This window comes from Ambystoma mexicanum, chromosome 5p, assembly GCF_040938575.1.
Source record: "Ambystoma mexicanum isolate Mex_15411 chromosome 5p, UKY_AmexF1_1, whole genome shotgun sequence".
Taxonomy (NCBI): domain Eukaryota; kingdom Metazoa; phylum Chordata; class Amphibia; order Caudata; family Ambystomatidae; genus Ambystoma; species Ambystoma mexicanum.
In genome coordinates this window covers 489,432,792-489,576,970 of record NC_090930.1, presented here as the reverse complement: position 1 = coordinate 489,576,970, position 144,179 = coordinate 489,432,792, and the positions used below count along the sequence as shown (strand labels likewise).

General features: G+C 44.8%; 1 protein-coding gene across 4 annotated transcripts; it reads right to left on the bottom strand.

Moving 5' to 3' along the window:
• Positions 1-49,914: 49,914 nt before the first annotated feature.
• LPAR4 (lysophosphatidic acid receptor 4) lies at positions 49,915-130,383 on the bottom strand. Of its 4 annotated transcripts, XM_069612900.1 has the most exons (5): positions 129,919-130,383; positions 63,048-63,164; positions 61,175-61,347; positions 60,352-60,398; positions 49,915-57,144 (listed from the first exon to the last, which is right to left on the bottom strand). In XM_069612900.1, the coding sequence occupies exon 5, from the start codon at positions 56,977-56,979 to the stop codon at positions 55,930-55,932; it is 1,050 nt and encodes a 349-aa protein (XP_069469001.1). In that variant the 5' UTR covers positions 56,980-57,144; positions 60,352-60,398; positions 61,175-61,347; positions 63,048-63,164; positions 129,919-130,383; the 3' UTR covers positions 49,915-55,929. The 4 variants fall into 4 exon arrangements, with proteins under 4 accessions (XP_069469001.1, XP_069469000.1, XP_069468999.1 ...); XM_069612899.1 differs by lacking the exon at positions 61,175-61,347; XM_069612898.1 differs by lacking the exons at positions 61,175-61,347; positions 63,048-63,164.
• Positions 130,384-144,179: the final 13,796 nt, after the last annotated feature.

Here is a 144,179-nt window from a genome sequence, read left to right as displayed (position 1 = left end):
TATTGGCCCTCGGGAGCCGGTTGAGAAGTATCCCGCCCGCGGTTGGCGAGTGTCCAGACGTAGTCCAGACGAGGGGAGGTGGCGAGCCGCTTGGAGGGGTGCACGCAGTCGAGCGGCCCCGCATCAAGAGAACTTGGTGAGTATGCCACGCCCAACAAGCAATGTGAAATTGTGAGGGAGGGGGGAGGAATTGAATACGGGAGGTGGGAGAACGATTAGCAGAATTAAGGGATGAGCAGAATGCACTGATCAAGCAGCTCGAGAGGGGGGAAAGAGAGAGAGCACGGGAAACGAAAGAAGGTAAGAATGAGTTGGGAAAAATGAGAGAACGAACTGAGGAGCAAAGGAGAGAAGCAGAAAGGGCATAGGCAGTAGCAGAAAGGGTATCAAGAGCAGCACTGCGTGAAAGGAAAAGAGAGGAAGAGGGGAAAGAAAAAGAAATGGCAATATGGAAGAAGAGATTACTATCAGAAACGACAAGGAAATACGAAGAAGGGAGGATGATAGAGAGTATATTAGAACGGGAGAGGGAGAGATGGGAAAGGAAGAAAGAAGATGAAAGGATATTGGAAAAGATGACTAGTGAAGTAATGGAAGAATTAAAAAAGAAAAGCGAGGAAATTGGTAGAGAAATAGCGGAGAGAAATGAAGGGGAAAGAGAAGATAGGAGAGGGGAGAGTGAAGTAAGGAGGCATGTATATAGAGGTACAGAAGTAGCAACAACATCAGCACAAAGGGGAGCGATTGATAAAGAAGAAAAGGAAGGAACGGACCTAATAGACTTAAGAACAGTAACAATTAGGGGGAAAAGGACAGATTGGGGGTTGCCATATATGAATGACTTTTGTAGTGAGGAAGAAGAAGGAATGGAGAAGGAAGGAAGAAATAGTGAAAGGGAAAGCCTAGATAAATTATACACCACCCGGACAAATAGAGACTCACCATGGATCTGTAGGAGAAAGGAAGAACTGGAGAGAAGTGAGGAGGAAGAGCAAGGAATAGCGGAAAGGCAGACACGTGAAGCCACACCGTCACCATCCCGTCCTACATGCTCCACCACTTCACGCTCACTACGTGCAACATGCCCATCTAAACTCGCGCCCTTCAAAAACGAACTGACACCTTATGCAGGAAGGCTTAGAGACCTCCCTGGACGCAGGCAGGGAGAACGAATACACACGCCCACATTAAATAAAGGAAATGATGAAAGAAGGGGAAGCGATGGAGGAGAACGAGTTATGAGCAGGAGAAATATGGACGAAATTGATGATGTAGAAGAGACGGAAGAAGAGGAGGGGTGTGAGGACTCGATTTTGTGGAACCCAGGGGGTCAAACGGGACACAACTTAATGCCTCTTCTGGAGAGGGGAGGGGTTAGACCACAATACGTCCCTTGGAAGCATGCAGACAAGGAAAATATAAAGTGAAGACTCCCATCATTAAGTGGAGGTGCGGGTAAATGGATATATGAAATGGAAAAACACACCGCAGGACAGAAATTGGCAATGGGAGATGTAAAGGGCCTTCTAATATCAATTTTAGGGGATGCTGCGGATGACATCTGGAAGAGAGCGGGCTTCCCCGGGGTCACAATAACAAACACATCACACGATGGGGCACCATTCGCAAACTGCAGACATGCATTATGGCAGGCACTCAGGGTACAGTATCCAGACACATCAGACATAGGAGCTATTACCTCGCGCAAGATGCGTGAGAACGAAGATCCTGTTGATTATATCCAGGAAATTCAAGAGAAGTGGCGTATGGAAACTAGAGAACAATGGGACAAAACACCAGCAATATTCTATCATATACTAGTACAGGGGCTCCCAAAAGCAGTTCAGAAACAACTGAAGAAAGTAGTGGGGATGGAAGCAAAAGCATGGCCAGAAATACAACTGACAATAGTACATCATTGTAGGACATGGCAAGAAAAAATGAAAAAAAGGAAGAGGACAGGAAAACGGAAGAGGCTAAACTAGTACAGAAAAAACTTACTAAATACACGATGGAAGGCGCACTAATAGCTACACCTACAACAATGACTCAAAGCCCCACACAAGTAGTGGCTGCACAAGATCCCTCCCAAATACAATCGTCGCAGACTGTAACACAACAGATGCCGCCACTCCAACCATACACGACTAACATGGGAAGAGGATACTCAACGCCAGGAGCTGGGTATTATAATTACAACAGGGGAAGGGGAGGAATAATGAGAGGGAGAGGATACGGATATAACACACAACAACAGGTGGGGGGACTTAGAAATTCCTACCCCACCGGGCAACCAGTATACCAGGACAACACGGGAAGCTTTCCATGGCAGAACAGGGAACCACTGGTGTGTTGGATTTGTGGATTAATAGGACACATGTCACGCACGTGTAGAGTGAGACCAGGCACACCATCATGGAGTGAACAGGGACAACAAGAGCCCACACAGGAACTGCAGGGCATCCAGCAACAGCAGACATTGCAACAGGGAAATGGACAGCAACAACTAGTAACACAACAACAATCACGGACATATTCACCGCCTCAACAACAGGTAGCGATACCACAACAACCCCCAGCACAGCAAGTACAGCAACCTGCACAAGTCCAAGACCATAACATAACCTCTACCAATACCCAACTACAGCAAACACAACTGGGTAGGGTGACGGTCCTGGGACACAACCCTTACACAGGAAGTGGTCAATCATTATACCCTCAATAGGACAGCCCACAGACGGCCTTGGTGTGTGCCATCCTGTCGGTAACACCTAATAGTGCGGAGGAACCACGCATAGAGGTAACGATAGGTGACAAAAAATTATCATTCCTTGTTGACACCGGGGCGACCCGGTCTTGCATAAGGGAAGGTAAATTTACGATGTCAGGTGAAGCCATGAACACCCAAGGATTCTCTGGGGCTAGGGGGTTGGTTCCCTTTACTCATAACATTCCCTTATCAATAGGGGATTATGACATGTCAGTCCCACTTTTATATTCTAGGGCCTCACCAGTCAATATACTGGGGAGAGACATAATGAGCAGGTTGAATATGACGATCTCCTTTACGGAGGACGGCATAATTTGCTCCACTCCAGGAATTAACATGCTCACTGCACGACAGATTATGCAAGCATACTGTGGACAGACAGTGATTAGGGCTGAGCCAGTAGATGGTGAACTGTTCCAGTACGCGACAGACATGGCATTTGCATGGATGCCAGGGAGAGAAGGTAAGATCTGGAGGAGGCCAGCAGCCTATTTGTTTAGACCAGAAACACCAGCCAATGAACCAGAAGGAAAGGTGATTTCAGTGGACATAGAGAGCATTATAGCAACCGCTGATTACATTGCAGTACATGCCCAAGACAGAGAAGGAAGAGCATGGAGGGCAGTGATAGCACTAGCAGAGGGATGTAGACTCACCCAGGTGTCAGATGAGGAGCTCTTCTCAGGAGAAAAGGAAGAAGGTGAAATGGTATTTATGATGAGTGTGGAAATATGGCTAAGGGTAACGTACAAACAAGTGGCACAGAAGATTGCTATGGCACTTGAGGCACCCACATCCACCCCAGTTCCCTTCTTTGAGGAGGATATGGCAAAAGTACCCACATCATTATGGACTACTAGCCCCTATGACGTGGGGTGCATAAAAAGCAAAGGGGGAGTAAGAATAACATTGAAAAAGGGTGCAATACTCCCCAGAGTGAAACAGTACCCACTATCAAAAGAAGCAGATGAGGGCATATATGAAACAATAACGGCCCTTATAAATAATGGCATATTGGTCCCATCAGAATCACCATGCAACACAGCTGTATACCCTGTGCGCAAGGCTAAAGGGGGGTCTTGGCGCTTCATACAGGACCTCAGGCCTTTGAACAACATAGTGGAATCAGAATACCCCATAGCAGCAAACCCGGCCACAATATTGTGCGGCATTCCAGCAGAGGTATCACGGTTTACAGTGATCAACCTTAAAAATGCCTTTTTCTCAATACCACTGCACCCAGACTCACAAGATCTGACAAGCTTCACTTACAGAAACACAAAGTGGAAACACACCAGATTGCCACAAGGGTACTGCGAGTCACCCTCAATATTCAACAGAGTAATACAGATGGATTTGGGTAACATTGAAGTGGAAAGCACAGTGTTGCAGTATGTTGACGACATAATAATTTGCAGCACAAACGAAAGAAGATGCAAAGAGGACTCATTAAAGATGCTGACAATATTAGCTGAAAAAGGTTACAAGGTAGACAAGGAAAAGTTACAGTACTGTCAGGAACAGGTACTTTACATTGGCTAGCTCATATCCCAATATGGAAGAAAGATTGCACCACAAAGAGCACAGGCCATTTCAAAAACGCCATTGCCACAAACAGTGAGAGAATTACAGCATTTCCTGGGTCTGTGCAACTACTGCAGAGCATGGGTATTTGATTACAGCTCATACATAGGACCCCTACTTGAGGCGTTAAAAGAAGCTAACAAAGGGGAGAAAAAGTTGGGGTGGACAATGGAAATGAAAGAGGCTTTTGATGAACTGAAAGATGCAATATCAACCGCTCCGGTACTGGCCACCCCAGATTATGAACGACAATTCTTTATATTTTCACATTGCGACTCAGCAGTAATGAAAGCAGTGTTGGCTCAAAAAACAAGCATGGGCTACAAACCAGTAGCGTTTTACAGCGGCCACTTGGATCCTGTGATGCTAGGTCATTTCCCTTGCGAACAAGGTCTCGCCGCAGCTGCCTTTGCGGTAGAGAAAGCATCAGCAATCACCATGGGGTGCCCAACCACACTATTTGTGGAACATGCACTATTTGCAATATTGAACAAGCCTAAGTCCACACTAACCACGCAGAGGGCGTCAGGTTATGAGATAATCTTATCTAGAGCTGAACTATCAATTGTTAGATGCAGCACGGTTAACCCTGCAAGGTTTATAGCAGAAGCAATTCAGGAAGAAGACTATGCACACGATTGTACAAAGACTACTGAAATGTACTCATGTACTAGAAAGGTTGAAGAGAACGCACTAGACGGAGGTGAGCTCTTGTTCATTGATGGGTTATCAACAATTGACCAAAGTGATGGAAAAAGGAGAACTGGGGCAGCAGTGGTAAAAATGACGGAGGTACCGGTGTGTGTGGCGATGAAATGCGTACTATTACCACAGCATTACTCTGCTCAAGCAGCTGAATTAGTTGCACTGATCTTGGCGTTGAAGGAAAGCTTTGACAAACGAGTGACCATATATTTTCCGACAGTGCATATGTCACGTCTACTGTCCACTCAGGGTTGTCCAAATGGAGGAGAAGAGGGTTTAGGAGAGCTGACGGCACTCCAGTGCAACATGTTCTCTTATTGGCTGAACTAATTGAAGTAATAAATGACCCCCAAGAATTAGCCTTGGTCAAATGCACCGCACACACTAATGGAGAAGATCATATCTCAAAAGGGAATGCAGCATCAGACGCACATGCGAAGTATGCTACATATTTTGGCGAGATATGGAACCCCCCAGAATCAGAGAGAGGGAGAGGGAGGGGAATAGCTAAGGAGATGTTGATAAGAGAAGGGTACACCCATCTCCCAGCCACACAGATAATGGAGCTACAAGCGGCTGCACCAATGGCAGAAAAAGAAATATGGGAAAAAAGAGGATGTACAATGTCACCAACTGACGCACTATGGCGCCAGGGTAGCACTGGAAAGATGGTAATGGCACTAGCACCATTGAACACCGCCCTGAGCCAACTACACCACCCAGCCCACACAGGCAAGGAAGTAATTGCAGCACGAATTAGGGAAGATTGGTTCTGCCCCGAGTTAAATTCCTATGTGTCAAATTTTATCAGCAATTGTCTCACATGTCAACAGTTCACGGCCGGTCACACGCTGAAGGTGATAAAAGGTACTATACCCCGGCCAGAGGGACCCTTCCGACACATCCATATTGACTATGTTGATATGATCAACGTATGTCAAGGAAATAGGTATATGATTGTAGTTGTATGCCCATTCTCGAGGTGGATTGAGGCAGGGCCTTGCTCACACCCAGATGCATTCAGAGCAGCTAAATTCCTAGTGAGGGAGGTCTTCCCAAGGTGGGGAGTGTACGAAATACTGCGGTCAGATAATGGCCCGCATTTCGCCAATGAAATGTTCCAGCACATCACATCCTTACTGAACATCAAGCATAAATTTGCATGTGCATATCACCCGCAGGCCAACGGTATATGCGAACGCCTGAATGGCCTATTAAAGGAGGCAATTGCAAAAATACAGCAAACAACAAAGAAGAGTTGGCTGTATTGTCTTCCGCTAGCCCTATTTGAGCTAAGGAATAGACCAGGCTCCGACCACCACCTCACCCCTCAGGAGGTGGTGACCGGACGCCAAATGCGCCTTCCTCTGATGCCAACATCAAGAGCATTTACTGACTATGAGAGCACTGCAACTGTCCTTGGTGATGAAATGTACCAATATGTGTCTTCTTTGATTACTAGTGTAGTGTTTGTGTCTCAACAGCTCGAGCGCACGCGGGGCGGGTCTAAGAGTGATCAACAAGAAGACGCAGATGAAGAATTGGAAAAGGGAAAACTGTGCAAAATTGCTAAAGGTGACCATGTACTACTCCGCAATTTCAACAGAAAGTGGAACAGCCCACGCTTCACTGGCCCCCACCTGGTAGAGGAAGTATCAACGAGAGCAGTAAAGCTACTGGAAAAACGTGCCTGGAATCACCTACACGACGTAAAGATCTGCAAACTCCAGACCCGCCCTAGCGTCACCGACAGAGCCTTTGGAAGAACAGCAACAGCGTCACCAACGGAGGAAGAGACTTCTACCGCAGCTAACGGGCAAAGTGTCTCCATACCCTGGCACCCCCCTGATTCCCCAAAGACAACTACTGAAATAGAAAGGGGTAATTACCATACCGCCCACCCCATGGTCACACGATCAAAGAGTAAAGAGACCTCTGCCAGTTGAGCCCCAAACCCTCTGCCCATCGACCCCCTACCCACTGCAGTAATAACCCAACTGAAGGACATTGTTTTGCACATACACATGTAAACACTTGAATGTTCTCTTTTTTTTTCTCTCGCACATGCAGGTACGGTGTATTATTGCACTGCTAAGAAAACAGATAACTAACAAAGTTCACTGCCCAGGAGTAGATGATACCCTCAGACAATAACTACCCTGAAGAATTATCACACCAATTTGTCTATTACATAAAAAGGCCAAAGTACCTGAAAAGGAGGAGGGTACGTGTCTACTACACAGCACTTCTCTTGGCCATAGAACAATCAATGCCCCACCTCCACCCATACTTACCTGTCCTAAGAGATAGATCGCTTAGATTGGCGTGGGAACAGCTCTTCGCCTGGGCACTGAACGACTACTTGATAGGGAGAGCTTGAAAACAACAACTAACACTAATAACAAGCATATTGAGAATTTTCAGGCGGGCAACTTTAACGTCGCAAGAATTAGCTGCCGGACTGCAGCAAGGTAAGAGCAAAATGCCGGTGAGACTAGCCTCTGTAATAAAGATGATAGGGATTTTGATGATCACCGGGTTCGTGGCTGCCTCTGTATGGCAGAACAGTTATGCTATCAATATTTTTGCTGTACCCAAACCTAATATACCCCCACCCCCAGCTGCAACAGGTGTTACGTCAGGTGGTACTAGCAAAATTCCACACAAGGGAAATAGAGTAAAACGCAGCACATACTCAGACAATAAAGATATTCACAACTACATACAAAATTCAGCACACGTCTCGAACAACATGTGGTACCAACACATGACTCAAATAGGTAAAGAAACAACAGAAGACAGCTGCTACGTCTGCTCATTGATCCCATACGCCATGAGCGCGTCCCGAACTTTCGTTGCCACGGAAATAGATGAAAAAACAGCACGGTGTATAATATACCTGGCACTGTTCCAAACGAAAGGGAGATTTCAAGGGAACATGGTGCACCTGGTATGGAAAACACGAGACACATACCCGTACAAAAATAACTTCCTCAAGAGTTATTTGAGTTACCACAAGGCCAGTTTACATGCTGAAGCATTCAGATACATAACAAGTGGCCCTGAAAAAGGAGAAACAAAGAAAGTAACACTACAGTACCTACCATGTGATTGGTACGCCACTGAAGTTCCTGGTAAACAAGGATGTTGGGAAAGACCACTGATAATAATAACAGGGAAGGTGTACCTGGATGACAAATGGGACACAGGAGTGGTTGGCAGCAACATGGTAATGAGAGAGGATACTACAACTATTGCTGAATACAACAACAGATGTTGGATGACTTGGGTCAAGTACGTACCCATGCTAACGTGGATAGAGAAGGATGAAGACCCAATAACAATACTGCCGATGACTGCACCTAAGGTATGCTACCAACATAAAGGAGAAGTGGACGTGGGATACAACACCAACTGTGCAAGCGTGACAGAGTTACCTGAGGGGGGAGCAGGAACAGCAGTAGTAATGGACCATTACTGGGCCTGTGGAGACAAGGCATACCACACACTGCCCCCTCTGTGGAATGGTATATGCACAATGGTACACGTTAATGTACCATCACTAGTGGTGCCCCAGAAACATGTGAATGTGGCGAACTTCCCCAAAATGGATGAAGGAAACAAGAGGAAGAAGAGATCTGTACAGCTTCAGAAGGGGCTAGAGAACCAAAACAACGGCAACCACACTGTCCTGAATAGAAAGAAAAGACAAGGAGAACCTCTGACAGGAAATTACCTATGGGGAAGATCGGAAACAGCACTCACTTCAATTCCGCCAGAACACAGACTATTCAGTAGAGCAGCAATGTTCTTCTCCTCAATAATACATCCGGGACTACAGGCTTACGCAAACGCAAAATGGCTCCAGATAACTAGATGGGAACTAATGATGACAATTAACTCTACAGTAAATGGATTCAACGCAATAAAAGAGGAACTGCGAGCAGTGAGGATGGTAGCACTACAGAACAGATATGTACTGGACCTCCTCACAGCAATGGAAGGAGGGGTTTGCGCAAAGATAGGTCAATCATGCTGCACATTCATTCCTGCTAATGGTACACTAACAGAAGCAGTATCACAATTGGCCCAGATGCACTCCAGAATGATGGATGAAAGTAAAGGAGTGAAAAAGGATGAGAGGTGGTTTTCGATGCTATGGTCATGGATGCCATCTTGGCTGTCAGATGGACTGAAGATTATAGTTGAATGCATTATTTTGGCTGGAGCTGCACTTATCATAATAAGATTTTGGAAGGCCCGGAAGGCACGCACCACAGACGAGATGATGGAAATGGTCGGCATGCACCCCTTGATGCCAGCAGATGACGGCCAACACACAGGCACAATAATAAAAGAGAGAGAGAGGTTGCGCAACCAGATCATCACCAACCACCTGGACCCACCATCTGTGAAGCTCGAAAACCCAAGAAACCCAAGGAGCTACATAGGGAAATGGGTATACTGCACACCTGGAGGAACCTGTGCATATATGTATTGGTCATTTGAAGACCATGTTAACCACTATGGGCATTTGGGAGGAGTAACTAAAATATGGAGAGTGTGAGGAGATAAGGAAAAGGATATGTTTGTGGTCGACAAGTCGACCAGAGGGGGGACTGAATTGGGAAAAGTGAACAAAAGGCTCCCACCAATCCCCTCTCACCCCTGGCCTAGAGGATCACGGCCCAGACACCCGCCACGAGAGGAGTTTGCCCATCTACCAGACGACCAAATACCCTGGTACAGGAACATACGGATGTGCCCACTCGCGTGCTCACCCGCCTGCCCACCAGCCTGCCCTGCACATGCCGACACCTGCGGCATGGATGGACTCGACTGAACCCTCCAGCACTAAATCAACACATCGTTAGAGATGCCATGACGACCTAGCCAACGGTCAGCACACCCGTGCAAACATGCACACTGGACACTCCCACACCAATCCACACGAAGAACATACTCAGTGCTATGACGTAGGCGACGGACACACCCACGGACGTGCATCTTTATTATTTTTCACATAGGCTTTTCAAAATGCAGAAACGCAAGACGCATAATGAACTCATCTAAAAAGCTTCTCACGCTCCATAACGAGAAATATAACGAAGACACGATACTGGGGATGAAGCAATATGATACCATAACCTAAAGAGCCTGTGTATTAAATGGCTCCGCTTATGCACCAGACCCAAGTAGGCCGCAAGCAAAAGCTTCCATGAACATTGAATGAGCAAGAGTTCGGTTGCTGACCCTGCAGAATGAGCCCAGCGAAAGCAGACAGTCAAGGGCACAACGTTGCAAACTCGCATACCGCAAGCTGACGCCAAGGTCACACCTGCAAATTAAGCCAGGCACACAGTGGGAAATGCAATATTAATTGTGCAGAATTCTGCCTCAACCACGGTCCCACCTCACGTGACCAAGCCGAACCTGATATGGTGCCAAGCCCAGGAGGAAGGAGGCGCCTGGATCCCCCGTCTCAAGACACAGGCAGATACAATTAAGCGACTCAATGGACATCTGCGGCGGTGGGAGTAGTCGGCCTTCCAGCATATGAATACATCCTCACATTGTCTGCACATACCCATAGTGAAACATTGTTGCAAATGACAGGTGCACCGCGAGCTGGGAACAGCGATGGTCCCAGACTGGGGGGCTCGCGGGTGGACCAATCAGCACATGGGGCCCTTATCACTGACGCCATTAACATTGACCAATCCTCAGGGGTCTTCATGTAACAATTTTTATGTATCAAATTGAAGGGACAACCCAAGTATACCACCTGACTGACCCTTAACCACTAACAACGTTCTCTATACGTATGCTATACTAACCCTACCACTCGGGGAACCAATCCAGAGTGGCGATAGGTTTTTTGCTAACTTTCCCAGGTGACGCAAGTAGCGCGTCATACTAAGGTAAAAAGGGCCTGCGAGCCCCACGATGGGGAGAGAGTGTCAGGAAGGACGCGTACGATCCTTGACCCATCCCTGCCGTTTTGTTTAATAAACAGCAGAATCACCTTGCTTCTTGCGTGTGTCTCATACTCTATCTCCTTTTGGGATATACGGGAGGCATTGGGGCCTCCCCGCCCGGAGGTCCGCGGACGGCCCAGCCGACCCCGGGAGAATTTCCCCCCGACACCATGTACCACACTTAGATGGAATTCTCAATTTACCCTGCGCCTCATCTAGATAGAAATGTGAATGTTAGCATGTACCACACTTAGGTGGAATTCTCAATTTAGCCTGCACCGCAACTAGATAGAAAAGTGAATATTAGCATGTACCACACTTAGATGGAGTTCTCAATCTAGCCTGTGCTGCATCTAGATAGAAATGTAAATATTAGTATGTACCACACTTAGATTGAATTCTCAATTTTAGCTTGCTTCACATCTAGAATGGGTTATGAATGTTAGCACACGCCACACTTAGATGAATCCATAATGATAACAAGGGCAAAACCCGGATGGAATAATGATCACTAGCCTTCCTCACATACAGACAGAATTTTGAAATTAGCAAGCACCACACACTCAGATGGAATAATGAATGATAGCAAGCATCACACCTAGGCATAATTGCAAGGACAGAAAGGCCAACTAACCAATCCACTAACAATTTCACCCCTCTCTATACACAGCTCAAACTCTAACCAAACACAACCACAAGCCTAAAACGCAGCAATCTGCACAAACTTCACTACACTGCAACAACAAAACAAACCGTACATAGACTTGCACAACAGCACACGACGACTACCGATCGTAAAACACCCCAAGCCCAGCCAACGGACCCACCGGGCTGAGGCTGCCAACAGCAAATCACTGTTCTCTTGCACTTTTCCAGCCTATTCCCACTAACTCAACCCCCCCTCCCTCTTTCAGAGCCGCCAGAGTGCAAGGGGACCACTCCGGTGGTGATAGTGCGTGGTACAAATATCCTTTGACATTAACATTAACATAAAGACACAGATGCCCAGAGAAAATGCCTTCAGCCAGAGATGCTGGCGTTAAGGCAATCCCGCCATCAAGACATGAATGCCTTCAGGCAGTCGCTGCATGATGAAATGTTTTCCACACGGGACATCCACTGCCAAAAGACACATTTGGAGTTGTCAAGGGTCTGCATTCATAATTACTTTTTTGCCACTCGCAACGTACATCACCAGGATCTTGTGGTGATTGGGACCCTCATGCACACATCCCTCTCTTGAGTTCCCATGAGACAATGTGGAAACAACGCCATTATGTCCTTCTCATGTGTCATGTTTCTGATGTATTACTATTAATTTGGTCAAGGACTTTTGAGAGAGAGCGGTGTGTTACCTTACCTTTTTATTTATGTTTGTGTATCCTGTGGTTGGCTGGTTTGCTTTCCAGTGTTCCTACAGAACGACTTCATGATTGGATAGGCACATGTTGAGGGTATCAGAGGCATGCATGTCGAGAGGGTGGGTGGGCACCTGTTGAATTTCCCCATTGCAGGAGAATGTACATGGCAGTGGTGTGTGGAGGTGAGCAGTTCCAGCAGCAATGCTGCGGAGAGAGACATCATGAAGATGGCAGTCAGGTGAGACATTTCTTGTACTTGATGCTTGCCACTCAGGAAGCACATAGTATGGTGAGATTATGCCCGGGGATGGCTCCACCCTGGTATGGGATTTGACCTGTGTTGAGTGGAGGTGAGCAGGGCCAGCACCGATGGTGCAGAGGGAGACATCATGAAGATGGCAGTCAGTGGAGCTCTTCCCTGCCCTTGGTGCGTGCCACTCAGGGAGCACATGGTATGGTGACATTGTGCCTGGGAATGGCTTCACTCTGTTTAGGATGTTGTGTCTGTGACAAGGATACTTTTATTTCCACTTGCTATGACTGTGTTGGTGGTTTGTGCACTTGGTGTGACGGATCTAGATGGGGTGGCATTGTAGTTTTCATGTTATGAGGCATACACAGTTTGCCTCTCAACGACGCACATTCTCAGGGTGTTGTTATGAGCAAGCTGTATTGGCCCAATTGCATAGTTGAATGGCATTGAGGATGCGGCTACACTGTGTGTGCTCCACAAGGGTTGCAGTTCAGGTGAACCATATTTGTACACCCTCATTGCATGTTTCCTGTCCCCAGGGGAGTTGCTAGGCCTGGAAAAGACCCGGGGCTATGCTGATGTCGGAACTGTTGGGACTGGGGGCTAGCTAGTCTTTTGGCTGTAGCTCCTGAGATTCTATCCGGGGCTACAACCAAAAGATCAGGGGCTATAGCCCCCTTCGCCCCCCTAGCAACGCCCCTGCCTGTCCCTGTGCCCTTTGGCCTACTAAGGGTATGGGTGGTGCTTGTGGATGAGAGCGATGGTCCTCCTGAAGCTCTGCTGCTATGCCACGACGTGTGCCAATATTTTGCTGGACACACCATGCCATGATGATCTTGCAAACTACAGTGGGTGCATTCAGCAATATGCCACCTGAGTGGTCAAGGGAGCAGAAGAGTGACTTGAGCACTTTGAATGTGCGCTTCACTATGCCCCTAGTGGCTACGTGTGCTATAATGTAGCTTGCCTTAACTGGGGTGGCTGGATTACTGATGGGTACCAGCAGGAATGGTGAGTGTGGGAAGGCACTGTTGTGCCCTGCAAACAGGGAAATGGTTATTTTTTGCAAGTATTGTTTACCTGTGTTCATGTGATGTGATTATGTTTACTTGTGTGTATGTGATATTTGATGCCCACCCACAAGCCAGGTGTTTCCAAAGGTTCCCGATGCGAGGGCCTGGTGTATGGGGGAATGGCAGAAGATGTAGCTGTCATGCGTGCATCCCTGGTAATTGACATGCGTGATGTGTCCCTTGACATCACAGATCACCTCCGCATTAATGAGAGCCACTCTTTCCTGTTGCAATAAAAGTGCTCAGTCTTGGGGAGGGGGGCTGCAGCACTACAAGTGTCCCAGAAACCGTGGAAAGTGTGCAACTGCATAGCATTCCTGGCACACTCTCTCCCATGCCTGCAGTGTGTGTGGCATATATATGTACTCATGCACATGTGCCAGGATGCAGCGCAATACCAGGTGGAGGAACTTGGATTGTGTGGGCTGTGATATGCCCCTGATAATGGCTATGATATGCTGGAATGGTCCAGTAGCCAGGAAGTGTAAAGCTGATAGTACTTTCACATGGGGTGCCCCTGCCTGTGAGCACATGCGGGTTGATGCCAGGTCATTCTCCCACTCCCTGACCAGTTCTAGGATGACATAGAACTTCGCAATCTGAATGACACCTGGCCTAGTAGGATCGCTGTCTGTCTTCCCTTTGTTCCCCCCTACCTGCCTCATCGCGCCTTGAAACACTTGTGTATAAGTGCGTTACAAATGACATATCATATCATATCATAGGGAGGGAATCAACATCTTCCATACACATCCTCATCTGTCATCCCAAATAATGTAGTTTGTGGATGGAAGATTCTGCCCTCCTCCTCATCCTCCTACTCCTTTTTCCATGTAGTAGGATCAGTGCTAGCAATGCCGGGTGCAGCAATGTGCAAGTTCAATGGGGTTGCATTGTGCTTTTATAAGTGTGCTTTCATTGAGCTTTGTGCTTTGCGACATCTAAGGAGTGGACTCAAGACAATTGCACAATAGCTTCTGTGAATAGGGTTTCCTTAGTGCTTGATAGAGTGTGGTTGTTGTTTGCACAGTGCCTGCCTACCCACGCCCATGTTCTTGCTCATTTTCCACCTTGAATGGATATTTTGTATGTTCCGCCCCCTATTTAGTAAGTTTCGCTGGCCCTCCCCGTGCATTGCACACTGTGTAGCGCAAAGCGCACCACCACAACGCAAACTATAAAGGACCAGCACAAAATCCAATCCGTGAATAAGAATTTATTTCAGCATGCCACAAAGTGTACTTTGCCGGCACAAGGTCAATATGCGCTGCACAAAATATTTTGTAAATGAGGCCAAAGTTCACCCAGTAGCAGCCACCCCTAACTCTCCTCTTCGTTCTGCATGTTTCCACTGTACATTGCACCAGTCAACCAAAGGAAAAAAAGAATAACAAGACACTGCAGCAGCTGGCCAATTGAACATCTCCACTCCTCTAAACTCATATCAAGCTATCTCTAAATCTTGCTCTCCAACTCACCACAGTAAATCCACTCCACGCAGCGATCCACACTCAAAGGAGAGAACTCAGCAGGCAAGGGACCAAAAAGGATAAAAACACCTGGTCCACCCCTCTTGCTACCCACACTCCAAATGTCACAAACAACTCCCTTAGAATCGTCTAACATACAGTAACATATGTTTCCAATCTGCATGCATCAACGCCTCTGATTTTTCATCTCGCCTCCACCGCACTCACCACTAACCCATTTCTTTCTCTTCTAGGAACTAAAGTCAATAAGAGGCCTCATGGCAGAATTCATTTCCTACAAGAGCCATTCATATTATGTTACATTAGATACACTTCTTAAGGCATGTCCTTGCTAGACGACCAACTACCTTAAAAGTGTAGGGTTGAGATATGAAAGGGGTCAATGTGTGTCCTGCCATAGCCAGTTGTCGGGGTGGTTATCCTGGGGTCGGCTGAGCCGTCTGCAGACCTCCGGGCTGGGAGACCCCAACTCCTCCCGTGTTTCCCCAAAATGAGTATGAGACAAACACAAGAAGAAAGGCGGTTCTGCTGTTTATTAAAACAATGGCAGGGATGGGTCTAGGATTGTACGCGTCCGTCCAGACTCTCAAAATTCGTGGGGCTCGCAGGCCCTTTTTGCTGCAGTATGATGCGCTACTTGCATCACCTGGGAAAGTTAGCGAAAAAACCTATTGCCACTCCGGATTTGTTCCTCGAGTGGTAGGGTTAGTATAGTATACATATAGAGAGCAATATTAGTGGTTAAGGATGAGTCAGGTGGTATACTTGGGTTGTCCCTTATATTAGATACTTGAAAATTGTTACATGCAGACCCCTAATGATTGGCTAATGTTAGTGGCGTCAGTGATGAGTGCCCCCATGTTCTGATTGGTCCTCCCGCGAGCCCCCCAGTCTGGGACCATCGTCGTTTCCAGCTCGCGGTGTACCTGTCACTAGCAACAATGTGTAACTATGTGTTTGTGCAGACAATGTGCGGGTTTGCTCATAGGCCTGAGAGCAGGCCATTCCCATCGCTGTAGGTGTCCATCTAGTCATTTCACTGTTGCAACCTGTGTCCCAGAAGTGGGATCCAGGCGACTTCTTCCTCGTGGGTCTGGCACTCTGTCAGGTCGGCTTAGTCACGTGTGGAGAGACCGTAGCTGGAGCGGAATTCTGCACATTTAAAGTTGTATTTTGCTTCTGTGTGCTTGGCTTTGCTTACAGGTGTGACTTGGCGCCGGCTGGTAGCATAGTTGCAAAATCGCCCCCTTGGCTGTGAGCTCTCGCTGGGATCCTTCTGCATGGTCAGCACTTGTACTCTCGCTCATACAGTGTTCATGGCGGTTCTTGCTTGCGGCCTACTTGGGCCTGGTTCATGGGTGGGAATGTGTAATGCACGGCACCTGTGTTGCGGTTTGGCATGGCTTCATAGGCAGTATTACGTCTTCTTTATATTCTCATCACGATGCAAGGGGTGGGAGAAGCATCAGCAAGCGTATACGCGAGTGCTTTATGCGTCTTGCATTTCTGCGTTACTAAAAACCCTATGTGAAAAATAATAAAGATGCACGTCAGTGGGTGTATCCGTCACCCACGTTATAGCACTGAATATATTCTTCGTGTAGGGTGGTGCGTGAGTGACCAGTGTGCATGGTGGCACGTGTGTTCTTGGCAGTTGGCTAGGTCGTTATGCCATCTCTAACGATGTGGGTGCTTGTTGTTAAGGTCTTAGTTGAGTTCATCCATGCCGCAGGTGTCGGCTTGAGTAGGACAGGCTGTGGGCATATCCTTATGTTCTTGAACCAGGGTATTTTGTCATCTGGTAGATAGACAAATTCATCTTGTGGTGCGTGTCTGGGCCACGATCCTCTAGGCCATGGTCGCGAGGAGATTGGGGGAGCTTTTTCTCCCATTCTCCCACTTCAGTCCCCCCTCTGGTCGACTTGTCGACCACAAACATATCCTTCTCTTTATCTCCTCTTACTCTCCATATTTTAGTTACTCCTCCCAAGTGTCCATAGTGGTTGACATGGTCTTCAAATGACCAGTACATATAAACACAGCTCCCTCCCGGTTTGCAGTATACTCATCTTCCAATATAGCTCCTCTGGTTTCTTGGGTTCTCAAGCTTTACAGATGGTGGGTCTAAATGATTGGTGATGATCTGTTTGCGCAGTTTCTCTCTTTCCTTTATTATCACGTCAGTGTGCTGGTCATCATCAGTTGGCATCAAGGGGTGCATGCCAACCATTTCGATCATTTTGTCTGTAGTGCGTGCCTTCCTGGCCTTCCAGAACCTTATTACAATCAATACAGTTGCAGCCAGTAGTATGCATCCAACTATTACCTTCAGCCCGTCTGACAGCCATGATGGCATCCATGACCATAATAATGAAAACCAGCTACTATCCTTCTTTACTCCTTTACTTTCTTCCATCATTTTAGAGTGCATCTGGGCCAGTTGTGATACTGCTTCAGTAAGTGTACCATTATCTGCATCGTTAGCAGGAATAAATGTGCAGCATCATTGTCCTATTTTTGCACAAACCCCTCCTTCCATTGCTGTGAGAAGATCCAGTACATATCTGTTCTGCAGTGCTACCATTCTTACTGCTCGCAGCTCCTCTTTTATGGCATTGAATCCGTTTACTGTTGAATTAATCGTCATCATTAGTTCCCATCGGGTGATCTGGAGCCATTTAGCGTTTGCATAAGCTTGTAGTCCTGGGTGTATTATTGACGAGAAGAGCATGTTCTGGTGGAATAGAAGTGAGTGCTGTTTCCGACCTTCCCCACAGATAGTTTCCTGTCAGGGGTTCTCCTTGTCTCTTTATCCTTGTTAGGACGTTATTGTTGTTGTTGTTCTCTCCCTCCTGTGATTGTACGGATCTCCTCTTCCTCTTGTTTCCTTCATCCATTCTTGGGAAATTGGCCATGTTCACATGTTTTTGGGGCACCACTAGTGATGGTACGTTGATGTGTACCATTGTGCATATACCATTCCACAACGGAGGCAAGGTGTGGTATGCTTTATCTCCGCAGGCCCAATAGTGATCCATTATTACCGCCGTTCCAGCACCCCCCTCTGGTAGTTCTAACACGCTTCCACATTTGGTGTTGTATCCCACCTCCACATCTCCTCTGTGTTGGTAGCATAACTTGGGCGCGGTCAGCGGTAGTATGCTTATTGGGTCTTCATCCTTCTCCATCTATGTCAGCATGGGTACGTATTTGCCCCATGTCGTCCAACATCTGTTGTTGTGTTCCTGTATGGTGGTAATATTTTCTCTTGTTATCATGTTGCTACCGACCACTCCTATTTCCCATTCATTGTTCATGTATACCTTCCCTGTTATTGTTATCAGTGGCCTTTCCCAACATCCTTGTATACCAGGAACTTTGGTGGCGTACCAATCACATGGTAGGTATTGTTATCTTCTTCGTTTCTCCCTTTTCAGGGCCACTCGTCATGTATCTGAATGCTTCAGCGTGTAAGCTGCTCTTATGGTAACTCAAATATGACTTGAGGAAATTGTTTTCGTATGGGTATGTATCTCTTGTTTCCCACTGCATTCTCACCACCGTTCCTTGAAATCGTCCTCTCGTTTGAAATAGGGCCAGATATACTATACATCGTGCCGTCTTTTCCTGTATTTCTGTGGCGAGGAATGCTGTGAAGTGCTCATGGCGTATGAGATCAATGAGCACACATAACAGCTATCTTCTGTTGTCTGCTTACCAATTTGGGTCATGTGCTGGTACCACATGTTGTTTGAGACGTGTGCTGAATCTGTTATGTAATTATCAATACCTTTTTTATCAGTATATGTGCTGCGTTTAACTCTACTTCCCTTATCCTTATGGTTGCTGGTACCACCTGACGTCATACCTGTTGCAGCCGTGGGAGGGGGCATGTTAGTTTTGGGTGCAGCCATAATATTGATAGCATAACTTTTCTGCCATACAGAGGCAGCCAGCAGACCAGTGATCACCAATACTCCTATCATTTTTATTACAAGAGCTAGTCTCACCGGCATTTTGCTCTTACCTTGATGCAGTCCGGCAGCTTATTCTTGAGACGTTAAAGGTGCCCGCCTGAAAATCCTCAATATACTTGTTATTATTGTTAGTTGTTGTTATTAAGCTCTCCCTATCAGGTAATCGTTCAGTGCCCAGGCGAAGAGCTGTTCCCACACTAATCTTAGTGATCTATCTCTTAGAGCCGGTAAGTGCTCGTGAAGATGGGGAAATGAGTGTTCTATGGCCAAAACAAATGCAGTGTAATATACGCGTACCTTTCTTCTTTTTAGGTACTTTGGTCTTCTTATATGATATACAAATTGGTGTGATAGGGCTTCAGGGGTGTTATCATCCGTGGGCAGCATCTACTCCTGGGCAGAGCACACTGTTAGTTACTTATTTTCTAAACAATACAATTATACACGGTACCTGCATGTGCGAGAGAAAAAATAGAGAAAACATACAAGTGTTTTATATGTGTGTGCAAAACCCAAGTTTGTTATACAACGTCCGTCAATCGGGGGTGACGTTAGAGTGGAGGAGGGCTGGGGCTCAATTGGGCAGAAGTTTGTTTACTTTGTGATCTCGTGACCATGGGATGGGCTGTGGGCAAGCGTCCAATGTCTATGGCAATAGTTGCTTCTGGTGAATCTGGGGGGTGATCAAGTGTAGTGACACTATTGTCATCAGCTGTGGTCGATGTCTCCTTCTCTGTAGCCGATGCTGTTGATGTCGTTGTTCTTCCAATGGCCCTATTCTTAACGCTAGGGCATGTCTGGAGTTTGTAGATCTTTACATCGTGTAGGTGATTCCAGGCACGCTTATCCTACAATTTCACCGCTCTGGTAGCTACCTCTTCTACCAAATGAGGACCAGTAAAGCGTGGGCCGTTCCACTTTCTATTAAAGTTGCGGAGTAGCACATGGTCACCTTTAGCAATAGTGCATAGTCTTTCCTTTCCAAGTTCCTTGTTGGTGTCTTCTTGTTGAGAACTCTTTGACCCGCCCCGCATGCGCTCGAGCTGTTCAGATACAAAAGCTACACTAGTAATCAAAGAAGACACATATTGATACATTTCGTCACCAAGAACAGTTGCAGTGTTTTCATGGTCCGTGAATGCTCTTGATGTAGGGGTTAGAGGAAGGCGCATTTGACATCCTGTCACCACCTCGTGTGGAGTGAGGTGGTGATCAGACCCTGGCCTATTCCTTAGCTCAAATAGAGCCAGCGGAAGACAGTACAACCAGCTCTTCTTGATTGTCTGCTGAATTTTTGCGATTTCTTCTTTCAATAGGCCATTCAGGCGTTCACATATACCGTTGGCCTGCGGGTGGTACATTTCATTAGCAAAGTGTGGGGCGTTATCTGACCGCAGCATTTCGCACACACCCCACCTGGGGAAGGCCTCTCTCATTGAAAATTTAGCTGCTCTGAACGCATCCGCATGTGAGCAGGGTCCGGCCTCGATCCACCTGGAGAATGGACATACCACTACAATCATATACCTATGTCCTTGACATACATTGATCATATCAACGTAGTCAATGAATGTGTAGGAAGGGTCCCTCTGGCCAGGGTATAGTACCTTTTATCACTTGCAGCATGTGACCGGCCATAAACTGTTGGCATGTGAGGCAATTGCTAATGAAATGTGTTACAGGAGAATTTAACTTGGGGCAGAACCAATCTTCCCTAATTCGTGCTGCAATTACTTCCTTTCCTGTATGAGCTGGATGATGGAGCTGGGCCAGGGCGGTGTTCAACAGTTCCAATGGCATGACCACCTTTCCGGTGTTATTTTGACACCACAGTGCGTCAGTTAGGGACATCGTACATCCTCTTTTTACCCATAGTTCCTTTTCTGTCATTGGTGCGGCTGCCTGTAATTCCATTATCTGTGTTGCGGGAAGATGGGTGTACCCTTCTTTCATCATCATCTGTTTTGCCATTCCCCTCCCTCTCTATGACTCTGGGGGGTTCCATATTTCACCAAAGTATGCTGCATGCTTGGCATGTGCGTCTGCTGTTTCATTCCCTTTCGAGATATGGTCGTCTCCAATAGTGTGTGCCGGGCATTTAACCAAAGCTATCTCTTGGGGATCATTCATTGCTTCAATTAATTCTGCTAACAAAAGAGCATGTTGCACTGGGGTGCCATCAGCTCTCTTAAACCCTCTTCTCTGCCATTTTATCAGTCCCGAGTGAATGGTTGACGTGACATATGCGCTATCGGAATATATAGTAACTCTTTTGTCAACGCTTTCCTTTAATGCCAAGATCAGTGCAACCAATTCCGCTGCTTGAGCCGAATAATGCTGAGGTAACTGCACGCATTTCACCAGGACATACATCAAATCTTCTGTCATTTTTACAACTGCTGCCCCAGTTCTCCTTATCCCATCACTTTGGTCTATTGTTGATGACCCATCAATGTACAAAATCTCTCCACCCTTAATTGCATCCTCTTCAACTTTTCTAGTGCATGAGTACATTTCGATAGTCTGTGTACAATCGTGAGCATAATCACCTTCCTCAATAACTTCCGCTGTAAATCTGGCTGGGTTAACTGTACTGCATCTGACAATTGGCAATTCGGGTCTAGACAAGATGATCTCATAACCTGACGCCCTCTGTGTGGTTAGTGTGGACTTAGGCTTATTCAATATTGCAGATAGCGCATGCTCGACAAATAGTGTGGTGGGGCACCCCATTGTAATCGATGATAATAATAAATAATAATAATAATTAGGCTTTTATATAGCGCTACAAACCCTCAGGTATCTGAGCGCTGCTTATTATTACCCACGGTGTGTGGTGCTCATTTATCGACCTCGGAAGGATGAAAGGCTGAGTTTGGCCCCGCCGGGATTCGAACCTGCGTTAACAGGCTCTGCACGGGTGTCAAAGCGGGCGCTCTACTCACTGTGCCACTTGACCGGCATGATGATTTCTCCACCGCAAATGCAGCTGCGGCGAGACTCTGTTCACATGGGAAATGTCCTAGCATGACAGGGTCCAAGTGACCGCTGTAGAACGCTATTGGCTTGTGTCCCATGCTGGTTTTCTGAGTCAATACTGCTTTCATTACTGCTGAGTCGCAATGCGAAAAAATGAAGAACTGTCGTTCATAATCTGGGGTGGCTAGTACCGGAGAAGTGGATATGGCGTGTTTCAACTCGTCAAATGCCTCCTTCATTTCCCTTGTCCATCCCAATGTTTTCTCCCCTTTGTGTGCTTCTCTCAATACCTCAAGTAGGGGTCCTATGTATGACCTGTAGTCAAAAACCCATGCTCTACAGTAGTTTCATAATCCCAGGAACTGCTGCAGTTCCCTCACCGTTTGTGGTTGTGGCGTGTTGGATATAGCTTGTGCTCTTTGTGGTGCAATCTTTCTTCCGTGCTGGGATATTAGTTGACCAATATATAGTACCTGTTCCGGACAGTACTGTAACTTTTCTTTGTCTACCTTGTACCCCTTTTCAGCCAGCACTGTCAGCATTTTCATTGAGTCCTCCCTGCACCTTTTCTCGGTTGTGCTGCAAATTATTATATCGCCAACATATTGCAGCACCGTACTTTCTAATTCAATGTTTCCCAAGTCCATCTGTATTACTCTGTTGAAAATTGAGGGTGACTCGCAGTACCCTTGTGGTAACCTGGTGTGTTTCCATTTTGTGTTCCTGTATGTGAAGCTTGTCAAGTCTTGTGAATCTGGGTGCATGGGGTATTGAGAAAAAGGCATTTTTGAGGTCAATCACAATGAACCGTGAGGCCTCTGCCGGAATTCCACATAATATTGTGGCTGGGTTTGCTGCTATGGGGTATTCTGCCTCTACAATGTTATTCAAGGGTCTGAGGTCCTGGATAAAATGCCAAGACCCTCCTTGTGTTACATGGTGATTCTGACGGTACCAATATTTATCAGGGCCGTTATGGTTTTGTATATGCCCTCATCTGCCTCTTTTGATAGTGGGTATTGTTTCACTCTAGGTAGTATTGCACCCTTTTTCAGCTTTATTCTTACTCCTCCAATACTCTTTATGCAGCCCAAATCATAGGGACTGGTGGTCCACAGTGATGCTGGAACCTTAGCCATATCTTCCTCGTTTAATGGAACTGGCGTAGATGCGGGTGCCTCGAGTGCCATGGACATTTTCTGTGCCACTTGCTTATACGTCACTCTTAGCCATATATCTACACTCATCATAAATACCATCTCTCCTTCTTCCCTGTCTTCTGAAAAGAGCTCTTCATCGGACACCTAGGTGAGCCTGCATCCCTTAGCAAGGGCTATCACTGCCCTCCGTGCTCTCCCTTCCCTGTCTTGGGCATGTACTGCGATATAATCAGCAGTTGCTATGATACTCTCGATGCTCACCAAAATCACTTTCCCTTCTGGTTCATTGGCTGGTGTCTCAGGCCTGAACAAATATGCTGCTGGCCTCCTCCAGATCTTTCCTTCTATTCCTGGCATCCAGGCAAATGCCATGTCTGTTCCGTACTGGAACAGTTCGCCATCCACCGGCTCAGCTCGAGCTACTGTCTGGCCACAGTACGCTTGCAGTATTTGTCGTGCAGTAAGCATGTTTATTCCTGGTGTGGAGCAAATTATGCCATTCTCCGTGAAGGAGATTGTCATATTTAATCTGCTCATTACGTCCCTCCTAAGTATGCTCACTGGCGACTCCCTTGAGTACCGGAGCGGGACAGTCATGTCATAATCTCCAATAGATAAGGAGATGTTATCAGTAAAGGGAACCAGCCCCCTAGCCCCAGAAAATCCTTGGGTGTTCATGGCCTCACCTGACATTTTGAATCTACCCTCCCTTATGCAAGACCTGGTTGCCCCAGTGTCAACAAGGAATAATCATTTTTTGTCACCTATCGTTACCTCAATGCGTGGTTCCTCCACACTATTAGGTGTTATCGACAGGATGGGACACACCAAGGACGTCTGTGGGCTGTCCTATTGTGGGTATAATGACTGACCGCTTCCTGTGTAAGGGTTGTTTCCCAGGATAATCACCATTCCCAACTGTGTTTGTTGTAGCTGTGTATCGGTGGGGGTTAACTTATGGTTCTGTATTTGAGTGAGCTGTTGCACTGGCTGTACTTGGTGTTGTTGTGTTATTGCCACCTGTTGTTGCGGTAGTGAATATGTCTGCAACTGTTGTTGTGTTGCTAATTGCTGCTGTGTGCTGCTCTGTCGTAGTCCCTGTGGTTGTTGGTAACCCTGCTGCTCCCTCATAGGCCCTTGTTGTCCTTGTTACCCCCATGCTGGTGGGGAGGGTCTCATTCTACACATACGTGACATGTGTCCTAACATCCCACAAACCCAACATATAGGTGGTTCCCCGGTCTGCCATGGGAAACTTCCTGCATTATCTTGGTACCCTGGTTGGCCATTGGGGTAGAAACTCTGAAATCCTCCCCCTTGCTGTTCTGCAGGTTGGCCATATCCCCTCCCCCTCACCATTCCTCCCGTTCCCCTGATGTTGTTATAATATCCATTTCCTGGTACCATATACCCTCCTCCTATGTTAGTCGTGTATGGTGGGGGTGGTGGCATCTGTTGTGTTATAAGTTGTGGTGATTGTGGTAGGGGTGCTGTTTGTAGTTGTGAGGGATCCTGTGCGGCCACTACTTGTGTGGGGTTTGGTGTCACTGTTGTTGGTGTAGTTATTAGTGCTCCTACCATGGTGTACTTAGTCCGTTTTTTCTGCACTAATTTAGCCTCTTCCGCTTTTCTATCTTCTTCTTTTTGTTTCATCTTTTCTTGCCACATCCTACAATGGTGTACTATTGTTAATTGTATTTCCCGCCAGGCCTTGGCTTCCATCCCCACTATCTTCTTCAATTGTTTTTGTACTGTCTCCGGAAGTCCCTGTATCAGTATGTGGTAAAATATTGCTGGTGTCTTGTCCCATTGCTCTCTAGTTTCCATGCGCCACTTCTCCTGAATCTCCTGGATATAATCAACAGGATCTTCATTCTCACGCATCTTGCGTGATGTAATTGCTCCTATATCTGAGGTGTCTGGGTATTGTACCCTCAGAGTTTGCCATAATGCATGCCTGCAATTCACAAATGGCGCCCCGTCATGTGATGTGTTCGTTATTGTAACCCCGGGGTATCCCGCCCTCTTCCAGATGTCATTTGCCGCATCCCCTAATATTGATATTAATAGGCCCTTCACGTCTCCTACTACTAGTTTCTGTCCTGCAGTGTGCTTTTCTATCTCGTATATCCATTTTCCCGCTCCTCCACTTAGTGATGGGAGCCTGCACTTTATATTTTCCTTATCGGCATGCGTCCAAGGGACGTATTGTGGTCTAACCCCCCCTCTCCAATAGCGGCATTAGATTGTGCCCCATCTGTCCCCCCAGTTGTCGCGGTGTGGAGTCCGTATACACCTCCTCTTCTTCTGTGTCAACTAGATCATCTGTCATGTCCATATTACTGCTGCTTGTTGTAGCTTCCCCTTCATTTCTCCCCCTTCTCTTATTATTTTCTTTATTTAATGCAGGTGTGTGTGTCCGTTCTTCCTGCCTACGTCCGGGGAGATCTCTAAGCCTGCCGGCGTAGGGGGTGTGTTCAGGAGCAGGTGTGGGCGGGCATGTTGGGCGGAATGATGCGAGTGTAACTGTACATGTTTGCCCTCCCGCCACTTTTCGTTCTTTCTCCACACTTCCCTCCACTTCTTCCTTCTTTCTGCATGCCCATGGTGATTCCCGGTTGGTGCGGGTGATGTACAATTTGTCTAAGCTTTTCCTACCACTGCTTCTTCCTTCTCCCCCCATTCCCTCTTCTTCTTCGCTGCAGAATTCATCCAGGAGCGACAACCCCCAATCTGTCCTTTTCCCCCTAATCGTCACCGTTTTTAAGTCTATTAAATCCGTTCCTTCCTCTTCTCCTTTACCAATTGCTCCCCTTTGTAGCTGATGTTGTGGCTACTTCTGCATCCTGACGTACATATGTCCTTACCCCACTCCCCCCTTTCCTCTCTCTTCTTTCCTTTTCCCTCTTCTCCACTATTTCACCACCTATTTCCTCTCTTTTCTTTTTCAATTCCTCCATCACCTCATTACTCACCTTCTCTAATATCCTTTCTTCCTCTCTCCTCCTTTCACATCTCTCTCTCTCTCCCTTTCTAATATGCTTTCTATTACTTTACCTTCCTCGTATTTCCTGGTGCTCTCTGAGAGTATTTTCTTCTTCCATAGTTCCATTTCCTTTTCTTTCTCTTCTTCCTCTCGTTTCCAGTCCCGCTGTGCTACTCGAGATACCCTTTCTGCTATTGCCTTCATTCTCTCAGCTTCTCTCTTCCGTTCTTCAGTTCGTTCCCTCATTTTCTCTAACTCATCCTTACTTTCCTTTCTTTCCCGCCTTCTCCCTCGTTCCTCTTCCTCGAGCTGTTTCATCAATGCATTTTGCTCATTCCTTAATTCTGCCAATCGTTCCTCCAACATCTCCTCCTCTTCTCGTGACAGCTCCCCTTCTCTCGTTTTAGCTTCCTCCCCTCTTATTTCACTGCTACCCTCATCGTCCTTGTTCATTCTCCGTACTACCTCCTTTTCTTCTCCCGTTAGTGTCCCTCGCAATTTTAACAGCACCTGCGCTGCTACCCACTTGTCGTGTCCTATGTTTGGGATGGGTTCTTCACTGTTCTTCCCTTCCCTTGGGTGCACCTTCGTACAAATTGGGCCTACCGTACTTGTCTCTCCCTCCCCCCTGTGTAGCTACCTGTGGCTGTATATGGTGGTGGGCTGTACGTGGGGTTCGAATATCCCTCAGCTGCCGTTAGTTGTTGTCTTACTGCTTCTCATAGTTCCGTCACAGGATATAACCCCCCTTCTTCCTTCTTCACTACTTTCGCTATGGGCATGTCGTCGGTCCTTTCCTTCTTTACTTCCATTTCATTTGTGATGCTAAGCTTTTCGTCCCCCTCTCGGTCTTTTCCCGCGCACTGTGCGCTATCAACCTCCTTTTCCCCGTTTCCCTCTTCCTCCTTAATCTTCTTCCCCTCCTTCGTTTCCTCCACAGTGAACATCCCGGTTGGTCCTGGTCAGGACCCCTGGAACATCCTCCATAAGTTAAACACCTCCACGTGATGCACCAACTTCTTCCCCTTGTATGTGTTATGTATGTGTGTCAGTAGTGAGTGTTAGACGTACGGGTCGAAACTGCCGTTAGGCGGCCAGGGTGTCGTCATTTTGTTGTCTTTCCATTGTGTCCATTCTACACTGTATTTGATCAGTTTTTCCCTATGGGGCGATAGTGTTTTACACATATGCTGGAGTGGGGTAGTCAGGGTATTCCCCCACCCTCCCGATTCTAACCCGTATGACATGGTTACACTGTGTTTTTAGCTCCCTTTAGTATAGTTGTCGTTACCTAGCCCCGTAGTTTGGGGACTTGCGACCGTCCGCTAAAAGAAAACAGCCAAATATAACAATTGCAAATATACTGTCTTTTCCTGTGTTTGTTTTTTCTTCCTTAATACCATTACGGCCCCTTGCGACCACGGCGCATGAAGCCCCCTGCGGCTGCATGCCCTGTGTGACGTGCTTATACAGCCGTCCCACTTTTCTCCTCCCCTCCTCCTTCCAACTCACTCGGCGTGGCCGGCGTTCTCCGTGCGCGGTCACTTCCCCCTCTCCACCTGTCCCATATTTGGGGTGGCCGACGACCTCCGTGCGCACCCCCTGCCCTCTATTCACTTCCCTACCACCCTTCAACAATGCTGTGTGGTCAAGGTATCCTATGAAAGCCCTATGGGTGACGTCACCGACCTCTTCCAACAACTACCGGTAAGATCTTTTACACTTAAAGAGAGCGCGCAATAAGTTTTAACTGTTTGTCCCAGTTACTCCCACAGCTGTCCTCTTGTTACGCCTGGAACAAGGTAACCAACAATACACTCGTATAATCGGACTGCGCACGCTGCGTCACTTCGCGTGTGATACGGCCCTCACTGGGAGGGCTTAACCAGCCAATTATCTTCCGTACTAGGCAACAATTTTAGCTACCACCTACAGGAAAACGTCATCTATTTATCGAGCTTCATTGCTCGATCAATGGGGATCCTCATCTACTCATTGATCAACAACCGCCAATTCGTAGGAAAGCCACACACCCCCCTTTACAGGTGGCCACGACCTAGGCCAATCAGTGCCTACGAACAACTGCACGTGGTGCTTTCTTGCTCCATCCACCCTTGTCCGGGACGTTGTAGCGGACGGCTCTCACGCCTGTCCCGCTACCACTCACTTCACCGTCAACACTAATTGATGAAATGTTTGCCGCACACCTTAGTAACACCTCCCGCTGCCCTTATTACAACTCTTCCCCCTCCCTCACAATCTCACATTGCTTGTTGGGTGTGACATACTCACCAAGTTCTCTTGATGCGGGGCCGCTGGACTGCATTCTTCCTTCTGCATTCTTCCTTCTTCACTACTTTCGCTAGGGGCATGTCGTCGGTCCTTTCCTTCCACCGCTGGACTGCATGCAGCCCTCCAAGCGGCTCGCCACTTCCCCTCGTCTGGACTTCGTCTGGACCACGTCTGGACACTCGCCAACCGCGGGCGGGATACTTCTCAACCGGCTCCCGAGGGCCAATATCCGGATTGCGCTGTCCGGTCTTCTCGCAGTTCCGCGATGGTCCTGTAGTCCTCAAAAAAGGGGGCAGCGGCAGAGGGGACCGCGCCGCCGGGCCTCCTCGCAATGAGAGGCCTTGGAAAAATAAAAAAAATAAAAAATAGATCATAAACAGATCTCAGCAGTGCCTCCAACTTGTCGGGGTGGTTATCCCGGGGTCAGCTGAGCGGTCCGCGGACCTCTGGGCTGGGAGACCCCAACTCCTCCCGTGTTTCCCCAAAATGAGTATGAGACACACACAAGAAGCAAGGCGGTTCTAGTGTTTATTAAAATAACGGCAGGGATGGGTCTAGGATCGTATCCGTCCGTCCAGACTCTCAAAATTCGTGGGGCCCGCAGGCCCTTTTTGCCACAGTATGACGCGCTACTTGCGTCACCTGGGAAAGTTAGCGAAAAAACGTATTGCCACTCCGGATTGGTTCCTCGAGTGGTAGGGTTAGTATAGTATACATATAGAGAGCAATATTAGTGGTTAAGGATGAGTCAGGTGGTATAATTGGGTTGTCCCTTCTATTAGATACTTGAAAATTGTTACACGAAGACCCCTAATGATTGGCTAATGTTAGTGACGTCAGTGATGAGTGCCCCCATGTTCTGATTGGCCCTCCCGCGAGCCCCCCAGTCTGGGACCATCATCGTTCCCAGCTCGCGGGGTACCTGTCACTAGCAACAATGTGTAACTATGTGTTTGTGCAGACAATGTGCGGGTTTGCTCATGGGCCTGAGAGCAGGCCATTCCCATCGCTGTAGGTGTCCATCTAGTCATTTCACTGTTGCAACCTGTGTCCCAGACGTGGGATCCAGGCGACTTCTTCCTCGTGGGTCTGGCACTTTGTCAGGGCGGCTTGGTCACGTGTGGAGAGACCGTAGCTGGAGCGGAATTCTGCACATTTAAAGTTGTATTTTGCATATGTGTGCTTGGCTTTGCTTACAGGTGTGACCTTGGCGCCGGCTGGTAGCATACAAGTTGCAACATCGCCCCCTTGGCTGTGAGCTCTCGCTGGGCTCCTTCTGCATGGTCATCACTTGTACTCTCGCTCATACAGTGTTCATGCGGTTCTTGCTTGCGGCCTACTTGGGCCTGGTTCATGGGTGGGGATGTGTAATGCACGGCACCTGTGTTGCAGTTTCACATGGCTTCTTAGGCAGTATTACGTCTTCTTTATATTCTCATCACGATGCGAGGGGTGGGAGAAGCGTCAGCAAGCGTATACGCGAGTGCTTTATGCGCCTTGCGTTTCTGCGTTACTAAAAACCCTATGTGAAAAATAATAAAGATGCACGTCAGTGGGTGTATCCGTCACCTACGTCATAGCACTGAATATATTCTTCATGTAGGGTGGTGCGTGAGTGACCAGTGTGCATGGTGGCACGTGTGTTCTTGGCAGTTGGCTAGGTCGTTATGGCATCTCTAACGATGTGGGTGCTTGTTGTTAAGGTCTTAGTCAAGTTCATCCATGCCACCGGTGTCGGCTTGAGTAGGACAGGCTGGTGAGCATATCCTTATGTTCTTTTACCAGGGTATCTTGTCATCTGGTAGATAGACAAATTTATCTCGTGGTGGGTGTCTGGGCCGCGATCCTCTAGGCCATGGTCACGAGGAGATTGAGGGGAGCTTTTTCTCCCATTCTCCCACTTCACAGTTCTAACAGCGTCGAAGAATAAAAGGAAACTGTTCATGGGAATTTCAGGTTGGGCAGACTCCAGGATTCATTCACAAAGGAATACATTTGCACCCACAAAGTGAAGCAGGCCCAATTTCTACCTGCGCCACATGCAAATTCCAGGCACATGATCACTTGCAAAGAATTCCACGTGAACAGTGCCTAATGCTCAGCAACCACAAATTGCAGTAGGAAATGCATCCTGATCCAAAACGAATTAGTTTATCCTCATGGTCTAGTCCCATGCAAGGCAAGGACCTTTCATACGGGAAGGAGAAAAGTGAACGAGTGCATGCTAGGTGCAAACAAGGGCCAGACACGACCATGGAGAAAAGGTGCCTCTTTGACCACTCCTCTAGGCACAACCACTTTACATATGCTAATTGGTTGATGTACACATCTAGCCCATTAAGTCACAAGTCTGCATGGAAACAGGTTCTTCACAAATACGGCCACATTACTGGACAATTTGGCATTGCACAACTGCATTAGCACTAATACAAATGCTATTTATGCTTGCACTAATACAGTTGAATTGGCGCAAATCCCTTTTACATATGTGCAAAATGCATTTGCTCTCCCTGATTTGTTCAGTAATCCGGCTCCTGGTGGAATATTGTGTACCTGACAGATTGTTTACCTGGTCAGACTGGCAAAAAAAGTGTACGAAAACCTCTTTGGAAATCAGCCCTTCGATGCTTTTTACTGTGTTCTCTCTGCTGACAGATGATCAAACTTGAGAATCACGCACTTTGGGCAACGGTAATTGTTTTATTTCTATTGAGAAGTTGCTAACTTTGGACATTATTGGCCATTGTGCAAATTCGAGCATATTCACAAATATACACTCATTTCATTGATTTTCATCTGCATTGCAGTTTGGAATTGATTGGTTGAAGTTCAACAGAAATGCATTCGAAATTCAACCCAAAAATGTCTTGCCGAATTTTCACATAGCACAGAAATGTATTGTGAATTGATTTTGACAAACCTTCTCAGCCCACTGTCCCCTTTCATTTGCTGTCATCTTGCCTAGTTCCTCCTTACAACAAACTGGACATGGGATGTGGCTTTTGGGATCCAGCAGTGTATTCCAGCCTGTAGTTTCTTCGTGAGTAGATTCATTGAAGGATGTTTCTTACGTTATTCATTCCTCCATTGCAGTGTTTTCACAGTGCTGTAACCTGAGCCACTGGAGGCATACACAAGGCAAGTGCACACTCCTTCCCAAATGGCGGGACGGATTATATGTTCACTAAGACTCTTCGCCGTGACTCATGTAAGAAGCACCATGCCATTTTAGATGCTGAGTCATATACATGTGTTTAGTCATATATGGTTGAGCACACGCCTATAATACACCAACAGCGAAAGCTTCACCTTCTGGAACCGTTGGCAGAACACTGCAGTGTTTGTTAAGTTATACATCCGAGAAGTTTCAAAGCATATATAAGACATGTGTTAGTTGGTTTATGCATAGAACTCAGACATTTGTGAAACAGTTGTGACCTGCGCAAAATACTAACATTTAAACCTTAAAATCATGTGCCTAGGATCTGCTTCCCATAGCTTTCTGGTCCTGCACCAGTCCAAACACACTCTATTTAGGGGTCTATCTGTCCAGCATAGAAGCCCCTACCTATGGAACTCAGCCCGCTTGCACATCTATGCCTTCAAGAGGACCATAAGAAACTCAAGATACACTCTCAAGACCCACCTGTTACTCTCTATTTAACTGATCTTGATTTCATGCTCAGAACCTTTTGCTCAGACTATTCCCTTGTTCTATATATTTATTTATAATTATTGTATAGCCCTACTCGCATGTGGGCCTCAAAGCGCCTAAGGGCAAGTAGCGCCTTTTCCTCAAAACTCTTGGTAGATACTTCAAGGAGGTATTTAGTGCTATAACCCCCCCCCCCCCCCCAACTATGCTAGCAGCACACGCGCCTAGCAAACCAAATCCCTTGCTATGCAACGTTTCAGACTTGTAATGATGGAAGCGCGACCCTGCCCAGAACGGTGCATACCATTGATATGATGCTTGGATGGCGCTGTGGATTAAAGAGGACAGCTGGTGGCGCTTCATAGCAACGAGAACCCAGCTCTTTCCCACTCCGTCCGTGCTCTTCGCGGGGCTTGACCCCCGTGCCCTTTGCCACATCTGCTCTGCCTTGTTTCTGACATGCAAAGACAGCTGGAGGGACGCATACCGCAGTTTACAGCATTACGCGTTCTCGTGCATCGCATCTTTCATGACCCTCACATGCTGCAACGCTTGAACTGGTGTCAGAGTACATTGTTGCCATAAACATAAACCAGCATGGACCCCAGTGCATGCCACACATGCTTACACATTACCCGGGGAGAAGCAGTCCTCTCAGCTTCACACGATAATAACAAGGGTGGCTGCTCTATTGTGTTAGAGAAAACAATTGTTTAATCTGTGTATTCTCCGGAAATGAGCCTATTGTTTTACACATCTAAAATGACCTAATTCCTGTGACACAATCCTGAGTTGATCTGACACATATGATTAGTAATCTGCATGTCATTTCAGATGACACGACAGATAATATGCAAGCCCGTGTAGAAGGGTAGATTTTAAGGGAATGTGTATGTCGAACATCGATGAGAGCATGTTTTCAGTACCGATTTCCTGGCATAATAATGCGGATATGCACACACTTTAATATTTGCACGATGTTAACCAACACGCTTCTAGACGTATAAGTGCCCTATTTTACAATGAATGCATGTTGCGCCTCAGTGCAGTGTTAACATGTGGACAGCAGAAACAAGACGCACATCTTGAAAGATCATGACATATATCCTGGCATGGACACTTTCACAGCTTGGCCAACACTCCTTTGCCGGATCCTCTTCAGAGGCATGAAGGCACTCTGTCCTGTGTGACCCTGTCTGTGCCTGTACCCATCCATGTCATCAGAAACATACAATCCTCGGTTAGACTATTGTCACATTTTCGTGCCAGAGACAATGATCAACTGAGCTTTTTAATTCAACACATTGTGTACGATTTCTGTTAATGTAGTGCATTGTCTGCTCCTGAAAAAGGTTGTACAGCTGACAGCACAGTACCTGTTTGAGGCGTCTTCCAACTGAAAGAAGAGCACGCACAATGGGTCATGTGATTTACAGGTAGCCTTGTACCCATACGTCATGCATGTTAGCATGAACGTATCAACATGCACACTGCAGATTGGCTCTACTGCTCTAATGGACACATGTTAGTCAAACACACATCTGTCTTGCACCGTTACCTTCTGTTTTACAGAGAAGATGTGGGATATATGTGTCTAGGAGCCAATGCAGGTATGTGAGTCATTAGACAAAACCGACAAGCTGCAAGCAGACTCATAAACCAAATGCCAACCGTTGACTTGAATTCATTGTTTGTAGCCAAGAGTTAATGTGTACTTAAGTATGTTCTCTCTCCCAATGGAACACAGTTCTAACCAGGGACGTAATTTCACGGAAATGCCAGGGGTAGTGAAGTGACATCACACGACCTTTGACCTCTGATAACATCACAGGAAGGGATGGCACTTGACCATGCCCCCAAGTGACATTGCGGGAAGTGATGGCACACAACCTTTCACCCTCCTGGCAAAATAGGAAGTGGCATCACGTAGTATTGCTCCTCAGTACACGGTAATAGGATATACATTTCATACAAGAATGGACCAGCATATGTAGCGTTAATATCAGTGTGTATAGGCCCATATTAGCAAATTACTGTGAATGTAAGCAGACGTCCAACACAACGCCCTGGACTATTGTACATCACTCGGGCTAAACTGTAAACAGACAGAGCATCTTGAAGAGGCCTAAACCCCAAAGTGCAGACATCCGGTGCCTGCCAAGTATCTGGCCACAGACTGGAAACAGCAACTGACCAAAAGTCCAACCAGAAAAACAATGGTCTGGACAATTTCCCAAAGCTGTACCTGGGGTTATGAATCATTTGAAGCCTTCCAGCAATCCCTTTCTGTTTTGCATATTTGGTAAGTAACCCACAGTTGTTTTTGTTAGATGGGAGATCGAGGGGAAGGATGTGTTGCAGGTCACAGTAACTGCAGTTATCTTAAAATGTAGACAGCAGCAGCAGCTTCATGACATCACCTCTAGAAAAGGCCAAGTGTATTCTTTTCTTTGATCCTTTTTTTCTTGCTTAATCCCAGCCTCCTTCAGCTTCTAAGCACTGGAACAGGAACTAAAATCATGTTGCACTGCAGCCTCGTGTTCCCAAAGCAAGTGTGTTGTCCCTGAGCTATCCTTCCATATGCGTGTGCATATTAATTTTGGGTTATATTCTATTTGTTTGTTCTTTGTTGCTTATTGCAATGTAACGCAAGTTCTATCTTTGTGTGTAGTTGTCTTTTTTATGGGAGTGCAGCATGAAGGTGCATGTAGACCATCACTAGGTTCACCCAGGTTCAACGCTAATATTTAATTAAAATGTCATGTATGACCATATCGAATTGTGTATCAGTTTCCACGTTGTTTTCTCTTTGTTGAGATTGTTTGATGTGTGTGCTAATCGTCAGTTTAAATTCTATGCTGAATTAAAAAGTCAATAGATGCATTGTAATAGAGTTCAGGTATTGAGACACACTTTCTGTTATGTTTTCGAAACAGATACATTCTGCCTTTCTGCGATTGTCATAGATTCCAGATGGCAACTGACGGCTTCTTTAATCGGCAGCTGCACATAGTTGTCAACGCCTGGATCACAGTGACTGTTTTTTGGGACGATCGCCCAGGGCCCATGTGCCCGTACGCTGTGCTAGTGATAAGGAGTAACATAACATCCTTTATGGTGGTCTAGGCCCAAGTTGATGCAGAAGCCCTGGAATTCACTGTGCGACCCAAGCGGTTCTTTTATCGAAAACGAACACCTTGTGTATGCAAAAAGAACAACGTGTGCCTCATGATAAACATTTTGGATCACGAGCGAAGAAACAAATTTGCAATTTGATTGAATCTGGCAATAGTGGGATGTTCTCAGAGCATTTATTGTGAAATAAAAGTACTTTACAAATTGTACAGTGTTATTGTTTTCTTTTAAAGTACGGTGTAATATTCCGAATTGTGACGTGCTGTGTTGTTAGTCGATGTGTGTTGATTTTCGGGTTCTGCGTCAAGCGACCCAGGTGATTATGGGCGCTTTTGGCTACACTGAAGAGGAACGTCACTAAGAAAGGTGTAGAATATCACTAGGATTGGTGATGTGAGGGTCAGGGGCGGGGCATATGATTTAGTGACGTCAGGGCAGTTTACCTTAGGCAGATGCAGCAATGGATAAGAATAGCACAAGATGGACGTGCCCTGCTGCCAGATTTCGTATGTTTTTAAAAGAGGAAAAGTGAGGTAAGGTGAATTGGAAATGTTTGCGATAGATCAACGTATGTATAAAAATACATGGCCGAACCCTTGGGACAATAATATTTTCTGAGCATTGCACTTGTGAAATTTATGAAATAATGTCTGGGGTGATGACGATGGGTGGGATATTTCTGACGTGATTTCAAATGAGTTTACAAAGTTTGGTGGGATTTTGTGCAGAGCTTATATGACGATTGTATGTGTATTAATTTGACAGTTTTGAAAAAAAAAAATGTGGGTGGAGTTCCAGCAAACTTACGTAAGGCGCCTTGGCAAGGATCTAAAAGCATGGTTTTGCAAATGTGGCAGTGTTTTCTTATTTGACAAGTGTCATAATGTAGTTAAAAATATAACGGTATAGCTTTAGTGACTGAGGGGTAGCCTGTGGCCATGGGCAGTGGCCAGATTGTCCGGGTCATGGAATAAGGTCATGATCCGGACAATCTGGCTACTGGCCATGACCAGAAGGGACAAAACATAGGATTAAAGTGGCCATGTCCACCTGGGACTGGCTTTGTGGCAAAGTTATTCGAAATTAGGATAGATTTGAAAGGGAAGAAAAATGTGCTTGTGTCAATATGGTCATAGGGTGTTCTTTTTGCCTTCTGCAGGCTGCAATGGAAAGCGAAGAGGGGCCCTGTATGGAACCCCCGCCTTCCTTTTCCATGGTAGCCGTCTTGGAAAAGGATTTTTCTTCCTAAACCAGGACGCCAAAGGTGTCCCGGTGTAGGACGAAAAATCCTCTTTTTTAGTACCCCGGGTTCCCGCTTTGGGAACCTAGACTGCTAATGACCTTCATCCCCCATTTCAGGGGCTGGGATGGGGGGATACTGGTCCAGAGACCTTGTTATCCACCCTTGCTTCGCTTGGGCTGATAACTTGGGCTGCTGGGCCGGTATCCAACGTTCCAGTCCCTGGAACGGAGGATGAACGCCCCAATATTTCCATTAGTATAACACAAAATGCAAATGGAAATGTTGGAAAATCTTATTGAGTCTATGTACTTTACTGAGAAATATAAAGCAGATGGAGTCTATGAGGTTTTTTTTTAGTTCTATTTTTTAATTGTGAAAGGTGGTTCCTAAAGAAACATTTATTTTGTTTTCGGATGGATTTTTTTGGGCAGGAGAGCTTAGAACGAATGGCGGGGAGGTCAATGAGGGAAGAGGCACCAAGCACTAATATGGAGGGGCAGGTGGACAGGGGAAAATGTTGCGCGTGTGTTAGTTCTAAGGTTGGGGGCAGTGTTTTTCATGCTCCTTGATTACAGCAGTGGTGGTGTCTCTTGGGGAGGAGGGATGGCCTTCGCTGATGCCATTTTAAGATAAATAGCAGTTTTGCTAAAAGTATGTACTGTGTACTAGATTGTTAATGGATGAGTAGGAATAGGTGTTGGAGCTGTGCAAGGGACATTTTGAAGTTGAAAGTTCCTAGATCAGTAGAAAATGCAGTTCTGAACTGTCCGCCAAGCAGAGATCTTATTGTGAAGTATGTACGGGTTCTCGGACACATTATCATGCTGCGCGCCAGCATATGGTCATGTTGCACTCTCTGGAAGGTCTGAAATGAAGTCAGATGTTCGTAGACATTATGGTTAATTTACACTAATAAAAACCTATGCAATTCAATGAAAAAACATTGTTAAAGGGACATTATGGTTCAGTTGCGCTACTAAAAACCTATGATATTCAGTAAAAAAAACTTTGTTAAAGGGACGTTATGGTTCCAAGTAAAACCGAAAAACCCCTGAAATTCGTCAGTTATGGTAAGCTAAGCAACCATAACTCGCGCCACCACCGTGCATTGCTAAGACTAACACCCAGGACATCAAAAATGACATCATAAATATCATTGCTTTGGCAGTATTTTGGCAAGCGCTGCCTTTGCATTCCTTCTTTCAGTAAGATGCTTATTTCATGAAGTAAACTCGGCGTGGAGTTTTCCATGCAGTGTTCACTTCATGAAAGGAGAACCTGATTAAAAGGCAGAATGCAAAGATAGTGCTTGTCACAGTACAGGCCCTTTGGCGGTGCTGTGACAAGTACTGCTTCGCAGTATGCCTTTCAGCATGGTGCTACTTTCATTCATGAGAGGGTAAAATTTAACAGGAAATGAGGCAGAAGAGGAGACAGACATAGGAGGGAGAGGTGTAGGTACAATAAGAATGAGAGTTTGACAGAATTGAAGGGGGAGGGAGGGAGACAGAGCAGGAGTGAAGGAGGGAGAACAAGAAGTGAATGAAGTGATATAGAACATGGGGTAGACGAGACAGAATAGGAGAAGAGGGAGGGAGACAGAGTTCTGGAATGGGAAAGGAAAGAACACAGATTGAGGGGGAAAGACTATGTGAAAGAGGAGGAGAGTGAGAGAGAATGGAGAGAGAATTTAAAGGGTTTGTTAGAGGGCAAACGATTGAAAGATTAGAGAATATGGAAATGGGAACCTTAACTAGAACAGGAAAAGAGACAAGCAGGATAGGAGAGAAACCTAGAGACAGAAAGCAAGGGGAAAAGAGAATTGTAGGGTGCCGAGAGAGAAAGCAGAAACCACAGGATGGAAAAGACAAATCAAGAATTAAATGTAGACAGTCAGATTGAGAGGTTTAGAGAGCCAACAGACCAAATGGGTGCAGGGCTACAGAAATAAGAGACAGGCCGTGAGGAAGAGGAGAAATGGCTGAAGGGGAGGTAGAATGAGAAGTCTGTAAGGTGGAGTGATAACAGAGTGAATTTGAGGGGATGGAAAGGAAAGGGATATTGAAAGTGGTTAGGTGGTAGAACAAGAGAATGCCAGTCAAGCTCAGAAAGGAAGAAGGGAAACAGAGCAGGTGTAGTAAAGAATGAAGAGAGTAAACAGCACAGAGTTAAGGATGGGAGAGACTGTATACAGAAGAAGTGTGATACAGAAGGGTTTACCAGAGAAAGAGACAGTGACAAGGAGTTTGAAAAAGTGATAAGGATGCAAGTAAGTCTGCCTCTAAGAGATAGTGGGTCATTCCCACCCATAGCAGCTAAAATTATTATGCTGCCAACAATCTCAATGTCCTGGCAGAGGGGGGGCCCAACTCGAAAACTTTTCCACAAGGGGGGCTTGGGATAGAAAGGTTTGAAGACCACTGATCTACAGTGTGTCTGTGATGCAGGTCTGGCAGATCTGGGTCAGGTCACACAGTGCCCAGGCAGGATTGGTGGCAGAAACCACTGTGGCACACCCTCTCGTCACAGGCCCAGTGGCTCACTGGAACGGCAAAGCAGATGATGAGAAAAACTGCTGAGATATTACGTTCATCCTGTGCTGTCACTGAGTACTGCAGGCTGCTATTACCCATTCGCAGCTAGCTAGACCTAGCCCCCATACCCATCCTGTTGCTACAGTACTGGGTATGAGCTGCACAGACATTCTCGCCTCTGAACCCAAACATTCAGGCATTATTCACCAATGAGCAGCCAACATGTTAGTGATGGCGGCTTCATGGTTCTTCCTGCATCCCTGTTATTTCTACAGCTAACGAGATCTAGCTTCCAGGTGAAAAAAGCTGTGCCACAATTAGCTGCATTTACAACTGCCTTTTTCAGGTGCAACTCTGATATCTCTGCTCTTGGCACTGCCTCTTTGTCCAGTGGCAGCAAGGACAGGTCTATTGGTAGCAGAGGGGGAGACAGGGGTAGCAGCTACTACCCCAGGCAGCCCCCAAATGACGTCCCTGGGTCTAACTGGATCGCTCTGCGTGTCAATTCATGCAGAAGTGCAGGGTTCTGCAACCTGCGACTTTCCTGGTGTTTAGGACTACAATTCACATGATCCCTCACCATTAACTATGCTGACTAGAACTGATGGGAGTTGTACTCCAAAATATCTGGAGAGTTTAATTTTGCAGATCCCTGCAGTAGTGTTCAGCGCTGAGTTGCTCGGATGACATGTGACATTTCAAACTGAACTTCGAAAGACACCTTCACAGAATCTGCCCAGCAGTGTTACTTTCTCTGTTTTCAAACTGATTGGCTCAGGTCAAGAAAAGGCTTACATTATATCACCCGCTACCATCATAGGCAATCGAGCACATTTTAGTCCACTAACGGTAGCAACTTTGAGGGCAATTGGCACAATAACTATGCGTTCGCTAATGTTAGAACATTCTGAAGCTAGGCATGAGCTTGAAGAAATGTCATTGGATGGTAGCTAGCAGCATCTCTTAGGCTTGCCAGGGTCTTGCTAGTATTAGGGTAGGAAGCTGGGGTGATACCTGCTTCTGCCCAGTATATGTAGTATAGCCCCACAGATAGCTAGCCTGCTTGCTCCATAAGGATATGGGAATCTTCTGAGTGCTCCCGCGGACCTCCGCATTCCTCCTTTTCCTGTGCACTGATTGCTCGTGTAATAATTGGAGCAACGAGCAATCATTGTAATGTTCTGTTTCTAGGAGCTGATTAATACATGGTCCGATGTCTAGAAGAATTTCTCAACAGGCAGCTAGAATCGTAAGTAACACTGCAAAACTAGCACATCTATTTCCGGTTCTCAAAATTGCATGTGAAGGTCAACTGTAGGCTGCTCATCCTAGTTCATAAAGTTGTATTTGGTCATGGGCCTTTTTACTTTAAAGATAGAATCAAATGACATGTGAGTAGTAACACTCTTTGTCCATCTAATAAATATCTGCTTTAAGACAAAAAAAAGCGACGGGTCCCCCTTTCCATATGCAGGCAGGAGTTCTCTGGAAATCCTTGCTGCATGAGCTGTGCGGGCCAGTGCAGCTTCTGCTTTTTTGAAAATAGTTGGAGGCTTTTCTGTTTTAGTGACTTCATCAGTTGCTCACTTGATGTGGTTTTCACGGCGCTGTTAGACTGGTTGGTCTTGAGCGCATCAAATCCAATATGGGGGGAGGGGGCAGTGAATCACCATCTTGTCTTGATTGATAAAGGCAATTTGTGACTCTAATGTGTACAGGGCAAGGATTACTGTAATTAAGTTTCAGAATATCACCAAAATGGTTGACTAAAAAGGTTCTTGTTTGCATGTCTAATTTACCTAACCATAAAAATAGTCACACACATATTCATAGCACAGACCTTATCGCTATGAACTGTATATTTTGATGATTCACACCAAATATTGAAAACGAGGGCCTGTTTTCATGCAATCTTACAATGATGGTCAAGGAAATGTGACTGTGTCAGGTATCCCAAAACATCTCCAAGAGCATGTCCACTTATGGAAGCGTGACTGTGGCCTCCCAGCATCCCACGGACCTCTCCCGCTGCGTTCCAATGGGAGGCACGACTTCCATCTCGGCCCTCATAGACAGCTGCCTCCAGGTCAAGGTGCAGAACATTCACGTTAGAGAACCTGGTTACCCATCATGTCACCTAGACCAGGCGCCTGCCAGCTGCATCCATTCTTCGATCTGCTCCATTTGCTCCCAGGGCTATTAGCTCGGGGACCATTGTTTCGCCTGTTTTTAACACATTTCCTTGTACATATAGATAGGGGTAGGGTTTAGTTATTTAATTATGGTGGACGGGAAAATGTCAGAGGGTTGCAAGGGTCTCCTCTGCATGCTTTTGTAAGGAAATGGGTTAACAAAAAAAATAAAATGCGAACAAATGGGCCATGAGCAAATTTTCTTGAGTAAACATCACAAAATCACAATATTTTATGAAAAAGGAGACTTCTGTCATGTTCCCATCCACAAAGCTGCCACAGTTCTTTGCATATCATAGATCATGACTAGAGCTCCTGGTTACATGGTGTTTACTTTTTAGACATTTTCATCTATATTCTTCCATATTTATTTTTTGCTTTTTGAAAATATTAGTTGCAACTGGTACTTTCCCAAATTTATTCAAATGAAAAATGTGCACTGGCAATGGATGCTCTTGAGGAGAACTCTAACAGAGATAGGCCCAGGCACATCAAGCCAAGCTCTGTTTTCACCTGAACAATGTATGTCAACTGCAGTCCCTCCTGTTTTCCTGCCTGCCTGCAGTCCCTCTACTGTGTTTGTGGTGAAAAGCCCAGTCCTCACGCGGAGCGGACACGCGGAGTTGGCTCGCTGAGGTGCGAGCAGTCAACTGCAGTCCCTCCTGTTTTCCTGCCTGCCTGCAGTCCTTCTACTGTGTTTGTGGTGAAAAGCCCAGTCCTCACGCGGAGCGGACACGCGGAGTTGGCTCGCTGAGTTGCGAGCAGTCAACTGCAGTCTACTGAGGCTAGGAGGTAAGGCGGTATGAACTTGCAAACAGACCCCTTGCTCCCCTTGCTCTCTAGACAGGAACCTGCCACGGTAAATCCTGAACTTTCCTCTGCTCATCCCCAAGTGAAAAGTCCATCTGGCAGGGTATTAAGGAGCAAATACCTTTGCCTAGAAAAAAAGAAGGATCTCCGCAAAGTGTACACGGCAAGAAAAAACCGTGCGACAAATGTCAATTCTGGCATTACTCCATTGGAAAAAATGACATCTTCGCGTTCCTTGGTCCCCCGCCTCCAACAATTCCTAGCCCGTTTGAACACCCCCTTGAAAATCCGACCCGTAAGGTCGGGAGTTCCCGAACTGCATCCAGTGTACCAAATGACATTTCGTATGAAGCTCTGGCGGGTGAAACGGGTGAAAACTCGGAGGAGGACTCTATGAATTCTACGAACATTTCTTGTGAAACACTCGATTCTTTGGCTCCGTACATCCGATACACTCTGAGCCTTCTGCCTTTAACTCGCATAGTTTTCCTCACTCCCACTCATCTCCGAACTCACCTGGAGGCCAACTGGCCGAGGACCGGCGTGGAGATGGCCTTTGCCCCGCAGCCGCTCCGGTGCTGGAGCTTGAGAGCCCGTCTCCTCGTTCGAGCTCCCCGCCGTCGGCCGTAGGCGTCCCGCGGGCCTCCGCCGTGGCGAGTGAGAGCGAGCCTTGCGGAGTCGGAGGACCCCTCGAGGCAAACCTCAGCTCGCGGGCAGCCTTGCCGACAGCGGGCTCTTCTGTGCCTCTCTCTCCATCGGTGAGAGTGAGAGCGCCGGGGCTTCCTGCCTCTAACATCGAGGATCTCGGTCATTCGGGCCGCCAGTCGCTTCCACAGGCGGAGGCTCTTGCCTCTCAGGCACAGTCCGTGTCAATCATCAGCGACAGAGATGCAGAGCTCCTCTCTGCTGCCATCTCTCGGCAAAGCCAAGTATCTGGAAAACAGATCGACTCAGCGTCTAAATCCACCTGTTCACCTGAAAATGAGTCCCTGGATGTGGCCTCGGACCGTCAAATGGTGGTAAATACACCAAATGCGGCGATAAGTGAGCTTATTGCTCAGAAGAGAGGTATTGCAATGGCCCTATTGAAAAAAAGAGCATCATCAAGAAGGATTGAAAAGGAGTTGGGGGAGCATCCAGACCACGGTCTCCCCCAAGTAAAAAGTACTACTCACCAGAAACAAAAAAAATGTGACTCAGTGAAATCAACTTTCCAGAACTTTCCGTCATCGCACACTTTTAAAGAATTTTTTTCAAAACAATCAAAGAAGACGTTAGAAACAAACACCGAACTTTCCGATGCAGAAATGCTCGATGTCCCGTTGGAAGTATCTTCAGCCCTGATACAAAAAGGAAAAGTAGTGGCCAATGACCGGAATGTAGCAGACGTCCAGGGCGGGCTGTTAGATACTTCATCTTCCATCAGTCGGTGTGATAGGGAAGTGCAAGGTAACGTGGCTAACCCTTGTCGAGCGGGCGCCAGATCAGAGGCAATAAACCTGCTTGACGTGGATGTGCCTTCCCACCGATCGGAGAGAGGTGTTCTGGGGAATAATTTATTAATGCCATCAACCATTCCCCCTTCAACGATTGAAATGAATCAAAGAAACCTACCATCCTCAACGTTGGCCCAACTGGACTTAAGAAATAAGCCCCTTCTCAAAGTGGCCCAACCGGTGCCGATGACACAGGGGAAACAAACAACTCTATCGGACTTTCCATCCGCAAAGCAGTCTCTGTATAATGACTCCCCCAAAGACACCTCAACACCGATGAGATACAGAAGACCCAGTGACATGGTAGGTCAGCTACCCAAAGACACACCAACAAAAAAACCCGACTTAGTCACAATCATGTCGGCTATAACAGTGGGCCTCGCGCCCTTTGTGAAATTGTATGAATCAATTAACGACTCAATGAAGGATTCAGTAACTCTTGTCTCAACATTAAATGCTAAAGTAACATTTTTGGAAGGTTTCATCACGGCTTTAAGCCAGCAGAATGCTGAGAAAGAATGACAATGGGACACAAAGCTCAATCGGCTTGAGACCTTAATTACCACAATAACCATCGCAAGCAACTCTGGAGAAAACAAACATAAATGCCAGCCAGAGCACTCGCCTCTGTTTAATCTAAAGGCCATTCAAACAAAATGCGTAAAGGCCAACCAACCTGAAAAAAACCAGCGACCAAAGTCCACGCCACAAACTGGCAAAAAAACAAAAGAAACTCAAAAAGTGCCATTGATCTTTAAAATCCCCAAAGCAACTGCTCCAATTCAGGAAAAGATCTTAACCACGCACATGGCGCCCCAACCATCAGTAAGCCACAATTTAGAAACTGAGCAAATCATAATTGAACTTGACAACACTAAGTCAACTGAACTGGGTTCAATTGGGAATTCGTCACTTCTCGACCTTTCCGTCCATTTGAACGACGAAGAACAGCACTGAGAGTTAAATACAAATGATGAAGACAAACTTCAAACGGCGTGCAATTCCTCGCCCTCAGAAATAAACAGAACAAAAATCTCTATGTGTAAAGGGGGGGAAAAAGCAGCAGCGGGTCTATCTGAAAAAGAACAAATTCCTCGGCCCAAACAACATGAAAACTCCTCACAAATGACAAAAACCGGAAGCTGTGACAATAAGGTACCTTCAGAGCCTAGTCTTCGATCAGAACCCAAGGTAACACCAAATCGAGTCTACAAAATGCAACAACTGGTACCGGGGAAAAACTTCCTAGTCTTGAACAGAAAGACGGTTCTGAAAATCTTAAATAGCATACCAGCACTAAATTTTGTAAAAACTGGGGATTTGGCATTAGTTGAACCTTATCACAGAGGTGGGAAGGCGAAATCCTACCTTCATGTGAAAAATCCTCTGGTCCTAACGTGCAAAGATGACGTAACCTTGGCCTTAAATCAAATGGGCTTTTTGCTGGATGAAATTACAACGTCAGAATTACGGGATAAGATTGTCCCACACGTAAGTAACGCGACGGCAAAGCAGCCAAATACTGCAGATCGGTCAGTAGGCAACAGAAGAGTCGCTTTCAGGGAAAAACCCGAAGCTGGCAGGGGGAGATTTAGATCGAGACTCCATTCGTCTAACAACAATACAAACTACCGAAAAGTGCAACATGAAGGAAATTGGAGCTCAAACAACAGACGGGGGAACAATCACAGGCGTCCAGAGGGCACGGATGAAAGTGCTGAGTGGGCTCATAACAAAAAACGTGAACCGTCGGGGCCCTGGAGATGGTTAAAAAAGGTGCTAAATCCAAACGCACAAAATTAACAACTAAAAGATCCAGCGACATCAACCGCTCCTTTACCATTGGAATGCTCCTGCAAAAAAAAGAGCTTTATGTGTTCTTGGAACACGAGGGGTCACGATCACCTGACCAAGCCAGACGCCTTCGACTTAAGCTGCTTTGACATAATCTGTCTTCAGGAGACATGGCTTACGGAACTACCAGTGCTTGACGGATATGATACATACATATCACCAGCAGTAAAAGGTCTATTTGGAAGACCTTCTTCAGGTCTCCTAACCAAAATTGGATCGGCAATTACTATTAGAAAGAAAGTGGCTGAATCGTATGGTATGTTAGCTCTATTAGCTGAATGGCTCCACATAGAAACATCATTGAGCAGTAAAATGAAATCGAATCTTGCAATCATCAATGTCTATTGGAATCCGCAGAGAATAAGCAACATTGAATTCTGTGATAACATCGCGGAAACCATAGATAGATTCCTTTTTGAAGAGGCAACAGACTGCATTATAATCTGCGGCGATTTGAACGCCAGAGTCGACCAATTTCCTGCTACGTCCTATCTCTGCCCCTCTGCTGTGAGAGGTGGGTTGTGGTCAGACTTTATGGATTCGAGAACATTTTACAATGTTGCATTAGCTCGAGGCCATCTCCCCCGAATTCCAACTTGGGAACGAGCCGAAACGTCAGCAACTTTGGACCACATTTACACTTCTTACTCTTTTCTTCCGTTTGCTGACTCTTTCGAGGTATACAGAACTCAATTTAGTGATCACAATCCTTTAGTAATGACCTTTGAATCCGCTCCAACTACTAAGCAAGTATATCCATTTGACGTAGAAGTAACACGAAAGTCGTCTCAAATCCAACTCACAGCGACTAACATCAAGGAAATTATCAAGAAAGTTGATGTATTCAGTACAACTTCCACGGATCAAATGAATAGACCAAACTATATGCCCTTGCTACTGCCCTATATGAAAGAAAAAGGTTGGTGTAGCCGTCCCAAAAGAAAAGGGGTACATGTGTACGATGTCGAACTGGTTTTGAAGCGTAAACAAATGCGCAAATTGAACCGCTTGGCGAAAGTTACCAAAAACCAGGAACTAATGGATTCTGCTAAAGCGGCGACAATATCATATAAATCTTGGTTGAGACAGCATAAATCAGCAATGTACCAGAACGACTCAGAGCAAATGTTGAAGACATTAGCAACGAAAAATCCAAGAGAATTCCGGACCCTGATCAAAGATAAAAATGACGAAACAAACAACCAACTCGTGAATGCCGTATCAGAGCAGGCGTGGATAACCTTCTTTTCAGCCCAATTCGCCCCTGTTTCGCAAACTTCTAGAAACTCTCTATGTTGTATCCCATCGTCTTGGGAAGATCTGGCGGACCATGACGAAATCTTGGCGACAATCTTGAAATTAAAAACTTCTAGGGCACCTGGCCCCGACGGTCTAACTAACGTAGACCTTAAGCAACATCCAGAGGAATGGGCCTCCCCAATTACAAAAATGTTCAAGCAATGTACAATCACTAGGCAAATACCCAAATCAAGGACTGAGGCGATAATAGTACCTATTTTTAAAAAGGGAAATAGAGAAAGTCCAGCAAATTACCGCCCCATCGCCCTCCTTGACATCATGGGAAAGATCTTTGCTACTCTTTTATTAACTAGATTCCACAATTGGGCGAGACTGGCGCCATGTATAGACAAATTTCAAACGGGCTTTGTCAAGAACGCAAGCACCAGTATCAACATCCTTATTCTGAACATCATAAAGGAAAATGTAAAGAACGGTGCTCCAACAGTTCACATTGCGTTTATTGACTTAACACAAGCATTTAACAAGATAAACCGTCAAAAGATGTGGGCGAAACTAACAACGTGGAATTGTCCGGCAAAGATCTTAGGCCCGGTGATTGCTTTACATACGGACACCAGACTTAGAGTATGCCTAAATCAGCAAGGGATGTTATCAGAACAATTTCCATCAGAGCGTGGCGTAAAACAGGGCTGTCCGCTCGCCCCGGCTCTATTTATCGCCTATATAGGAGACTTTCAGCATACACAACCAGCGATCAGAGCTTTCCCGCCCAAAGTGGGTAACACAGCAATATCCAGACTGTTATATGCTGACGATCTGATCCTTATGGATCAAACCCAAATTGGTCTCCAACGCCAGTTTACGAACTTGGCCAATTATATCAGTGAAAACGACTTGGAGATAAACATTCATAAGTCAAAAATATTGACGATGGGGAAAAGCCGTCAAGCAACCACAGCTCAAGGCCATTGGTATTTGAACAACACAAAAGTCGAAACCGTGTCTACTATAAAATATTTGGGAATTATGATAGAGTCAAAAAGGTCAGAAAATGCGACCCACTCAGCACTATGGTTAAAGATCAAAAGCCTGACAACCCAAATGAAATTAGTATATCGAAAATATGGTACATTTTTGCTTCTCCCAGCGATCCAATTCTACAAACAAAAGGTAGTGCCATCAATAATCTACGGAATGGACGCTGCGTTGAACATCGACCATACCATATGGACGAAGCTGGAAGGCTACTTGTGGAAAGCGGTGCTTGGTCTGCCGAAATCTTCTTCAATTGCAGCGGTTAGACGCGAATTGGCTTTACTGTCATTGCAAGCATCAGTTGATCAAAGTCGGATGCGACTTTATCGGAAAATTATTCTTCCAGATACCCTCCCAATTTGCAAACTGGTACAGATCGAGCTCAGCCAAGGACGTTGTAGAGCACTAAACCATTGGTCTCAAAAACTTACAAAAATACTAGTAGATCTGGCTTGTTCAGTAGAAGATCTTATTGAGAACCCAAACAGAATCAAAAATAGCACAAGCAGATTGGATCAAAACTGGAGAATTAACAACAGGAAACAAACTCCTGGCTCATTTACCAGCTACAACAAATAAACTTAATCAACCAATGAGCTACTGCATAAAATTTCCCAACAAAAAAATGCAGAAAACCTTCATGAAAATAAGATTCAACCAACTACCAACGTAAGAAATTATAGCAATTCGTACGAAAACTAAAGTAAAAACCTGTAGATTCTGTTCAAACCCAGAAACAGTGGAAACTCTAAGACATTTACTCATGACCTGCCTCAGAACCGCGTTTCTGCGGGAAGCCTACTTGCTCCCTTTGTTCTACGACGTATCACTACGAGAGGAAAACACATGGTGGTGCCGTCTGATTGCAGGAGACAGAACTAGGTGGTCGATAGCGACTGTAAAGATTTTAGAAGCGGCTCCGACTTTAAACCAGAATCTACAATCCATTCAAGCGTGACTCAATGAACATCGTTCTCTGATCCTTTGTTTTTGGTCAAGTGTTAGTTTTCTGGTTATTTACGCTTCTTTTTCTTTTTATCTTTTTTCAAAATTGCTGATTCTTTTCTACTTATATCTAATGTGTTTTTCTTACTGTTTATTAACGTCTTGTAAAAATCAAATGTTTTTGATTATACACAAGTAAATAAAAAAAAAAGAACAAAAAAAAACAATGTATGTCATGTATCCACTAGGTCAGTTTGTACTAATCATTGATGGGACTGCAATACATGATTGACAGCTTGGAGGACCAACCATGGGCATGCATGTATATATTGATCTGTCTTTTCTTATAAATAGTGACAGGCAACAGAGTGATTTTGGTCTCTAGTTGCATGTACAAATGAAAAGCGGGGAGCCTTAAACATGGCACATGAATATAATTACGTTTCTCTAGCTAATAGTACATGTTCATGTCATCGTACAAAGCAAAGTTCATGGGGCGTTCACTTCCAGGCCCTAAAATGGACGCTCACAAAAGAAATAGGTTGTTGCCATGTGTTGCCAGTTCCACCTGGAGCTGTGGGTCGAGTGTGGCCTGCAGAAGTTGCAAAGTGGCATTTTCCCAGTGAAAATCGCTTTTGTAAATCAGGCCATGTTGCGCTCTCTTGTGTTGAGCTTACAGTATATACATGCTATGATCTAAGACAGTGTATGTAGCTGTGGGATAGACAGAACATGTGCATGATGGGTGTAAATGATCAACTCCAAAGAAAGAAGTCCAGCATTCCTACTGCCAGGAAGTCAGGTGTAAGCCAGAGTTCCTCCTAGTAACTTCTTTGTGAATCCGCCCCAGCGTCTTTAAGTAGGGGACTTTTCTAAAAGACTTGCTTGGGATGAAAAGGATTTGAGGAGAGAACAGGAGACAGGAATTAGCAGTTGTAAAATGTGTGAAGAGGCTTAACATTACTGTTCGAATTTGCAAATAAAATGCATCTGCATCTCCCATCCCTTTATGCATGAGTGACTTTAACTGCATGCAGATGAGCTGACAGCACTGATGGTAAACAGAACAAGGGGCAGCCATTTAAAGTTAGAGAAGGCTGGTGAAGAAAACCAATGAGAGAAGGGATGCAAAATAAACTCTGGATGATATTAGAATAATTTTTAATGTAGTTAAACACAATTACATTTTCGAGTGTGCCTTAATCAATACAACTTTCTCTTCACAATAAACCTTTTTTCACTTGTACCTGCCTTCCAATTCGTTCCACTCTCATTTATTTTTTTGTATGTTAGTATTACTCATTTAACCAAGTCGTTCACAGTAATATTTTACCATGTTTGCTTTCATAGGGGAAGGCATATGTTAAACACTTCCTTCCATTCTTCCGTACCCCTCTGACGCCCACTATATTTTTCTCCCCAGCCTTAGGAGTTTTGTTTCTTTATAATGTTATTTACCTGCCATGCTTTCACTTCAACATTTCATGAGCTTCACTCACCCCTCAACTTATGTTTCTGAATTCTGTTCCAAGATGTCTCTATTTGTTTGGGCCTCATTAGGAGTGTGGCGGCCGCGGAATGAACAGTTCCGGTAAGGGACCGGCACCGTTCATTCTGGGCCACCACATTATGAGGTCTGCAGCGGGTCCCGCTCTGGACGCCTGGCCAGACAAGACGTGCAGAGAAGGACCTGCTAGCAGTCCAGGATGCTAACAACGGGCCAGTTGTTAGCATCCTCCCCATTCCCATTGAGCCCTATGGAGGCTAAAATGGGAATGGGGACGTACCGGGTCCCGGTTCCGCAAATGGGAATTACCAGGCCCTCCAAGGTCGGAATGGCCGGTAAGTCCCCTTTTGCGGGACCTGGACCCAAAAACGGCATTGCTACCTCCAAACTCGTAATGAGGCCCATTATCTTCCTGTACACACCTTTCTTCCTTCCCTGCGCATTCTCCTCTGCTTTTACTCTGCTCCATCTTTACTCTTCCACCTCCCCTCTTTCGAGAATATGCCTCTTTTCTTCCACAATTACCCCCCCTCCCCCTGTGCATTGGCTCATTGTTTTCACTGAAATGTTGCTTTTTAAATGTGTACATGTCCCTGTTACATTTGAGAACCCTCACTTGCCTATTACACACCATATTTTTTATTTGGCCCCACAACCTGGTGTCACACACCATTCCTTTGCTCAATAACTTTCTTTTGTTAACCTACCTATTGGATATTGTTCCACATCTGGGATGTGTAAAAATATATGAACACTTTTTTGTGTTAATCAAATCATGCTTTTCCAACTATAATACAATTTGACTTAACCTAAACCTACTTCCCTGTGCTCAACAATGTAATGGCAAAAGCATTTATCTTTTGCTTCAACTCATTTATTGGTAGGTGTCCTTAAACATGCATTAACGACCAAGATACATGTTGCAATTCATAAGCCAGTTTTTTTGGCACCATCATTCATAATCTTCCAGTCAAAAGACTTGGTATTTCATAGTGTATAGACTAAAGGGATAATATTTCATTGATCCCACTACCCTGTCTCCTGATCACACTTTACGAGGAACGTTTGGTAGGATTGAATTTTCGAGTGGAATGTATTTTTCAGCAAGAACCTGGCATTCTGAAAAGAGTAGCGAATACACACACTACCATGAACCAACAGGCACAGCAACAGAAAACCAATTTTAGAAGATCTAAAGCAGAAATATGCAGCCGGTGCTGATATAGCAAGTCAAAATTCCCGAATATGTACTGAGTTTCCATGTGTCAAGACAGATGAAGACACAATGGGCTTGACCGGAAGTATATGCCAAGAAATGTTTTATTTTGTTTCATAATAATTGCAATTCTAACTTTAAAAGTGTTACAGGGTGCATGTGTGTCTTATATCATGGGGATTTTGCAAGTATTGCCTTGTCTTCTAAGAGGGCCCACGTGCGAGACTCACGAGGATGGAACACTCTGTTTTCCATCGGCACATATCATCGAGTTTATGGCTGCTTCAATTGAGATTTTGCTGACCATTTCATGATCATGCTTGTTGATAATTGAGATCGGTAGATAACTTTTTGTGCATCCAGCGGTCATGGCGATGTCTCTTCACTGTGCCCAGGTTATTGTGCTGAGGATTACAAAATGTCCTTCCCATCTATATGGAAGATGTCCTTTGTGGCACTCCACAGAATTTGGTAGAACAATGAGCCAAAGACAACCCTGAGCGTCTGCTAAATATTGTCATGAGACATCCCAATAAAAATCTGTCGCATTAAAGGTTATGTAGGTCCAACCATGTTCCCCCAGTGTACGACTTACGCCTGAGTGATGCCTCTTTGTTGCAGGATTTCCGCATCGGACATGCCAGGGATCAGTGAATGCTCTTCCACTGACTGTACAAGGAAGATGTCTTGTCTAGACATTGAATGTGTTCTTCTGACAAACTCACTTAATCTTATACTCAACAATCCTCTGGAAACACAAGCCCGGAGATGTATGTTAGCTATAAGTGACTTTGCTCTGCCTGTCTTTGGTTCTACTCATCGGTTGGGGAATACTATTGACATTATATTTGCCTCCCAAACTTGTACTTCAGTTTTTCCTGCACTACCTGTTCTGTGGTCTGACAGCGTTATTGTACCTTTCACATGAGAAGTTGAACCAGTACGTTCCTGATGTAGACCCTGTCCTTTTTCCCGCCGTAACTGCCAGTCCCTTTCTTCAGATACAATTTCTTCTGAGCTCGAAGTCTTCGGTTCCAATTGATTGTCACCTGATTAGGAAGTAATCTGGCAGGCTTTGTCCTTAGTCGCTGATCACCCGGTCCCTCTTAAAATCTCTCAACCAAGGGGCCAGTTATCGGAAACATGGTTCACTGATTATTTGTGCACTCTTGGGCCACAGGGCAGAGAAGCCGAACACAAATGGCTTGTGGCCTACTGTCCCTTAGCCAAAATTGCTCTGCAACTTATTTCATCTACTTGCTACAACGCCATTTGTGAGGCTAAATCTACTTATTTCACTCATCTCGTGGAGTCCCCAGTGAATCAACCCAGAGAACTTTTTAAGGATGTGTGCTCTCTCTCATCAGTTTCTGCTGGGGTTATAACCCCTTTCCAATGCTTGTGTGACTTTCTATCAAATCGTTTGATTGATAAGATGGTTAAGATCTAGAATTATATGTGTTCCTCAGGCCCTACATTGGGTGAAATCCAGAGCAGGGGCTTCCCTGCTCCTAATCAGGAGCTATGTACCTCCTTTCCTTTATTTTCCTCTGATGAGATTATTATTGCTGTGATCAGATAAAAATCAGCCTCTACCACTGATTACATTCCCTTGTCGGCCCTGCAGACTATTATTCCTCGACTTGCTCCACTGGCCACATCCCTGCTGTTCTTAAACATGTGCTGGTTATTCCCTTATTGAAAAAACCTTCACTCAACCCCACGGTCTCTGCCAACTCCCTGGTCTGTCCACTGCTTAGTTCTTTTCTGGGGGTCACCTCCTTCTTTGATCCTTGCCAGTCCGGCTTTCATCCAGGTTGGGGAACCAAGAGTGTGCTGACCTCTGTTGTGGACAATATTGCTCAGCTGCAAGATCAGGGAGGCGTGTGAGCACTCATTTTGCTTGATCTCTCCACCACCTTTGATACGATCAGCAATGCGGTCTTGCTGGATCGCCTTGTGGGGTTTGGCCTCTCTGGAGCTGTTCTGCCATGGTTCCCATCTTTTCTTTCTGGGTGCACTCAATCCCTTTCCCTCACTCCTTTTTGTTCTGCCCCCACTGATCTTACCTGTAGTGTTCCTCAAGGGTCAGCCTTTTCCCGTGTACTGTTTAACATCTATATCCAGCCTCTCACCAAATGTATCCTCTCCTGCAGTTTCCACTGCTACTCCTATGCTGTCAACACTCAAATCTTAGTTTGTCTTGATATCTGTACATCGGAGGTAGAGGCTAGGCTTAGGGCCTGCCTGGAAGCCGTGGGAGCATGGATGCTTAAGAACTGGGTAAAGCTGAATGGTGATAGAACTGAGGTGCTGGTCCCTCCTTCTGCCTCTGTTCTTTGGACTCCCATCGTTTGGCCCCCCTCTCTTGGCCCTTTTCCTCTCCTGTTTAGTTGGTGAAGGATTTAGAGGTGAAAATATCTGCCTCCCTGTCGGTCGAGCCTCAGATTAAGGCTATTTGCCAAAGGGACAATTTTCAATTGACCACCTTTCCTAAGGTTCCTCCTTTCCTTCCCACTCAGCTCCGGCTTCCCGTGGTCACCCCACTAATTATATTGTCCTTAGATTATTGTAACTCCTTGTTCATAGACCAACCTGCCTTTTTGATTCAGCGGCTGCAGGTGTTACACAATTCTGTGGCTAGAGTTGCTACTTCCACACCTGGGCACTTGCATATTTCCCCAGTTCTTCAGTGCCTTCATTGGCTCCTTGTGGCCAATTGTGTTCAGTTCAAGGATTTTTGCCTGGTCCACTGTGCTATTCATGGCAGTGGACCTGAATACCTTCAGGCCAGGTTTTGCGCGTATGTGCCTGGCAAGACGCTTCACCCTGCGAATGCATGCCTGGTTCAGGTTCCTCACTTTAAGTTTGCTCGCACTGGTGGTTGCTCCTTCTCCATTGCCGCAGCTAAATTGTGGACTTCTTCCTCCTACGCTTAGGGCTATGGAGAATTATCTAGCATTTAGGTGTCTTCTTAAAAACTCACCTCTACTAGCCTCTCTGGTTTCTTCTCACCTGTAGTTAGTGCCAAGTTGCTCTTGGGTTTTTGCGTGCTTTGCAAATACATTTAACATAACACCCATTGGAAAGCCGCCTTGACTGAGCCTTGCTTCTTCATAGTGCAAATGCTTATTTGTGGAATGATGGAAATATATGTGAATCACAATTTGAATTTGAAAACTGGAACACAACCAGTGACTTCCCATGTTCCTTTTGTCCTTGCCATCCATCCTTTCACATTAAAATACCTATGGATGAAAAACCCCAGTGATTCAAAGAAGCACATATAAACCTCTGAGGTTCTCTTGTATACCATAGGATTAAACAAACACTGTGGGTATGTTGTGACATTTAAGTGATTTTCACCCTCATGTTTCATCCTAGAAATATTTCATATTCTTGCTGGCAGTATGCCCACACATACAGAGAGAATGGCAATAGTGCAAAGGGACACGAAAGGAATGAAAGAACATTTGAAAATACTACCCAACTAAAACAAGCAGGAACGTATTTTCTATTTCCAAGCCTTTTGATTTCTTTTTTTTTAAATTAATGCAAGCTATATTTCAGGTTTGGATAAGATCATCCAGTGTTTTCTTCTCTAATGCAGTCACATGCTAGATGAATTAAATCACAAAAGGTGCCCAGTTTCTAGGTGTTTATGAGAGTGCACTACACAATGGAATTATGAACGCAACCTTGGCTTTCACACAGCTGGAACATAACAAAGTCTGTCTTTTATGTCCTGTTTGTTAGTTGATAAAAAGAAAAGATTTAAAATGACTGGCTGGCAAGGTGATTAGGGCCCATATGCCTGGTAGTGGATACATCAACCGTTGTCTACCAAGAGAACACCATGTTATTTCTACCTGGGCCCGCCTAGCTGCCGTGCCCTTCCCTTCTCTTTACACTCTACACCTGTGGTCTGCAACCTAAGGCGCGCGAGAGATTTTTGTCTACGACTCCCATGAACCCTGCAGACTCCCCTGCTCTACACACTAAACAGCAAAAGGGACTGTAACTGTAAGCACAATCCCTTAAAATCCCTTTAGGAGATAGAAAACTTTCAGTAAAGTGTGGTGATGCAAGTCAACTTGAGCAGTGCTCCTCTTCAAAAGCTAAAAAACAAAAGGTACATGTCGAATGAGGACCTTACTGTGACACTATTTCTTCTAAATTATGTAAAGAAAAATAAAATGCCATTACAGAAAATATGGACCTTTCCACAGTAACATGACAGATGCTTGACATTTGATGTACTGGTCCCACCATGCCATAAACTTTCAACATGGATGCCTGCAAGCATTAAATTAGCTTGATTAGTTCCATATTGCTCACAGGTGATGAGTACTTTTTGTTGACTTCCGAGATGTTCCTCCTTCCTGCCAACAACATTACGCGGAAGACAGCAGTGGCCATTAAGTCAAAGGGCAGTGTTAGAAATTGGACTCTGACATGAGCTCTCTTCCATTTGTGATTGTGAGGTCACTATGTTCCTCCTGTATAGTCGGCATGGTGTGCTTCATTGTTAGTGGGGCATCAGTCTTGAAAAGGGAGTCGAACTTAACCGGATTGGTCACCTTGAAAGACTTCTGGAAGGATTTGGAGGTGAAGTAATAGACAAAGGGGTCAAAGCAGCAGTTCATTGTTGCGATGCACAGTGTGATGGGGTACAGTGTCCTCGCAAATCTTTCTAAAGAGCAGTTTGCAATTGCTTGAGAGCGAACCAACGCATACAAGAACAGTATGGAGTTGTATGGCACAAAGCAAACCACAAAAATGGCCACATGCACAACAATCATCTTGAGCACTTTTTCCTTGTTGGTCCCTATCTGGCAAAGGGTGGCAGGTTTCCGCAGAGTCCGCAGCACCAAGGAGGAGCAAGTCAGGTTCAACAGAAGAGGAATCAGAAAGCCCACCACTTCAATAAATATTGTGATTTTCGAAAGGTACGTCTTCCAGGTGCTTTTGGAAAAGCCCTCGAAGCAGGTTGTGCTTGTGTTGGATACGTTGGTTGTGGAGAACAAAGATGCTGAGATGCCACCGCTCAGTACCAGCACCCACACCCCTATACAGACAATGAACGAGTTCTTGCGTGTCCTGATGGTGCGCGACCTGAAGGGATAGACAATGGCCAGGAATCGGTCAACGCTGATGCAGGTGAGGAAGAGCATGCTGCCATAGATGTTTGTCAGAAATGCTGTACCCGAAATCTTGCAAAGGCCATCTCCAAAGGGCCAGTGCCTGTTGAAGTTGTAGAAAATTTTAAAGGGCAGTGTAAACACAAACAGCAGATCCGAGATGGCAAGGTTGGTCATGAAAATCGCTGTCTCATTTCTCATTTTCATGCGAAAGCAGAAGACAAACAGCGAGGCACAGTTTGTGATCAGCCCCAGGATGAAGACCACACTGTAGACGGCCCCATAGAGGTTGTACTTGAAGGAGTCATCGATGAGACAGGTTTCATTGTGGCTGTGGTTGCCCATTCCAGGTCTGTGCCACAGAAATGGTGCAGCTCATTGAAACCGGCCTTCATAAACACCCATAGCAACGCTCGGGGGGTGCGCTTGTTGTCACAGGGTATACGTTGCAGTTATGCACAGCAACACTGCTTGGCACGCCCTCCAGAAGTCCATAGCAACCGCCTTCATCTAAGAGGAGAAAAAAAACAGTCAGCTTTGCTGAACTTTTTCCACGGTACATCATCAGTGCAGAATGAAAAGCCCCTCACATTGCCATCACATACATTCTGCTTAGTTCATTAAAGAGCGTTTGGTTGCAGATTCTGCAATTCACTGGGTTTGTTATTTTGGGGAGGGGGGATTCAAGTGTCTCGCCATTAATAAGGCATATCCTCACCTTTTAGAACAGCTGGCTCTGACCTTTGGGCCTGATTACGGGTTTGGCGGTATTACCTCTGGTACGCCACGCAGAATTACCATTACTGTATACGGTAAGCCTAAGGTAAATGGAGGGCCCAAAGGATTTAGTCAAGTGGACCCTTCAGTTATTCCCCATTTTGGAGTCCCACAGGGCCCCATGGGAGTTTGCATATTACTACTGCATGTGGTAATTGCTGCGTGTGGTAAAGCTTTTGTGTGGAGGGAATTTCCTTCAAACTAAAGCAAGTGGATTTCACACCTGAAACTGGGTATTTGGCAGAGCCGTACAACTTAATTTATTCTGAAATACCGGGCGTTTTGCCACTTCCACCAAAACTGTAATCATGCCAATGGTTTTACCTTCCCTTTTTACTTCCCATGGCCAGACCTTAAAACCGCCTCTGGTGTTGGATATTGCACACAAATCAAGAGCAAGTGGAAAGAGCAACACAAGGTGAAATGTCCACAGAGCTGCACCACACAAATTATTACCGCAGAGACTAGGAATCCTAGCTTCGAAAAGTGTTAAGAGTAACGAGTCTGACAGCTCTCATTTTGCAAGTATTACATAACATGAATATGTGTGTGCTGCTAACTGGCCTTGCAGTTTGCAAAAGAGCTGTAACTAAAAACGAGCAATTGGGCGCCCGTAACTAAGGAAATGCAGTTCTGTTTTGTCGAGGGGAGGAGGCATGTGAAACTCACACCAGCACATCACACTGCAACATCCTGCTATTTGACTTCTCACCATGATGGGAGTTTGCAGTAAATCTGACCGACTTCCTGGAAATACATCTAAAAGTACCCTTTATAGACAGGAAAGGAAGCGGGGGCATTGCTCGCTGGGTTGCCCGTTTGCCAGAATTCTGCAACCGTATGCAAAGAAGAAAGACCCACACAAACTGTAACAGGCTCGGCCCATGCGCAGTAATGACCGAACATAATGTCAACAAATGCTCACGATCAACACCAGTTAAATCGCTCAAAACAGGATTCATTCGAATGGGTTCAGATAATGATGTCAACTGGCTTCCGGCAGCACTGCCAGACTAACCCTGGCAAGCAGTAGACTGACTATTGTAAAGGTTTTAGAGGTCTGATGTACAGAACAAAATTTGCCAATTTACTGTCTCAAGTTTGAGATTTTCTAAAAAGGTTTCTTGCACATTTATAGCTGTTTCAGTGCATGTGGGGTCCTGGGCGGCGGGGAGGGGGTTACCTACAATGAGCTAAACGGCAAGTTGGGGATGATCAGTCCAGTGGCTGATTCGCAGTCTGGTGTATGTAAAAACAAATGTTTCTAATGAAAAATCAAAAGTGACAAGGTTCCTAAAGTGCTCTCCCATCCAATTTAAGTTATAACTGGTATGTTCATAAAGAAATAGTGAATACAAAGACTGTAGCATTAGTTGAACTGATTTAATTTAAACCGATTTATTTTATTTCAGCCAACACTTATTTCCAGCCAAGCTCTTCTTCAGGGCTCAATGAATTACACTTAAAAATTAAAGTTCGATTGATTCTCATTGAAACTCATGTGCTGAGTTGAAACCAAGTGGTGTTAGTAAACTTGCGTGTGCCACATTAGGTGCATGCTACTGAACAAATAAAAAAAAGTCCTACCAAATAAACACATTTACCAAGTGATAAACACAAAATCCCATCACAGAACAAACATTAATTAATGATTAAGGTAAAAAACGTACAGATAAACAACATAACAAAGGAAATGTAGAAAAAACAACAACAGAAAGAAGAATTAAGGTAAAGCAAAGGCCAAAGATTGTTTATTATTTCAATCTGGATTGTTTTTATACAGCCGCATTTAGCTGGCTTTGGCACGAGAGAATAACAATCAAATGGAAAACATATTAGTTCCCAAAAATACAATGGTTGTGTAAAGTGTAGTGTGCAAGGAAAGTGCAAAAAGTGCAACCACGAGCATAGAGGAAAGATACAAGGCGAAATGTATAGAATACATGCAAAAAACTTGACTCCCAGCTCAATGAGGATAAAAAAGGATTCTCAATTGATTCACAATCTAACACAATGGGCCTCATTACGAGGTGGGCGGTAAGGGATTACCAGCACCGGTAAGGGCACCAGTGCCGGTAATCCCTTACCGCCAAACTAAGAGTTCCCTTTGTGGGTCCTCCCTTAACACCTGGTTTTTCCGGGCGTTAAGGACAAGACCCGCAAAGGGACTTTAGAGCTAATAGCGGTACCGCAATTTGTGGTACCGTTATTAGCGCCTTCCCCATTCCCAGTGAGACCTATGGGTCCTTAACTGGGAATGGGGAAGGGCCCTGTTGAATGGGGAATTGCCGGTCCCGCCAACCTTGGAATGGACCGGTAATTGCTCCATTCACCAGGGCGGAGTCGGTAAGGTTTTGGAGGCAGCCATGGCGCTAATAGTGCCATGGTTACCTCGAACCTCGTAATGAGGCCCATTGTGTAGATGCAATCCAGTGTAGCAACAGTTTTCATTACATAGCAGTCAACGAGCATTATTTCTCAAAATATTGTCAATTGCAGAAAAAAAGCGTCATTGTCAATTGCAGAAAGAAAGCATCTGCTAGGTGAGACATTCGACAATAAAGCTAATTGTCTTCCAAGGACCGATGTCTTGAGCTCTCAAAGAAGTGGTTGAAAACCTTCTCTTTTCTTCCTACTTTCAACAGGTTGCCTCTGTGAAAAGGAAACAGACAAAGGCTGTTGGAGGAGTGTATAATGCTCCCAAGAAGGTGAATTCTAGGCCAATATACAAACGGGTTTAAGACAGGGAAAGGAGCACACTTACGTGCATAAAGAGAGCGTGTGCGGTTTATTAAAGGCCTCAAGTTCTGATCACCAAAATAAACCGAAACAATAAGAAACCAGAAAAGACCCCTGGTGGGAATTAGCAATCTGGTAACAGGTTCCAGTTGTACCTAATTGTGTTCCCAAACTATCAAAAAATCTAGTTGGAATACTCACCATGTGTGGGGATCACAGGAATGAGGATCCGGTTGGGGTGGAAAACTCTGGAAGGGAAGGACAAAGGAGAATTGTAAAAACCTTACGTACTGGGTAAGGTAATACAATGGCATAAATCCAAATCAGTGATGCACCACAAGATTAGGAAGGCAATAGTCAATCCATTTTATCTCTGTGGAAATGGAAAAATGTCAAATTAGGTGGGTAACCACATGGAAAGGCAGCAGCAGCTGGACCAGCGTATGGTTCTAGCTGGACGTTCGTAAATCGCTGTGATTTAATGGTGCGGTGTGGACAGGATGCCACAGGGGTGTAGTCATTCAGATGGGGCGGGGCCCAACACGTGATTAGCATCATGTTGGGAGGACGTCGGTGGACGTGGCTGCGTCCATCACCATGGCAACGTTCGCTGATCGCCCCGAGTTTAGTAGAAAGGTGTCAGCGATCAGCTCAAAGCTGGCGAGTAACAAGATGGAGAACAAGACTGTGCATCCCCGTGTAGACGGGGAAAGCATTTCAGCCCTGGGGCGCATGGCCACCTGTGTTAGCTCGGATCCGTCAGGTGCGTTAAATACAAATGAACGAGGGACTGGTCCGTCTGTGAGACAAACAGGATGCTGTTGATGGGACAACATCCTTGCTCGTCAGGGCACGCTGGTGGAGTAGGCTGCGGTCATGGGGTGCCCAGGGCGGGCCCCGGGTGAGGAAGGAGGGGAAAGGTAAGGGAAAGCCAAGACGAATTCGCCAAATCACTGACAGGCAGAAAAATTGACACATTAAAAAAGATCTGACTAACCTCAATATAGATGAAATGTATCCTTACCATCAGTCTGATTATGCTAGCCAGACATATTGGACTCCCTTCACACTTCAGAGGCGTAAGAGGAGGATACTGAAAGAAATGGGTCACCTTCTGTGATTCCTCATCAGGTTCAGAACTAGAGCAAGACCACCATTGAGACAGAGGTAACCAGGGAGGCAGGAACAATAGATGTTCTTTTTTAGGGAGAGGCATGTGGAGACAAAGAAGAGGAGGAGAGTTTCAACCACAACATTTCTTTCTGCTCCCTCCTTAGGCAGAAATGCCCCCTTCCCTTCAAATACTTCCCCCACACAACCTCATTCAATGGAGACAAGAGACAGAGCTTAACATTTCCCCAAAAAATATTAACCAAGGAAGAAGGGGCTGTGCTGCAATTGCACCCCTCCTTTGTGCCCATGTACAGTACTTCCAAAATGGAGTTAGAAATTGAACTGCAACAATCTTTTCGCAATATTCGTCTCGTCTAAGGGATTTCTTTGGAGACCATGCCAGCCAGGAGATTGAGGTTGGCAATACCCCTTCAGCCCCAAATTGGCCCCTTCAAACAAGATGACTTCAAAGCAAGTGTTAACCTTTGAAAAGGTCATTTTGAAGGGTTTTGAAACCATCTTTAAAGATAAAGTCCATACACGTGACTTTAATTTTGGACCCAGGCGCAAAGAAATGTTGTGTTCTTTACAGAATGACAACAGCATTGTCATAAAAAGCGCCAATAAGGGAGGGGCTGGTCATCATGGACAGCACCTTCTATGATAATGAGTCTCTTAAAATACTCAATTCAGTCAACACACATGGGCGCTTACAGGAAGACCCCACCCATACCATCCAAGCCCTCATTGCAGATATCACCAAGCATGGCACAGAAGCAGGCTTTCTCACTGCCAAGGAATCTGAGTTCCTCAATCCATCTAAACCTTGAACACCCTTGTTCTACGTTCTCCCCAAAATACATAAAAATATGTATCAGTTTAAGTTATTGCTTTCCTTGGTCTGTGAATTGATAAGCATCTGTAATTGAATATTATATTCTTAGGTTTTACTCGCCCAGTATAACTGTGGGTTATCACAAAAGAGGTCAAAGGGTTTTACTGTACGTATAATAAGTGTTCCATTCGTCACAAAAAGTATAGTGTCTAGTTTGCCTACTAAGAGATTCTTTGCTCAGCATCACGGTACAGCTTCTAGGGCCTACTGCCCTTATATTACTGAAAGTAATCTAAAATGTAACTATTGGTTTGACTTCCCTAGAACTCCTGCTAGGTTTTCCAAATTATGATATGCTTTGGTCTGTGTACCTTCAAGCATAGTGCTGTGTTTTTCTATAATGTGTTTATATGATCTGTGATAGTACTTATTTCCCCCAAGATTTATCTGGGCCTACTTGTAGTTAAATAAACCATTTATTTTTACAATAAATAGTGTTTCAGTGTTTCTTTGGACCATTTGTAATACAATTTCTTTGTACTGATTCTACAGCCCTTTTTCCTTCCTAAGATAAGCCTGGCTGCTCTGCCAACGCTACCCTAAACTCAGTTGGTACAGCCTTAAACTAAGAGTCGAGTCGTGTACTGTCTCAGTTGAGTGGTTTTACTAAGCCCTTAGTTGGACTTCAGAAAAACTGTCCTGACATCCACACATACTATGCGGATTTTAACCAGATTTTTTGATAGTTTGGGAACACATTTAAGTAGCGTTTGACCCTGTTACCAGATCACTAACCCCCACCTGGGGTCTTTTCTGGTTTCTTGGTGCGAAGGTTTCTTTTAGTGATCAGAACTTGAGGTCTTTAATAAACCACACACGCTCTCTTTATGCATGTAAGTGTGCCCCTTTCCCCGTCTTTAATCCATGTGTATATTGGCCTAGAATTTACCTTCTTGGGAGCATTTTACACTTTCCTCCAACAGCCTTTGTCTGTTTCCTTTCCACAGATAGATGCAGCATATCCTGATGAAGACTATCCCAACACAGGTTTGGGAAACTGCTGAAACTAGGAAGAAAAGGGAAAGTGTTCACCCCCTTCTTTCATAGCTCAAGACACCTATCCTTCGAAGACAATTAGCTTTATATGCAATGAAAACTGTTGCATGCATTGGATTGCATCTACCCATTGTGTTAGATTATGAATCAATTGGGAATCTTCCTTTCATCCTCAATGAGCAGGCGGTCAAGTGTTTCACATGTATTCTATACATTCAGCTTTGTATCTTGCCTCCATGCATGCACGTTTTGCACTATCCTTGCACTTTACACTTTACACAACCATTGTATTTTTGGGAACTATGTATGTTTTCCATTTGATTATTATGCTCTCGTGCCAAAGCCAGCTAAATGCGGCAGTGTAAAAACAACCCAGATTGAAAAAACTTTCTTTGGGCTTCACTTTACCTTCATTCCTCTTTTTTTGTTGTTGTTTTATGCATTGTTATGCCCATTGGATGAGCGTTTACGGGCAGGCTTACCGCTTTGTTTCATGGAAATGTAGCAAAACCATCAGTTATGTTTCTTAAAAACTCAGATATAAGATTGTATTGTAATGTGTAGGTTTGCATCCGCATTACCAAAAAACCTTTTTTGTGATGCCCACCTCAAAACAAATTGCCCTTAAATCATTAAAATCAGTTTTGAAAGGCACCGTATTGCCGTCGTTATACCTGTGCTGGGCTTAACTAATGTTAAGTGTCAACAAATGATGTTTCTGGAATGGGATTCCAGCCTAGCGCACCTTTCCCTACCAGCTTGAATTATAATTATAATAATTGTTCTTTTATAGCCAGAGATTAGTTTCAAAGCGCGCGTTGCCCCTGAGCTATACCCCCATCACCAAGAGAGTCTCTTCCTTGGGGGAAATTGCTCACACTGCTGCCATCTTTGAGGGATGCTAATGCAGGAGCAGAGGGAGCAGGGCAAGAGTGATTTGCTATTGGGTTGGTGCACACAGATCAGAGAAATCATGTGTCTTTTTGATGTCTGGTACTGTACATCTGAGTGCTATGGTCGCTGGGGGGCGCTGCATGTGTTAGTGTCTCTTCTTCAAGCGTGAGTTTGTGTGGTCACAAACACAGGATTCATGTATGTCAGATTTGAGCTTTGTGGTAGTCCTTTTCATTATGATGGATCTAGACTGTGAAGTGATATCCGCTTATAGAGGATCAGAGTAACACATAGTGCCTTCAAACACCATGACATTAATCAGGAGGAAAACATGGCTGCAGCAATCAAGGGAGCGAAACAGCAATGCAGAAAAGAGAAATGCATGGCAAAGTCTAGGGGCAAAGCACAAGTAGGAACGGAATGTAGCAGGGTGCAATGAGAGGAGCAAAACCTATAACAATGAGCAGCTTATTACAGATCCCAGCCAAGGAGCAATCATTAGTCAGGAGCAAAACTTCAGGAGATAAAAGCAGAGGGACAAAACTCCAAAGGGGAGCAACATATTTGGGATGCTGGAGCAAAAGCCTGGTATCACGAGGTGAAGTCCAGGTTTAAATGAATGCAGCAAAGATGCATCACGTGCCTTTGTCCAGGTGAGGAATATGAACTTTGGCACAGTTTCGGACCCCAAGTGCTCCTGCTTTAGGGAAAAGTCTGACCTGGGCAAAGTAAGAAGATTGTGTACACAATCTGCGATCTTTGCATTACTGACAGCTGCCTCTATGCCATGTCGTGTATCTAATATTAACCAAGTCTTGCTGCAACTGTGTACTGGCCACTGCAGCAAATTACACTCTTACCTATTCCGGTTTAAGATGTTTTACTCTTATACCAGAACAGGAGTTGACTATGTGCTGTTTGATTTTGTTTCCAAAATTCCACAGGCCAGACCTTGCCCTGGAGAAGGACCACTTGGGGTCCGAAATGCATTAGCCATTTACATCTGCCTGTTTATATATAAAAGGATTTTTCCACCAATAATTATCTTTTGCAGTTATTATCTCTTAAGAATTTTTTTTTTAAAAACTTTATTTGTACTTGTGTTTGGCAGATATAAACAAACAATGACAATAATATTCAAAAGAAAAAAGAAGAGACAAATAACAAATAATTCTTGCGCTGGGCTATGACAAAAAGCACAGTAATCAACATTGTGCCTAGTAAGTGATACGGATTATTCCCTGCATCCCAAAGCACTAATGTTCCCTACATGAGTAACAGTCTCCAGCAACAATATACCAGTTCAACTCTATAAGGTTTTTAGATATCTGTGCAATTCACACCATATCTCTCTAGGCTTGGACATGGGCCTCATCACGAGTTGGGCGGTATCCCTGGCGGTATTACCGCCAGGTCTATTAGCGTTACCGTCAACACCCCGGGCGCTATTAGCACAGGATCATGGGTTTGGCGGAACGGTAAGTCCCCATTCCCCATTGGGTCCATTTGGGAATTCCCTATTGAATTTTCGACTCTATTACTGCCAGCGGTATTAGCGCGCTGGTAATAGTGCCGAAAATTGGCAAAAGCACAGCAGATTTGCTCCCAGCTCAGAGCTGGGTGTAAATCCTGCCAAACCTGTGATTTGGCAGACCCTTAAATGCAGCGGTAATAGAGTTACCACTGCATTTAAGGGTTACCACCAAACTCGTGATGAGGCATAGTCGGCAAAGTGGACATATACAGTTTTTCACAATCATCTGCCCAAATCAAGTCTGCAAACCAGTCTTGCTGCATTGGCGGATTGGTTTTCTTCCAGCATAATAATATACAATGTTTAGTAATCAGGCACCCAGCGTTTAGAAAGGCTTGAATATGTTTTTCCAGAATGGTTCCCCGCAGCCCAAACAGTACCTCCGTAGGCGCGCATGTGAGTGGGCGCTGCACTATCGCTGCCAATGTGTCGATCATCTGTTTCCAAAATTGCTGAAGCGCAGTGCAGCTCCATAGCATGTGCAGGTGATCAGTGACCTCCCTTTTACAGCGGGGACATCTGCCATCTTGTTCTGGGTATAGCTTGTGGATCTTGTCAGGTGTATAATATAACCTATTGAGTATTTCATATTGAATGAGTTTAAACCTGGAGTTAGGGGATATGGATTTCGTCAGAGAACACATTTTATGCCATTGTGCATCAGTAATTTCTATCTCCAAGTCCTCTGTCCATTTATTTCTGTGTGTAGGTGGCAACCCGCCCATCTTATCGATAACCATCTGATACAGTGTTGCCAGAATTTTACGGCATCCGTAGGAGTTACATATGTACACCAGAAAACTGTTATCGGCTGGCTCCGCGTGGTATGTATCCCACCATTCAGATATCGCTGCACGCATTCTGTAAAATTGCAAGACAACAGTCGCAGCACTCCCACCATCCTGTTTCCACATCTTAATAGAAATGAATGCCCATCTGGGAACAGGAACCCCATTGCCCGGTATCCCATTGCTTCCTACCTTCCCCTGAGTGTGCCATCCCACGTAGGGGCCAGACCAGGTAATTTCCATATTGGCAGTCATTTATAGTAAGGGCGGGGTGTCCCTGTTCGTTGGAAGATGCCTCCCCGTGCTCGTAGCGTAGTTTGAACCGGATCAATGGGACAATCGTCAATGTATTTCCAGTCTAACAGGAGAGTTTTATTATCAGCCTTCCCGGCCGCCTTCTGTTCCAATCTGACATGTGGAGGCACCCCTCCCATCCCATACCAGTACGCTGAGAATTGGGCTTGGGCCGCAAACCAGTATACTTCAGAATTGGGTGCAGCAAATCCTCCCTTCTCATTCCGGCCACCATGTCTACCCATTTTTTGCGGACTGCTTCTAAGTGCTGCAGGAACAGGGTGAGTGTACCATGAAGTTTAGTAAAGAACTCCTTGCCTGGCCATATTGGCACATTGGCGAACAGGTATAGCAGTTTGGGCAGGGGAATCATTTTGACCAGTGCTAGCTTACCCGCCAATGATAGTGGAACAGCCCGCCAGCGTTGAACCTTCCCCTTCCCATATATCTTAGGAACTTTATAATAACTAGCAGGCAAGGAGTCCTTATCTCTGGCCACCTGGACTCCCAAGTAGCAGAACCCATCTGGTGCCCACTTCAGAGGGTGTACCCCATCCAGTTTAGTTGTCTGATCCGTAAGGGGAAACAATTCTGATTTGGAGTAGTTAAATAAAGACAGAGAAAGTCCTCAATTCTGTGACAGCTTGTATTTTCGGGTCAAGATTTACACTGGGGTCCCTAATATATAGTAACACATAATTTGCGTGTAGCGAGATAATGTCTGGGTGGCCCAATAGTCTGATCCCCCAACTCCTGCAATGCTCGCAGACCATGTCAGCCATAGGCTCGATCACTAGTGCAAATAGCAATGGGGGTGAGCGGCAGCCCTGCCGTGTGCCTCTACCTAACTGTATTTGGATGGACAATTGCGAGTTCACCAGTACTTTAGCCATTGGATGTTCGTACAGAAGCTTAATGAATTGTATCATGTTGTTCCCTATACCACATTTTGCAAGAATAGTAAACATATACTCCCAGGAGACCATATTAAAGGCCTTCTGAGCATCCAATGCCAGGCTTCTGCCGCGCCATCAGGTTTGAGAGGGGCCATGATGTTAAACAGCTAGTAGATGATCAATGTCGTGGCTCTCCCAGAAAAATCCTGCAGGGTCATTGTGTACTAAGTATGACATATAAGGAAGAATTCTGTTTTCAATGATTTTGGCAAACATTTTTGTGTCTTCAATAATTAGTGATAGGGGTCTATATGATCCATATTCATTGGATGGTTTGTCGGGTTTTAGAAGTAGCGTTATGGTGGCCTCATGCAGCGCCTGTGGCAGGACTGAGTTCTTCAGGGCATCTTCCCAGACCCTGAATAGGTGGTTAGCCTACAGTGCGCCATATGCTGCATAGAATTCGGCTGTTAGGCTGTCAGGTCCCAGGGCTTTACCTCTTGGAAGTTTGCCTATTACCTTAAGAATTTTCTTGACCGTGAATGAGACATTAATCGTCTCCGTAGCGCCCTCTGTTAGCCTGGACAGCAGTACCCCTTCCAGTAGAGAGTTGATTGCCTTGGTCCCGCAGAGTGGGGTAGCCCTGTATAAAGATGCACAGGATCGCTCAAATACTGTGAGGATCTCCTGATCACAGTGCATGTTTTCCCCTTGTTCATTCAGAATGCAATTTTCCGCTCGCACTAGTGTGGCTAGCGTCCTACCCGGCTGCTCACCCTACCCATAGCGCTGTACTGCTGCCGGTCTTGCAAAATATTTAACTGCAGGGTCCTGCTTAGCTGCATATGTGTTCTCTAGCATTTTTAGGCAGATATTGCAAGCCGTTAGATCCTGTCTAATGGTTCTAAGAACCCAAAAATCTTTGAATGCTTGCAATTGCATCCCATATGAGTCGTCCTCTGGCCTATTGTGATGAAAATATGTGCAAATATCCTCCTCAACGTCTGATCTAAAGACCACATCCTGAAGGGCTTCTGATTTGAAACACCACCTTAAAGCATTTCTTGCACCCACGCCCATAGAAATCGACATGGTCACAGCGGAGTGATCTGAGAGTGTGCATGGCAAAACAGTGCACCATGAAACTCTGCCCACCCAGTATCTAAGGATCAGCATCAGCTCTATACAAGAAGCCATATCATGGACAGAGGAATAGAACATATATTGATGGTCAATCAGGTAAATTGTTCTCAAAATGTTACGCCACTCTAGCTTACCCATCACGTCGCTCAGACTATGACTGGCCTTAGATAGTCGTTATTGGGCTGTCCCCATGCGATCCAGGACCTGGTCCAGTATACAGTTTGTGTCCCCCACCCAAAGCACAGGGATTGGCAGATACATGCAGATGATGTCAGCCAGAGTGGCATGAAAGTCTTGTGTGTCAACATTCGGGCCGTATGAATTGGCTAGTAGTAATTCGATTCCCTCAAGTACCCTGTGCACAATCACATATTTACCCTCTGGGTCGACCCGTGTCCCTTTAAGTGTTTGTATATCAATATCATGACCCCTCTTTATTGAGTTGAGTAGGATGCAAAGAACCTGTTAGGACTCCAAGAAGGAGCAATCTGGTGGTTGATTGTCATCATTGCGTGCGTCTCCTGATGTCAGAGGATATTGATGTGATCGGTCTCTAACCAGTACGAATAGTCCGAGCCAGCAATATGACAATAACCAGGCTCTGCAAGCACCCCTCTCTGTCCATGTTCATCTGCCAAAACACTTTTGAAAATGTGCAACACCCAACAGATCCCACCCCATCCCACTCTCATCCCCCGCAACTAGAGCAATGGTATCCCTCCACTTCGTGGGTCAGCCTCCGAACTGGGCGAACCTCACAGTAACATACCAACTGAACAATGCAGAACTGCATGGGGAGCCATTTCTTAACTTCTCTTATATCTGCGTAACTAACACCCACCGTCGGTTGACATGATAACGTGTTAAATTAGCATACCATAGACGCTTAGGATAGTTGAGTAGTCTCTTATCCTAGGTGTTCATGCAGCCAATCGAGCCATTTTCGATGTTATGATGAGTGTGGGGAGTATTTGCTTTGATGTACATTACAGGCTCTGAAGACATCATGAAGAATAGTGTCGTCCCCTGGTGCTGAAATCTCAGCTGTGCCGGGAATAGCATCACGTATTGTCTCTCAGTAGTTTCTTTAATCCTGCAAATGCTTTGCATTCTTGCTGGCCCACCATGGAGAAGTCCGGATAAAGGTGAATGTTAGATGGTTCATAACGGAGAGGGTTACTCTCCCTGGCCAACCGAAGGATAAGGTTGCAGTCTCGATAACTCAAAAGGCAGACAAGTATGGGCCTAGGAGGAGCCCCATGCTTAGACCTCACCACCGGCGATCTGTGGGTACGCTTCAGCACAAATGATGCTGAAAAACGTGGGTCCCCTAACAATTCCTTGAGCAGGGTCTCAATCGCGACTTCCACGGGTCCCCTGCCAAATCCCTCTGGCCGACCCACCATAAAGATTTTGTTACATCTGGAGCTGGATTCGAGGTCATCACATCGCTATAGAGCGCATTTGAGGTCTTTGGACATGGAGGTTACTTGTGTTTTAAATTCCACAATATTGTCTTCTGCCGTTTCAATTTGTGTCCCTGCCTTCGTCACCCTGGCACTTTCTCGCTCCATTTTTGCACTGAAGATTGCGACCTTGGCATTGAGCTTACCACTCATAGTAGTGAAGCCAATTTTCATGCTGTCAATTATCTGGCGCAGGTCGGGCATATCTGGGGGCGCTGTCTCAGCATTGTCTCCAGGGGCATTACCGGCATCCAATGCAGGTTTGGTAACCTACCTAGTGTAGGGTTCAATATTACTTTGCTTTTTGTGCGAACCACTTCCCTTCATCATGATTGCTATGGGACGCCCTTGGGTTGAACTTCCTCCCGGTCTTTTCTCGGCAAGGCAAGGAGGGGGCACCAAGAAGGACTGCAGTGCCCAGCACACACCACGTAGATGTTAACTCCTACCACCAGTTGCAGGATGTAGCTCAGTGTCCACAGTGTTGCGGCATGTGCAACATCCCCATGTCTTAATCGGCGCACCATAGTGGCTCAATGAGGGTAGGGGATAATTAACGTTGGGCTCAATCCCCACCCGGTGTGACACTGCAAAATGGTACTTCTTCCAGGACGGACAGGCTGTGGTAGAGATGGAGGTCTTCACCCCTTACCAGAACCTTCACACGGTCAGTGGTGTGCTGGCTCCATGTGCATAGAGTGTTCTGGTTGTGCTCGTCTCCCATACCTCTTTCTGCTGCAGGATTTCAGAAGTGGTGCTGCTGCCACAGTGCAGCGCCGAGGACCCAGGCGCATGAAAGACGGGTCCCCCGGTGGTCACTCCTCTGGAGGTGTGAGGTATCAGTGATTTTATTAGTGCCACTGTTTCCTACCCCCAGCCCAGACCCCATAAGCGCATCGGCACGGGATCTAGGAGGCAGTGAGGCTGCGGGTCAGGCCCTGCCAACCAGTATTCAGCTGGAGAAGGGTCTGGCTTTGTTACTCACCGCGTCTCCTCCTCTGGCAACACTGCGCTCCATTAGCTCAGCGTTGTGCATCTCAGCCGGGTCGTGGTATCAGGAGTTGTAGCGGAGGTCACGCTCTATAAGTCAATTAGAATGTGCCCGGCGCTTCCAACACGCCCCAGCCTGCCTAGCTCACACCGTACAGCCAATTATCGGGTCTGTGGTACTGTTGGTAACCACCAGTGCTGCGGAGATCAGAGAGGAACATTTTACAAGCTGCTGAGCAGTTCACCCCATCCCTTGTTATGAAGTTAATTAAAGATTTCTCTATAGAAAGTGTACCCAATTGCATTTAGAAGTTGTGCCCAATAGCCTCTCTGAGAAAGTTGAATTTAGAAGTGTACCCAATTGCATTTAGAAGCTGTGACCATTTGCATTAGAAGTGTACCCAATAGCATTCAAAACCTTTGACCATTTGCATTAGAAGTGTACCCAATTGCATTTAGAAATCGCGCCCAATAGCCTCTCTGAGAAAGTTGAATTTAGAAGTGTACCCAATTGCAGTTAGAAGCTGTGACCATTTGCATTAGAAGTGTACCCAATTGCATTTAGAACCTGTGACAATTTGCATTAGAAGTGTACCCAATCGCATTTAGAAGCTGCAACCAACTGCATCTAGAAGTGTAGAACTAGCGCCCACAGCCTCTCTGGGAAAGTCAAAGCTAGAAGTGTTCCCAATTGCAATTAGAAGTTACGCCCAATAGCCTCTCCGAGAAAAGTGGAATTTAGAAGTGTACCCAATTGCATTTTAGAAGCTGCGCCCACCAGCCTCTCTGAGAAAGTTGAATTTAGGAGTGTACCCAATTGCATTCTTGAAGCTGCGCCCAACAGCCTCTCTGAGAAGGTTGAATTTAGAAGTGTACCCAATTGCATTCTAGAAGCTGTGCCCAACAGCCTCTCTGAGAAAAGTTGAATCTAGAAGAGTCCCCAGTTGCATTTAGAAGCTGTGACCATTTGCATTTAGAAGTGTACCCAATTGCTTTAGAAACTACGCCCAACAGCCTCTCTGAAAGTTGAATTAGAATGTTCCCAATTGCATCTAGAAGTGTCCAACAGCCTCTCTGAAAGTTGAATTAGAATGTTCCCAATTGCATCTAGAAGGGTACCCAATTGCACTTAGAAGTTGTGACCAATAGTCTCTTTTGTAGCAGAGGGCATGAGCGTGAAGAGGGGATGAATGAGCGTGAAGAGGGGATGAGCGTGAAGTGGGGATGAGTGTGAAGAGGGGATGAATATGAAGGGGGGCGAGTGTGAAGTGCGTAGAGGATTAATGCGGTTGACGGATGAGTGTTGAGGGCCCATGAGTGTAGATGGCCGATGAGTGTGGATGGCCGATGAGTGTAGAGGGCGGATGAGTGTGGAGAGCGGATAAGTGTGAAGATCGGAGGAGTGTGGAGAGCGGAGGAGTGTGGAGAGCGGATGAGTGTGGAGAGCGGATGAGTGTGGAGAGCGGACGAGTGTGGAGAGCGGTCGAATTGCAGAATTGCATGACATCCGTATTATGCCTTGTAATGCATGGATCCTTTGAAAGAGCATACCTCATATCACACCCCACGCTTACTCTCTCCTTACACCACCACTCAACTAGAACACAGAGATACTATGACACCATTCGGTATAACTGTTCTCATATCAACATCTGCCGCTCACTCGCATCACTCTAAGTAATCACTCCTGGTCTCGCACCCCCAACCAGGCGTTCTCCTCAGGCCTAACGCTGCCACTCTCGGTCTGGATAATTCCGGCCAGATCGAACACATACTCCTGACCTCTCAGCCACCACTACTACTGCTAGGAAGCAGCTACCACAGGAATTTCGCACCAGCTGCACACATACCGGATGCGCACACGCACCTTTGGACTCTCTCTACTCCCTCTACTGACTAGAACTTCGGTTCCCAGGGGCGTTCAACCTACCAGCGCCTTCGGACCATACCAATGGTATATAAGGCGCTATATAAGTGCAAAATAACATAACATAACATATTGCAATCATGTTTGTTTTTAAATCAGATTAGTGGTTTTCACTAGCTAGAAGTGTGCAGTCAACACTGCAGCAAATCCCCTCAGTCCTTTGCTACCAGTTGTATCACATCACCCTGTGCATGAGTGATTTGCTGGCTCACACCTTGAGTATTGTGACATTTTCTGTGTACTTATTTGTAAACATTCTTCCCATAGAGCCTCCACCTATACCCTGAAATTACCCCTATCACACTAGCCACTGCAGGCGGACTGAGGTACAGATACAGAAGGATTCGGGAGAGAAGGCTACCTGCAAAGAGCGCGCACCCACTTCTGTTGCAGCTATCCCCTGCACACTCCATCCGGCAGGAGGGGATGAGGTTAATAGCCTCATGTTGCCAAGGGAAGCTGTGGTAGTGTAGACGATGGCAGAGGCCCCAGGGAACGCAAACCATCAATGGGGAAATGTGCAGTATTATACTGATGTTCATGTTGGGTCTGGGGTCCGGAAAGGAGTCATTAAGCACGCCAATAGGGGATATTCTGGGTTGATTGCTGTTAAGCAATGAGACCTACCACTTGTCCTTCCGCAAAGCACTCAAAACGAGATTCTTTAACTAATCCTCTCCACACCCCCAGGTTCACCCAGATATTTGTTGTAGGAAGGTTTCAGCTGTTTCCGGTTCCCCTGTAACCATCGAACCGCATAGTCCTCCAGCCACTGGAAAATGTCACGTATTAACTGCCACCTGTCTGACCTTAGGTTCACTGTAACCACGAACCACAGACATGCTGTATTTCTATGTTGTCATTTCCTCTGTTTCATGTAACTAAGTATATCCTGATTGTAACAGCGCCACGATGCCAGAGGGCCACTTTGTGTGCTTTCTAAATGAAAAAATTAAATTAAAAAAATAAATTAACATGAATGGGATCAGGGATTTTGCATGGTTTACACAGCAGAATCTTGAAGCAAAATCCTTTCGACGTGAATTGACTGGGTTATCCCAAATGCCTGCCACTGGCATCGCTGTTACAAATAATTACTCTTTGACATATATGAAAGAGCTATAACACTACTTTAACAAACATATTCTTTGCAACGCATACTGATGTGTGTCACTCTGAGCAACGCAAATTGGGAACACAAGTCATGGTTGAATTGCCATGGGTATGAGGGTTAACCATGAACCAAGCCCCACCGAACTACCCTCAATATCCACTAAACGTTGCTAGCAGGCAGGTCCAGTGTCCACTATACCCCATAATGGAAAAAGTGGAAACTGTTCATGGTTTGCGGCTATGGCCTGCAGCTGCAATCCCTTGGGCATGTGGTTCAGCCATTTTGCAAGCCCTGCCAACCAATTTTCCATAGAAGTTGGATAGGGCAACTTAACAATAACGTGTCTTTAACAAAGAATTTTCATTTAATTTAACGCTTTTTATGAATTAAGATATTTCATTACATTCCAATACTATTAAGTTATTACAAATTCCTCTTTAAAATATATGAAACAACCATAACATTCCTTTAACATCTATTTTGCAGCACACATTGACTTGAGTCACTTTGAGGGGCATATGCTGCCTGGGGCATGAGGATCAGTCGTGCCCCATGTCCCAACAAGTCACCCACAATATCCACTGGACCTATCTTGTTCCCAATATGCCACTATGGGACTGTGGCCTCAAACCCTGGGGCATGGGATTCAGAGATATTGCCACCCTGTCGATGCAACGCACCATAGAGATTGGGCGTTATCTGCAGCGTGACCCAGTGGCCAGTATACCCCAATTATGAGACAATGCGACACTGGGGCTCATTACGACCCTGGCAGACGAGTGATAACGGCGCTGGTAGTGCTGCCAACACCATTATCACTCTACCGCCACATTATGAGTTCGGCTCGCGGGGCCGCTCTTCATGCCTGGTCAGACCAGACATGCAGAGCGGCACCCGCTAGCATAACAGGATGGTAGCAACGGCCCCATTACGAACGGGTCTGTTGTTACCATCCTCCCCATTCCCACTGAACCGTATGGGGGCTCAAATGGGAATGGGGACGTACCGGGTCCCGCGAATGGGAATTACCGGGCCCGCAAAGATCGGAATGCCTCGGTTATTCCTATTTTGCGGGACCAGGACCCGAGTATGGGGGTAGCCATGCCGGTAAAAACGGCATGGCTAACTCCAAACTCGTAATGAGGCCCATTGTCTATGGCTTGCCGCCATGACCACTGCCCAAACTCCTTGGGCCATGAGATTCAGCCATGTTGCCTGTCCCACAAATCAACCCAAAATAAAATGGGCACGGCCTGGCCTAGTGTCCACTAAATACATACCTCATAATTTGACCAGTGGCCACATTCCCATTTTGCAGGCCCTGCTAAGCATCTCAAAGTAGACATTGGGAATTGCTGCAGGCCAGGCAGTGTACCCACTTTAACACCATTGCCAGTCCCTCATGGCCATGCCTCAGGCCTCAAAGTGACATCCCTTTTTTACATACCTACATTTTGGCACTAATGAAAAAATAAAACACTGGACGGATTAACACCAAATTAGCAAATGCACACTTCCGGGACCTGGTGATCCTCACGCAGGTTTGGTGACAATCCGCCCCACAGTTTGGGTGGCAGGTGTGACAGAAATGTCTTTCCCATTTAAGTCAATCCACATTTTGAAACTGTAACTTTGCTCCCCCTTAATGAAACTGCACCAAAATGTGCAAACAGTTTTAGAGTTCTGTCTATATTTTTATGTGTGCAAAGTTCCATGCAGATTCATTGAACAGCACCAAAATTATGAGCCACCCAAAAGGTGTTCTTCCTATTGAAAAGACAACTTAACCATTAATACATCGTCACTACCGCAAACCCTGCAATATTCCTGTATGTATGCATACGTATGAATATTCCACCTCCGGAGATTAAAAAGCACCATTTTTGTGCCCTTATTTAGGCTTATGTGCAGGGCTGAGCCTATGCAGTGTAGTCCTTCTTTGGTCTCTACCACTGATGCAACCAGGCACGCCGTGCAGCCAGCACCTTTGCAGAGCCGGTGTGTGCTGCAGCCCCTGCCCGCCCCTGGCTATCGCAACATTCCAGGAACTGGAGTCAGCGGAGACCCCATCCAGGTATCCCAGAGCCAGCCCTCTGCCTGTGCCCCCACCCCTGGGAGCGTGTCCCTCCTTAGGAGCGCTGCTGCAGTGGTCTCCCTCTACCAAGGGACCCATTCATCTCACCCTCCCTTCCATCTGCCCCCAGGATCAGATTCCAAACGTGGCGTTCCCAGGTGAGCTGTAGTGCCCCCAACCCTTTCCGGGCCCATTTCCATCTTTGGGCCGTGTATCTGTGGGCCCCTCGGGCCGCCTGCAGCCTCTGTTTCCCTACCCCCTGCTTCCTCTTCCCCTCCCTCGGCCCGCCTCCCAGTCCTTTTCCCCACCCCTGATTGGTCCTCCAGGGCCAGCAATGTTTGCTGGAGTTCAGCTGCACCGTGGGACAACGCCATTCCAAACGCGGCGCTTGGCTTGGCAGTCCCCTCAGTGACCCTCCAAGGCCATGCTGTACTTGTTTTAAAGGCCTCCATGTGGCCCAGCGTCCGTGTGCAGCCCATCTCCCAGCCCCATCCCCTGCCTCCAAGTCCCTGTTTGTGTGTTTCTTCCCGCCTCCCCAACCCTCCCACCTCCCCCGATTGGACCATCTGGCTGTCATAAGCGACCCTTCCAGGGCAGCCCTCTGCCCGGCAGCCCCCTGTAGCTAAGGGCCCCAAGGCCAAGGGCGACTCCGACATTGGCGGCTCCAAGATGTGTCTGCAGGTGTCCGCAGGAGACGCCAAGGAAGCCAGCAGCTAACAGACACCAACAAAAACTGTGAGTGTGGCATGGGTGGGGAGTAGAGCAATTACTCTACTCCAAAAAACCACTGCCACTCTATCTTACCTCCCAATAACTTAGAGTGCCATAATATTAGCATGTCCACACTTAGATAGAATGTGTAAATATTAGCATGTCCACACTTAGATAGAATTTGTAGTTGTTAGCATGTCCACACTTAGATAGAATTGTGAACATTAGCCTGCGTCACATCTAGATGGAATTGTGAATATTGGCATGTCCATACTTAGTTAGAACTGTAAATACTAGCATGTCCACACTTCGATAGAATTTGTAAAAGTTAGCATGTCCACACTTAGATAGAATTGTGAAAATTAGCTTGCGTCGCATCTAGATGGAATTATGAATATTGGCAAGTCCACACTTAGTTAGAACTGTAAATATTAGCATGTCCACACTTAGATAGAATTTGTAAATGTTAGCATGTCCACACTTAGATAGCATTTGTAAATATTAGCATGTCCACACTTAGATAGAATTGTGAACATTAGCCTGCGTCGCATCTAGATGGAATTGTGAATATTGGCATGTCCACACTTAGTTAGAATTGAAAATATTAGCATGTCCACACTTAGATAGAATTTGTAAATATTAGCATGTCCACACTTAGATAGAATTGTGAACATTAGCCTGCATCGCATCTAGATGGAATTGTGAATATTGGCATGTCCACACTTAAATAGAATTGTGAACATTAGCCTGCGTTGCATTTAGATGGAATTGTATATATTAGCATGTCCACACTTAGATCGAATTATAAATATTAGCATGTCCACACTTAGATAGAATTGTGAACATTAGACTGCGTCACATCCAGATAGGATTTTGTTTGAAGGATAGCATGCCCGCGCCTAGATGAAACCAAATGTTAGCATGTGCCACACTTAGAACTGTGAACACCAGCCTGCGCCGCATCTAGATAGGATTGTGAATGTTGGCATGCCCACACCTAGATGGAATTCTGGACATTGGCCCGCGCCGCTTCTAGATAGGATTGTGAAAGCCAGCAAGTGCCAGACTTAGACAAAACTGTGAATGTTAGCATGCTAAACGTCAGGTAACCCACTAACCAATATAACCTCAAACTCTGCATACTTATCGCACTCAAAAACACACACAACCATGTCTCGCACCACAAGCCGCACGCACTTCACAACACTGCAACAACACATAAGCCGGAGCAACAGCACAATCGGACTGACACCGATCCAATACCCGCACCAAAGCTCAGCACCCGGTGTATACCGAGTTGAAGCTGCCAACAGAACACCACTCCTCTCACTATCCTACTCCCTCTTCACCTTACTAACCCATCCCACCTTATCGTTTACAGATCCGCCAAGCACCTAGGGACCAATTCCGTTGGTGACGGTGCACGGTACAAATACCTTTAACATTTAACATTTATTCCACCCCATTCACACACCCCCCTTATATCATCTGAGGTTTTTTTTCATTTGTAAAATAAGTGTAATGTGTGTTTGAATATTATAGGTGCAGTTTGCAAATCCAACATGGTGGTCATTTCAGAAGTTTTGATGCATCTCAAATTTCTCAATTGACCAATCATTGTCTTTACGTGATGTCCGAGAACGTTACGCGGCTCCCTGATTGGTCCAAAGGCATCCACAGACACCAAATCAGGAAGTGGGTCTGCGGACTGGGCCAAGAGATTACATACTTTCATATCTATTTTTTGGGCATTTTTTAAACATTTGCTTCATGGATTTACTCCAAATGTGCCCAAATGCTTTTGGAACTAGGCTGCTGCTCCTCGTGCATGTTTAGTGAAAATCTGTCCAGCGGGCTGGGGCGGAGCCACACGCAAAAATTGTTTTTCATTCAAGTATATGGAGAGTTCACAAAGTTTGTGGTTTCTGGCCTATATTTGTTTATGCAATGTTTTGTGCATATCTGTCAAACGGTGTCAAAGTAATAAGCCGCTCCACCCCGAAAACTGCTCTTCCTATGGAAAAGCCAACTTAACCTAACAATAATTTCAGGATCGCTACCAAAGACCCATCTATATGTATATATATATATATATATATATATATATATATATACAATATAGGGCGGTAGGGCGGTGATAGCCGCCCTATAGTTAAGGTGAGTGGGACTACCATAGGAACCCCTCAAAATTCTATCATGAATAACTTTTGATTCAAGTAATGGTTTTGGCCAAAATGTCGAAAGTAATTGAAAACCCTCAGACCCCCCCAGACAGCAAAGTTTTGTAAAGATTTGTTAATGAATTGTAAAAAGAAAATGTTTGTGCCAAAAGTGTGGTCTACTTCCCATTCATTATCCCATAGACAAACAGGGTTAATTATTTTTGATTGTGATGTTGCGGGTGAAAAATCACTGGCCGTTCAGTGACACAGTAGGCATTTTGGAGTCTTATCTATTTTGGCTGTGTGTCGTCGGACTTTCGTACATGTGAGTGTGGAGAAAAACAGAAGATAATTATTTAAAAAAATCAATACAAAAAGGAGCCACCCTAATCTAGTTTTAGATGCCCTATACACTGTATTTAAGTCTGTGTATTGTCACTCATGCTATTATATCTTGTGCCTATTAAATGTTTCCTTACCTAGTTTACTGTCATGCATTATTCTCTGCTTTCTTTATTTTCAGCTACTTTACATAACTACATGAGCAGTATTGTATTGTATTGATCTTTTAAGTTCTATTGTATTATAAACCCTGAAGTGAGCCCCTTCCCTTTAACAAACAATTTGTAACTGCGGTTATAATAAAAGACAATGAACTGTAGCCGCAGGTATAATAAACAAATGTTTATTTGGTTATTCTACGCCTCAATGTGCAAAGAATTACAGTGTTTGTACCCGGGAGAGTCCTTTTTACGAATGATCTATTATTATCTGTATATGTATGAAAATCTATGTGACCTACTTCCCTAGAGTTTCATATTGTAACCGCGGCTAGGAAAAAAGTCAAAGGGCCTCATTACGACCCAGGCGGTAAGGGGTTTACGGCAGCGTAAACAGCGCCGACCCTTACCGCCTGATTCCGAGGTCCCTTAGCGCCATGGAGGATTTAACACCTGCTTTTAGCAGGTGTTAAAATCCATGGCGCTAAGGGACCTTGTTGTTAATTACGCCACCGTAATTTACGGTGGCGTAATTAACGCCTTCCCCACTCCCATTATGCCCTATGGGGCAAAAATGGGAATGGGGAAGGGTAAATGGGGATTGGGGACTTACCGCCCCGCAAACCTCGGAATGGGGCGGTAAGTCCACCAACCACCATGGCGTAAACGTAGTTTACGCCATGGTGGTAAAGGTACGACCCAGGCGGTAACTTACCGCCTGGGTCGTAATGAGGCCCAATGAACTCTAACTGCGCTTATGAGTCATGAGTCATTTTAGAAAACGTGTTTTGATACAATTTCATTGTATTTGTGTATTAATATGTGATTGATGTTATTTCATTGTATTTGTATATTCATATGCAATAAATAGTCTTTAAAAGGATGGTTTTGGAGTACATAGAGTGTAGTATTTTAGAACATTTGCCATGCTCTCTTTATTATCATTTATCTTACATAACTCATTTTACCTACCATTGTATCACTACTGTCTCTTTTGTCATTCATATTTGATACTCAGATAACAAATAAACAATCTAATAACCGCAGCTGCACACCACCCACCCGGTGCGCGGTGTTGCTACTCGCAGTTAAAAGTGGTACCCTGTGCAGCCGCTGCTAAATACCAGCAAATGGGACGTCGAGTGTTCCTGAATGTGTTTTAGCAGCAGGTAATAACAGCCAAACTGGTGCGGTTCCTCTGTAACCACGGCTATAACAAGCATGTGCGTGGGCACATCAACACTTGTTCACCTTTTCGTTGGTTGTTCTGATAGACGCGGCTACTGATTTGTTTTGCTGAAGTGTGTTACTGTGTGTTTTTCTATAAAACAAAATACATTGGGCTGTCCGTGCCGTGCCGGTAAAACCGGCACACATGCCGCCAGAGTCGTTTTTGTTTCCGGCGCCTGGGAATGGGCAATTAACGGGTCATTATAGCCCTGTCGGACCCGGTAATTGGTCATTCCCTGGCACTGTAAAAAAATTATCCCCATTCCCATTGAGCCCCATAGGGGAGGCATTCAGAACGGTGCCGGTGCATCCAACATGGTCTGCTCGCAGGTGCTGGTCCACCCGCCAGGTCAGACCTGGCTGGCGAAAAGGCACCCACGAGCAGAACTCGTAGTTTACCAGTACGGTAACAACGGTACCATCAAGCTTACCGGTACCGTTGTTATTGTACCGGCAAACTTGTAATGAGGCCCCTTGTGTTCATTTGTTTGTTGTTTTGTGAAACTTAGTGTTTAATTTCATGAAAAATATGTTTGAATGGTTTTATTTTTAAATATACATTCATGAAGAATATAGGAATGGCATTAGTTGTGCAAACTCCTATTATGGACAAAAGAAATGAAATGGATTTTTCTGTACAAATTGCCCCAATAAATGCAGGCGCAGAATGCTTTCAACAATGCAGTTTCAGTACACAAATTAGAGGTTGTAAAATTGTGGGATGGTTTATTGGAAGTTTCCATGTGCACCAGTTAAACATAGGAATCACACTGATTTGTTTTTATGTTGTTGCTACTCTACTGCTACATGATACAGAGATACTGGCAGCTGGCCATGGTAGTTTACTGGGCCCAATGGTTCTTCCAAGGAGTTAAAGCGTATATTTTGCATGCCCATAGTTACAGGTCTGACCAACGTGAGGGCCTTAACAAAGACTATGGGGCATTACTTGATGTGGTAATGCCCACCTGACGCTGGGGTTATTGCTATTAGGACTCTGGCCCATTAGAGAAGTGGATGAATTGTATAGGAAGGCTCATGTGAAACATAAGGTGAATGTGTATGGAGCAAGATTAGTACAGCAGTATTTATGATATGATATGATAGGTTATTTATAACGCGCTTAATACCCAGAGGTTTCTAAGCGCGGACCCAGGGATCGAACCCGTGTTGCTCCATGTCGTCTTGCTTCCAAGGCGAGCAGGTTGCCCCTGAACTATCCTCCCGAGACAATCATTTGTGCCATAGAGTTCCAATTTGATTACTAGTTATTTTCTACTAACATCGAACCTCAGTACATTCTGCCTCTACCCGATCTTTCAAACTTTGTGGGGATGTGCAAAATATGTCACAGCTTCATCGAGGTCAGAGGTGGCATCCTAGACCCTTTGGGCAAGGGTCTTTTAGAACATACAGTCAATTGCAAACGCTAGAAAGTTTTTCAAGAGTCAATTTATTTTACTGCATTGTTTAGAAAAAAATATAAAAGAATTTATAAAATGTAACATATGAAAACAAATAAATGTTCCTTTTTCAACTTGTGTTATATGTATTAATTCTAGTGATTTTCCCTTCCAGGTTCTTACCTCTTTTTTCCTTATCTGTGCGTATAATGATCAGTGGCAGCTTTTGATTTTCGCTATGGGGGCAAATGTACATGGGCATATGTTTTTCTTGCAGTTGGTCATTTTTTTACTTTTTTAGTGGTGCTTAAATGTGATTAGTTGGGGTTGCACAGTGTAGCACAGGAGTCACCAAGTTACGTCCATAAAACAAGGGGTTTGTAGGACGATGTTTAACCAAAGTGAGAGATCCTCAGGAAAATATTCTCACTGTGCATTGCCTAAAAACAATGTGGGTTCTGCAAGTATGCAAACTTTTATAGATAACAATACCTCTGTGAAAACAAGTCATAATGAGTTTGTGAATGATGAACATCTTTTAGTGATGGGTTGTAAGTCTTTTAAAATATTGAGTGGCCTTACCACCGGCCTTTGATGATAGCTCTAGCAATGGTTTAATAGTGTTCAGCTGTTACCACCAGCTAGTGATTGGTAGCATTTTAAAATGGACAGTAGGAACAGCTAAAGGCTGTGCCCAGCGACCATGGCTGAAGACCATGCTAGTGGTCTGGAAGCATTATAAAAATGTATGGAACAACAAAACCCATGAAATTTAAGGAAAAGACTTTAGTTGCAGGGATGTTAAGGGGAGCAGTACATTGTAACAAAACTTTGAAATTCAAGGAAAAAACTTTAGTTGCAGGAGAACTTAACTCACCAAAACCCCCTGAAATTCAGGTAAAGCCACCTTAACTTTGCACCCACTGTTGCACATCCTATCACCACAATGATGACCTCACAGAGCACATCACTGATGACATCACTAATTACATGTTGTACGAGAACACTGATGACATTGCAAATCACATCACTGATGGCATCGCTGGTGACAACACTAATTACATTGTATATAAGTGATTACATCATTAATGGATCTAGAAATAACATCATTTATGAGTTACCTAATGAAAATTTGTATTACCTTAATAACAAATTAGGCTGTGGACTTGGCCATGATGAAAGCTGGTATCACTGGCCAGCACCAAAGGCCATAGCTAGTGGTTGGTTAGTGTTATAAAATACCAATGGGCATGGTTAAAAGCCTTGCCTAGTAGCCCATCACTGTTTTAAAATATACAATGGGCAACAATGAAAGCTGTAATCTGTGCCAATTATTATGATAGAATATACAGTCGGCATAGCCAAGCTGTGTTCACTGGCTTGTATTGTGTTGAAGGCCATGGCTAGTGGCTGGTCAGTTTATATAATAAACAGTGGACACGGCTGAAAGCCATAGATAGGGGCTGGTTAGTGTTTTATAGTACACAGTGGGCACGTCCGAAGTCCAAGCTTAAGGCTTGTTAGTATTTTAAAATGTACAGTGGACATGGCCAGAAAATTTATAAATTGCTCATGGTCAAATCCCATGGCTAGTGAGGCCCATTTATATATTAGAATATAAAGTGGGCACAGCCAAAGGTTGGGGCCACTGGCAGCCAATATTGTGTTAAAGCCCATGACTAGTGGCTGATTAGTGTATATAATAAACAGTGGACACAACTGAAAGCTGTAGCCACTGGTGAAGGACAAAGTCTATGGTTGGTGACCTGTTAGTGTTTTAAAATATACAGTGAACATGGGTGAAGACTGTGGCCAGTGGCCATGACTGAAGGCAATGATTAGTACCCATTAATGTGTTCAAATATATTTGTCCATGCACACTGACCATGGCTGAAGGCCATCCTTAATGCCAGTTACTGTTGTAATGTAATTAGTGATGTCATTAGTGATGTGATCTGTGATGTCATCATTGTGGTCATAGGTCAGATTTATGTAATTGATTTATTTTGTAACAAGTTACATTTTGCTCCTGATTAAGGGAATTATTATCCAGACACACGTTGAGCTCCTTTTCTGCATACTATATGTAACTTACTGTATTTGTGAATTTGTTTGTTGACTTATACAATTTAGTAGTATTGATCACACATAAGAATTGTTTATTAAAAGATTCACACCATATCGAATTATTCAAATATGTTGTGACAATTGAAGATATCTCATCCTTGGATGAATTCATAAGGATGTATACAATGTGAATCTGTTCAGATACATTTTGACTGGTACCATTTCCAGTACACATGGTGTGCAGGGGACGGCAGTTTCCAACAACCAAGGGCACTTTTTTCCTTTTGCATATTTTGGTGACTTGCTGTGTCAGAGTTGCTTTTTCTCCCCTGCACCTTTGAACTTTCCAAACTCTGTTCTGGGATCTTTTCATACATACTCACTTAGAAGGTGTGCAATATCTGTATTCAGCATATGCAAAGTATAAAAGGTGCACACCTTTTAAACCCAGCATTCTGCCATGAAATATTCCCTGGAAAACTAAATCCCAATATGAAACAAGTACTTGTGGTCTTGAGGGTAAGCATCTGCACTGGGAACATGACAACCTGAGTAAAATCCTGATAGCCAAATACTTTAGCAAACTTGCCAACCTCAACAAAACCCACGTGGCTCGTCCACCCTCTGGAAAAGGCTACGCTGTCCATCCACATATGTCCTTTATTTTTGCCCTGAAAACCAGCCACAATCAGGGAAAAAAAACTGCTCCAGTGTCCAGGATTGCAAATGTTCTTGCCACATCGTGACTTACATGCCCTCTCATAATCTCCCTTCCGCTCCCATACCATAGTGTCACTCAAATATATAAATCCTTATAGAATTATGTTAGGCAAAAAGTGTACAATTGTGGCATTATTCCCCCAATCTTGACTGGGAGAATACGAAGACCAGAATGCAATTCAGCTAAAGGTAACAAATTGCCTCTGAATGCAAAACTTTCAAGGACTGACAGTAGCATTGTCAAAAAATAAATAATGTGGCTGCTGTGTGCTATGAGATATTTAAAACAAAGAAAACACACAGCATTCGGGGCGGTGGACTGTCTCTCATCCATGCAGTAATTGGGACCAACCCTGCTTAGTTTTAAAGCAAGGAAGGATCCACCCCCACCTTAGGCCATGTTGCTCTAAGTGGTCTTGTAAGTGCTCATTTATTAGGCAGCATGGCCGTAGGGGTCCGACCCCTTTTTTTGCTTTCAAGGTAAGAAGAGTTGATCCCAGTTTCTGCATGGATAGGAAACCCACTGTAGCTGTAAAAATATCTTTTTTTAAATTATTGACTGGGAGACTACAAATACCAGAATGCAATTCAGCAAAAAGGAAAAAAATGGTCTTTGAGTGAAAAACTGTCAAGCACTGTCAGAAGCACGGCTTTCAAAAAAGAAATAATGTGAGATACCCATTCGGTCACCCATCCATACAATAACTGGGACTGATTCTGCTTAGTTTCAAAGCAAGGAAAGGGCCACCCCATTTCTCTAAGTGGTCTTGTAGCTGTGGCTTGTTTATCAGGCAACATGGCATGATGCTAAGCAGGTTCTGTCCTGGTTATTGCATGGATGGGAGACTTAGATGGCTACCGTGTCACTGGCCATGACGTTCGGCCACGGGCAGTGATTTTTCACACACCCCTCGGCTATCTGTAGTCCACTACACATACCCTCGGCTATCTCCAGTCCTTTATAGCAGTGGATAACAGAAAAACAGCCCAAGAAAAATGCTTTTCAGACCCTCATCTGTGCCAGCTCCTCACCTCCCCTGTCCTATCCCTCTTCCCCCACAACATGCGCTTTTTCTGTGACACAGTTTGCTTTGAGATGTCGGCTATTAGAGGCTATAGCCACAGCTACAGAAAGTTTTGTGTTGAAAACTCTGTCCCTGGACTCCCTCCATCTCCCAAATTTAGATTGGTGCCCTCTAGCCAATCCTTCCTCCCACCTCTAACCTGATGGCATTTGCATCTTTTTTGACCTGCAAATGGATTTTTTCCTATGTTTCATTTTGCCATAAACTCGGCTCCAACCTCAAATATCTCTTGCATCGAGAGAAAAACAAGATGGTGGCTGTTTCATTTTAAAAAACACACAGTTTTGGGTAAATCCCTGAGAAATAGCTATCTATTTTTTCAGTAGGGCCACCCCTTACTCTGTGAAATATTTAAAAAACTTCTGCATTTAATAACCCCAAACGAAGCATGGATCGTGAGTTAATGCTTCATGGCCAAGTTGTTTCGGACCTGGTCCAAATCCATCCAGCGGTCTTGGACTGTGCACTTTGGCAAAAATGTACCTGGTTTGTCTATGGGAAAATGAATGGGAAGTAGGCCACAACTTTGAAAAATAAATGTTATTGTCTTCTTAATAACTTTTTTATTCTTTAACTGATCTTTACAAAACTGTGCAGAACAGGGGACCCACGTGTCATCTCTTTTCAAATATGTTACTGGCATCAAAAGTTACTAACAATAGAATTTTAAGAGGTTCCTTTGGGAGTCTGACTCACCTTAACTATAGGGCAGCTATTGCCGACCTATGTTTTATGTCCTAACGAAACAACCCAGGTTTCTCAAACCATCATTCACAAACCTCTCTGAAAATGAGATCCTCTGATCCTTCAACATGACCACTGCTATACAAAGCTTTCAGCTGCTGATTGCCACCGGGATTCCCCTCGGAATCATAGCTCTCAAGGGCTCTGGGAAAGAGCAAAAGCTGTCTCCCCAATTAGAACTAAAAAGGGAGGGTGAGAGGCTGTACTGTACTGCATGTGGTAACTGTTTTCACTGTGTTATGGTAACTTGTGATTATTTTCATGGCAACTGAATTAATCTGTGAAGAGAGCTGTGTGGCCTGAGCTGCAGCAGACAGTGGTCCGTCCCAGCCTCAGATGTTGCTGGATACTAGGAGTGCCTGTTGCCTTGGGTGATATGTTGAAAGGACGACAGTTTAAAAGGAGAGACCAAAATTGAGCCACATTGTTACAATTTGGAGCACTCCAGAAGATAAACTGAAGGTGAAAGGTGTTGATGTTCCGTAAAGTAAGAAAGCGCAATCCCAGTTTCATATCCCGACATCAGGGCTATGACATGAACGGTATGCGTTTTATGCATTTATTTAGTATTTTCTGTAACATGCACACATGCAGGATACAACTGTTTCAGAGCAGCAAATCAGATATTTGTATACTGAACCTCGCCATTTACAGAATATTGTTCTGGCACTGAGGATCTTCTCATATGCACACTCAATTCTTAAGCTGTGGTGGACAGTCACAGTCTATATTGTAGGGTCCAAAACACCAAAGGAGACCATCAGCTTTGAATAAAGGCAGTGAGTCCCATAACAACTGAGTCAAGCAATGAACAACAACAAAATTCACTATCAGCAGAGAAGTGTCTCTTAATTTGCTGAATTTGCTTAATTTCCAAATTGTTTATGATTCATTGCCACTGCATTTTAATGTTCAAACAACCTTCCATTTCTTTTCTGTGTTTCTTAAAAATGGACAGCCTAATCCATCGCCTTACCACATGGGCATCAGCCAATGCAGAACAAACCACCCGTAGGGCATGTTGAAAGCAGTGACTTCTCTTACCTCCATCTGTGACGTCTAGTGAATGGAGCCATCCATAAAACTTCCTGAAATCAACATGATACCCCATATTGAAAAGAACAGCACTACTTCAACTTTGCTCAGATAAATGCTACACCTTTGGTGTCATTGTAGGCTCAACAGACTGTGACATGCTAATGGATCTGACCCTGTCAAGGGGGCCATGGACCCCAGATAGGGTGTGGGGGAGTTGCGGGGGACTCCTGTCCCCAGATACCCCTAATAGATGGAGCTGCACATGGACATTGGAGTCTCTTTCCCAATGCCTATGAGCACTTGTCCTGGTCAAGTTTCTTTTTTTATTTTTTCAGATGGTTCCCAAGACACAGCAATTACCAGAATGGACTAGAGGCCTCAGCAACCTGGCATGGATAGCAGATCCCAGGAAGCAGCACTACACAAAGAACATTAACTGGGACTACAAGTTTCTCAATGCACCTCGACCAGGGGTCGAAGTGTACAAAAAGAAGTAGTGGAACTATGTTCCCTGCTGGCCTGCACCCACTCCCCACACACCGCATCACCACGCCCCCTTCCACACACAATACAAACCCCCAAACTCTTGCACCTGCTGTTTAAGGGAATGTTCAGTGCAGTGCACTGAAAGTGCAAGCTGCAACGTCTTCCAACACTTTTATTTTAAAAAGAAACCATTCCGGAACGATTTCTTTTTAAAATAAAAGTATAGGAGTTGTAAAACGAAATTTAAAAAAGTAGAGGAGCACCGCTCCCAGCCGCTCCCGCTGACTTCGACCACTGACCTCGACATAACAGACAAGACCCAAACCGGAAAAGGAGGAATGGACTGGTTACCAAAATGGAAATTGACTAGACTTCCCCATTCAGAAGCTGTAAGGAGAAGAAGACACTACCCTCAAAAACCCCAGGATGGTTCAAGAAGATCAGTGGGGCAGCAGTGGAGGAGTTGGAACCAGCAGAGAGCTGTCCAGCATTAGGGAACACCTGGAAACCTCCTGCAATCCTTTGTAGGCAAAGGCTTACTGGATACAGGAGGGGAACAGCAAACAAATTGTCCTCTCACCACATGGACCTCATGGTAAAGATGGAAGCTGAAAAGGGTGGGGCTAGAGGCTTTTGAAGACTTGAGAAGTCCCAGCCCTCACCCGGATAGCTTTGACAGAGATTGGCCAGGGAATCAACTGACACAAGCAGCCAATGGGAGCAGAGGGAGGCTTCTAGGGAGGAATTGGAGGGCTATAAAAACCAGAAGAGTTAGTTCAGATTGAGACATGTATGGGTGAGGTTGGAGGGCATGTGCAGGAGGAACAATAGACAAGGGATGAGGGTGCAACAGCTCGGGGAGGACCTGGATGAGACTTTGGTAGGTTACAGAGAGAGGAAGTAAGGCGTTGGGGGTTTGAAAGGGGTACCAATTGGGAGTGAGTGATTGAGGGGTTGGAGATGTGGGTTGAGTTTAAGTGGGAGAACGGTTGGAGGTAATTATAGAGCAAGATTAAGGGGCAGGATGAGAGTAGGTGAGAGGGGGAGAGAGAGAGCAAGAGAGAGAGAAGTGAGAGAGAAGAGAGAGAAAAGAGGGGCGTGAAAGGCAGGAGAGGGATGGAGAGTAAAGAATAGGTAGTGTCGGGAAGGGAGAAAGTTGGAGGGAACTAGATTGGATCATAAGGTAGTTGGAGGGAGAGAGAGAGATAAAGTCAGGAAGCAGAGTGCAGTGAGAAAGAAGAGAGATCATTTGGGGTTGTTGATCCCGAAAAGGGGGAGAGGGTGGGAGGGCCGGGGGCAGAGTCTAGAGAGAGAACTAGAGAGACAGGGAGGAGAGTGGAGAAAAGAGGAAATAGGTGAGAAAGGGGTAAAGAGGTGACCATTGAGAGGAGAATGGTGCCAGCATAACCAGACTACCCTGCTAGGTCCCACAGGATGTCCCAGAGGGAGTCAGAGAGATAAGGCCACAGCTCTTTTACCCTCCCTAGATATAGGGACATACCAGATAATAGAGGTACCCCGGTTGTAGTAAGAGTAACTATGTAGTACTACCAAAGAGAGTAGGGATACTGTGCAATGGTGGTGGGATCCCTCTCAGAGGTTCAGGAAAATGTATATAGGGATCATTCCTAGAGTGCAAGCCCCATGTTATTTGAAAAACCTATTTTTCATAATAAAAACTGGAAACCTTTGTGATTTTATCTTGTGACTAATTGAGCACTTTGTCATGAGACCAAGTGAGGGCATTCAGTCTGGGAGCAACATGCACCATGCACCATGACTCCCTATGCAGTCTCAGGATGGGCAAAGTTCTTCTCGCTCCATTTGCATCTCGTCTGCATCCCACTGTGTCTTTAGTATTCCTGTGAGGAGCTAAGGATGTACCTGTGAGCAACCTGCACACTGTGTTGCAGAGTCCTAGCACAGATGATAGAAGACATCCAGCTGAGCATGAAAAGCAAGGCAGCAGTGGCCTATCCCGACCTTCTGTTTCCTCCAGCGGTGGCAGAAACCCTTTGGCTACAAGAGTAAGTAGGATAACTAATTTCCTTTGCCATTCCAGAGCTGATAGAGCTGGTAGAGGTGCAGTGGGCCCCAGAATTGCTTAGTAGTGAAGCCCCTATCGCCAGCTCTAATCCTGGCACAGAGTGACGCTGATACTAAACCATCAAAGCCAAAACCAGATAACAATAATTCCCGAAAAGCTTTATGACTAGGTTCCAGATAAACAGGGCCAAGTCACCCCTGCACCAGAGAAACCATCCAGAGTGGAATTTCTCTTGAAACAAATGAGGCCTGAAACTTTGTCACACCAGGAAGCCAGGAGACTCCAGACTCTCGCCCCAGTGATGTCTGTACCTTTCTGGACCCAATAAGAGATAGGTGGAGAAACTGTACTAATCAATTTACGCAAATAAAATAAGAATGGCAAAGATAGTAACTACATTACTCAGGTTGTCAGGAATTCAGCACACACGCAGGTGTTGAATGGTAAGGCCCATGCTGGATGTAAAGCTATGGCGATGTAGCTATGGCGATGTAGCGTTTGAGCATACACAAAAAAGGGACATGCAGATGTGAGATTGGACAGCTCGACAGTAATTGCAGACACAGATGTTTGGCCATGGCATTGTGACATGGGCATGGGTTAAGGTGACATGAAAGTTTTCTGGACTGCAGTTATTAGGGAGAAGATGTTCAGTGGCCAAGCAGATATGCAACCAGGAATGATCGACCTGTGTTTATTGAGCTGAGAGCCTGATTGATACTTTAATCATTCGGGATAAGATGGCCATATGCAAAAGATATGCCCTTTATTCGGACCAGGCGCTCGCGAGCAATGTTGGGACACCCAAACTGTAGAGGCCCTAGATAACGGTGATCTTAATTTACACCTTTTCAGGGGTGTGGCACCAGAAAATATACAGCAAAAGATGAGCCCTGCCAAGAAAAATGTAATAAGAGGAGGGGGAGTGGGGGATGTACTGAGGTAGGGGAACTTTATTTGCAAAACAAGATCACATTTGACTCCCCGTGATGGGAGACAGCATGTAACACATTTGCAATGTATTGGACATTTAGAAAGACTTCAAAAGTGAGAGACAGAAATATCACCTCATCAGAGAGCAACATGGGTTCAAACCCCGGGTCCGCGCCTAGAAACCTCTGGGTATTAAGAGCGTCATAAATAACATATCATATCATATCATATCAGGAGAGAGAAGTGGGGCTGTTCTGGGAGCGAATGCAATTGTGAGGATTTATATGAAACGGTAATTTTGGTAAACTGAAGGAAGTTATGCAGCCATATCTGTAGTGGGCAGGTTAGAGGTGGGGGTGGGCGGCAGTTAGGTCATGGCGGAAGGTGTGTTTGGCCAATGAGGGTTGTGTGGCTAAAGGAAGAAGTGTCTGTTTCTTTATCATGTTGAACCAGTTCGCTTTTATCGAAATGGTGCCAGAATATTCTCTGGTTCAGTCATTTCAGACGTATGTTCCTGGATCAGGTGTGTGCCACACCGCCCTCCAGACATCAGCCTAACTTGTTTGAGCGAAGTAAAACATGCAATGGTTAGCACTCGCTAGAGGCTAAGCCCTTTTCTTGTACTATTTTTAAATGTGACTGCCTTGTTTCTGTCAACTGGGATATTTCGGAGGTCCTTGTTGCCATGCAAGGGAGCAGCGCACTTAACACCAGGATACAATCGAAGTCCCACAGATAGCAGCGCACTTACAAGGAAGACATTTATGGTACTGTTCTGTTGAGAAAATGATAGCAATTGCGTGCCCATAAAAGGGCGCAGTAGTTAAACCCCCCATGTTATGTCAAAGCAATTAAATGCTACTTGGTGGCTGCAAAGATCACCTCCATTGAAAGACCCAGTGATCTGTCACTGAACGTTAGGTGCATGCAGAAGGGTGTCTCTAGTCCGCAGAGAGATGTTTTACGTTTTATTGGTCAAACTGCAACTGTACTCTCCTCCTTTAAAGCGAATAATGTGCTATTCTTGGTCAGGATGTCACAATGTCCCTGGATCTGGCTGAAATCTAGGTTCCAACTTTTAGACAGAGCTTCTAAGCGCTGTTATAATAGGTTTCACTGTCACCACAACAAATTACACTGCATGTATGGACCTCAGAAGGATCACATGGTTGTCTGAAGAATTGAACCTGTGACTGTGAAGTTGCACACAGATATCAGACACAATGCTAAATTATTTAACCCCAAGGAGCCCATCTATAGGAAGAAACTGAGACTACATGCCATCCTGCTGGGAAAATGTGTACAGGAGAGGAAAGACTACGTTAAGGTGAAGCACGGTTCGAGAACTGACAATTCTGCCTTGGTTGCGCCCCATTTGCAATAAGACAGTGACTGCAAGGGGCTTCTGTGGCAAAAAGGTCTGTAACTGTCCAGAAGAATCTGTGATACGGTGGCATTTAATTGTATTGTTCTTAAGTGAAGCAAAGCAATTCAAGTACATCTCACTAACAAGGGCTTATTGCAGTGATTTTCATGTTTACTCCCGAGCGTGATGTTAAGGTGAGGCTGCTACACTTTTCATTGTGTGCACTAAAATAGAGGTAATTGGGGCACTAGCAGCTTAAGTACATGGCATATGCGCGCGGGGCCTGTTTACATCCACATCGTATACATCTTCATTGTAAATATCTGGATAGAAGTATTCGAGTGTGCTTTGTCATTAGGGTGTACTGTGACTGTGATGGCGCATAGCAAGGCAATACGTGAGTGAGAACATAGATGAATTGACTAGAGTCCAGTGCAACACGTGCCTGGGAAGAGTGTGGCTTAAATACCGGCCAGATGTTACTCGGGGCTGTGCAGGGAAATCCATAACAGTATGATGGGTCCATATGGAACATGCTTCTCGTGGATTTAAAGCTCCAGTGGTGAAATGTGATAGCCTTGCCCAGGCGTGCATTCCCCAGATGACATCACTCACAGAAAGGAATTCCTGGAATGGTGAGAGGTTCACTCTGGTGTCTTGGAATGCAAGAGAGGAAGCCTTCGCCAGATGAGACCCAGAAGACATAACTTGACGTTCTAACACAGCGAGGTGCTGCTATGAGAACCCGTGTTTGCTAATGATGACCCATTCACTAAATGGTCTGCATTTTCAGGTGCTCAGTACATGGCGATCACTGTCTCTCTGGTATGTGATTCAAGCGTGTAGATGGGAATTCTACTGTGATGAGCATGATAGTCGATTAATTGTGGAGCTGAGTAAAGATCGAGTTGTGTTGCAGGTTTCCCAATGCTGGCTTACCATGCGATGATGGAGGATTCATTGCGTAGCGGAGGGAGGACTGAGTGGCATTGGAGGGATCCTGTTGCTACCTTACCCCGCGATGATGGAGGATTCATTGTGGAGCTGAGGGAGGACTGAGTGGCATTGGAAGATTTCCATTGGAGGCTTAACTCGGGATGATGGAGGCTTCATTGTGGAGCTGAGGGAGGACTGAGAGGCATTGGAGGGATCCTGTTGCTGGCTTACCCCGCGATGATGGAGGATTCATTGTGGAGCTGAGGGAGAACTGAGTGGTGTTGAAGGTTTCCTGTTGCAGACTTACCTCGCAATGATGAAGGATTCATTGTGGAGCTGAGGGAGGACTGAATGGTGTTGGAGGGTTCCCATTGCAGGCTTATCTCGTGATGATGGAGGATTCATTGTGGAGGTGAGGGAGGACTGAGTGCCATTGCAAGGTTCCCATTGCTGGCTTACCTCGCCGTGATGATGGAGGATTAATTGTGGAGCTGAGTAAAGATCGAGTGGTGTTGGAGGTTTCCCAATGCTGGCTTACCATGCGATGATGGAGGATTCATTGTGGAGCTGAGGGAGGACTGAGTGCCACTGCAGGGTTCCCGTTGCTGGCTTACCTCGCGATGATGGAAGATTCATTATGGAGCTGAGGGAGGACTGAGTGGTGTTGGAGGGTTCCTGTTGCAGGCTTACCTCGCGATGATGGAGGATTCATTGTGGAGCTGAGGGAGGACTGAGTGGTGTTGGAGGGTTCCCATTGCAAGCTTATCTCGCGATGATGGAGGATTCATTGTGGAGCTGTGGGAGGACTGAGTGACATTAGAGGCTTCCCATTGGAGGGTTAACTCGGGATGATGGAGGATTCATTGTGGAGCGGAGGGAGGACTGAGTGGCACTGGAGGATTCCCGTTGCTGGCTTACCCCGCAATGATGGAGGATTCATTGTGGAGCTGAGGGAGGACTGAGGGGCATTGGAGGGTTCCCGTTGCTGGCTTACCCCGCAATGATGAAGGCTTCATTGTGGAGCTGAGTGAGAACTGAGTGGTGTTGCAGAGTTCCCATTGCAGGCTTCCTCCAGATCAACCCATCTTGGTGTATCCATGGTGCAAATTCCTATGCATTAGATCCACTGGCGTCTGGGGAATGAAAAGAAACCTCAGCTTTGTTGCATTTTCAAGCACTTCTTCACTACATGTGCTAGGTGTTGAACTCCTGGTAAACACTCTTTAGTCAATCCCCCACTCTTACTGTCGGGTCGAGGAGGAGTTTTTTCAGCATGTAAGTTCTCCAAACCATAGGCAGACCTTCCACTCCAAATTTGCACCAGTAGAGAAGACATCTATGAGACAGGAGGGCCACTCCCCTATTAAGAGTAAAGTAGTGCAGAAGTAATTCTTTGTGTCACCCAAGTATAGGAGGACATCGAGAATTCTGCATAAAGGGGTTATGCTGCCTCATCCAGAATTGCCAGCGTTGCTATGTTTTCTTCATTGGCGGATGCAGGGGACATGACTCTAGGGGTCCTTCAGGCTGTTCAGAAAACGTACATCTGTCTTTCATAAGCATCACTAAGTGAGATATCATCTGGATTGAAACTACTACAGCTACATCACATGGCTTCTTTCTACCTCCTAAATTGTGCCTGGGGTCTAACATTCGGATTATAGAATAAGCTTTGACAAACAGTGTGAGGGAGAATTCTCAGAAATGTGCTAATTTCTCCCTCCTTAGAGACCCCCAGCTCTTTTGCTGGACATTTTTATGTTACCTTTTCTACAATTAATGGCTGGTGGCAGTAGTTTACTTTTTCCTACCATTGTGTGTTTTTACCGCTGGCTGCAATTGCAGCCTCAGTAAGGTGCCCATGGGTGCCCATTTTGTCAAAATAGCCCTGGTCTTAATTTTTCACCATTTCTTGTTGGAAAGGTCCTTCTTGAGATTTACTCTGTGCATCAAACCAGGTTTGAAATGATATGGTAGGTTTTTTATAATGCGCTTAATACCCAGAGGTTTATAAGTGCGGACCAGGGGTCGAACCTGTATTGCTCTGTCGCCTTGCTTCCAAGGTGAGCACGTTGCCCATGAGCTATCCTCCCGAGAGTTTGGTCCCTTTGTTTGTTTTGTCTTTGGCGGGTTTCACTGCTGAATCCCGCCCATGACTCCAGTGTGTCAGGCAGGGGCGGGAAGTGAGGGAGGTGCCCGAAACTCCCTGTGCTTAATCTCCTAGATGACAGGAATGCACTCTTAGGTGATAGGCTGGCTGGCTGTCCTTGGAAGACATCCACCCTGCTATGTGAGTGACAGCTAGGCTGCGAATGAATTTGAGAAACCTGCATAAAAGGCAAGCTCTTTTGCTATGAAGGAAGAGTTGACCACTGGACGAAGGACTCTGAATCAGAACCTGGAAGAGACGCCTGCTGCAACTCCTGGACCATTTGTTTGCCCGGTGAAGCCCTGCTGCTGTGCTGAAGCTCTAAATTCGCCTCGACTAGAGAAGCCTTGCAAGGATGACTTCTCCCCTTGTGTTGGTGGGACCAATCAACCCCAAAGCGAACTCGTCTGGACATCCTCTCAGAGCTGGCTGTACTTCCATTGCTGCTGCAGGAACCGATTGCTAAGGAGAGGAACACCACAATCAAGTCTCTCGTTTTTAAGTCAGACCCGAGCTCCAGGAAGATCCTCCGGACACCCATGAAGCAGGACTGACCAAGCCTGAGCCACCTCACCAGAGTGCTGGACCCCAGATGCGAGGAAAGTCCATTAAGGTATCCGAGAACCACAGTGGTGCTATTTGCGAGAGACACGAGGAGCTGAAACCGCGAAGTGCCGCTGATCTGAAGTTTGCCCATGGCTGCCGCTAACCGCCAATTCGTAGGGAAGGAGTCCCCAGATGCCCTCCCTCTTGTCCCCACGACTGAGGCCCAGGAACACCGGATCTACAGACCTACAACTGGAACAGAAGCCAGCTGGAACCAATTTCTTCAAACCAAAGGTACTGTAAATTAAGGGGTTGCTTACCTCTTGTTGTGTAGCCTTACTAGCTCTCGGTTGAGACTTGTCTTGGTTGCCTTTTGCAGAGTTGCTTGCAGTTTTGCCCCTCACAAACCTCCCAGCTCGTGGCCCTACAGTGATTTTGTTTCTACAAACATTTCTAGAACATTGTGCAAGACTTTTTCTTACTTTCCTTCAAGAAGTGCCCCATCTCTCCAAGACTTTTGCTCAATTGACATTGGGTGTCCTGGCTCCCTGATAGACTCTTCCTACCTCTGACTTTGTGCTTTAATTATCCCTCAACAAAAGTCACACATTCCATAGAATGTGTCGCTGGGAAAGAGTTACTTTACTTTGCATTGGGGGTTCAGAAAGTACTTACCTGTTTAAGAATATTTGTTAAACTTGTTTTTATTCCCAAACCTATTCTTTTACACCAAACTCATTATTGCTCTAAATGTAGCAGTGATAAATCAATGTCCACAGTGTCCTGGCTATTTAAGTCACCTGAGCGTGGAGGAAGTTTATGTGTGCCATCCCCAATGGCTATCATCTGATTTGGAGAAACTAAGAGTGTGTTTTGAAGTATATTTTAAGTATTGCATGTTTTGCTCCCTTCTAAAGAAGGCTTATACAACTGATGGTTAAATTAATAAATAATTGTTTATTCAAGAAACCTTGAGAGTAAGTGTTTATTTGAATAACTGTCACTGTGAAACTCTGTGTTACAACGTTACAGCTCACATTGACCCCTCTTGAGATAAACCTGGCTGCTCAGTTACTCTACCAACTTGTGTAGTACACGCTTATACCAAAGGTTGGGTTAACTATTGCCAAGAGGACAAGGCTGGTGCAGTCTCCCACAGGGTGTTGCATACAATCTTGCCTAACAAATAGCACTAAGAATTTCCACAGCAGCAACAGAGCGGTACAGAATGTTCCAGACATAGGTCACATTCATGTGTTACGATATTATGCAGAGTTCAAAATAAACATGGGGTGGGGACCAGCCTAAAATAACAGTATGTAGTTGGTACATGTACAATCAAAACTATAAGAACTGTGGCATATGAAAACACCAATCTACTATGTCCACAACTTAGAAACAGACTACTGCAATGTATACTGTACCTAATATATTATCGCAGTAGAACTCTGCACAAAGTGAACTCTTCCAATTACAAAAGTGTATTAAATGTCTACATTACAAATATCTAACAATAAACTATAGATACTACACAATATATAGCAATAAACCCAATCACCTATTACATCACTCACTAGGTGCACAGCGTGTCTCTTGCAACAAATTTGTGTGCAAAGAAAGTGTGAAGGCAAACATCACTATTTCCAAAACTAATTGCATAAAATCATGTATACAATATAATTATCTAATTAACTTAGAACAATCATACCATTAAAAAACAACGTATAATGCTCAATGTGGTAGCTGTTAATACAGATGCTAAAAAACAGTCCAGTAATAACTAATGCAAGTTTAATCCTTCCTCTATTCATCTCTTCATGAAAAGACTGATAAATTATCCCACTTTACATTTTTATTGAGTCCCGATCTGTCACTTCCAGTTCTAAAGATCCTCTTCTGCGCCAAAAAAGCAAACTTACATTTCATCGAGATGTGTTTAGTGCCTTGAACTTGCTGCAAACCTATCCACCTCATGTTCTTAGGGCTATGGTCCTTCCCTATATAATTTTACCATAGAGGCTGTTATAATTGTTCTCCAAATGCAGCTCTTGTGTTCTTTTATTTAGGTCTCAATCTTTCTTTCGGTTCTCAAATGTATCTCAGTCCACGTGGCCAGATCAGTAGATAAATGACAAACTTAATATTACAAATCGTAAAAGTCAACATTTGCCAGCTTCACTTTCCGACTGTTCTTGTGGTGATACAAAGTGAGATCTCGAAAACTGGTCTCATCCTTACTGATGTTATGTGTGATTCTTAAGTGGATATTGTGGAATGTTATGAACAAATAATTATAGGCACTTTGTAAAATGAATGAACATTAGTTCTTTTTATCTGGTCAGTTTTGTGCACATGGTTAAAGTGTCCTTGCATTGCAGAAAAAAGAAACCCTTTTGCGCTGCACGTACAATTTTATTCTTGGAGCAGGCTCCAGGAGTGAAAATAGCAGTTTAGCTGCATTAGCAGTAAGCTGGGAACCTGGCTCAGTGTTCACATTTAGCCTGAAGATTTCATGCCTGTCATTAAGTAATGTAACATCAAAGTGTATACAAGCTGTTTATCCTCATAATAACTTCAGAGGCATGGACGAAGCAGTTGCTTGTCGTCCGAGCTCGCTTACGCGTATTATGAATAAACTATGGCTGGGAAGCATTTGAAATCTTCTGTGCTGGTGTCTCATTCTGCTGCTTATGGACACAGGCAGTCATTATGAAAAGTATTGCCCACAATATCTTGATGATTCAGCAAATTGATAACGTTTTCGCATGTGGACTTGTCACCTTTTCATAAAATATCATCAGTACACCTATTCCATTTGACTTTTTTTATTTGAAAGGATTAGTATCTGCATATATGATCTTTTCTTCAAAATAGTTCACATACAAATGTGCTACACTTGGGGCCACTGTAGTGCCCATAGGTGTCCTTTTTTTTTAGAACGTTTCCTGGAATTGAAAAAGACTATTTGTCAAGGTCATTTCAGTGCACCAATACACACACTCTTTGGGTACATATCCATTATTAATGTCAATCTCTAGAGTTGCTTTTACGACCGCTAGAGTCGCTTGTTGAGGTATCCTAGTGTACAAAGACAATATTATTCAGGACATGACTATAGTGCGTTCAAAGCATGACCCACATTTTGATCTTGCCACTTGTGCGATGCAAACGATTAAGTTACCTGTAAACTGAGTATTAGCAACATTTTATGTTAATATGTTATGCTTTGGTCTACACACAACATTACAACATTGCTATTGGTAAACTAGTGGAAATCTGGGAGATTATTGGTAGCTTTTAATTAAACCACACTGGCGAGTTTGTCAGCCGGTAACATTGCCCTGGTTAGGTATGTGTATTCATTGGCTGGAAACTAGGATAAAGATGGGAGGAGAGTACACATTGAGGCCGACTCCCATCTTGTGCTACCTATATTGGCTTAAGTGGTGAGGCTGGTTTGTTTTGAGGACACCTGGGTAGTCTGTAATGCCTGCAACAAGCAAGATTATCTATTATTAACCAACAAGTTAAATTAATCCCAATTTGCCAGAGAACTCGGATCAGAATTTCATCCAATACTCAAATTTTAGAAACTGAGAAATCTCAGTGAGGAAGACTTACCTGACAAGAGTGCAAACTCTGCAAGCAGGACTTATCCGCCCAGACTGCATTTTTGCAGAACTATCCACCTTTAAAAAATATGTGGATGGCTAATCACCCTCATTTATGGAAAACATGAATTTGGCACAGGCAGTGAGTGCATATTCATCATAGTTAGTTCATCAGTTTGCCTCTACCTGCTTCACTAAAAACGATGATAATTGAACGTTTAAACTGGCATGATGGTATATGGTGAGCTGTGTCAGAACTCTTTACCATGCTATAGAGGTGTAGCTAATCCCTCCTTCTGTGCTGTGGACAAATCTGGAAAGTATCACACATCCTGTGTGACAATTATGCGTTTTAATGCACTCTAACACATTCCAGGAAGTCACGGAACATGTCATTGACAGAAAAGGTGATGAGGCATGAGCAATGTATATCTTAATGTGTTGCCTTTACTAAAGATACCGTGATCATCAGAAAATATCCTTCTAGCCCTTAAAACCATGCAGTCCCCTACTTCCAGCCAATCTGGCTAATTAGCTGCACTCGCCAGCACACTTCTTGGTGGCATCATGGAAGTGCTTCATTCGTCCCAAGCACCTTTAAGGGTCTCTGAAAGTGTCACACAAAATACATTGAAATGTCACGCACTGCAGACATAACCAAGTCACCAAGAAAAGAACAGAAACCCTGACAGCTCTGGATGCCAGACTTCTCATCATGTCTATTACAGCACAGCAAGAGTCAATAGTCCTGTTTCCAGCTCCTTTATTGTTCTCTATTGAAAGATCCTACTCACTGTCATGAAGATGGACTGAGCTCATATACAGAATTGATCTCCCACCAAACTTCCTGCAGTGGCCTCCATGGCGTGAAAGCAAAGCCTCGGGAGCCTCATGCTCATCTGCCAAAGGCGTGGGCAGAACCTACAGTTGGATTTGTACTGGGGGATTTCTCTTGCTTTAAACGATTATAGTTAATCACGCACGTTTTAAATTAGTATTAATGCAACAATACAATAAAGATATGCATGTTTAGTATGATTGTGGGCTTGTTTCTCAAGACAAACACACTACCTTGCCTAAGACAAAGAGAAATCAATGTGACTGACAGTCTTTCGATGAAGCATTACATTATAGAAGAACAGCTAGCCAACATAGATAGTGAATGAAGCAAAGGCAGGGTCATGAAACTTTGATAGCATTGGAATGTTGGCCTTGTGTTCAATGGGTTTGAAGTGGTTGTTAAGCAGCAATGTATCACTTTGTCTGTCTCTCTCTCAACATTCCAAGAGGGGTAAGAAGGGATGCAGAAAACGGCCCCAAGGAGCCTGGGGCTTTCTTTCACTGGTGAAGCTGCTTCCTGTTTTCTGTTCAGGTTGCTGTTAAACCAGCAACTCTGTGGTAGTGCTTGCAGGCACGTGACAGATCCCCGAGCATGTCTGTGGTGCCACTTGCTTCATTGCTTCCTGATGTCTCCCTTTCCCTCTCGTCTGGTGTAAAAGGTCCCCAGAACCACAGGACATTCCCTTCAGTACCCACTAAGAAGCTATAATTTTTCAGCTCCACATAGTGCGCAGGGGTCAAGTCCTAAAAATGAAACTGGGGGGACTCATCAACAAACACAATGGAATGTGACGTCGCCAGAAATTAGCATATCAAGTTGAAATATGCACATTTCATTAAATTGGCTTTGCATAACCACCCAAATTGCACAGGACGAATGGCATATTTGCCTTTCATATAATCAGCACACACACAAAACCAAGAGAGGAAATGTTCTTCTAATTGTGCTTTTGGAAACGTTAACAGGTGTGCATGTTTTAAATTCCAAGAACCAATACAAATGTTTTCCATGGAACTTGCAGAACTGAAATGGGACATTTCATCTTTATTTGTAAGCTGTTGTTCATCGGGTTAAATAGTGCAGTAGTGAAGTGTCTGACTTGCAAACCTGAGGACTGTGATTCGATCCCGAGGTCGGCTTTAATTCAAGAATTCAAAGAGGACATTCAATGTTCCCCATTTTAGCTGGGGGGACTGAGTCAACCCTCTGAAAAAAGTGGGTGGACTCCGTCCACCCGCGTGTACCCTCGACTTGGTTCCAGGTAGTGCACCCCTAGCGCCTTCGGCAATGAGGTTTACGATGTGAAGGAGATGGAGGTACAAAAAGGAGAAGGAAGCTTTTAGAAGGGCATAATGAGATTATGAGGAGAGAGGGGTTAAGGGAGATTCAGGGCAATCAGGATGAAACGTTCAGACATGCGTATGCCCTCTTGACTTCGCATTGGGCCCATAATTCAGGAGGGGGCTGGAACGCCCATTTTGATAGGGTAGTTCTTTACAGGGCGTGCACATCTCCAATGTGGAAGAGGTGATGCTCATGAAAGGGTTTGATAGTCCCCAGGGTCGAACTCATGCATTCATCCTTCCGTGGTCATAGCAATTGTACCTCGAACGTGATTAATAATGATGGCAATGTATGTGATAATATTATTATAATTATTATCAACCACCCCTGATGCAACATTGTTTAGGAATCTTACTGCATTTCAAGGCAAAATGTGGTACTTAGACTTCCTTCCATGTCTCCTCACCGAATGTTAAGGAAGAAAAGTAGGCCCGGGGTCACAGGTCAGCTCCTCATCTCAGGATTTAAATGAGCCAAGATCTATGCGCCCGTTGCCTCATCATGCATATTCTCAGTATCATCCCTTCTTCAAACTGGTCTATGTTACCAGCCATTGTGCAAATACATTGACACACCAGAAAGCTGAGGATGCCTGTTTCATGTGCTTGAGTCACAAACTTACATCTCGATTTTCATTAGGAACATTTACTTTCAAAATAGCCTTCAATATTCCAAATTCTTAACGATTAACTGAAGCCATTGATAGAGGAAATATATTAACACTAGGTCAAGTTGCAAACTTTTCAGTACCCAAACATGTACACATTTGCAAAGAAAAATCCATTGTGGAAGACAACTAAATAGAGACACAATTAAGACCAGTGGAAAGATGAAAGGAGACACAAACCGAGCAGTTCCATCTGCATTCCTTATCTGTGTGGTAGCCGGTTCCCGCTAAAAGACGGCCATATGCAACACTTGTCACTGTTGCCAGCTTGAAGGGGTGATTCAGTTCACGTCAAGTACACCTTATGCATTTCTGGGTGTTGTATATAGTGTGATAACCGTACCCTTGGGACACCAGTGTGCTAAGTGCAGTGGACGTCTGTTCAGATGACCTTGACTGCTGCAATGAATGACAGCAAATTAATTAAATAGATTATGAAGGAAATGTAGCAGATGCTACCCTGCTTGATGTCAGCTTGCACACACAGGTGCAATTACAGCTGCTATCGACAGCTAAAAAGCAACACTCCTGAAGGAATCTCGAGAGTTAGCACCGGAATGATTAACAGGTTGTTAGGAGATTAGTACATACACTTTTCTCTACTAAAATCCCATAGGCTGGGTCTCAATAGTCATGTCACAAAATGGTCACGAGTGGCAATAACGGGGCTATCCTATGGGGCCCCTTGACACGTTCTTGGGACATCACCAGTGGCTGGGACAGATTGTAACCCAAAACAGAAAGAGGTTAAGAGCCAAAGCTTTGCTGGCAACTCTAAAACCTCCTCCCTTGTGCAGACAGTGCACATAAATGACCTCTCATTAATGAATCGAAGAAGGGTTATTCTGCTGTCAAGAAGAGCATGTAATTAATGAGGCTCCATATGCCCTTATGTAAGCATATACCAATTGTTCACCTGAATTTTCCAATAATGCTCCCATTTACATTAATTGATTATAGTTCTGTAAGTCAGTCGTGAATCCTTCCAATGAGCCAATAACAACTTTGGGGTCAAAAGTACATAGATGTAATGCCTCTTTTTTCATTTAGGCATATGTCACGTAGAAGACTGTTTGGTTGACGTTCTTCTCTCTTTATTGTCCCGATGGTATTGGACACAATTTAACAAGAGAGGGATCTTGAAGTTGTTTATTTTTATTTTTTAATTTTTTATTTTTAGTGTAATAAAGCTGTGTAAAGAGACAGGAGGCGGTGCAAAGAGAAGGTTAACATGATGTTTGTTTGTTTATTCATTTGTATTGCGCTCCAGACCTGGGGGTATCAGGGCGCAAGGGCTACAAGGAAATTCAAAGCTTAGTTACACAGTAGAGCGGCATATATACATCGCATTATATTCTATATATTACATATTTCCAAAATGGAGAAGCAGACTACATTACAAATATATACAAGAGATGAGCAGGGGAGAATAGGTAACAACAGATATTTTTACAGATTATATGTTAAAGGAGAGATACATAGAGTAAAGCATTTTGAGAATCAATAGAGTTGGGATCGATTAGTGGTCGGTCGATTTGAGCCATTTAATGCAGAGGGAGAGAATACCCGCATGGTTCTCTCACTGAGAAATTATTCGATCCAGATTATGGCCTCCCTGGAGAAATGATCTGCTGAGTCAAGATGACTGCATAAGACCTTGTGATCCATAAGGTCAAATGCAGCCGAGAGGTCGAGGAGGAGAAGGGGGGCCAATTTCCCCTTATCCCTTAGTTCATCGACCTGAGTCTTCAAATCGATGAGGGCTGTCTGTGTTCCGTGTTGTGGCCGGAACCCAGATTAGCATGCTCCAAGGAGGTGGTGTAGTTCCAAGTACTTCTGGATTTGTGTGTAGGCGACCTTTTCAAGAATTTTTAAGAGAAACAGTACGGTTGTGATGGCCCAGTAATTGGTAGGTATTAGAGGGTCAAGTGTTTGTTTTTTTAACAGCGGGAGTACCCAAGATTCTTTGAAGTTAGTAGGCATATTGCCGGATGCAAATGAAGCATTGATACGTTTAGAGACAAAGGGAGCTAGATCTCTTGCAGCGTCCTTGATGAGCTGGGCTGGGCAAAGGTCGCCCTGGCAATTGGAAGGTTTAAGTGAAAGTATATTTTTTCAACCTCCAGGATGGATATTTTAGAGAAGTTGAAACAAGTGGGTGGAGGGTTGATGAGAGTCTTACTAGGAGAGAATGGTGCATTGGTTGGAAGAGTGTTAGGAGACAGTGAATTCACTGGTGCGTTCGCAGATGAGTTCAGAGATGCTTTTTTTTGGGCTATTTTATTTTGCAGAGTAGCAACTTTATTGGAGAATGCATGTTGGATGCCAGAGCACCAGCTTTTATCTTTGGTGCAAATATCCGGTGTAGAAATAGGGTTTTTCAGCTCTTTAAGGATTGTAAACAGCTCCTTCATACTGGACTCAGCTTGAAAAATCTGATTATTATAGGATTTATTTTTTAGCTAGGCAAATTTCTTTTTTATAGAGGGTGGAAATCTTAGTGAGTTTCAATTAGTTATTTACTGATGGGAGCAGGTGCCACGCGGCCTTGCATGTTCTTTTTTTTGCCTTAAATATTTAAGGTATGGGGTAAACCATTTGTTCAGATGAGATTTAGTCTTACTTGATCTCAGTTTGAGTGGGGCAATTAGTTCGAGCGAAGTTGCCATGATTTTGTTATACTCATTAACCAGTGTTCCTGGATCAGTACTGTCCGGAAGAGCATTGAGGGTGGCGAGAATTGCTGGGATGAGTCTGTCCGCAGTGATGTTTTTTTTTGTTTCTGGTTAAGGTAGACAGAGATTTGGGGATTGTGGTGGGGAGAGGTCTGATGGTGTTGAGTGCAAAAGACACAAGGGAATGGTCTGTCCAAGTTAGTGGGGAGATGGACATGATATTGGCATGGCAGTTGAAATCAGCCACCCAATCTAAGTTTCTTCCTTGAGTGGTAAAGAGTCTGTTTGGGGTCAGCCAAGTTCAGTCAAGACGGTAGCAATATTAGTAGCAGGCTTATCAAGCAGGTCATTAAAACCTAAGTTAAAATCACCAAGAAGTAGGACTTGCGATGTGTTTTTAAGATTGTTAGAGATTATAGTAGATATATCCTCTTCGAATGTTCCAATGGGACCAGGTGATCTATAGATCAGATAGAGGGTTAGGGTTTGTGAATTAATCAGCGGGAGTTTGACTGTGAGTGTTTCACACTATTTGAAATTTTGGGATGGGACAAGTCTCATAGCTAGGCAAGATTTGAAAATGAAGGCGATACCTCCACCTCAGGGCTCATGTCTGTCTTGTCTCAGAATAAAATAACCATCAGGTACTGCTAGCATAAGTATGGGACCTGCTGCATCATGTAACCAGGTCTCGGTTATGGCGAGAAAGTCCAGGTTATTTGCTAAGATCAGGTCTGCAATTTCTGTGGCATGGGCCACCAGGGATCTGGTGTTTAGGAGGGCTCCCTTTAGTGAGGGGGAATCTTTGTCAACAGTGTGCCAGGGTAGTTTGGAGGTTTTAGGTTGATGATTACAGAGTTTAATAGATGCTATCCTGTGGGTAGTACAATGTTTAGTATTGGTAGTAGTTTGACTAGGGGTGCGGTTATTATTTAGGTTGGGTGTGGGTGTAAGTCTAGCAAGGGGTTCGTATATTTTGGCTAATCTAGATCTAAGTCGCATGTTTCTGAGATAAATTTTACATGGGTCAGGAGTGGCTAAACCTTGTGTCGATGGACTCACTTGGGTGGCTTGACTGGCTTGCCATGTGTTGGCTGTGGTCATTGTGGAACCGGTCAGGCTAGGTGGGGCACGGGTGAAGGGGTTACTAGCAATGCATGGAAGGGTAATAAAATTGAATAGAATGGCTAGTGTAGTGGGGTTGGCTGTGGTAGGCATACTACAGATACTACAATAGTGTTCTTGGAAGTGAACACCCCGTGGTGATGGCAGACTCGACAAATGCTCACAAAGGTGGGGACTGAATAAGGAGTAAGAAGCCTGGTTGAGATAGTAGAAATATACCAACTTAGCAGCAGCAGAGTAGGCTTATACCACATAGCCTAGGTGTACCTAGAGGTCGCGTATTATAGGAGCCTAAGGCTTGTTCGGGTTAGCAGTGGTGAGTACATACACGCACATTAGAGGGACTAATTGCAACAACAGATTTGGCAAATTGAAATATCACAGGTATGATTCCTAACATTACATATGGGTTAAAAAGCAAAGGTGACCCGCTAATACTTACGGGCTATATATAAGCATTTTGCAGTGATACTGACGTTACGCATACAAATATAGCGCAGTTTTAACATTGGAATTGTATAGACATTTATCTCCTTCCTGTGGTACAGTATAAGCAGCAATCAGCAGTGAGGAAGACTGAAATCACAGCGTTAAACACCTAGTTTAACAATACATTATGGTGATCTGGGCAATGCAGATGGCCAAGCCAGGGAGCACGATAACGTAAATGTATGTTAGGCGGATAATATTTACGTGCTTGAATGATAATCGCAAGCGTGGGACACGCTGTATAGATATCAAAATTACATAGGGTGGAGAGGCTTACAGATCACCTCGTGTGCCGAAAGTGGAGACGTTAGTAGGCATATGAAATCTCTTGTTCGAGGGGTAGGGTATCTGCTGTTCTGATACTGTTTTTCAGATAGTAGTCTGGTATGTTAGTGTATATGTTCACTTGGACCAGCAGGGTAGTCTTACCTTCGATAGGATAGTTTGCTCGCTTAGGAGTGCGACGGCGCAACCAGTGCACGAACAAGTGCAGAACAGGGCCTTGTCGATCCAGGCCTATGCAACAGAGGGTCGGCTTCCAGCTGCCGGCGGGGGGTTGTGGGTGAAAAGGGCTGGCGTTGCTTAGCAATGAATAAACAGCCTCTTTTGATGCAAAGCACAATGTTGTGCGGCGAGCAGGTCAAGATACATCAGCTGTTGCCTGATGCAGGTTCAGAGGGTGTTGGGAGGCGTCTCCATCCGTGTTGGACACCTCACGCCTCTGGGTTGCAGCAAAGTAGGGAAGCTGTGTCTGGGAGGGGCTCCTGCCGACTCCAGGTCCAGTGTGGAAATGATGAAAAGGGAAGTTAAGCTACTTATGTACAATCCTAAGTGAGGGTCCAGGAGATCTTCAGAAGGATATAGATGGGCTGGCTACAGTTATATGGCTAGCCAACCTGAGGGCGCAAGTTCAACACCAGTAGATGTATGGAAAATGGAGCCTTAGAATGACATGTGTATGGTGTGGCAGAGAGGAGAAAAGCAGACACACTAGCGGCATGTGGACACAGCATAGATTAATGAAGTCATGTGCATTTCAGCGCTGTTGTCACTGGCCATGGGCTAGGTGGACAGTAGGAACTTTAGAAGTCATCGCCTTACATTCGGGAGTAGGCAGATACCACAGATTAGATTCTGCACACGGCGAAGATTTATCTCAGAAATGCATGATGAAGGACTCACGGAAATTTACCAATTGAGCCCTCCCAACTTTGGTTTTTCATCACAGAAGAACACAGTGATTGACAAACCAACCGCTGCACCCAGAATTTCACCATTAACCTGTGCAGAGTGATCAGAACACTTCAGACCAGGGTGGTCGACATTGTTTCTTCCTCCCTACCTTCAAACACAGCAACCAGTCCTGCACCCTGCTATGCCCAGAACGGAGAGCCTGCACGATCAAGAGTGTGCCCACAAGGTTTCTGTGGGGTCATTCTATCGCCCTGAAGAAGGAGGCTTTCCACGTCCCTCTAATTTGGTTACAAGATGGACGCCATGGCCGCCAAAACATCATTTTTCAAGCAAGGGGGACTTATGAACCAACTTATCATGGTTTAGTGAGACAATACTGTATGTTGATTGTTACACTTTGATGTGGAACCCCCACTATTATACCCCCTGTGACGTTGGCACAGAACTAGTTGGGATCACCCTGTTCCAATAGAACTTACTAGAACAGACATCCGCACATTGGGATTCAGATAGAACCCACCCAATTAGATAGTTCTAAGACTACTGGACTACTAAGACTACTGGAACGACCCAGGAATTCTTTTTCACAAACATATTTCTTAAGAATACAAGTTGTTGATTAACATAGATATGTGCTACATTCCTTGCACATTCCAAACACTTTTTGCTTGTTTCTTGCTCTTTCTTTCTTGTTATATGTTCCATTTTAGAATCTCTTTTTTAAAACACTATGTTCATGTTGTATTGTTTTTTGGAAACATTATGATTTGTTTTTGTTTGTAATCAATGAAAAAATGTTTTGTATATATTAATTGTGTGTGTTTTCAATACAAGTCATTTAATTTCACAGCCCCTGGTGTGTATGTGGGTGTTTCCTTCTGGACATTTTCTTTGGGTTAATCTTCCCAAGATATAGGGCCTCATTACATTTTAGGCGGTAAGGGTTTACCGGTACCGGTAAGGGCACCGGTACAGGTAAACCCTTACCGCCTTACTACGAGTTCCCTTTGCGGGACCCGACCTTAACGGCTGGTTTTACCAGCCGTTAAAGTAGGGTGCTGCAAAGGAACCTTGGAGCTAATTACGGTACTGCAATTTGCGGTACCGTAATTAGCGCCTTCCCCATTCCCATTATGCACTATGGGGGCAAAAATGGGAATGAGGAAGTGCCTTGGTGAATGGTGAATTACCGCCCCCGCTCACCTTGGAGTAGGGCGGTAATTCCGCCATCCACCAAGGCGGACACGGTAAAATACCAGCGGCAACCATGGCGCTAATAGCGCCATGGTTTCCCGCCTACCGTGTAATGAGGGCCATATTCTATTAGTAAATACAGTAAATGTTCCTTAATATTTGGTCATGCTTCATTCAATGACAAATAATCAGGATGAACCTTCTTCAGTAGCAGTTCTACTTCCTTTGTATCAGTTTATTTTGTGCCTGAGTCTGCTACTTCTCACCACGGGTACGCCGAATATTTGGGTGCACCTCTGTAAATTCAGCCGCAAGAACATATATAAGATGGGACCAGGTGGGGCATCATGATGCAACGCACAATGTTGTGCGGCGAGCACGTCAAGATGCATCAGCTGTTGCCTGATGCAGGTTCAGAGGGTGTTGGCAGGCGTCTCCATCCGTGTGGGACACCTCAGGCCTCCGGGTTGCAGCAAAGTAGGGAAGCTGTGTCTGGGAGGGGCTCCTGCCGACTCCGGGTCCAGTGTGGAAATGATGAAAAAGGAAGTTAAGCTACTAATGTACAATCCTAAGTGAGGGTCCAGGAGATCTTCAGAAGGATATAGATGGGCTGGCTACAGTTCTATGGCTAGCCAACCTGAGGACGCAAGTTCAACACCAGGAGATGTATGGAAAATGGAGCCTTAGAATGACATGTGTATGGTGTGGCAGAGAGGAGAAAAGCAGACACACTAGCGGCATGTGGACACGGCATAGATTAATAAAGTCATGTGCATTTCAGCGCTGTTGTCACTGGCCATGGGCTAGGTGGACAGTGGGAACTTTAGAAGTCATCTAAGGAAGTTCCACACAGTGAGGGTGATGCATGCCTTGGAGTGCTTTCCATTAAGAATTGGGGGTGCAAATAACGGGTAGATGTTGGTTACCATGAGAACAGAGAAAGGGTTACCGACCAAGTAGACTCAATGATGTTTCAGCAGTTGGGAAATTAGCAAAATTCTGAGCCAGACAATCCCTCTCATTGCCAAAACCTAGGGACATATAAGGTTAGGTATCCCCGACAATGACGTCCTTGCACAAAAGGCAGGAGTGTAGTCTTTGAGTATTTAAATACAAGGAAAAGGTGTAAGTTGTGGCTTTGGCATTTCTTTGATGCTCAACAGACTGACACCTGGAATAAAAAGGCCTCAGTAAAAGAGCAGCTGCTCTCTCTTTTTAACAATTGAAGAGCAAAGTAAATAAAATCCTCACTATGTTTCATTGAATGCAAGGGCATTACATGAAGTGGATCTCATAACAGAAAGCACACGTGTGCATCGTGCTGTACTGCATGCATGTGCACTGCCCTACCCCATCACAACACGTAGCACACAGGCTACAGCAACCATAATACATTGCGGGTGGCAGGGACACGCCAAGGGGCAAATCCCAGTGACAGATACAGTATCCTGTGCTTCAAATAGCATTCACTCTATCCCTGGGGAATGCACGGATAACGACACAGGCCATGCATTACAAAGTATTGACTGGTGTCACTGCGGATAAAGTAATGGCTGCGTTCAGTCACGCATAAACCATTTCGGATGTTCTGTTTACACTGAGATTCCGGGGCTTAGCTTGATTTACTAGAAGACAATCGCTTCTCTGGCCATTCAAATGATTTACGCTTCTCTCTTGTACTTGTTTTTTTTTCTTCTCGTGGAAGAAGTGCATTTTCAGGCAGATTAGGGGCGCCTGGCCCATCCAGACAGTGTGTGGTGTGGGGCATTTGGGGGGGGGGGGGCAGCGTCGGTTTAGGGATAAGAGTGCTATGTGTGTGCGCGTATGATTTTGTTTTGTACGGACATAGAAACCAAACATTCAGCAACATATTTAGTCATTTTCATCCAATAACCAAACTGAAGGGATGTAGTTGTTTTGATGTTTCCAAGACAGCGTTTTATTAGAAAAAGCAATCTTTGCTGCACTTTGCAATGTCTAATTCGATCCCCTCGCCCCTTTCCAAAAATAAATCTGCGTCACCCTCACTAGTCCGGCTGCACGTAGTCTATTTATCTGCTTTGGATCGTGTTTTTTTTTTCCTTTTCGTATTGCTCACTATTGTTCTGTGGTTTCAAATCTGGTTTGCAGCCATTGCTTTCTTCTGAGACTGCTTTCCAGCAGTACACGGGACTTTCGAAAAAGCGCTTCTTCCCAAACCGTCATCCATTGTAGCCCATGCAGCCGTTTTTTCCAAGGGTGATCAGTCTGTAACCCAATTGTCTCTTTGATGTGTGTATCTGCTTCTGTGCTCCCCTCTCCTCACTTCATAACTATCTTCACTTCCTCTGCTTCTTGTTAGGGTTAAACAATCCTAACTAGTGCCTTGATACTTCCGGGGCTGGGAGCTATCAACAAATGTAATAATTAAATACATAAATAAATCCACATCGCAGGCTCATGATTCGTGTGTGTAGAGAGAGGACCATCTTGGTGCTCTCTTGCCTTGGTCTGGTGGGACCAGCTGGGTCATACTCTCTCCTGGTCTTGTGTTAAGAGATGCCTAGCTGTGACCCTGGCATGGATCATGGCCCAAGAATGGATGCACTTTGAAACCCTGAGAGCAGTGACAGCCAGCATTATCTTAGATGAGTTTATTTATTTATTTATTGAGCTTTTGTTAGGCGCCTATACAAACAAATGGTGTTTCCAGGCGCCACATGGCAAAAAGTGGGGAGGGAACAGGGCAGTAAATAACTGGCAAAACAGTAATTATATAATCGTGGTCCTACTAGGCCCTGTGGCATTCGAATGTGCAAGTGCAATGAAGAGAGCGCAGGAAATTGGGACGGGAGGCGGGGAGTCTGGTACGGAAATGCCAAGAGGGGACAGGGGAGGAGGCCACTGGCTAAGTACTAGGGTGGAGGAATCCCCAGGTTGGAATGCACAGCCGCCAGGCAGGGGACCCACAAGGGCAGTGCTGAACGGGGGGAGGGTGCTGGTGTGGACTGGGTAGAGGGCCTGGTAACCTGGGAGATTCATGAAGGACCAGGCCCACCAGTCTCAGTGGCAGTGGGGTGATTAGCAGGGAGGGGAAAGAGGTAGAGAAAAGCAGAGTTTTGAGACGTTTTTGCAATTTAAGGAGCCTGGCTCAAATCTGAGAGGGGCAGGGAGGCTGTTCCAAAGCGAGGCACCAGCAGAAGATAGAGACTTGCCCCCCACTCTCTGCTTGGAGAAGCCTTTGACAAGAAGAGAGTTGGAGTTAGAGGAGTGGAGGGCTCGAGAAGGGAAACATTTAGGGAGGGAAAATTGGAGATAGCATGGTCCCAGGCCCCAGAAAGCCTTGTGGATGATGCAGAGGGGTCTTGAATGTGATCCTTATGGCCACCAGGAGCCAGTGGAGATATTATAGGGCTGGAGAGATACTGTCTTGCAACCCATTCTGGATAAGCTGAAGGGGGCGTAGGGAGGAAAGGGGGAGAGAGACAGGCATTGTGAGACAGACTGACAAGATTATCATTGCCAAAGATGGTGCACTTTCTAGTCCATCAGACATCCCTGTGGCCTGCTGCAGCATCACACACGAACCATAGATTCCAAGACCCACTACAATCATCTATCTTGCTCCCAAGGAGGCAATAACACTTTGATGACCTGATCATGGTCGGGAGGCCTTGGGAAAACCTGACTTTACATTTTCAAAGTGGAGCATTGAGATGAAACCACCTGGACATCAATTGGCTCAGGGTCACACTTTCAGCGCCAGAAAGCATGCATGTTGAAGAGAGCATGAATCGCAAACATGCATTTGAGATTGGAACCATATCTGCAATGCATGATTTTGCAGGGGCAGGATACAATGGGCCGGCAGTGGCATTGCACCAGATGGTGACTTCTGTGATAAAACTAGGGTGATTCTAGGGTAGGGGACTATTAAAAAAGGGCTATGATACATTATTTGTCACTCTCCAATTGGTGTCAGAAGTCCTTTATTTCCGGACTCAATGTGGCACGTTCTCTGCAACTATGGCCTGTAGGCTGTGCTGGGATTTTTACATGTGTTCAACTGCCCTGGTTTTGCCTAGCAGAGTAGCAAATATATTGTTAAGTGCCTCGCTTGTACTTCCTGATCTGGATGGGCCTCTCGACCCCTGGGCTTCAGTTGTCTCGGGGTCGACCTGTACCTGCCACCTTATTCCCACAAAGGCAGCACCAGATGGGTGTGGGGCACTGTCCTGCTTTGGCAGACCTGCTGATTGCTATGCCCGAGAAGGCAGCAGGCATCAGCGCTAGGTTCAAGGCATGCAAGGACCCAGGTATTGATTGGGCTGGGGGGGGGGCTCTAGCTCCGCCCCTACCTGTGAAAGTCCTTCATCCTTGATTTTAAACAGGATAAAGAAGTTGATGCTGGAGTAGGTTACAAGTAAAATTATGGAATTCTTGCATTTCCCTTATAAAGATTAAGTACTATATGTTTAGGTTGTCAGCCTACTTATCATGCCTATAGCATGACATTTTTATTTAGGGCAAGAATTACAAACATATGATTTGTTTGTTAAGAATTTCTGATAACTAAGAACATATGCAATCTTTGTATGTATTTGAAATATGGTGCATACAATTAATTGCAGTAGCTTATCTAGTATGGGGAGTGATCCACACGTGTACGTACATCGGTACAAAGGAGGCTAGAAAAGGTTAAATGAATTGTTGACAAAGTCATTGCAAATTTTGGAACGTCTACAGGTGTTTCGCTAAAGAGCCATACCATGGCTTGGATACTTTTGAAGGCTTGATGTGTCGTTTCATATAGGGCTGTTCAAATGCAATCTTTATTGAATGAGCACCCGTTTTGTGGCGTCTTGTATAGATTTAAAGTACAATTAGATATTAGCCAGGGTGAGTACAGTCACTGCTCAGTGCTCCATTCGCCATATTTGGCTATTTACAGGCAGAGTGTAATAACTTTCACCTCTTAAGGAACTCCACGTTAAGAAAACAAACACAAACGTTGTATTTACTTAAAAAGGATAGAAGACGCCGCAAAATGTGCGCTCATTTAATGATTGTTTCATTTGAACAGTCAAACAGAAAATAGGACATGCAGTCCCAAAAAAAAAGTCGGAGGATGTTCTCAGTCTCAGGTGCAAATCACAATCTGTATTTCACAATCTCTTCAAACAATGCATTAAATGATTTTTGCTATTTGGCAAGTAACTCAAGACCCGCTTCTTCCAGTTGCATCCGGCTCCCAAAATATTAGGCGATCCCCGACATTTTGTTCTAAACTATACTTAACCTCTTTCCCCACTCTCAAGTACTTCTGCTGGGTTCAAGCAATATATAAATATTGACACGGGACAAACCAGGCTTGCAGTTCTTCCAAGGTCATGGTCCCGGAAATGCTACCATACCTCAGTATTAAAGAAAATGCCAGGACCTGGGCCATGGTAGAAGTGTAATGCCAGCGGACTTCACTGCCACTAATCGATCAAACAGGGCCAGAAGAATCACATATTGATACTATAATCTTTCACCAAGCAAATCAAACAACACACACCTGAGAAGGGCACAAGCCCTGATCCCAACGGCAATCCATCCACAGTCAAATCCTGACAAGAGCAAAGGTTCATCTGCAATGGAGACATTTTGTGTGGGCCACACATAACCGAGACTTTGGCTTGCACCCGGTGCATAAGAGATCTCGAAACATTGGGTGTTGCTAGGTTTGTAAAGATCTGGGGCTACGCTAAAGTTGGGACTGTTGTGATTCGGGGCTAGTTCACCTTAAGCCCCTGAGCTTCTCTCCTTGCAACACTTGTGTATAGGCGCTTTATAAATGCCATATCATATCCAGGGCTACAACCAAAAGGCCAGGGGCTATAGCTCCCCTCTAGAGACACCTCTGTCATGAACATTGAGAAGTTTCTCACATCAAAACTTGACATAGCACCAGTAAGTAGGGTAACCTATTGGGGCAACATGTCATGGGTGCAATATGGCCTTGGCCAGTGAGCATGAAGCCTGTGCTCACTGGCCAGGACCAAAGGCCCTGGTTAGTTGGCCTGAAAGACATGTATAGTGGCCATGACCGAAGTCTGTGTCAACCTAGGGGGTCCAAGAGAAGCATATTTGGGGAACAAGTACAGTGGACACCGCCAAAGGCAGTGGCCACTGGCCATGGCTAGTGGCCCATTAGTGTTTTAAAATAAACAGTGGACATGGCCAAAGACCATGCTGAATGCCCAGGGTCTATGGCCTGACTGGTAGGCCTGAAAGACATGAAAAGTGGCCACGGCTGAAGGCCGTCACCACCTAGCGGGTTCAAAATAAACCTATTCAGCGAACATGTACAATGGGCACAGCCAAAGGCCATGCTCAATGGCCAAGACGAATGGTCCTTTCTAGTGGGCCTGAAAGACATGTGTAGGTGGGTCCAAAAGAAACATATTGGAGGGACATGTACAGTGGACAGGGCCGAAGCCCATGGCCACTGGCCATGGCTAGTGGGCCGTAATAAAAAATATGGTATAACACAATCCTTGGAATTCACTGAAAAAACCCTTAGTTATGGTGCAGTTAAGTTGCGCAGATGTAATGCAACAAAAACCTTAACTTGGCTTGTTCCCGCTGCAAAGCCCATGAGTACATACATATTATGAGAAGGGATTCACAATGACATAAAAAATGGCATTATCGAGGACGTTGCATTATAGTGGACATCAACGGGAGCATGCTGAGTTTAGCTGGTCATGATTGTGCAAGATAGCCATACCTTGCTTTTAGTCCAACTGTATTAATCAGCCATTTTGCATTTAGCCTAATTGTGTAAGATAGCCATATTCTTGCACAGAGAACCCATGTTCTCCCCTTGCACACTGCACCTTTGTAATTTAGCGAAAAGCACAGGTTAATTCCACATACCCTGCAATCACATAAAACACAAACGCTACTGCACAACACCTCTACCATAAGAATGAAGATACCTTTAATGACAAAAATGTGAACTGTAGCTTCTCACATAACTCTCTATCTCCTTAAACACAACATATCCCTCTTTAGTTCATAGTTTACCTCATGGGTGACTACTACCAGGGTCTTGACCACCCTCACATAACTTTAATGTCTGAATTACACACACACACACATAATAGCACCTCCCAACTTCTCCCAAATTTTGGACTCTGGTCCCTCTGAGGGCATTTAACCAAAGGGAGTTGGGACTATAATTACGGTGAAAGGTGCTATACAAATGACAAAATTAATGAAAATTAATGAATGAATGACTTCCCACATCTGCTGAATTTCAGGGTTTTTGATGCGTTAAATCTGCGCAACTTAACTGCAGCTTAAGTAATGTTTTTTCAGTGAATGTTTATGTATATACAAGGTATACGTATACCAAGGATTAAAATAAATCAAGAGAATCAGAGTTCAAAGTACTGCGCAGAAAACTGAAGAACAACTGGTTATGAGGAGGTATAGAGCAATTTATAATGTGATCGAAAATGGTTAAAATAGAAATAAATCTGAAATTTCAAAAATCTGAACAAAGCAAATATATGCACAAAGTGAGTTCAATTTTCTATTCTGTTCCACAGCATGTTTACAAACAGTGCACTTGAGACAACCAACTTGCATAAGGCAAGGGTGGAAAAAGAAGCTAATGACTGCCCTGTCCTTTGATCTAAAAAGAATGATTATTTTAAAGAATAGAATATATATAATAATGTAAGAATGCCTGTTCATTGCGGCATGCACATGCACACTCAGCTTCCCCTTTTAGTGAAAGTGCAACAAGTCTCCCAGTTTTGGGGAGAGAAAATATTATCTGTTGAACATGAAGATGGCGTGGTAGATGTCATCAAAGTTCTGAGGTTCTCCAAATGAGTATTTATGGTTCATGGTTAGAAACACTTTAATGTTAGGTCAAGTTGTGTTAAAAAATGCAGTTATTCTTATATTCCCAAAATGCACTTTGATTTCTGCACAGCCGAAGGGAACAACGCACAATCTACTTCATAGGACTTCTTATAACTTCATATAACTACATATAACTTCATATAAATTCATACGTCATTCATAATCATCATCATCATCGCATCGTCACAAATCTAAGCACAATAAAAATACATTAAAATTGCATAATAAAAATAAAAATTGAAGAAAGTCTAATATTGCAAAAAGTATACATATACGCATATCTAATAGCATTGTCAATATATCCCAGATAAATAGTTTGTCACTAAAATCAATTCAAGCAATCCAAATTAAGTTAGTAACAATAATTTTCTAACCTGAATCCATACTCTAGACAAGGCAAGATGAGAGGATATTGTATACGAATTAAGACAGTAGACCCAAAAGGAATCTCCAACAATGCTCTCATAGCTATATACACATTTTCCCAATAGGTTCATATATAACGGGCCCAATTTGGGACAAGAGGTGAGAACATGTCTGGCAGTTTCTAAATTACTAGGATTCTTACAGATGCGACAAATTCTATCTTTTAAAACCAAGCCCTGTTGCACACCTGTAATAGCAAGTACCTGGAGTTGATTGGTACGAAACCATAGCAGGAAATCTCTTACAATCGGATCCGGGCATAATAACAAATAAGGCTGTGTTCTCCTATACCTGTGTATTACATTAACCACAGCATCGTACCCTTTCAGCCTTTCAAGGTGGGAATAATTTTCACACCAATCCCAGTGATTTAATTTGCGCGTGAAGGATTTTTTCAAAATGAATAATTTGTCGCATTTTCTTTTTTGCATGGATCCAACCAATCTCAACGAAGAGTGATTCATTCAATGGCCCTCATTACAACCTTGGCGGAGGACCATGGTGCTATTAGCACCATGGTCCATGCTGTTAAGGTTGCAATTCCGCCATGGTGGATGGCCGAATTACCGCCCCATTCCAAGGTGAGTGGGGCGGTAATTCCACATTCACCAATGGCCCCTTCCCCGTTCCCATTTTTGCCCCATAGGGCATAACGGGAATGGGGAAAGGCGATAATTACGGCACCGTAAATTACGGTGCCGTAATTATCGCCAAGGTCCCTTTGCGGCATGGCTTTTAACGGCTGCAAAAAGCAGCCATTAAACAGCCATCCTGCAAAAGGAACCTTGTAATCAGGCGTTAAGGGTCGGCGCCTGAGTCGGAATGAGGCCCAATGTTTTAAATGTTTTAAAATTATCACCCTGCTTAATCATCTCGGTATCATAATTATTTCCCACTATCGCAAGCAGTTTACATTTCGGTGCAGAGACAGATTTCAAATAAAAAACTCCCCTGGCACGTAAAGCCATGCCTCTCAATGAGGTTAGGCCTAGCTCAAGTCTCAGGTATTGCATAGAGCATGAAGGGCCCAGACCTAACACAGCTCGCCAATATTGCCCTTCTAAAATATTGAGCCAGGTTAGGTCCTGCATAGCTAATGCTTCAAGGCCATAGAGTACAGCTGGGACAAAGCACTGCTGATATAACTTTACAAAAAGCACTGGTAAATATTTTGTCACCAGTCACCTTGGGGCAAGTGCATTTCTCTTGGGTTAAGTATGCAACCAAGGAACTTGATCTGCAGATCTAGTGGGATGTTTAAGAACGTGCAAGACCTATATGTGCAATGTGCCCCCTCCCCCTATGTCATGGGTGTCAGGGCTAACGGCGGGGGACCACAGAGGGTACATACTGTGGGGAGATCTGGGAACCAGAAGCAGCCAAAAGGACAACAGAAGCAAATGAAAAAACAACAAACACAAAAGCACGACAGAAAGAAAACTACCAAGTCATATGAAACTCTTCTCTGCTCTCTTTGCAGGCAAACGCTTGTAGGACTGCATTTCCCAGATTCAACTAGGCACAGAATTACCATTCAACAGCCACATTGGGAGTGGCACGCTGTTGCGCATGCAAACGAGACAACACACTGGCTTGTGCTCGAGACGCGAACCTGACCAGACATGTGCCAAGCATCTCCGATCTCAGCACTACAAGTGGGGGAGGGGGGGCACGCCCCAAAGGTCTGAGCTCCAGGCCCCTCGCAAACAGCAGCTAAGTGCTGCAGCACCTTCATTGTTCACAGAGAGCAGGGGGGTCTTGCAGGGGGCCCAGTCCCACCAGTTTCCTGGCCCCTTGCTATCCAAAAGCGACATCTTTAAATTCGTGCACATACAAACTGCTCTGAGCGCCGGCAGTGAACATGAACCCTACTTACCAGCACTTCCTCACTGCCTCCCCCATGCAACTAAGTGAACGGTTATCCCCAAGGACGCTTTTCAGAGCGCACACAGAACCAATGCATGCTGCGAACCACGTGCGGCAGTACACTAATGCTGCATGCTAATGAGCCATTTGCGGCCTGCAAAGCCTGCATGTGACCATAAGAGCTAACATCACCCTAACCGATGTGCAGACTTGTATACACACATATGAAGCCACGTGCGGCTGTTAACCGCGTGTAACTAATCGCAGTGTTGTCTTGCCGCATTTGAACTGCTACTGCTCTGCACATGGCTGATAGGCTGCAGGAGACAACAAGGGACACTCAACAACAAGGGACACTCAACACAGCTGTAACGCACAGCTAAGTGTTTAAGTGCTTGTGTGCTGTACTCTTTGCCGAGGGGCAGATTCTGTATGTAACAGGATGTGTGTGCATGGGTGTATGTGCGTTGCATATGGTTTCAAGGTTGTTCCTATGATTGTTCTTACCTTACATCCCCCCTACCTCTCCATAACCTCTCCCTTATCCTCATTTCAGTCTCCCTATTTTCCGGGTTCCCATCCAACTAGCGATACCCTATCCCTCCTTCCCTGCTGGGGTTGCTGACCCCTGTGTAAGCCCCGCCAGGCAGGTCCCAAAACCGCAATGTGGGTGGTTGGTTTGTGCCATTCCTGTGCCCTGAAGCTGTTGACCCTGTTAGCATGGGTATTTATTGAAAGGGTACGAGTATACCAAAGTATATATCTTGGAATGACAATCTTCTATCAGAAAATAATGTATACGTTTATTCTAGGTTTTGGGTCATTTGCTTTGCTCAGTATGACATGGGTAACTTTCTTAGCATGACTAGAATAAATAAAGTAATCAACAGAAACTAATACTGTACAAGTTTTAAAAAGTTTACCATCTTAGTACAGTTAAATAAATGTCTCCTTTTGAATTACTTCCTTTGCCAAGAATACATACCATTTTGTCTAAAAAATGCAATTGTAGACCTTTCAGTCTGGTCCTTTGGTCCCATGCATGGTCTGTCAGAGCCTGAGCAGCCCCTGCAGAGTGTACTCACACCGCTCCTCGCCCCACTTCATGAGCAATGTGCAGGACACAGGCAGTGATGATGTATGTTTCCAAATACCAAGTCGGGCCCCACCTCAGTCGACCCCTCTGTTGCTCCCGCTCTCATTCTACTTCCAATCAAAAATAACACAGCATAACCTCCTCCCATTCACAATATTTGTGTGTTATTTCTCTGCTCGCGCTGCTGTATTCAATTGGTAGTGTGGTTCTATTGAGTGCATACCTGACAACGTGACTCTCTCCCACAGAGAGAGAAACAGTCATACAGGAAGCAAAGAGATAAATAGAGTGCAGAGAGAGAGTGAGCAACATCGTGATATGCTGGGTACAGCTAGTATTTTATATTTTGTCAATGACGTTTACAATTTATTAATCAGGGCTGAAGCCGAAGGTACACAAGGGTGGATGTAGTAGCCCCACTTTTTTCAGAGGGTACCTTGATATGCACCTTGATAAGCTAATTTCTGGTGATGCCACATTAAATTGGTATGTTAATGAGTCCCCCCACTTTTTATTTTTGGACTTGACCCGTGACGTTAATCTATGCTACAATGTCTTTGTGGGTCTGCACGTGCTGCTGGATTGTCCAATCTGGAATATTTAAAGCTGGAAAGAGGGAAGAAAACAACAAAGAGAAAAAAGATAACTGGTAATATCCAGGGTGGAGAAAAAAACTGGTGGTCATGGTAACCTCCATGAACATCAAACACTTTGAAAAGTACTGTTTGTTTGTTTTTTTTATAGGGTGCCAGAAAACCCTTGGGTAGCTGGGCGCACAGAATAACAAGAATGCTTAGAACTTGGTTACAGGTTGCAGCTATCTCTGTCTCTTAGTCTACAAGTTATTTAAATCGGTTAATGCAGCTGTTGCAAAAGGTTTTTATAAACAGCAGGACTAGGGTTTGAAAATTGGAGTGTTGACTTTTTCTTTCCTCCTACAAAGTTTGACTAAATGAGAAGGAAAATACACCGGAAATTGTTCTATTTACGAAATGACTTTTATCATATTTTCCTTTTATTTGATGTTGTGTTCATCACTGTCCCTACCCAGAAGTCTTGAAGCGCCTTGCAAGGTTCAAAAGTACAAAAGGTGAGAGATGAAACAGAGATTACAAAATGATTTTAGACTAGTGAGATTAGAAGAGAAAGTATCATATGCAAGCATGATTATGCCAACATGTGTGTTTACATGGACGTATGAGAATTCAGGATTGCCCTTTCAGCATGAAGCATGCACTGACTGTCTGAAATGCAGCACCTGGGGTAGATTTAGTAAGCATTTGCACAAAAGGCAGAGCCTGAATGTAGCATTTCTGCTCAGAAATGTAAGCAAATGCACGCATGGCATGGGTCAATCACAGTCCATGTGCTCTCCCGTTTGCCCCCAAATAATGTGCACAGACTTCAAGCAGATGGAAGGGAATTCTCCAACCGAACGGGGGTGTCAGTGCTGAGCATTATGTTCATGTTAGCCACACACTGAAGTTGTCTGTGTACGCCATGAGCACAGTTTGCCACCTGGGTACAGGTAAAAATAAGTGCTTGCACTAATCCATAAATCCCACGTGTCCCTATGATCAAACATGGTGCATGGCCCTGGTGTGCACATGTTAATACCCAAACAAGCTCAGCATGCAAGGCCAGGTTTTCTCTAGCCAATTATGAACACTAATAATGCTTAACATGCATAGCTGCTGTGCATGGAAAGCATAGCCTGAAGTGACAGACTGGTGACTGATCTGTGTCTCATTAATTGAAGATGCTTGTCACTTGCCCTGTAGTGTGCCTGAAGACCTCTACTTCATTTGTGTACACCACCATCTACTGTGGTGACCCTTTAACCTCACTAAATGTTTGGGTCAATGTGCGCTGGGATGGGCAGCGGATAAACCCCCTTCTCAGCCGTACACAACTACTACACGAGCAGCGACCCCACTCCTAAATGAGTAGAAAAACAAAGCATGACAGGTATATCTGCTTCCCCCCTTTAAGGTAGCATGGGCTGAGGGCAAGCTATTCTCTTCGGGAGGAATGTGAGCTGGTGCAGACAACATAGCACTGGGGTACCAAAATAAAAGAACCAAAGAAGAAGTGTTAATAGTTAAACTATGACCATACTCTCCTGGAATACCAGAGGATATACACATGTATTTGTCCTAACTAGTAATACTCCAGCATTTGACACAATGGGTATCATGTTATTCCAGGAAATGTGGTTAAAGGAGTGCTGATATTCCCCAAGTTTTACACTTTTCGCCAACAAGTTCTTTGTGGCAAATTGGGACGAGCGTCTGGAGGTCTACTCATAGCTGTGAATAAAAGCTTGTTTCATGATTCTGTTAATTGGTCCAAAGTATTTCACGGCTTAATGGCTGTTATGACAAAGCTCCAGAGGACCGCCCGCCTTTGGGACATTCTGATTATAAATCTATATTGGAATCCTGTGCAAACAGAGTTGTCATTATACAAGGTAATCTCGATGTGATTCTAGCTGAGTGGTATGAGAAAGGCTCGTAGGCCGCTATAGTGTTTGGGAATGATTTTGCCGCCACTTATTTATTTATTTATTCGCATTTGTATAGCGCACTTGCAGCCCATGGACATCGAGGCGCTGTTACAAGTAAGTGTTGGATTCTTAATTCAGCAGATATGCATGAGACCAGAGGTCTTATGGATACACAATTACAAGCATAGTTGCAGGTGAGGCATGATATTCGTAATACAGTAACAGAATGCAGTCAGGTACGTTTCATACAAAGAGCTTGGTTTTAACAGCTTTGCGGAAGGCTTGGTGGGATTCAATCATTCTGATGTGAGGTGGCAGTGCGTTCCAGTAGATGGCGGCCCGAGTGGGAAAGCTGGCACCACCGGCGCGTACCTTGCGTGATTTGGGCGTGACAATCGTGTTGGAATAGCGCATTCTTAATGGTCTGGTGGCAGAGTGCTTGGTGATTCTTTGGGTCAAGTAGGGTGGAGCAAGTTCATGGAGGCATTTGTGGGTGAGGGCGAGTGTTTTGAAAACAATCCTCTCTTTCACCAGAAGCCAGTGTGCCTGTCTTCTGACTTCAGAGATGTGGTCTTTTCTTGCGGTACCTGTGGCCGCCCTAAGTGCATTATTTTGAACTAGCTGAAGTTTGGCGAGGTTCTTATTGGAGGTCCCAACAAGTAGGGCATTACAGTAGTCCAGCCTAGATCCAATTATTGCCCTAGCAATGGTGAGGCAATTCTGGCATGACAGGAAAGGTCTGGCAGTGTTGAGGACTTTAGAGTAATAGGCTGAGGAGGAGGCAATGGCATTGACCTGTCTATCCATTGACAAGTCGGAGTCTAGGTAGACTCCGAGTGTCTTCACGTGATTGGAGACATTGATGGGAATGTTGTCAATAGTGAAGGAAGCGTACTGTTCACCGAGGTTCCCCAGCGTGGAAGGTGCTCCTATGAGGAGGAGTTTGTTTTTTTCACTATTGAGGCATAGCCAGTTATCTGCCATCCATGATTGGATAGTGGAGTAGATGGTGGTAAGAGTTTTAGCAGACTAGACTTGTCCAGATATGGATGGTGATATGAGGTGATCATTTACTGGGGAAAACTCTGGGCCAAAAATAATTATATCTTTACTACCCAAAGAAACTTCATCCTTGGTATCCAGGTAACATTACAAAGTATAATCACAATCGGGAAATACAGTTCAGCAGACTAAATTGTGAAGGAAAATACTTTTATACTTTACAAGCTCACTTTTACAAACAGCAATTAGAAGCTTTTCCAAGACAACAGAACATAGGAAGCGTCATTCCTACAACTATCAATCACTGGGCCCATTGCTATGATGATTTGGTTGTTTAAAAGAAGAAAGAATTACTGTTGAACTTGAGAAATATAAAATAATATGGCGTGAGATGCTTTGTACATACATGATGTATCCACACTGCTAAAGCAATCATATACAAACTGGGTCAAGAGTTATAAAAGTGTCATGTTATATCAATATAGCCAGAAGATGCTAAGAATGTATCAATCAAGAATTCTGGTATATTACTAACTCTGTAGTGCAAAATGAGTAGCTTGACTGTTTAAATCAAATTTCTGTGGATACCTGGACCATATATTATGCAGACATTTATGGGCCCTCTAGGGCAGAGTACAAACGGGACTCAGGTGAGGCTGCCTGTAGTTGGTCTATATATCTAGACTATGATATAATAAGAGAAGTGATCACGAGTGCTGGAAATTCTCAGGCACCTTGCCCAGATACACTGCCTGTGAGTTATTAAAGCAGATCTTGATTTATGGGCAGATCTTTTGTTCAGACTGTTCAAACAAATCATTCATATTCAAGAGATACCTGAAACACGGCCGAACCCCATATTGTTCCAATATATAAAAAGGGTAGTAGATTTTGACCCAGCAACTACCGACCCGTCGTGCTTAAAAGATTCATGTAGCAAAGTGTTTGCTGCCATGATCCTAAAAGAATTGGAAAAATGGATGGTTGAGACAGGAAGGTTACACATAGAGCGGTAACCCACATAAAGGTATTTAAAGGTACCCAAAAATGGGATCAATCTAGAAACAAAAAGAAGAGAAAGGGTTCCTGCTAATTAGGATAATTTGTTTTCTCTAGGGTCTAAGCCAGGGCATGTATAGATGCTTGCAACCCGGGTTTTATTTGGTTGAGAATCGCAATATGGTTAAATAACATACAATACACTGTTTCCATGACAGACAACACATGCATGAAATTACATGCTAAAAATATGCTTTTATTTTAATAAAGTAAAATCAACACACCTTAAATATGTTATTAAATGAGGAAATGAATGAAAAACTAACATCACCATAGACACTAAATCTCCAAACACAAGAATCACCCTCAGGGGTGTTAACATCAGTAGTCCAAAACACAATACAGTAGTCCAAAACACAATATAAACACACAATGTACATCAAGAAAATAATTCAAAGACACCATGTGTTATTTACAGCTTGAGCTGCACTTGAAAACCAACTCAACACCTGTTCCTTTCCATGTGTCCATTCATTCCAGAAAGGGGTAGATATTGACAGTGATTCCAACAGCTATTCCTGGAAGAACAATTTCAAAGAAACAGCCCCAAAAAAAGTTTGAATCCGCCTACTCAAGTTTTGGCTGAAGTTGGCCCACAGAACTAAAATGGCCCAGCTTTCTTCAGGGCATAGGGGAAATATATAGGAGATGAGAAAATCCAGCCAAGTTTTTCAGATACATCCCAATGGGGTTTTCTTATATTTATCATAAATAATTGAAATATCTACAACATATTGAGTTGTTTGCAGCATAGGCATCTTTTGTTTATTATTGTATGCTGCCACCAACCACGCATGCCCACAGGGGGCCCTCTATTTTGAAGTAATACCAACAATAATATGACAGCAATCTTTTTTTGCAGTAAAACTGTGGATACCCAGTTACCAGCATGTCAACACCAGACACAGCATTTTATCAATTTCATCTGCCACAAGGAGCAGGGTTTACACAATCATATGATTTAATTTAGGATCAAGATTTCCCACTGTTAATGGCAGATCGTGATTGTTGGAACTTGGGTTCTGTCTGTCTGTTGGCAGGAATATGCATGTCAATTTGTATTTGCCATGTTGCCAAACTACAAGACAGCTGCTGAGAGGTGTTAGAAGAGAGGCCCAGTCAAGATACGTGACTGCGCTATGTTTTTCAGCATTGAGAAATATTAGAAAAGGGTTCTTATTAGCAGATCTCACTTTCACAGACAGATCTACCAGCATCGTTTCACATTAAAAAATATAATAATCACGCTATTTGTCCCTTACAGATAGCATTCAGTCACAGTGCTGATGTTCTGATGTGCTGACATTGTTCGCACATGTAAAATCCCAGCAGCTTTTGGAATAAGTGTTAAAGCCCACCACATAGAGGGCTCCAGTAAGATTCCTCCTCCGGCGCAGATGTTGTAGGGGAGCACGCTCACTGCCCACTGACAGGCCATAGTGAGTGCATTAAGCGTGCACCTGTGGGTTCTCTGGATTGTTAATAGGACCATGCACAAAGGCAACCAAATTAATGGATAATTTGAAAGCATGTTCGCAACAATAGTGGCTGCAGATGTGTTGTTACAGAAAGGGTTATAACAAAGTGCAGCCTGTGCTGGCAAAGAGCACCGTGTGCCACTTGTGCATGGCATGCATTGCAGGCCTTCAGAGGGCCACCACCCAAGCATGCACTTGTGTTTGAAGCCCAATGAATATGTGGGTGATATGATTCTGAGCCTCCGTCGAAGGATAGCTTAAGCACAACAGACTCGCCTTTAGAACAGGACAATGCCATGTGTTATGGGTATGATATCCCAGCCAGGTCAACTCATCCCTTCAGCCCTACAGCCTTAGATGATAGACTGTGAGTACTACATGTTGGGTTGCAATGATGGTAATAAATAACAGCGCTCTGAAACCGGATTCCTGGTGATAGCCGAGCTATACAATACACCAACATAAATCATTAGTTGTGTTGTACAATGATGGGCAAGTCCCTTTTCGATTCAACTGCCAATGATCAGCCCCTTAAGACCCAAAGTGAAGAAAGATTGCCAAACAAACGTCTAAGAGAGAAGATGACAGGGTGGACAGGCGGCTTCAGCAGTCATGAGACATAAAAACAACAGAATAGACCATCTTGCAGTCTAGAGGCCCCGCTCCCTTCTCCTGCCCAACAGATGGACACAAACACACAATACACCTCTCTAGAACGCTGGCCCGCGTGCGTGCGTGCGTGCGTGCTGTACTGCAAGTTGTCTGGCTTGGGGCAGAGTGGAAATTCACAGTGGTTAACCTCTTAAGTGCCAAGGACGAGTATGCTGGTCCTTTTTGCCTAGACTTGCATAATAGCCTGGCATAAAGGTCCTAGCGGTGATGCCATAACTATATTCGCGATGCCAATAAAATAAAAGCGAACAGCTCCCCTTACCCAGCCCCTCGGCTATTTTACACACTCTGCTCATGGTTTGCTGCCGATCTGTTTGCCGGTGACGAGAACAAGATTCGCCCATGTTGCAGGTCCTGTCCGATTTCTTGGGGGTTGGCGTTTAGGCGGCTCAAATGAATCAGCGTGTGCCTAGTTTTGCAGCTGTTTTTTTGGCGTGAGACGGGCCAAGCTTCAAAACCAAAAGTCGTGATTTTACACTTGTCCAGGACCCTTCCCAAGAGCAGTCTTGTTTTCAGCTCTGTGACTAACCGAGGGAAACGCACACTGCGTCTTCTCTGACGTGCCTTGCGTGGGTTAGCATGCTTAAACCCACTAGGGCGGTGGTGGACCTTGTTTCCACCCATATCATACCAACCAAAACTAACAAATGCGGGGTGGGGAAGCGTCGCCCTCAAAGGTTGAATTTTAAACCCTGAACTTTGCTCACCTTGGTGCCCCCGTAGCCTCGCGGAAATAGCAAAATGGACATCAGCAACTGCAAAATGCTTTACTGTTGCTTTGCATGCAAACGCTCTACACAGATCCCTTCATGTGTTGTAAAAACCATAGGGCTCATTCACTAGTGGGCCTTTATGCAGTGGCGTTGCTAGGGGGGCGCCCCCCCTGTTAAACCCTGTGCCCCCCTTCTAAGACGAGCAGTGACCATGTTCTGCCTCTACATTTGTCTGTGCCCCCCCCCCTACTTTTGTCTTTGGCCCCCTCTGTGCCCCTCCTAAATTGGATTCCTGGCGACGCCACTGCCTTTATGTGCTGCTGTTTCGTGTCTCTGCTTAATTTAAGTTTACTGTTGGTGTCTACTTCATGTAACCTTACTTCCCCGGTGAGGGCTCGCATGCGCTGCAGTGCCCCTCTCTGCTCGGTTCCCCTTTTTCGGTGAGATCTAAGCCTGTCACCGGAACCTGCCCACCCTTCCCTGGCACTGTTTGCACATCCCCACTTGAAACTCTCATCGCCGCCTTGTGACTGATTGCATTTCTTCATGTGAGGGGGAGGGGGGCTGTTTTTTGTTGCTGTCCTTCGCCCGTATGGACCATTGCTGCCGTGCACCCACGTCCCCTCCACATCCTGGAGATTATCCCTCCCCCACAGGGAATGGATGCGATGCTCATTTATTCTTGTAAATTGTTCCCATCTGGGTACCATAGAGCACTGTGCCAAGGTAGGGAAAAGCGGGGGTCGAGGAAAAGGCAAAACGGGCCACATGTCTAACGCATTACCAAACGAGGACATACGACGCCGAACACCTAAGGGAAAATGGGCGTAATGCAGCTCGTGACGTCATTATCTAAGTTATCTCCCCCGCTCTGAGGGGGGAATTGTTCAGCGGGTGGGACCCGTGGGAGTGCATTGTTCCTGGCATGCCTTGCAGTGCCTGTTGTCACACAGTAGTGCCGCAAAAGCAACCCCGCATCTGCAGTCCCCAGCCTGTTGTCTGCCACCAATTCCATCCTCAATGAGTTGTAAACCGCTCCCCGCAGGGCGCCCCGACACCCGCGGGGGCCCCCTTGGTACACATCGTCGCCTTATATCCGCGAGGCGTCGCACAACTATGGCAGAACTATACACACACGGAATATGCCACAGTGGCTACATTGTGTGTGGCACAAGAATTGAAGTCCAAGCACCTCTCAATTCTGTAATTCCACTGAGAAAAAAACGATGCCGTTCGCGTTCAGCCAGACAACGAAAGGGGACGGGGTGGGTGGACTGTGCTCGCAGACGCCTTTGTGACCTTTGCCGCGCCTGCCATTTGATTTAATTCTCATTGCCAGTTTCATCGTGAGCTTTCGGCGCATCACTAAAGTTGTTCTTGTTTTTCTAATAACTTTCGTGAGACCGTTCCTGACTAAACATGTCATTCATTACACAATTCAACGAACAGGCGTGTTCACATAAGGATCACATACGCATCACGGCTGGCTGAAATGAGAAAAGTCGTGGACTACAAAAGCGACACCTAGAACAGGGATTCAGACACATGGAAAGGTCGGGTGTGATAACTTTGGGGAGAAAGTCGCATTTATTTACAGAGCGCCATTAAAGCGAGGCGGCCGTTGCGATCTGAAAGAGCTGGTGCGCAGCAGGAAGACTCACCCGCAGCAGATCCGTGGTAAACACGCATGCCGGTCTACGGCTACGGCCAGCTGCCTGCTTCCCAGACGCGCGATTCCTCTCATGCTCCTTTAAGCTGGTGAATCCAACTGTGTACCATCCACGGGGGGAAATCTAACGGCTCCAGCATGTTCTGGGGCTTGTTTAATCCTGGGATTCTGAAGTAAACTCCTGGCGTCACCCCTTTGTTAGAAGGAAAAAAAAACAGCTCCGTTGGCTGCAGCCGTCCAGCCTCGCAGGAAACAGGACACACAAGAAAGGGCCCAATGTCTGTGCAGGATCTGAGGGCCGGGGGAGCACTTGGGGGTCTGGGGCGGAGGCTTCTCATTGGTCATGGGGCTATTATTAGCCGCCCCCATCTGCCCCCTCCTACGTGCAGTGCCTTTCTATGAGAAACCAGTCGCCGTGCTGATGGAGTTTTTCCTTGCAGAATCCTGCCTAGGAAAGGGCAGCAGAATTACCGCGCAAGAACAGCTTGACAGTGAAAGAAGACATTTCCTGCCCAATTAGCTGGCAGAGACAGTCTGGGCAGGGGACTGGAAGCCCTTGAAACAAACGAGGACAGAAGTAAAGTTGCACAAAGTCTGCACATATACAAATTACTTCGTTTCTTGTGGACCCAGCGTCTCTTCTGTATCATACAACAACAGCACGGCCAACAATTCGGGCATTTGTGTAGGCATGCGAAAAGCATTTGCCAAGTACTGCTGTAGTGATACTAACAGATCATTGATGATAGAAGCTGTAGAATGGTGTGAGTACCTCGGTTTATGAAAGGAGTGCCTGGCAAATGCTTATTGCGTATACTCAAGCAAAAACTGTTCACTTTGCCAGTGCTTATTTTTGATAGAACTTCTGTGAAGGGCATGCATTGCGCTTATAAATTAAGTGGCTGATGGCGGACCAGGTTAAGACTTTACACCTGTAGTAATTTACAGTTCCAATTAAGTCATTAACTCACAGAAGACTGCTTTTAAGAAACACGGGCAGCACACTTTGATGAAAAGGCTTGATAAAGCTAGATACCAGGAGTATGTGTTTGGGTGGGGAGTGGCAGGAAGTGGGTGGGAATGGTCATAGGCAGTAGAATGGCCTCGAGGGTCAAAGATGATCTGAGCTGGTCAGGATCTGAACACGATTATAGCAGGCCAGGTTCTAGACAACGTGGAGCCTAGGGCGAAACACCAAAATACGCCCCTCTGTTGCTCCTCTACTGCTACTCTGCAATGCACTCCCTCTCCAAAATCACTAATTCATTAAAGCTTAAGTATCATTTTATTGACTTGCATTGAAACACTGCAATACTGTGAGTCTGCAGAGTGGCAGTTAACCGCTTTCTGAGTGTTTCTGAGTGTTGTGTACTCCGTGCCTTTGCTGGTGACCTGAGACAGTCTGTCATTGCTGTCCATTTGGAGGAGGAGGGGTTAAAACTCCCAACATAGTGCGGAGCACAGCGGAGTCTGCGGAGTCGCAGTTAACCGCAGTTCACCGCAGGGGAGCCAAGGGCAATCGCTCTGCCACTGCAAGCTCTGAGACCATGTTGGAACCAGCACGAGAAAAGCTGCGAAGTCACATGCGGCTATAGACTCGTGCCAAAGGTGAGAAGGCACCCGCTAATGCGACCCCAAACTGTGAGGAAACTTCTTTTGCATTGCTGCCTCCCTCCTCCAACTTAACGGTTGGACTATCCTTGCTGGTGGCTGGTGGTTGTCACCCCCCTGTGACGGACCCACTCGCCAAACTCCATCCCTGTGCAATGGCTCTTCGGCCAGTACCGATAAGGCTGGATATTACTGACAACAAACTGTTAGGTGCTGAGTGGGGAGATCAGGCCCGCCTCTACTGAATGATGAGAGCTTGCTTGGTGCCATCCTCGTGCGCTCAAACATTTCTCACGGTGATCAAGTGCTGGGAATGGCTGTAGGTGGGACAATGACTCCCCCCAGCTGCAAAGGAACTGATGGATAGAGCCTTGGAGAGATCTCCTGTGAGGGGAGAATTAACGGCTTGCCTGCCGCCAATAGGGGTTACTGGTCTGGAATTGACTATGAGAAAAGAGCCTTTGCTTCCCTCAGAGTACATGCACGTCCAGGGTAATAAGTGCTTGGATAGATCACTGATCAACGGTGGGGAGGGAATGGCGGTGACTCTGAACTTTCTATACGCCTCATCTCTGGCCCTTTGTTTATCCCTTGACATTGCTTTCATCCAGGCCTCATTGAACAACAAGGGGAATTGGAAAATGCTTAACTCCTCAGTCCAAATGTCAGAATTATTGAAAGAGCTGGCTTCTCCAATCTCACTGGGAATACTCATCAACAGAGCCACCCGCAACCATTGTCTGGGAACCTGCTGACTATCCGGGGAAATAATGACAGCTTGGCTACTCTGTCTAAGATACTTGTGGGCAGGGCCGGTCTTTGCATCAGGCAGCGCAGGCGACTGCCTGAGGTGCAAGCCTCTAGGGGGCGCCAGTCAGACTCCAACAACACCACTGTCATGCAGCATGATGCATCATTTAATTATTGGAATAAAGTACGCACACAAAAAACAAAATGCTATCTATGAAATCATATTCAGACTCTCATTCAGTCAGAGCAGCATGTTGGCTGTCAGCACACGGAGGTGCAGGCAAATCCAGGCTAGCGCCTCCTGGGGTGTCTGCAAAACCCGGATGCCAGGACTTAAAAGCAACATTTGTTGCTTATCAGTTCCCGGGCCCAGGCCTGGCCTGACTGCATGTGCCTCATCCATAGCGCATGCACTAGAGTTGGGAGCCATTGTGTTGATTGAGCTGGGCTGCTCAGTCAGCTCAGTTCGGACGGACAGGGACTGAGATTAGAATCTCTACAGAAGCATGCAGCCTGAGCCTACCATCAGGATCGACGGGAAGAACAACAAGGTCCAGGCAGCAGGGCAGGCCAGCCACTGCCAAGCCCACGCTGGTCACCCACTAACACGAACTGAACTGACTGCGGCCTGCCACTGCCAGTGAAAGATGGATCACTCTGTGCGACCCGACCTGCTACCGGCTGCAGGCAGTGAATTGCACAAATATGATGTGTGCAGGGCTCTCTGCCCCTTGTCCAAATTAATCTAGGAGTGTGTGCAGCTCATGATGCTACAAGACTTTAAACACATGAATAAATTGGCCACCGACAAAGAGAACTGTGCATAGCAAGAGGAAGCACAGGAGGCAGAGACTGTAATAGCATAAACATATTCCTTGCTGAACAGAATGCCAAATCAAGAAGTGGGGCAATAACAATAGCCAGGAGGGCATTGGATATATGGTAAAATGAGAAGGCCAAACCAAAATAAGGCTGGTACATTGAGGAAGCTGTGGGTAGAATTTATGTCGCATCACTGGAACTTGTATCACAGCCATCTTTCATTGCAAAATTTCTAGCAAATGCACACGTTCCCTGAAGTCAAATTCCTGACCTAGGGATGCTGCCTTTGCCATTTACCGTAGATTGGTTGCTTTAAAAGGCACAGGCACTTGAGCCTTGTTTTCGCTGTACACATTAGCATTGTCTCTAACATCTGCAGATAGCAACCGGGCCCCCACACCACCTTTTTTTCTTTTTTTTTGTTTATTTACTGGAGATGGGAATGCATTTGGCTTCTTGAAATTCATCAACCCGTTTATCATACTACCTACACGGACACGGCTGAGTGGAGTGTTATGAAACTGTATTACTTTAAGTAAGTACATAATATAAAAGGGATATGAATGCTGTCACTGCTGAATCTCCGTCCTCTCCAACCGTCCTCTCTCGTTCTTCCTCTCTGTTCTCGAATGAAACCCTCTGCTTAGTTCTACACACTACACATCCCCAGCCTACAATGCCCCTTTACTGTGCGGTTTCCATTAAAAACTCAAAAGCAAAACCCATTTCATATTGGTAATGGCATATCCAATGTAAGCGCTCATCAATGGTGATGTAAAAGCAGGGTTAGAACTCAGAACGCAAATGGCTAATGCTAGGCCCTTAACCCCTCTGCCACAATTGCTTGCTCTAGATATTGTCATTCTCCCATTTACATCATACATCAGGAATCACCTGCGCAGTTTGTATCAACACCTGAAGATGCTGCCTTTCTTTTCAGAGAAAATGTTGAATAGCCCAAATGGCAAGCCTCTAAGCCTGCATGTGCATGCCTGGCCATGTTGGGGTTACCTACTACTGAATGCTGCTAATGGTTTGATTTCTCAAGCTAGATGTATGCTCCTTGTCCCTTATCCTGCCCAGCTTACTGTAAACATACCCAAAACTTAACATTAGACATTCCTTTACCATTCCGGTAACATCACTAAACAAGCAAAACAGCTTTTTTTGCTCTAAACAATGCCTACACAAGAGATCGCAAATATACACTTTTGGTACTGCTACTGACATAGCACTATGAAATGTACCCAGGGTTCTATATTTCTGCAACCTCTGCTTCACGCCCGGCTACAATGATCTTTTTTATAAATATATTAACTGCCATCCATAGATATCAGTGTTGTGACAAGACCACTCTTGTGGCTCACTTTTAGTTTGGGTAAATTTAGACGTCAAATGTTGTCGTTCAAAATACGCTCTTCAGAACATTACTTTTTTTGGTTATTTCTCTGTTAACATGCCATGTTCTCCTGGTGCCTTCAACAAAGAGGAGGCGACCAAGGCACTGTGGCAATAAACTAGTCACCTAATTGTTTCGTACCTGCGTATGCCCAAACGTACCCTCGAACCCCCTCCTCTTTTAGACCCATTCAGGACACACCGCTCTACTCAGTGCATGTGGAAGGGGAAGATAACGGGAGGAGATGCATCAATGGGCTGCCGTAGAGGCTAGGGGAGGGTGTCAATTGGGTGGAGGGGGCGAGGGGCTTGCTCTGTTGTGAGAAACATTACAACACAAACAAAACCATTGCTACTGTCCACAATCTTTGCCATACCACTCCTCTTTTGAAAGCACATTGCACCAAAAGCCTGCTGAATTCTCTGAAGGGAATGTTATTTTGCAACGGTGTAGAGCGTTAGTAATACCCGGAGAGATGTGTTTGGTAGCTGACCCATGTGGCGAGAAAAGCAGTAAGAGCAAACTGAAAGCACGCAGTGGCACAGGAGCTAGGTGTTGTGCCTGCAATGCTGCCAATCAGGGTGTGACATGAAAGCTTACGTTTAAGCTGTGACTAGTTTGTTTTGTATAAAGGCAGTGCACATTCATGTTAAGCCATTGCCGAACAATACCTGTACTGTTGGCCATGCAATGAGGCCAAGCAGGGCTAGGTTTGAAATGTGGGGGTAATCACACAAATGTGAAATCTGACGGCAAAAAAACAAATAAACTGCCATGGTTTCTGTACGCAAAGGCGTTGCACGGTTCATGGTGTTATTTAGTGATTTAGAACAAGAATTGAGTGGGCTTTTGATTGGGTGCAATGTGCTTTCAAAAGAGGAGTGGTATGGCAAAGATTGTGGACAGTAGCAATGGTTTTATTGGTGCTCCATTTATTCATGTTTTTAAAGTGTTGTAGCATCATGAGCCGAACACACTCATAGATTAGTTGGGACAAGCGGCAGAGAGCCCTGTATCTAGGGATATATTTTGGGGAGCAGAGGCACTAACAATGTTTCCTGCCTGCGGTGCAATCTGGTCTAAGACCGGCCCTGCCTATGGGAGAAGCCAGGGGAAACTCTTCAATGCTGGATGCAGAGTGCCAAGCATCGTCAGACCGGAAGCGATCTCCCCTCGTTTCTGCCATCCTGCAGGATTCTACATCGGAGTCGGGGGGATACACCATAAATGATTCTGATTTTTCACCTGTTCATCATTCTCAAGGACCCCAGATGGGAACTTTTCTATGCAGCAAATTCAGGCCACTATTATGTCTGCACTATCAATTTTCTTGGCACCATTAATCAAACTTTATGAGGTAATAAACGAGGATTTTAGAGATCAAGCTACTTTGCTTGCCATGGTTCATTCAAAAGAAGATCTTTTTGGAAGCATCAGCATCAAAAGTGCAAGCGAGGCTGAACTATGAGGCTGATGAGGCTGAACAGTCCAATGAGTGGCAAATGACACTGAGCATGAAAACCATACGGTGGGTATCCCCTTCATCCTGGTCATCTGGGGGCAAACCTATTATCAAAAACAAGAAGTGATGGCTCACGGAACAACAGTTACGGATTATAGGCCACATAAGAGGAAAAAAGCAAAGCATCGGTGTAGGCTATTAATTTCCTAAAATGTTATCAGATTCTTTCTTTAGAATAAGACACATATATATAACACATTAATCATTAGATGATTCCAAATTCAACCTTTTATACATTCCAAATTTCATTAAAAATATATAATGCATATATCAAAATAATTAAACAATCTAATAGACAATAGGTGGTCTCCTAATCAGGTGCAAAACCTGCATGTGCAACTCAGCGCAACATAAAACCCCCAAGGCCTGTTGTCACCAACTGATTTGAGGCCAAGGAGTCCCGCAGAGGGGGCCCTGAACCTAACATGGTAGGCAAGAATACAACTGAATCTTCAGAAGAAACTCTTAGTCGTAACCAGCCCTAATCAGAGGGTACAGAGATATCTTCTGTACTGCTGCAGGGGGTGCCTCTAGAAGGCACTCTATTTTGATTCAGCCTGACTGCATGAATTCTATGACACTGGCCGAACATCGGCTTGGAATGAAACGGAGCCAGATGGCAACTAATCCACCTGGCCCTTCCTCATCTAAGGTCCAGCAACCCCCTCATTGGTGAATGATGGACTCATTTTAAATAGAGCGAATGTAAGGATCCTCTTGCAGCATATTCCAGCGCTACGTTCTATATTGTCAAGGGATATCTGTGTGGTGGGGTTACCTGATGAAGATCGATCAGATTGAGTAAGACTCCACGCAAGAACAGATTTGATTAGAAAAAGGTTATGGGCGGTAGCCCCCATGTTTTGGTCCCTTAACTTTGTTCTTACACAGTTGAGTTTTCCGAGCCCTCATGCCTTGATCTCCTGGGTAGGCCAAAGCCTTGGTCGGGGAGGTTTAATGATACTTGCCACCTACAGTCTGAGCCCCAAAAATTGGTGAGGGAGGAGATTGGACTCCCTACTGCAACTGCTACCAAAACAGTCTTGTGCACGAACAACCCTGACCAGCCTCTGCAAATCACTTTTTACAGGAAGGCTAAGGAACCAAGAACTGTGCAAAATGCCATCTTGCCTTTAGGGACTCTCTGCTCAGATGAAGAGGGGGGTCTGGATTTGCTCTGCCCTTGCTTGGGCGAAAGACCACTATCGCACAAGGAATCTAGGAATGGTCCAACTGCTTATTGGATCCTGGAATACCAGGGGCTTTGTTCATTTTATGACCGATGATGTACTGGAGTGGTCTCGAAATGATATATTATTATTTCAGGAAACATGGCTATGTGAGTCTCCGCTGTTTGAAACCTTTACCCCTTTTTTAAATGCAGCTGTACAAGGGGCCAAGGGGAGACCTTCTTCGGGATTGTTATTATCGTAAAAAAATCCTTACCCGTGGATATATATTTAGGCAGAACTCCCCCCAATCCCGGGGTTCAAGTTCTTATATTCAAGAAGATGTTGTCCACCGTTCGGAAGGTTTTTTCCATAACGGTATTGATTAACCTATACTGGAACCCTGCTAAAGTAAGACCTGATGATTTTATCGGGGCAGTGTTACAGATGATTGAGGATGAAAGATTGGAGTGGGACACTCCATCGATAATATTGGTAGTAGATTTGAACATCAGATTTGTTCCTATGGGGGACCATAACAGACTCAGGTTTAATGCTGTCTCTCCAGGCATTTTAAGATCTAAGGCCTGGCTCCAGGGTATGCATAGTAGGGATTTACTCATGTTAAACAGCAATATCAAAGGGGATATGCCAGCAGGATCTACATGGACTCACAGCTCAGCGAAGGCAATATTAGATTACTGCTTTGTCTCCCGTAACATCTACCATGATATGGATTCCCTGGCAATAATACCCATGGAGAACAGTGACCACTCTCATTTGAATATTACTTAGTCCACCCTTTGTAAATCTGGTGAGGTTGATCAAGTGGTGCTGACGGTGGTCTCTCAGGGGCGTAATAGTATTTGCCTCCGTCGACAGGATATTTTAGAAGTATCATTCTTGCTACATTCAAGATTAGATTCAAATGAGGGCGTACCGAATTACACTCCATTACTGGCCAAATGTGTTCAAGTCCGGGGTTTGGGATTTAGACCTAACTTTATTCAGAAGCATAAATTCAACAGTAGGCTGATGATGAAGTGCAAGAAGTACAGAGCGGACATGAAAACCATCAAAAATCGGCCTCGGATTAGCCATTCAGCCATGAAACAAAAGTGCCAACAACAATACAAGAATTGGTTGAAAAGTTTTCAGGCTGCACGCCTACAGGCAGACGGAGCAACAATGCTGGAAATTCTGATTATGAAGAACTCTAGACTAACAAGGGAGTGGATAAACAAGGTGGGGACATTGAAGGAAGCCCTACAAATGCTACCGGTCTCGGAGCAACAGTGGATTAACCACTTTGACACGCTTCTAATGGACAAGTCAATCCTATCTGCAGCCCCAGATCTAGATAGAGAAGGCGGGTGGGATTGGATGCTACAGAAATCAGAAATCCAGGATGCAATCTCAAAACTATACACATCCAGTGAACTAGGGCTGGATGGATTTTCTAATTATGAGCTAAAGTTGGCACCCGATGCATGGTCAGACTTTGCCCATACTCTCTTTTGTAAACTCCTGAAAGAAAAACAAATACCCCTGTCCTGGAAGAGAGCTATCATTATCCCCATTTTAAAAAAGGGTTTAAGAACGGATCCAGTTAACTACCGGCACATAGCCCTTCTTGACAATTTGGGGAACGTTTTTGCATCTACCCTATTAAAACAACTGTCCCGATGGGCCATTGATTCTGAGCATCAAGACCCTAGACAAACTGGTTTTGCACCCAAGACCACAACCACTACATGCACCCAAGACTCTACGCCCTCACCACAACCACCACATGCACCCAAGACTCTAGGCCCTGGCCACAACCACCGCAGAATATCACACCCATAGACCACACCCATAGAATCAAACATGGGTGTGATCTATGGGTGTGATGTGCTGGGGTGGTTGTGGCAAGGCCTAGAGTCCTGGGTGCATTTGGTGGTTGTGGTGAGGGCCTAGAGTCTTGCATGTGTTGGTTGTGGTGAGGGCGTAGAGTCTTGGGTGCATGTGGTGGTTGTGGTCAGGGCCTAGAGTCTTGGGTGTATGTGGTGGTTGTGGACAGGGCCTAGAGTCTTGGGTGCACCCAAGATCAAAGTTGAAGTTCAAAGTTATAAGTACCAAAGTTATAGTCCGTAATCAAACGAAAATGGAGGTGTCCTAAGGACACTATACCTGTCTGTAGTGTTCGCAGGCAAGTTCATACTGTTCTAAGTACACACACGGTGTCCGGGATGTTTGAAATTAAATGAACATGGAGGTGTTCTAAGGACACTATACCTGTATGTACTGTTTGCAGGCTAGTTGAAACTGTTCTAGGAACACACATGCTGTCCGGGATGAGTTTTGGGTGCATGTGGGGTTTGTGGACAGGGCCTAGAGTCTTGGGTGCACCCAAGACCAAAGTTCAAGACCAAAGTTATAAGTACCAAAGTTATAGTCTGTAATCAAACGAAAATGAAGGTGTTCTAAGGACACTATACCTGTCTGTACTGTTTGCAGGCAATTTCAAACTGTTCTAAGAACATACACGGTGTCCGGGATGTTCGTAATTAAACGAAAATGGAGGTGTTCTAAGGACACTATACTTGTCCGTACTGTTCGCAGGCTAGTTGAAACTGTTCTAAGAACACACATGGTGTCTGGGATGTCCGTAATGAAAAGAAAATGGAGGTGTCCTAAGGACACTATACCTTTCCGTACTGTTCACAGGCAAGTTGAATGTGTTCTAAGAACACACACGGTGTCCGGGATGCACGTAATGAAACGAAAATGGAGGTGTCCTAAAGACAGTATACCTGTCCGTATTGTTCGCAGGCAAGTTGAAACTGTTCTAAGAACATACACGGTGTCCGGGATATCTGCAATTAAACAAAAATGGAGGTATCCAAAGGCTAATATACGTGTCCGTACTGTTTGCAGGCAAGTTGAAGCTGTTCTAAGAACAACCACGGTGTCCGCAGACATAAAAAATGTGCATATGGCATAGTTAAAATGTTTGATCTATGGATGTGATCTATGGGTGTGATATGCTGCGGTGGTTGTGGCCAAGGCCTAGAGTGTTGGGTGCATGGCCGAAGGTCATGCACCCAAGATCAAAGTTCAAGACCAAAGTTATAAGTACCGAAGAAGTTATAAGTACCCATGTTATAAGCTAGCATGGGTGTGATATGTTGTGGTGTTGTGGCCAGGGTCTACCCAAGACCGAAGTCATAAGTACCGAAGTTATAAGCTACCATGGGTGTGATATGTTGTGGTGGTTGTGGCCAGGGCCTACGCAAGACCAAAGTTATAAGTACTGAAGTTATAAGCTTTCATGGGTGTGATATGCTGCGGTGGTTGTGGCCAGGTCCTAGAGTCTTGGGTGCATGGGCCATGCATTCAAGACTGAAGTTATATGCACTGTTTGTTTCAGTTGTTGTGTTATGGAGCAGTATTTATGAGTTGGACTTATTGTAATATACTTACTGTTTGGTTTGGTAACTGCAGTACATATATTCTTTGTCAATTTCTGTGATAAAAGAAAAGACCATGTTAGTATTTGTAGTTTGTAAGGACTTATAGCATTGAACAATAGAGATTGTTTATTCATTTTGACCCTCATATTTAGTAGATTACAAACCAGTGTACTGTGCTATTTGCTCAGTTTCTGTGTTTGTTTTTCAAATCACTGAGTCTGTGGTAAAACAAATCCATGTCGGATTAAAAAAAAACCTTTTTTGTCATGCTACAGTGTATTTGTTTGTTTTCAGAGTCCACTTGTTGTTTCTGGCTAATGTTCTATCTGTTGGTTTGTTACATATTTTTGGAGCAGTTAGATACCTGTTGGCGTATTCTAACTGTTTGTTTCTTGTTATAATTTAGTGGTATTTATTTATCTGTTTGGTTGTTATAGAATCTTGGGGCAGTTAGATACCTGTTGGCGTATTCTAACTGTTTGTTTCTTGTTATAATTTAGTGGTATTTATTTATCTGTTTGGTTGTTAAAGAATCTTGGGGCAGTTAGATACCTGTTGGCGTATTCTACAGTTTATAGATTTTTAATTGAAGTTTTGTTAATGTTTATGTTCAGATTAGTTATAAAATTTTGGTTTTAAGAAGATTAAAGAAGTGTTTGTAATATTTGCTGGTAATCTCTGCTTTAGATTAATGGTACTATTATTACATTCAAATCATCCACATTTCTTTTTAATATATGCAGTGACCTGCATCAGCTGTGCCTCCTGTGTGGTAGATAAGAAACCCTTTTTTTGTTATGCTACAGTCTATTTGTTTGTTTGTTTTTACTGTTCACTTGTTGTTTTTGACTAATGTTCTATCTGTTGGCTTGGTGCACATTTTTGGAGCAGTTAGATAGCTGTTGGTGTATTCTAACTGTCTATTTTATGTTATAATTTAGTGGTATTGATTTATTTGTTTGGCTGTTGCAAAATATTGGGGCAGTTAGATACCTGTTGGCGTTTTTTACTTGTTTATTTCTTGTTATAATTTAGTAGTATTCGTTTATCTGTTTGGTTGTAGAATCTTGGAGCAGTTAGATACCTTTTGGCATATTGAAACAGTTTATAGTTATTTAATTGAAGTTTTAAGTACAGATTAGTTATTACATTTTGGTTTTAAGAATATTAAATAAGCGTAAGATTTGCTGGTAATCTTTGCTTTAGAGTAATGGTACTATCATTACATTCGAACCAACCACATTTCTTTTTAATATATGCAGTGTGATGACCTGCATTGGTTGTGGCTCCACCGTGGTAGATTATACCTATTGTTGTGAAGGTTTTCTTACCAAGTGATACCTGACCATGTGTGAATCCAGTCAGTTTGCAGTTGGTTTTGGTACCATGTGCATTGTATTAGTATTATGTATTTACTATGTGTTTGTATTAGTATGGTGGAGCGATTATCTGAATTGCAGGTAGTACATAATCTACCATGGTTTGCATTTTTTACAAGTTGCTGAAATGGAACGGATTCACAATTAGGTATGGATACATACACGAAGCGCTCATTAGGGATTTGTTCCTGTGTCACATTGTTGCAGAGAGTGCATGTATGTTTCCACATATATATAATCTGGAAGATTTCATTTATAGGTATGTTTTTGTTTTCCAGTACTTGTAGTAAGTACATTAGAAATTCTTGTGGATCTACTTGTAAGTTTATAGTGAATTTCACCATTCCAGTACAGTAGTCCAATTCTTGTCTTATTCCATGGACACTATACGTGTTGTCAGGATTGTTTGTTGCGTTTCTATGAAGTACTAACATTTGCAAACACAATTGGTCTGTACTGTGTAAGTAAATGTTTTCAACAATTGGTGGTAATTGAAATGGCATATTCATTTCTACATTGCGTAGCAACTTACACCAGTTATATTTGAAAATTTGAATGGACCAGATAGGTTTGTGTCCAAGTCATTTTTTCTGAGTGTTTGTTGCTTCTTTGAAGAAGTACCTGAGTTACTTTGAGTAATAGGTTCTTCTTTGGTTGTGGTGATTGATGAAGTATTAGTTTCTTTTTGTCTCTTTGGAGGATTTGCAGTGAGATCCAGTTGCATTTCTGTTTGAATTATTTTTCTTTTACAACGTTTTCTTTTTTGCAGAACAGGATATGTTTTTAGATGGGGGTGTATAGAGAACGTAGTCTATTGTAGTCTAAAATGCAAGGAATATCAGCGTTTACTTTATTTGCATCAAAGCTGATTAGAAATAGACCGTCAAGTGTACGTAAGCGTGATAGTGCTACGTAGCTTATGCCTTCTTTAAAGACTGTGTTACAAATATCTATCAATGCTTTGTCTAGGGTAAGACCTTATAATTTATGAATGGTGACTGTGTATGCTAGAGTTAGAGAAAATTGTACTCTGCGTACATACATGTCTTTGAAGAGAAGGAATCCAAATGTTGAGCGGCCTATCCTTTTTAATTCTGAAAGTTTGTCAAAGAGAATATTGACAAACTGAATGTTATTGTCACGTGGGTATGTTTGAAAGCCAACAGCTGTACCCTGTGCTCCATTAACTAGTCCCTGCTTCACATCAAGGTTACGTTTAAGCATTACTCTACAGTTTAAGGATAATTTAAATATTTTTTTTCAAACCAGCTGTGTTGGAGATAGAATTTTCTAAGGTATTTAGTCTTGTTGTGGCTTGTTCACACATGGGTAGTGTCATACCATGTACGTCCAGTTTGTCTGTTGCGGAAATTTCAATTTTTGGTTGCATTTCTTTTTTCAACATTGTTTCATTGAATTTTGAACAGCTTGCAAGAGTTGGCATTAAGGACATACAATTGATATTATTGTGTGCTAATTGTTCCATAACATCAGTAGCACATGAGTTATGCCCATAAAGTGCATGGATGTGCCGGGTTTTTAATATTGCTTGTGCTTCTTGAGATAGTACACCAACTCTAATACTTTTTAAAATGTTGGTGTAGGGGAGGTCTGTAGACTGTCGCATGTTTTCTGTTAATTCTCTGTATTGGAAATGTTGCCAAAGGTTGACATTTCCTATGCTACCAACAGTTTTCCGGCAGAATTTGTGTCCTAAGGTTTTAAAAATTGGTTCACCTTTCACTGGTATCAATTGAAGAAGATCTCCGAAAACAATAATGCGTTTTCCTCCAAAGAGCTCTTCATAGTTTGTTTTAAGAACTTCTTGTAATCTGAGGTGAATCAAAGCCAACATTAGGTTGGAGACCATGCTCACTTCATCTATCAGTAGCATTTTCATTTCTTTTAACACTCTGCGTAGTTCCATTGCAGCTTCTGTAGAAAGTTTGTAATATTCTAATTTGTTTTGGTGTTATACTGGTAGGAGTAGTAATCGGTGTAAAGTGACACCGCCTATGTTGTAGGCAGCTAAACCTGTGGGAGCAGTTACAACAGCTGACAGTTTGTTGTTTGTCAATTGTTGAAGGAACTTGCTGATGATTTTGATTAAGAATGCTTTGCCTGAACCAGCTTCACTAGTGACGTA

Bases quoted from the DNA above. Each gene is read 5' to 3' on its own strand.
- LPAR4 (XM_069612900.1), bottom strand. From the start codon at position 56,979: ATGGGCAACCACAGCCACAATGAAACCTGTCTCATCGATGACTCCTTC.